The following is a 144,179-nucleotide window of genomic DNA, read 5'->3' as shown; positions in this document are numbered from 1 at the left end:
TGCAGCGTGAACGCATTTGTCTATCAATATTATAAATACATTCTTGAATGACAACATGACCTATAGGTCAGAAAAGTTAATATATATAGCTGACGAGCTTTCTGCTGGAACTATCTGTCCCAGAGAAATTTTCAATGAAGATTCCACTGCCCCAGGGTCTGGTTTCCCCCGCGACATACATAGGACATCCCCAAACACCTGGTGATATAGCGTTGATGCAAATAATCGATATCAGATTCACATTCCATTTTAATTGTCATTGTCAGTGTGCAGTACAGAGACAATGAAATGCATTAATATCTGTTGCGTCATATAGCTTGATAGTTTTGTTAAAACTTTATATGAAAACATCTAATTGATGTTGTCCTTAATATTATGTGACCTGGTGTCTGTCACTGTATTTTGCTTACCTGGCAGGTAAGTTGTTGATAGTCAAATACATCTTTGGATATACCATTGCCAAATTGTTTTGACCAACTTGTCATATGATACCGACTTTATGCTGCCCATATGGTTAATATAGGCCACCTCCATAGTGTAGTCTATTTATACCCATACATGCAAGTGCTTTAAAACTCATAAAATTCACCCGAACATTTTTTAGATAATTAATGCCCAGTATAAGTGGTAACCCCACCACTGTCTTTCTGATATTACTTCAGTGGGTAACTTCATGAGATGCTCAATGACAACCTATATGTTGTTTTTGATACTAAGATCTGAATCATGTAGACAGAAATGGTACCATTTTTTCCCAATTACTCTGTTATTTGTCGAGTAGTTGGTAGTTTGACCATTAATTTGTTGCTTGTTTGTGCCAATTCAACTATGTTGTCTCTTGGCAACATTATAGTTACGTGGACTGAATTAATATGAAACCCAAGATAGTCCAGGAAAGCGCTCTATATGCTGGTAGGAACCAGACCCACCTACCTCCATGGTTATTGGCGGTTTTGTGTTTTCTGTTTTCTGAGTGCTTTTGTTCTGAGGACGTGCTGGCGACGTTGGGGGGAGGCGCATTTTCCAGGGGGTCCGCGGCGGGCCCTGATCTAAAAGATCTTTGGGGATAGTGCGGCCCCAAGCGTTCACCAGTCCCATATTCTAGACGTCGACTGGTGGATGCCGTGGGGTGCTGCTGCTTGGGTATCGGAAGTCGTGGTTTGCTCGTCCCGGGGCCTGCCCTCATGATGCCGAAGGTTTTTGATGCCTCTTCCATCTCCTTCAGCTTTTTGTTCAGATCTCTCCCAAATAGCAGTGAGTCTGCCTCCGCAGCTGGGGCTTTGCTCAAGCCTGCAAATTTTGAGATTGAGGGCAGGTGTTATATTTCCCTTCAGAGATTGTTTAGTTCGAATTGTGTGGTACACCTTAATACCAGCACTTTCTGCTGGTATGTGTTCATCTCGTTATCTCCACAGAACGAGCATAGACTGTGATAGCTGACGTCAGGAGCCTTCGGATCCGCTGTAGCTTGAGTTTTTATGCCCGCATAAGGGCCCCCACAATCGCAGATTTTGCTGTTTGAGGCTTTTTCCCCTTAAGGGCCTCACAGTTCTCTGGTGCTGTATATTCTTGCAGCTCCTCGGCGAGCACCTTTTTTAGTAGAGGTTTGTGCTGGCTGCCATTGTTTTGGCTCCGGCGGTGCTCCAGCCCGTGGGGTTGCTACGAAGCGGTCCACCACACCCAACAGCTGTTCCTGATCCTGCACCTCATGCATACTCCCGATTTTGTCCGCCTGCCCCATTTGCAGACCAGCCCTGCCCTGGTCACCAATGCTAGCCTCCTGCTCCAACCCGTGGTATGAGGGTAGCAAAGGGCAGTGCCTGACACGACACTATGGAGGAGGTGCCTGTCCTGTCTCGCCGGGAGCGCTGCTGTTCCCGGTGGACCTTCTCCTCCAGGAGCTGCTAAATGCAGCTCAGGCGGCTGTCTCTCTCTGCTTTGGTAGAGACATGTCCCCCTCCGACGAATCGGAGACGACCGGCCGTTTGGCTTCCTGGCCGCTTTCCCAGTCCGCCGTGCAGGCTCTGGCGAGACTGGCTTGGCTCGGTCTCAGGGATAGCGAAAAACGCTCTGCGAGCGACGCTGCCGCCGGTTGCTGCCCCGCTGGTAGAGTTGGAGCGGGGCAGTTTCTCTTTGCGAGTTTTTTGCGTTGTTCCTGAAACCTGCAATAAAACACAACTGCAAACTCACCTTTCCAATGCCCAAGAGCCGCTCCTGCAGCTCAGGCAGTTGTCTCTCCCCCTCCTGGGTGGAGAGACGTCCCAGTCCGATGTCGGCTCCACCGCCCGGTTTTACACACATTTTACACACTGCTCAGGCGCTAGCGGGCTGGCTCGGTCGCGGTGTCGGGTTTGCGGACCGCCCGCTAAGCGGTCCTACCGCCTGTTGCTGCCCAATGACGTTCTTTCGTCGAGTGGGCAGGTGCAGCATTTTCCCCCCCAGCCCGCTGCTGATGCTGCCGGGCTTGGTGCAGTGTCGGGAGCGGGCCGCTGATTAGCGGTCCTTGCTCTCTCTCTCTCTCTGCACTCGGGCTGCTGCTCACCTGCACTCGGGCTGCAGCGCACTCACGCCAGCACTGCACAGTGGGTCCCCTTACCGGCTCCGCAAATGTCGGAAGCCTCCTCCCACCCGCCTGCCTGCCTCCCTGGGCAGTACTCGAGGGCGAGCGAGGACTGAGGGGAACCTCCACGCAGTGCTAGCGCCGTCTTCCTGCGCTCTCTTGATGTCGCCCCTGTGGAGAGTTACCGCACCGGCACAGCTCCCATCCATGGTCCGCCGTGAGTGCGGTCCTGGTGGCGTCTTTGCTCCCCTCCCGCGAACGGAAAAAACTCCTCCCGGAGTCCAAGGGGCCCGCTTGCATGCCCTGCGGGGAACAAGCAGACGCAAAGGGGCTGTAAAAATAAAGGTAAGTACTTACCTAAACTTAGTTTTTCTCATTTCTGCGGGAGCCCTGTCTCCTGCCTGCCGCTGTTGCCTGCTGAAACGTAATGCCGCAATGCGTCCTGGGGCGGGCTTCTTCACATAGTCACTCACGTGACTCCGAAGTAAAATCCTACTATTTCCGATGTATTAGGCTTTGGGTACCATTTTCAGTTTCTCTTGTTGGGATCCTGGCAAAATGGATCGCCCAACTGCTTTAGGACTTGCCCTGTTTTAAGTGTGGATGTACATTTTTCTTGTACCTGTAATAGGATTTCAGCCTCAGGACAACTGAAGACAAATAGACGAAAGGACTCAATGTGCTGGAATACCTCAGCAGGACAGGCAGCATCTCTGGGGAACATGGATAGGTGACATTTCAGGCCAAGAGCCTTCTCCAGACACCTCTTCTGCCTTGGCAAGGCCACCAGCATAATTAAGGACAACTCTCACCCCAGTCAGTCCCTCTTCTCCCGCTTCGCATCAGGCAAGAGATACAGAAGTGTGAAAACGCACACCTCCAGATTCAGGGCCAGTTTCTTCCCAGCTGTAATCAGGTAAGTGCACCATCCTATCAACAACAAGACGGTAGTCCTGAGCTACTATTTACCTCATTGTGGACACTCGGACTATCTTTAATTAGACCTTACTGGACTTTATCTTGCACTGAACGTTATACACTTTATCCTATTATAATTATACACTATGGGGGGCTCGATTGTAATCGTGTATATTTTTTCCGCAAACTGGTTAGCAGGCAAACAAAAAGCTTTTGTAACTTGGTGCATGTGACAATAAACAAAACTAACTTAGTATCTCAGGAGATGCTAGAGTTACTTCAGCATTTTGTGTCCTTTTTTGTATTGACTGGCATCTGCAGTTCTTTGTTTCTACATCAAGATGAATAGATGCTATCGGTGTTCAAATAAACTGGGAATTCGACGATGCTCAGAAAATCAAGATAAAAGCCTGAAATTCTATTTTCAGTGTCTAGGAATAACTGGTAATGCAGCTTTTAATACCTATTAACAGTCCATCATATTGGTGAGTCTGGGATCAACCACGAGCCAAACAAAGCATGGATGACAGCTATCCTACCCTGAAAGCTGTGTTTTAAGAACTAATCCAGAGTGTCCTTGTGGCCGTCTTCGTTATTGACTTTCCATATTTTTAAATTTAACTTTCATCGCTGCCGGAGTGGGATTCAGATCACTAATCTAGTAATTTAACTGCAGCGTTGCCATCACCATACGGCACCCTCAGGAATGTAAGGTATCGTCAGATATGATTGTAGGTCAGGTCCCTGGAGTAGTGTTGACTCAGTGAGGCAGGCGTACTGACATCTAAATTACTGCTGCTACAAAGAAGAAACTCGCATGCCTTAAAACAGGGATTGCCCTTCTGACCAAACCTGGTCCCTCTTTGCAGCTAGAATAACACAGTCTTCTCCTTCCACAGGCTTGAGAGTTGTCCTTCCTCTACATTGCTCTACATTCCCAGTACAACGTTCATGGTGGTGCTGGACAAACCTGTATCCACTTATCTCTGAAACAAGATCTTTGAGAAGTCATTGTGATTTGTAACTTAGAAACCATTTCAGAAACAATGCATGTGTTCTCCAATTAATTGAACATTTTGGTAATTGTATAAGAAGGAACTGCAGATGCTGGAAAATCGAAGGTAGACAAAAGTGCTGGAGAAACTCAGCAGGTGCAGCAGCATCTATGGAGTGAAGGAAATAGGCAACGTTTCGGGCCAAAACCCTTCTTCAGACTGATGTAGGGTGGGGAGAAGAAAGGAAAAAGGAAGAGGAGGAGCCCGAGGGCTGAGGAGGAGCTGAGAGGGGGAGGAGACAGCAAGGACTACCGGAAATTGGAGAATTCAATGTTTATGCCGTTAGGGTGCAGACTGCCCAAGCGGAATATGAGGTGCAGCTCCTCCAATTTCCGATGGTGCTCACTCTGGCCAGGGAGGAGGCCCAGGACAGAGAGGTCGGATTCGGAATGGGAAGGGGAGTTGAAGTGCTGAGTCACCGGGAGATCAGGTTGGTTAATGCAGACCGAGCGGAGGTGTTCGACGAAACGATTGCCAAGCCTACGCTTGGTCTCACCGATGTAGATCAGCTGACATCTAGAGCAGCGGATGCAATAGATGAGGTTGGATGAGATGCAGGTGAACCTCTGTTGCACCTGGAACGACTGCTTGGGTCCTTGCATGGAGTCGAGAGAGGAGGTAAAACGACAAGTGTAGCATTTCTTGTCATGGGATGATCAGCCATGATCACATCGAATGGCGGTGCTGGCTTGAAGGGCCAAATGGCCTGCTCCTGCACCTGTTGTCTATTGAAACATTAACTGTTTTTCCTTTCTGCAGATGCTGCTTAACTGGCTGTTCTTCCAATATTTTCTTTTTGGTTCAGATTCCAGCAACAGTTTTCCAATATTATAATGGCAGATTTACCCCAGAATTCCAACTCCTCCTCTGTGCCAGATTACCATAGCCCACAACGCTCTGACCTTTCAAAAATATATTCAACTCCATTTGAAATATCATTAATGAGCTGGCCTTTGCAACTCTCTGGGGGAGAGAATTCCAGAGATTAAACATGAAAGGAGATTTCTACCTACCCTGGTTTTAAATTACTGGCTTCTTATCTTGAAACAATGTTCCCTTGTCTGGGACTCTGCCACTTGTGTATCCACCCATTTCAACATCTACCACCATGTCTCCTGACGTATACTTCAATTACATAATCCTTCACTGACTCCAAAGAATACAGACTCAACCTGTTTAATCTCTCATTCAAGGAATCAGCCTGGCAAATCTCCTTTGGACTGCCACCAATGCCACTATCCCTTCATAGATAAGTAGATTAAAACTGTGTTCAGTGCTCCCAATGTGACCTCAGCAAAACGGTGCCAAATGTTATCGAACCATTGCCATTTCAAAATCCAACTCCCTTTAACAAAGGCCAATCATTTAGTCTGACTTAACTACCTGCTGTACCTTCCTGCTAACCTTTTATGATTCCTATGTAAGAACGCCCAGATCCTCTGCACTTCGCTTTTTTCCCTATAGAAACCTAATTTGCCAGGTTTTCACCTGTCTACCTCCCCTTGCAGAGTCAATGTTCTTATCATCTCATTATGGCCATCCACCTATTTTGGAATCATCCATCTTTAGTTTAGTTTAGTTTAGTTTAGAGATGCAGCGTGGAACAGCCCCTTCGGCCCACCAAGCCCCCGCCGATCTCTGCACACTAACAATATCCTACACACACGAGGGATAATTTACAATTTCACCAAGCCAATTAGCCTACAAACATGTGCGTCTTTTGAGTCTGGGAGGAAACCGGAGCATCCGGAGTAAATCCACACAGGACATGGGGAAATCCGGTAGGCGGCGCGACTCTGGTCAGCAGCGGCCTCTGCAGCCTGTCCGCGTTTTTATTATTTTTTGTCTATGTTTATATGTAGTTTTTGTTATTTATGTTGGGGTGTGTGAGTGGGGGGGTGGGGGTGGGGTGGGGGGGGGGGGGGAAACTTTTAAATTTCTCCCTGCACTGGAGACCCGACCTTTTTTCGTCGGGTCTCAGTTGTCGTTGAGGCCGCAACGAGGAGCGGCCTCCAACAGGAAGAAGCCGGGGACTCAGGTGCCGACTCACCGTCAACATCGCGGGGCTGGCGAGACCGGAGCGGGTGGAGCGGTGGAGGAGCGCTGCTGCTGCTGCTGCTGCTGCTACCGGAGAGTCGGAGGCTCCAACGGCAGGTCTGTGGACGGCGGCACCGGGAGCCCGCGGGTCCCTGGAGGGAGACCGCTTTTCAGGGCTCCTGCAACGGCGACTTCTCCCGCCCGAGTTGCGGGGTCGAAGAGCTCCTGGAGCGGGGCCTTACAGCACCGCCCCGCGCGGCTTGGAATGGCCGCGGGACACTGCGAGCGCACGCCGGGGACTCCAACATCAAGACCCGGTGTGCGACCTCGCACCACCCGGCGTGGCTTTAATGGCCGCGGGACAATTGCCATCGCCAGTCGGGGGCTTTGACTTTGACTCTGACATCGGGGGGGGGGGGGGGGTAGAGTGCAGTGGAGAGATAAGTTTTTTTTTTGGCCTTCCATCACAGCTATGTGATGGATGTTTATGTAAAATGTAAATTATGTTGTGTCTGGGGTCTATTTGTGTGTAATGTATGGCTGCAGAAACGGCATTTCATTTGGACCTCCAGGGGTCCAAATGACAATTAAATAGACTATTGACTATTGACTATTGACTATTGAGAACGTACAAACTCAATACAGACAGCACCCATAGTCAGGATCAAATCCAGGTCAGGCACTGTAAAGCAGCAACTCTGCCGCTGCGCCACTGTGCTGCCCCTATGTCCGTGGTATTGCCTCCGTTTTTCTCTCTCCCAATATTCTGGGCATTGTGACAGTCTTGCCATTCGCAAAATCTTTGCCCTCATTTGTCTTTATCATTGCTCTCAAATGCTGCCATTGGGAGGACTTAGCCCATCAACCACAATGAAACTCCTCAGCCAACCACCGGCCACACCCTTTCAGAAGCATCCCTTTATCTAGGTATGTTACAAAACCTACCTGAATCATGGCTGAGCATCTGCCCTACCCCGTGTGCGCGATTTTGTCGCTGTTTAGAGGGGGCGGGTTTAAAACGCGATTTTTACTAGGCTGTTGCAATCGAAAATGTTCAGCCTAGTAAATCATTAACGGAAAATCGCTGAAAGACCCCGTCGCAAAAGGTATTATTAGTTTTTATGGCCTTGTATAATAGTTATAGTAGTTTAAAAATCACTCTCTAAACTCGCAACCTCTCGCAGCCTCAGGGTTTTATAAAGCAAACAATTAAAGGTATGTACCTTATTTTTACATTAAAAGGGGCTTCTTAAGAACCCTGTATATAAAGTTTTCTATAGCAAGTAGTTCATTTTGGGCTCTTTATATCCCGCAGTATTTTTCTGGGCACTTGAGGGCACAAATCCAGCGCAATGTGAACGTTCTAAACCAGCGCGTTCACAGGAACCCACTAGAAAGCCGATTTAAATTGACTTTAATTTACAGCAATTGAACACTAAATTCCTTCCATTTGGCCTATAAATTTGATGTAAATTAGATTTAAAAATCATGTTTTATTGTGAATTATTTGTGAATATTATTTGGACACTTGGGCTATTTAAAAATGTTAATCATTTATTAAGAAATGGATAGATGGTTAGATCTAGTAATTGAAGTTTGAAATTAGCTACAATTGGGTAACTGACTAATTATATGTTTTAATTTCAGGTCATCCAAGTAAGATTATTTTATATTTGTTTCAGAATGCTTCAATCTATTATAACTGAAAATTTCATTCAGTTCTCTTAATTTTTAAGAAGGTTATGGGCTTTTGACTGTCCACGATCACAGCTTTTTTGTTATGTCCATAGAAAATCAATAGGGAACAAGATGCTAATTTCCGAGTATGAAAATGGCCATAACTTTTTTATTACTTGAGATATGAAAGTGAATTAGGTGTCAAATTAAACTTATTGTTATGCTTTATCTGATGGGATAAATTGCAGACTTGATTTTTTAAATCTCAAAATTTTGTAACATTGCTACTTTACCCATCCATCCCTTCCCCATCTTCTCCGCACCTTCTGCCCAACTTGCTTAATGTCTTTCCCTAATACCGATGAAGAATCTTTGCCCTGAAATGTTAGGTCTCTATCATTCCACAAAAGTGACCTGACCTGCTGAGGATTTTCACATATTTTGCTTTTATTTTATTTTCAGTGATTCAGCTGGTAGAGTTGCTGCCTCACAGTGCCTGAGACCTGGGTTTGCTCCCGACCTCAGATGCAATTTGTGTGGAGTTTGCGCCTTTGCCCTAGGAATGAGTGGGTTTCCTGCAGGTTTGCTCTGGTTTGCTCCCAAAGATGTATGTTTGTACGTTAATTGGCCTCTTTGTAATTGCCCCTTGTAGATTGTCCCTAGTGGGCAGGATAGTATGAGGTGATCGCTGGTCAGTGCATACTTTGTGGGCCGAAGGGCCTGTTTTAGCCCTGGATTTCTAAACTAAAATCTTTAAACTAACTAAGCATGGATAGGTGACATTACGGGTTGGGATCCTTCTTCAGACATATATATCGATAGATTTACATACATGAATATGGAATCGCTAGTCTCTTTGGACTTTCACAATGTTAATGTATCAAATCACCATTTAAAAAACGAATATTCTTACTCCTGTGAAATGGGAATTAACAAATATTGCTCACCCTAAATGTTATTATGAGGAGGAGCTGAATAGACTTTTTAAATCTAGCGCTGTTTGAACAATAAAGATTTGAATCTCTCACATAAATATCTACTTACTTTAATTTGTTTCAAAGAAAACACAACCGAAAGATGATCTGGTCCATCAGCTATGACCTGACCCTTCTGAGTACAGGATGTTACCATTGGAGCAATGGGCAGCAGAATTGCAGGTAGTTTCTCACGTTATTGTGCAGGCATCAGGAACCTGACACGGTGTCGCTGCAGCAGACTGAAACGTCTGGACATTTTCCTGACTCAATGGAAAATAATCCACAAAAGGTTTTCACATTAAGGTGGTGGATGTATGGAAGTATGGAATAAGCTGCAAGAGAAGATAGTTGAGGCAGAGACTATCCCAACATTTAAAAGCAGTCTGAAGTAGGGTTTTGGCCCGAAACGTTGCCTATTTCCTTCGCTCCATAGATGCTGCTGCACCCGCTGAGCTTCTCCAGCTTTTTTGTGTACCTTCGATTTTCCAGCATCTGCAGTTCCTTCTTAAACATTTAAAAGCAGTTAGACAGGTACATTGATTAGACAGATTTGGAGGGATATGGGCCAAATGCTGGCGGGTGGGACTAGTGTAGCTGGGACCTGGAGACCACTGTGGGTAAGTTGCGCCAAAGGGCCTGTTTCCACACTGTATCACTATATGACTATGACATTAGCAGCAGCAGATTTTATTGGAGTGAAGTGGGGTGAGCTGATCGCTGGCCATGAGTACTGAATGGTATGGTATGGTACCTTATTTGTCACACATACCGAGGTACAGTGAAATTCATTTTTGTATACAGCTAGTACAAGTATCACTATACATAAGCACTTAGATACATATTAGATTAGCATCTCAGCCACAGTATAGTTGTACAGTAGCAGTATACAGAGTCGCCAGTTTAGTGCAATTTTGAAGTCCCAGTTGTTGTAATTGCTGGGTTCTTGACCTGTCCATGAAGGTCTGTTGTCCTGGCATTGTTGCAGCGTCGGCCTGGCTAAGTGTAGCCGTTGGCGTCCTCCGCCTCTGCTCCACCGCTGTTGGCTACGTCCGGTCCATGTGCTCGGCTTTTGGTGCGGTGTCCGGTCCAGCTGAGCCCCAGGCTGCTGCAAGGCCTCCAGCGGCCCACTCCACCATCGATGCAAATGAAAGGGATATAGGGGACTCTGGAGGCATGGAAGCTTAGTTGATTGTGCTACTTGCCACATCTTACAGAAACATTTAATATTCTTAAGGGATTGGACAGGCTAGATGCAGGAAACTTTTTTCCCAATGTTGGGGGAGTCCAGAACCAGGGGTCACAGTTTAAGAATAAGGGGTAGGCCATTTAGGACTGAGATGAGAAAAAAACTTTTTCACCCAGGGAGTTGTAAATCTGTGGAATTCTCTGCCACAGAAGATTGTGGAAGCCAATTCACTGTATGTTTTCAAGAGAGAGATTTTGCTCTTAGGGCTAAAGGAATCAAGGGATATGGGGAAAAAGCAGGAACAGGGTATGGATTTTGAATGATCAGCCATGATCATATTGAATGGTGGTACTGGCTCGAAGGGCCCAGTGGCCCACTCCTGCACCTATTTTCTTAAAAGGAATAATTTAAACACACTGTATTTGCATTTTCCAACATGGATAGTGGCCTCATTAATAGAGTCATATAGTCGTTGAATCATATAGCACGGAAACAGGTCCATCGGCCAAACTTGTCCATGCATCCAGGGGGCCCCATCTAAGCAAGTCCCATTTGCTCATGTTTGGTCCATCTTTATATGACGAAAACTCTCATCTTGTTTGTTTGCGTTTGTTTGCCCGGTTTGTATTTGCGCAAAATCCATAGCGCTACAATTTTTGCCCCACCTTACTCACCAATGTCTTGTGATGTAAATTAAACCAGTTTCGTTCAGATTGATGGTATATTTTACAAGTTATTGACAATTTAAACAAAAAAATAAAACAGCGCCCCCCCACTTGCCGTCTTTACTTGACTAGCATCACAAAGGACACCTCACGGGTCCTCAGCGCTGCCTTTCCACAAATTTCAGACCACCATCTTTATTTCCTTTCGCCTCACAATGGGGACGGGTAAGTTTCCTTCCATTTTATTGCTGCTCCGGTCCCGAGGTGGGGGGGGAGAGGAGCGGCACCCGTGGCTGCTACGCCGTGCCCGCAGGGAGGGAGGGTGCGGGGAGGGAGAGGAGCAGGACCCAGGCCCACGGGGAGGGAGAGGAGTGTTGCGAGACCAGGCCTCATGTGACAGAGGCCCAACGGGTCTAATATTCCTCTAAATCTTTCCTATCCATGTATCTGTTTAGTTTATTGTCACGTGTACCAAGGTAGAGTGAAAGGCTTGTGTTGCATGCCAACCAATCAGTAGAAGGACAATACATGATTACAATCGATCCATTTACAGTGTATAGATACATAATAAGGGAATAACGTTTAGATAAGGGAATAACATTCAGGATAAGGGAATAACGTTCTTGCCTTTGCGTCTTTTAAAATGCTATTAAAGTATCTGCCTTAACTGCCTCATCTGGCAACTCATTCCATATACCCACCACCTTCAGAGTGAACAAGTTGGCCCTCAGGTTCATATTAAATCTTTCCCCTCTCACTGTAAACTTATGACCTCTGGTTTTGATTCCCCTACCTTGAGTAAAAGTCTCTGTGCATTCACGCTATCTATTCCCTTTCTTGATTTTATACAACTTTATAAGGTCACCCTTCAGCCTCTTGTGCTTGCCATTGGTTAGAAGGGATAGGAGCCTGAAATGTCCAGGTTCATGAACAGCTTCTTCCCTATAACCATCAGGCTATTAAACACAGCAACCTCCAAATAGGCTCTGAACTGTATAGCCTTGTGGACATTATTTTTACACTATTATTGTCTGTTTTTCTATATTGATGTTTATTATGGGTTTTACAGAATAGTATGTTTACATATCTGATTAGGAAGGAACTGCAGATGCTGGTTTAAACCGAAGATAGACACAAAACGCTGGAGTAAATCTGCGGTAAATCAGGCAGCATCTCGGGAGTGAAGGAATCGGTGACGTTTCGGATCGACACCCATCTTCATATCTGTTGTGCTGCCGCAAGTAAAAATTTCATTATTCTGTATCGGGACCTATGACAGTAAAACACTCTTGGCTGTTGATTCTTGACTCCGATGAAGAAAGTCCTAGCCTGCCCAACCTCCCCCTATAGCGAAGGCCCTCAAGTCCTGGCAACATCCTCGTAAATTTTCTCTGCGTTGTTTCCAGCTTCATGACATGCTTCCTTTTCAAAAGGAAGTATATCCAGCTCTGTCTCGAGCATGAGGTGGTATCTGACTGCTGGATTGCTTTGGATTTCCATGTGTGGCCCAGTAAGTGTGGAGGTGCATGGTAAGCTAGGCCGAGAATGGCGGGCTGCCTCACACGATTTCTATCCGTACATCAGCTAGATTTATTTCAATATATTGTACTGATAACTCGGTGCACTTTGACTGATGCAGCTGTACTTTGATTTTTTTCCAATGGATATTTAAAAGAAAACTGAAAAATATATTTTAGAGATTTTTGGGGTTAGCACATTGGCGCAGCGGTAGAATTGCTGCCCTACATCCGATTTCGGTCCTGAGTACCGGTACTGTCTGTTCTGAGTTTGTACGTTTTCCCGTGAACTGCATGGGTTTTCTCCAGGATCTCTGGTTACCTTCCACACTCCAAAGATGTTCAGGTTTGTAGGTTAATTGGCTTCTGTGAATCGTCAATAGTGTTATTTGGCCCATTGTAATTGTAAATTGTCCCTAGACTGTGTAGGATAGTGTTAGTGTGCAGGGATCGCTGGTCGGCGCGGACTCGGTTGGCCGAAGAGCCTGTTTCCGCATTGTATCTCTCTAAACTAGACTAAGAAGCAGCAGGAAAACAGGCCCTTCAGCCCACCAAGTCCATGCAGATCATCGATCACCTGTTCACACTAGTTCTGTGCTTTCCTACTTTCCCACTTCCCACACACTAGGGACAATTTTCAGAAGCCAATTTTATTGAGGCCAAGATTTAGAGAGGCCAAGATATGTTTTGCAATGAATATTCAGTTCCCCACCTGTGCATTAACTGTCTCAGGGAAAAAAAAACTAAAAGCAAATTTTATTGAGCAGAGCACGTAACCACATATTTAAATGAGGAAATATTTCCAGTTAATCCTTTACCTTGACAAAGCTGAAAACTGGTTGAGCTCCTTTGCCCAAAGATTACATTTCCGTCACCTCCTTCCCAACATAAGTAATTAAAGAACATCAACAAAACGTTTCTGAAGGCTTTTCAAATAGAGCGCAATGCACTGGACATTCAGATAGTGAAAGGATTCAGAGTCTGACGTATCTCTGTCTCATCATGGGGTGCAGGACATCGCAATGGATTATTTTAATGGCTTCAGTTTACTGTAAGTTTACTGTTGTCTGTTGTATTTTAACTATATGAATGTTCTATTCTGAAGTTTCTCTGGGGATATTTTAATGCAAGGGAGAGTCATATTTGTTGAATACATATGCTTGAATTAATGTATTATTAATGGATCAAATGTTTGCCACATAAATCATAATAGGATTGAGCAGAATTAACATGGGTTAAGAAAAAGAAAATCATTTTGACTAATCTGCTGAAGTTTTTTGAGGATATGGGCTGTAGAATAGTTAAGGGGTGACCAGTCAATGTGATGTATTTGGATTCTTCTAAAGCATTTGCTATGGCTCCACACTGGTATTTGGTGAACAGATTAGACAACATGGAGGTAGACACAAAAACCTGGAGTAACTTAGCGGGACAGGCAGTGTGATGTCTGGGCACGAAATGTGATATATGTAATATAAATATATGTGTAATCTAAAGTAGAAGCTTGTGAAACTCGTGCCTGAGCTTCGTGATGGAGGCCAAGTAATTAGATTGTGTAATCTAAAGTGGAAACTCATGCCTGGGCCTCAAGACTGAGGCCAGGTGACCTTTAATTATAAAAAGCAGTGATTGCTGAATAAAGATGCTCTTCAACTCTAATTCGGTGGTGGACGTGTCTTCTTGTGCTAGTCACAACAGAACCTTGCCTCCGACAGAAACCTTTACAGGCAGCATCTCTGGAGAGAAGGAATGGATGACGTTTTGGGTCGAGACCCTTCTTCAGACAAACATGGGATTGGAGGAACTTACTGATATGGATATTGAAACGAGGAACTGCAGATGCAGGTTTACAAAGAAGGACACAAGGTGGGAGGCAGGCAGCATCCCTGGAGGACATGGACAGGTGACAATTTGGGTCTGGATTCAATCGGTTTGAAGAAGGGACCCGATCTGAAGCGTCGCCTATCCATGTTCTCTAGGGATGTAATGACTGACCACCTGAGTCATTCCAGCACTTTGTGTCTTTTACTGATATGGATGTTATTGGGCAGAAAGCATTGTGTGAGCATAAACAGATTCTCTTCAGATTCTTTGTCAGCGATTAGACTTAAATGGCCAAATGTCAAAAGATTAATTTTTGAATGGATACTAAATTCGGTGGGATTGTGAGTGCAGGAGTAGAGTAAAGTAACTTCAAGGCATTACGTGCAAGTTGAATGAGCTGATGTAATTTAACGTGGGGAATGTGAATTAATATTGTTAATGCACAAAACAGAAATGCAGATTTTTTTTTTATATTGTGAGAGATTGAGGCGAAAGTAATATTCAAAGGGCTCTGGGTGTCAATGTACACAAATCACAACAAGTCAACATACGATTGCAATAGGAGATTAGGAAGGTAAATGATATATTTGTCTTTATTATGAGAGGATTGGAATAGAGTAAGGAATTCTTGCTGCAAATGGATTGGGTCTTGATAAGAATATCCACGAAGTAATGTGCACAGCTTTGGTGTCATAGTGACAGAGAAGAAGAGCTTGCAAGCAGATCCTTTGTCTCAATGAGTCCATGCAGACCGTCAATCACCCATTTACACCAATCCTACATTTGTACAATCCTACCAATGGTGTACCTCTGGCGCAGCGGTAGAGTTGCTGCCTTACAGCGCCAGAGACACGGATTTGATCCTGACTACGGCTGTGGTCTGTACGGAGTTTGTATGTTCTCCATGTAACAATGTGGGGTTTTTCCCGGTTTCTTCCCACACCCCAAAGACGTACAGGTTTGTAGGTTAATTGGCTTTGGTGTAATTGTAAATTCTCCCTAGTGCGTAGGATAGTGCTAGTGTGTGGGGATCGCTGGTCGGCACGGACTCGGTTGGCCAAAGGGACTGTACCACTAAAACTGAAAAACACTGTCTTGTAAATTGTACCTTCCTCGGAGAGATACAACACAGAAACAGGTCGCGAGCATGCAGAGTATCAGGAACCCTTTTAGACTTTAGAAAGGTTCAGCGTGGAAACAGGCCCTTTGGCCCACCGTGTCCGTGCCGACCAGCGATCAGCCCATACACCTACACACTAGGGACAATTTATAATTTACAGACACCATTTAACCTACAAAGTTCTAGGTCTTTAGAGAGTAGGAGGAAAATGGAGCAGCTGGAGAAAACCCATGTGGTCACAGGGAGAACATACAAGCTTCATACATACATCATACAGGATTGAACCCGGGTCTCTGGTGTTGTAAGGCAGCAACATTACTGCTGTGCCACTGTGACGCCCCTTTTTAAAGAGGTTGGGGGGGGGGGGGGAAGTGATGAGGGGAGGGACCCATTTGCACAAATCTTACATTAATCCCATTGTTTTTATTCTCCCCACATTCTCTGTATTTAAGAAAAGTGAATGCAGCAGAGACTCACGCCACATGTTCTAGAGATGGCAGGTTTGCTGTTTGAGGAGAGAGTGAGAAGAAAGGGAGTGTATTCTCTTGAGTTTCTTGGACTTTGTGGAGCCAAAATTGCAGGCCCTCAGGGAGGTTTGAGTTAACTATGTTTCTATGTTTAACTGAGGCGAGCCGGTACCGCTTTGTAAAAGGCACATTGTCTTTCACTGACCTGATTTGAATTTTTGATCCAGTAACAGAGAATATTATTGAAGGGAAGGATTTAGGTGTTGCCAATATGGATTTTGAGAAAGCAGTTGACAAGTTTGAGGTTGCTGCAATGGAATTGTCAGCCTAAATTAAAGAAAACATTGGCCTCAGGATAGGAAGTGCTGAATATGGGTAAATGTTTTATAGGGTGTGGACAGTGAACCTCCCCACAGGTGAGAACTTGGATCAGTCTATTTTTGTCGTGATGTTATAGACTAGATAGATCAGCCGTGAGTGAACGGCCTTGATGGGCCGAATGGCATAACTCTGTAAAGTAGTAGGGAAATCATTGGGAAAAATTCTGACGGACAGGATTAACTAGGGGAAGAATAGGTCTCACCCATGCTCTCGCAAGAGAGAGCAGTCCTGAACTACTATCTACCTATCGGGGACCCTTGGACTATCTTTGATCGGACTTTACTGGCTTTACCTTGCACTAAACGTTATTCCCTTAACATGTATCTGTGCACTGTGAATGGCTTGATTGTAATCATGTATTATTGTCTTTCCACTGGCTGGTTAGCACGAGACAAAAGATTTTCACTGTACCTCGGTACACGTGAGAATAAACAAAACGGAACTGTAATCTACACATGGAATGGCAAGGATTGATCAAGGACTGATCGAAAAGTTTGGAGCACATGGGATTCATGTCAAGTTGCCAAATTGGATCCAAAGTTGCTCAGAATCGCCTCAGTAGTATAAGGCATGTTGGAGTAAAATTAAGGAGCTCAGGCAAAAAAATGGACAGGAGATATCACAGTACAGCACAGGAACAGGCTGTTTGGTTCACAATGTCTGTGCCAAACATGATGCCAATTTAACTAAGTTACTCTGCCTGCATGGGTCCATGTCTCTCCATTCCCTGCATATCCATACGCCTTTCCAAAAGCCTCTTAAATGCCTATATCATACCTGCCTCCACCACCACCCACGGCAGCACATTCCCTGTGTAAGAAAACCTGGAGAAAACTCATGCAGTAACGGGGAGAACGTAAAAACTCCGTACAGAAATTAGCACCCATCGTCAGGATAGAACCCAGGTCTCTGACGCTGTGAGGCAGCAGCTCTGCCGCTGCGCCGCTGTGCCGCCCTATTTATTATGAGGATTGGTATATAGGAATAAGGAATTCTTGTTGTAAATGTATCAATGCTTGGTGAGACCATTGTTGAACTAATATGGACTGTTTTGGTGTCACAGAGAGAAAGAGCACGCAAACAGGTCTTTGGCTCACCAGGTCTGCGCCCACCATTAACCACCCATCTACAATAATCCTACATTAACCCTGTTTTTCATTCTCTCCACTGTTGCATCAACTGCCCCCAGATTCCAGCACTTATCTACACCCCAGTGGACAATTTGCAAGAGGCCAATGAACCCATATGTCTTTGGATGTGGGAGGAAATCCATGCGGTCAATGAAAGAATATGCTAACTCCACATAGACAACACACTAGTTTGAATTGAACCTGAGACTGTGCCACTGTGACACAGTGGTTATACTAGCTGCATTATTGAGATACAGCATGGAAACAGGCCCTTCAGCCTGTTCATGCTGAGCATCAAACATCCATTTAAACAAATCTTACATTTATCCCCTTGTTTTTATTCTCCCCACAGTCTCTTTATCTAAGAAACGCCAATGCAGCAAAGTTTCAATATATGTGTTTTAGCGTTGGCAGGCCTGCTCTTTGAGAAGAGTGAGCAGAAAGGGAGTGTATATTCTCTTGAGTTTATTAGACTGTGAGGAGGCAGCTCTGAAAATTAATAGTCACTCAGGGAGGTTTGAGTTTACTAAGGTGCGTCAGAACGGATTTGTAAAAGGCAGTTCGTGTTTCACTGACCTAATTCAATTTTTTGATGAGTCTGTTGGGAAAACTAATGAAGGGAAGATGTTAGGTGATGTGCATATGTATTTCAAGAAAGCTTTGAACAAGTTTGAAGTTTTTGGAATAAAAGTGCCAGATTCATTTACAAACAAATTGGCTTTTGTACTTTGGGTAAGTGTTTTACAGCCAAACATGTGGACGGCACAATGGTGCAGCCAACTGCTGCCTCACAGCGCCAGAGACCCAGGTTCAATCCTGACTACAGGTGCTGTCTATCCGGAGATTTTATGTTCTCCATGTGACCACGTGGGCTTTCTCTCGGAGCTCCTGGAATGTATACGGGATGGTTTTGTAAACCAATATGTAGAAGAATCGACTAGAGGACAGGCCATCCCAGACTGGGTATTGGATAATGAGAAAGGATTAGTTAGCGATATTGTTGTGCAAAGCACCCTTGGGCAACAGTGACCATGATAGGGTGGAATTCTGCATTAGGATGGAGAGTGACACGGTTAATTCAGAGACTAGGGTCCTGAATTTAAAGAAAGGAGACTTTGAAGGTATGAGACGGGAATTGGCTAGGATAGACTGGAAAATTATACTTCAAGGGTTGACGGTGGAGATATAATGGCAAAGATTTAAAGACTGCATGGATGAACTCCAAAAATTGTCCATCTCTGTCTGGCGAAAAAATAAAACAGGGAAGGCGACTCAAGCGTGGCTAATGAAGGAAATCAAGGACTGTTAAATCCAAGGAAAAGGCATATAAATTGGCAGCAAACTGGAGGATTGGAAGAAATTTAGAACTCAACAGAGGAGGATGGAGGGGTTAATTAAGAGGGGTTTAAAAAAGAGCATGAAGGAAAGCTTGCGCGAATATAAAAACTGATTCTGAAAGCCTCATGTAAAAAGAAATGGGGCGTCGACAGCGGCGAGGCCTTGGCGTCGGTGAAGCCTCACGCCGATGGGGCCTTGGCGATGGTGAAGCCTCCCAGATGTGGCGATGTCTACTAGTGGTTGACGAGCGCGTGAAGGATCACCATGGGGGGGGGGAGGAGAAGAACAATGTAGTGGGGCGATCATCGTGAGGGAGGTGGGGGGAGAAGAATGGACAATTGGGACCCAGCGTGGGGGAACCGCTGGGGGGGGGGAGAACAAAAGGAGGAGCCTGCATACTTTATTACTTTGTCAGTGGCGTAGGTGGCCACTACCTGTATACATTGGGTATGCAAACAAAGAATCTCACTGTGCCGAGTCACATGTGACAATAATCACGTTAAACATATTGGCCTTTAGTTTAGGATAGGCAAAAATTACTGGCACTTCAGAGTTTACTATATCTCATGAATGATTAAAAAAATATAGATGAAACAAAGCTGAAAGATCTAAATATTATATCTAGCCCTTTTATCTCTTCTTGGCCACTCAATGGCAATTGGATATGAGTGAGTGGATGAAAACGTGGGAAAAGAAGTTTAAAGTGGGAAAGTGTAAGGTTGTGCGCTTCAGTAAGAGCAATCTAAAGGCAAACTATTATCTCAGGACTGCAGATGTGAAATACAAAAGATCTAAGTTCTTGTGCACTGCTGATCAGTGTTAATCATAAACTGTTAACAAGCAGGTGAGGCAAGAAGTTAGGAGGGAAAATAGCATATTGGCCTTTATTGCCAGAGGGTTCGAATTCAGGAAAAGGAAAGTATTGTTACGGTTGTACACGATAATGAGGGGGTCACACCTGGAGCACCGTGTGCTATTTTGCTAACCTTGTGTAAAAAAGGGTAAGTTGGCATTGGAAGCGATCCAAAGGCGATTCAGTCAGCTAACTCATGGGATTAAATGGTTCGTTCTTTCATGGCAACTAAAGACATTTGACGTATATCCTTTGCAATTAGAAAAATGAGGGAGGAAGATTGTGAGGGGTGTATGACGGAGTAGGTGTTGAGAAATTTCCGCGTGGGATAATCTCAAACTAAGGAATACAGTTGCAAGATTAGAGGGCTGTAGATTAACTGAGGTACACAGAAAGTTGCTGCAGATGGTCGGGGATCTTTGTGATTCCTTGCCTGAGAGGGTTTAGACCTTACTTTGAAGTTACAGAATGGAAACAGGCCCTTCAGCCCACCGGGTCCATGCCGACCAGTGATCACCCTGTACACTAGCACCATGCTCCACACCAGGGACAATTTTCAGAAGCTAGTTAACCAAAAACCCTGTGTGCCTTTAGAGTGTGGGAGGAAACCGGAGCACCTGGAGAAAACCCACGCAGTCACAGGGAAACTGTACAAACTACATCCAGACAGCCCCCCTAGACAGGATCAAACCCGGGTCTCTGATGCTGTGAGGCTACCGCTGCGCCACCGTGCCGCACCAATTGTGGAGCTTAGATCATTGGAGTAATTTAACATAGAAACATAGAAATTAGGTGCAGGAGTAGGCCATTCGGCCATTCGAGCCTGCACTGCAATTCAATATGATCATGGCTGATCATCCAACTCAGTATCCTGTACCTGCCTTCTCTCCATAACCCCTGATCCCTTTAGCCACAAGGGCCACATCTAACTCCCTCTTAAATATAGCCAATGAACTGGCCTCAACTACCTTCTGTGGCAGAGAATTACAGAGATTCACCACTCTCTGTGTGAAAAATGTTTTTCCTTCCTTAAGAAGGAAGTAGATAGTTTTTTGAAAGATCGGTAATTGAGGGCAACGGGGATTATACACAGAAGAAGAATTGAAGACAGTGTAAATTATCCCGGCTCGTAGTGAGGGTTCCTGAGTTGGACAGGCCTTCGTTCTTTAAGATGGCCATTATTACAGCTTCTCCAAAGTTCCTTGCCACTTGTTGTTTAATTTCATGTATCATGTATTTTGTGTTTTTATGACTGTTGGCAGATCAATTTGTCGCACGGGGTAAATAAAGTTCTATCGTATCATATGGCATGGTAAATCCTTCTCTTCCCAGCTGTAGGCTATGGGACTGTGGATATGTGCCTGAAGATCTTTTCTGCTGAGTTTTAGGATTTTAGCAGAAATACCATCTGTTCCTGAGATCTTATGCTTTATTTGTTTTGGGTGAAGCTTTCTCAACTTCTTGTCAGTCAGAAATGGCAACAAGGCTGAAATAAATAGATCACCTTAGGGTGGGATAAACAACAGGATGAATGGTTGTAAAGGTCATGGAGTCATACACCCTTAGAACACGGATACAGGCCTTTTGGCCCATCCTGTTCATGCCAACCAAATGCCCCGTCTACGCTAATCCTACTTGCCCGCGTTTGGTCCTTATACCTTTAAACTTTTTTGATCAATGAACCAGTCCAAATACCTCTTAAATGTTGCTATAGCATCTGCCTCAACTATATTTTCTGGCAAGTCGTTCCATATACACACCACCCTATGTGTGAAAAAGTTGCCCTTCAGGTTCCTACTAAAACATTCTCCTCTTACTTTAAACCCATGTCCTCTGCTACTTGATTCCACTACTCTAGATGAAAGACTGTGTGCATTCACCTTATCTATTCCCCTCAATGATTTTATACACATCTGTAAGATAACCCTTCAGCCTTCAAGATTTGATTACAGAGCTTAAAGTAAAGGAACCCCTAGGAGGCAGTGATCATTATATGATAGAATTCACCCCGTAGTTTGAGAAAGAGAAGCTGAAATCTGATGTATCTGTATTACTGTTGAGTAAAGGTAACAACAGATGTGTGAGGGAGGAGGAGGCTAAAGTTGATCGGAAATGGATCCCAGGAGGAATGATGGTGGAGCAGCAAGGGCAGGAGTTTCTGGGAGTAATTTGGAAGAGACAGTATCTTTTCATTCCAAAGAAAAAAAAATTACTAAGGGGAGAATGAGATGACTGCAGCCAACAAAGGAAGTCAAAGACAGTATACAGTATAAGCAAAAATGAAGGCATATAATATTAAGTGAATTTGAGATGTTAAAAAACTTCTGCACATGGGATGCAATGTGTTCTAAGCAAAGATTATAGGTTCTAAGGTTGTTGGATGCTGCATTTGGGAACTTGGAAAGGGACTCATTGAAGGGATGTTGATAGTTGTCAAGGACTCAGAGACCCTGTTAAAACACTTCAAAGTCAGTGGGGTCAGAAGCTAATGATGTCCAACCCTAATGACCTGTATGCAGTTGCATTGCGTAAGTTCAATGAATTCAGACGAGTGGTCAAGCCAATTAATTATCCTCAGCCAGCAGTTTGTTTTCAATTCAGTATCACTTATATGCAAGGAACTGCAGATGTTGGGTGGAAAGAAGAAAAAATAATAAACAGAGAATAAGAGGTGGTGGGGTTCTTAAATGTATGAGCAGAGAGACAGAGGGGTGTAAAATGAGGGTAGAAGCAATAGGTAGCAAGGTGAAAAGTAAAAGTGGCAGGCAGACAAATCCAGGGCAAAAATCAAAAAGGGCAACTTTTCAACATAATAGTAAGATTAAACGAGAACTTACCAGTTTGAAGTTTGATCTGTATTTTATGAGGAGTTACGATGAGGGATTACGTGAAGAAGCCCGCCCCAGGACGCATTGCGGCATACTTCAAAGCAGCGGTGTGGAATCACAGATAGACACAAGTATTTGAAGTAACATAGTAAAGAATAAAGAGACATCAATTATCAGTTTGATCCATGTAATGAGGGTGGGAGCGGAGGGCACGTAATCCCTCATCGTAACTCCTCATAAAATACAGATCAAACTTCAAACTGGTAAGTTCTCGTTTAATCTTACTATTTTACTTCGGAGTCACGTGAGTGACTACGTGAAGATTTCAAAGCTTCTGTGATTTCAAACCGTGTAACAGCTTTATATCACTCGCTGCCGAAGCCTTTGAGGGAGGAAGCGTGTTATCATAATCAACCAATGATTCTGTTTATAGAAAAAAACAATGGTATTTTTACAATAACACTGAAGAATTTTAAATGCTCCTCTTGGCTAATTTGAATATTTGCAGATTGGAATCTTTCCTGCAAATAAAAACAGGTTTTGTCAACAGTTTATAATAATTTATTTCTCTGAACGTTTTACCCCCACTATTCTGCTGTAGCCAGGATGTGGTTTACAGGCACGTCCATTCTTTTGCCGTTGACGTGGAAGCTTCTCCTGTGGGATGACAACTTTATACATGTTAGTTTTATCCCAGGAGCTTTAACCTGCTTGAGCCATTTCAAAAAAGGCTTGTTACCCGACCACAAGGTGTTTTGTGACCAACCCACAAGGTTTTTCATCTCCCTCGCATAATTAGGTTGTGTCTATGTAAGGTAATAGGGTCTTGGCACATACCGTGTTTTCTGGCGGGTAGCCCGGGTTTTATGACTGGATAAGGTGTTCCTGGTCTGGTTTGACCATTCCCTGGACAAATGATAGAGATCTGGTCTGAAGCTGTGAGCATGGTGTCCAGTTGAAAATAGTAGTAGTGACTGGACCCTCTGTGCTGCTCCATGTGCCTTCAACATATGTTTTTAGTGCATAGAAGGTTCAGGTTTAGGGCTCTGGCTGGTGGGATCCCCTGAAGTATGGTTAACCACTGTGACATCCCATATATAGGTGTACCTGGTCTAGGGGTTTAGAGTTTTAATACCCTTCAAATTTACCACCAGCCAGTGACCCCATGGCCTGTTGTCCTGTAGCTGTTTTGAAAAAGAACAGGCAGGGCAATTCTAGCTGTATTGATGGCACTGTAGCCGAATCCTTCATCATGATGAAGGTTCTCCAGGAATTCCAGTTCGTAGTACCTGTATCGGATGAGTAGGTTTTCCCTGTATCCTTGCAGTACTTCTCTTGATGCTGGACAAGTGTTGTAGTCCAGTGGATGTTCAAAAGGATGCTGACATGGTGTCGATTGTTCAGTATAACAATCCCAGTCCCAGAGGCTTGCGCAGAATCTGCAGCTCAGGAGCTTATTTCTCATGGCACAGGTTGATTTGTGCCCGACTCCGATATTAATAATTCTGGGTACTGGAAACACCACCCAAGTTCCAACAGCCATGTCATGGCGTGAAGTGAAACAAGGGCTGCGTAAGTCCGTCAGGTACTATCAAATACCTGAAGCTGAATCCTTTTTTACTGTGCGTTGTTCTCGATTGGTGAGGCAGAAGGGAAAAATACATAGAATTAATTTCACCAATGCAGCGTGAACGCATTTGTCTATCAATATTATAAATACATTCTTGAATGACAACATGACCTATAGGTCAGAAAAGTTAATATATATAGCTGACGATCTTTCTGCTGGAACTATCTGTCCCAGAGAATTTTTTTTTTTTTTTTTTTTTTTTTTTTTTTTAATGAGGATTCCACTGGCCCAGGGTCTGGTTTCCCCCCGCGACATACATAGGACATCCCCGAACACCTGGTGATATAGCGTTAATGCAAATAATCGATATCAGTTTCACATTCCATTTTAATTGTCATTGTCAGTGTACAGTACAGCGACAATGAAATGCATTAATATCTGTTGCATCATATAGCTTAATAGTTTTGTTAACTTTATATGAAAACATCTAATTGATGTAGTCCTTAATATTATGTGACCTGGTGTCTGTCACTGTATTTTTCTTACCACCCAGGTAAGTTGTTGATAGTCAAATACATCTATGGATATACCATTGCCAAATTGGTTTGACCAACTTCTCATATGATACCGACTTTATGCTGCCATATGGTTAATATAGGCCACCTCCATAGTGTAGTCTATTTATACCCATACATGCAAGTGCTTTATTAAACTCATAAATTCACCCGAACATTTTTTAGATAATTAATGCCCAGTATAAGTGGTAACCCCACCACTGTCTTTCTGATATTACTTCAGTGGGTAACTTCATGAGATGCTCAATGACAACCTATATGTTGTTTTTTGATACTAACATCTGAATGATATAGACAGAAAATGGTACCATTTTTTCCCAATTACTCTGTTATTTGTCGAGTAGTTGGTAGCTTGACCATTACTTTGTGCTTGTTTGTGCCAATTCAACTATGTTGTCTCTTGGCATCCTTATAGTTACGTGGACTGAATTAATATGAAAGCCAAGATAGTCCAAGAAAGCGCTCTATATGCTGGTAGGAACCAGACCCACCTACCTCCATGGTTATTGGCGGTTTTGTGTTTTCTGTTTTCTGAGTGCTTTTGTTCTGAGGATGTGCTGGCGATGTTGGGGGGGGCGCATTTTCCAGGGGGTCCGCTGCGGGCCCTGATCTAAAAGATCTGTGGGGATAGTGCGGCCCCAAGCTTTCACCAGTCCCATATTCTAGACATAGACTGGTAGATGCCGTGAGGTGCTGCTGTTAGGTTATTGAAAGTCGTGGTTTGCTCGTCCCTTGGCCTGCCCTCATGATGCCGAAGGTTTTTGATACCTCTTCGATCTCCTTCAGCTTTTTGTTCAGATCTCTCCCAAATAGCAGTGAGTCTGCCTCCGCTGCTGGGCTTTGCTCAAGCCTGCATCTTTGAGATTGAGGGCAGGTGTTGTATTTCCCTTCAGAGATTATTTAGTTCGAATTGTGGTACACCTTAATACCAGCACTTTCTGGTGGCATGTGTTGATCTCGTTATCTCCACAGAACAAGCATAGGCTGTGATAGCTGACATCAGGAGCCTTCGGATCCGCTGTAGCTTGAGTTTTTATGCCCGCATAAGGGCCCCCACAACTTCCAGATTTTGCTGTTTTAGGCTTATTCCCCTTAAGGGCCTCATAGTTCTCTGGTGCTGTATATTCTTGCTGGCTGCCATTGTTTTGGCTCCGGCGGTGCTCCAGCCCGTGGGGTTGCTACGAAGCGGTCCACGACACCCAACAGCTGTTCCTGATCCTGCACCTCATGCATACTTTCGATTTTGTCCGCCTGCCCCATTTGCAGACCAGCCCTGCCCTGGTCACCAATGCTAGCCTCCTGCTCCAACCCGTGGTATGAGGGTAGCAAAGGGCAGTGCCTGAACGACACTATGGAGGAGGTGCCTGTCCTGTCTCGCCGGGAGCGCTGCTGTTCCCGGTGGACCTTCTCCTCCAGGAGCTGCTAAGTGCAGCTCAGGCGGCTGTCTCTCTCTGCTTAGGTAGAGACATGTCCTGCTCCGACGAATCGGAGACGACCGGCCGTTTGGCTTCCTGTCCGCTTTCCCAGTCCGCCGTGTAGGCTATGGCGAGACTGGCTTGGCTCGGTCTCAGGGATAGCGAAAACGCTCTGCGAGCGACGCTGCCGCCGGTTGCTGCCCCGCTGGTAGAGTTGGAGCGGGGCAGTTTCTCTTTGCGAGTTTTTTGCGTTGTGTTCCTGAAATCTGTAATAAAACACAACTGCAAACTCACCTTTCCCATGCCCAAGAGCCGCTCCTGCAGCTCAGGCGGCTGTCTCTCCCCCTCCTGGGTGGAGAGACGTCCCAGTCCGATGTCGCTCCACCGCCGGGTTTTCCACACATCCAGCCCACTGCTCAGGTGCTAGCGGGCTGGCTCGGTCCCGGTGTCGGGTTTGCGGACCGCCCGCTAAGCGGTCCTACCGCCTGTTGCTGCCCTGACTCTCTCTTGAGCGGGCAGGTGCAGCATATTTCCCCCCTCAGGCCGCAGCTGATGCTGACGGGCTTGGTGCAGTGTCGGGAGCGGGCCGCTGATTAGCGGTCCTCGCTCTCTCTCTCTCTCTGCACTCGGGCTGCTGCTCACCTGCACTCGGGCTGCAGCGCACTCACGCCAGCACTGCACAGTGGGTTCCCCTAACGGCTCCGCAAATGTCGGAAGCCTCCTCCCGCCCGCCTGCCTGCCTCACCTGGACAGTGCGTGGAGAGCGAGCGAGGACTAAGGGGAACCCCCAACGCAGTGCTAGCGCCGTCTTCCTGCGCTGTCAAATGTCGCCCCTGTGGAAAGTTTACCGGCACCGGCACAGGTCCCATCCATGGTCCGCCGGCGCTCTCTCTCCCTGGTAGCGTCTTTCCTCCCCTCCCTCGAACGGGAAACTCCTACCAGTGTCCAAGGGGGCCGCTTGCACGCCCTGCGGGAAAACAAGCAGACGCAAAGGGGCTGTAAAAGTAAAGGTAAGTACTTACCTAAACTTAGATTCTCTGTCGTTTCTTCGGGAGCCCTGACTCCCGGCTGCCGCTTTGCATGCCGAAACGTAATGCCGCAATGCGTCCTGGGGCGGGCTTCTTCACGTAGTCACTCACGTGACTCCGAAGTAAAATTGTATAAGGGGTAAGAGCGTTGTAAAAACATGCCTGAAGGCTTTGTGTCTCAATGCAAGGAGCATTTGTAATAAGGTGGATGAGTTGAATGTGCAGATAACTATTAATGCTTAAGATATAGTTTGGATCACGGAGACATGGCTCCAGGGTGACCAAGGCTGGGAGCTGAACATCCAGGGAAATGCGTGCAACAAAGGTAAAACAGTTATAAGGGTGACTTCAATCTACATATAGATTGGGTGAATCAAATTGGCAGGGGTGCTGAGGAAGAGGATTTCTTGGAATGTATGTGGGATAATTTTCTAAACCAACATGTAGAGGAATCAACGAGAGAGCAGGCTATTCTAGACTGGGTATTGAGTAATGAGGAAGGGTTATTAGTTATTGAGTAATGTATTGAGTAATGAGGAAGGGTTATTAGTCAGTTATTAAAGATGGGATAGCAGTACATTTGGAAAGTGGTGAAATCATTGGACAAAGTCAGCATGGATTTACGAAAGGTAAATCATGTCTGACGAATCTTATAGAATTTTCCGAGGATGTAACTAGTAGAGTGGATAAGGGAGAACCAGTGGATGTGTTATATCTGGACTTTCGACAAGGTCCCACATAAGAGATTAGTATACAAACTTAAAGCACGCGGTATTGGGGGTTCAGTATTGATGTGGATAGAGAACTGGCTAGCAAACAGGAAGTAAAGAGTAGGAGTAAACGGGTCCTTTTCAGAATGGCAGGGAGTGACTAGTGGGGTACCGCAAGGCTCAGTGCTGGGACCCCAGCTATTTACAATATATATTAATCATTTGGACGAGGGAATTGAATGCAACATCTCCAAGTTTGCGGATGACACGAAGCTGGGGGGCAGTGTTAGCTGCGAGGAGGATGCTAGGCGGCTGCAAGGTGACTGGGATAGGCTGGGTGAGTGGGCAAATGCATGGCAGGTGCAGTATAATGTGGATAAATGTGAGGTTATCCACTTTGGTGGCAAAAAAGTAGACTATTATCTGAATGGTGGCCGATTAGGAAAAGGGGAGATACAACGAGACCTGGGTGTCATGGTCCACCAGTCATTAAAAGTAGGCATGCAGGTGCAGCAGGCAGTGAAAAAAGCGAATGGTATGTTAACATTCATAGCAAAAGGATTTGAGAATAGGAGCAGGGAGGTTCTACTGCAGTTGTAAGGGTTTTGGTGAGACCACACCTGGAGTATTGTGTACAGTTTTGGTCTCCAAATCTGAGGAAAGACATTCTTGCCTTAGAGGGAGTACAGAGAAGGTTCACCAGACTGATTCCTGAGATGTCAGGACTTTCATATGAAGAAAGACTGGATAGACTTGGCTTGTACTCGCTAGAATTTAGAAGATTGAGGGGGGATCTTATAGAAACTTACAAAATTCTTAGGGGGTTGGACAGGCTAGATGCAGGAAGATTGTTCCCGATGTTGGGGAAGTCCAGGACAAGTGGTCACAGTTTAAGGATAAAGGGGAAATCCTTTAGGACCGAGATGAGAAAAACATTTTCTCACACAGAGAGTGGTGAGTCTCTGGAACTCTCTGCCACAGAAGGTAGTTGAGGCCAGTTCATTGGCTATATTTAAGAGGGAGTTAGATGTGGCCCTTGTGCCTAAGGGATCAGGGGGTATGGAGAGAAGGCAGGTACAGGATACTGAGTTGGATGATCAACCATGATCATATTGAATGGCGGTGCAGGCTCGAAGGGCCGAATGGCCTCCTCCTGCACCTATTTTCTATGTTTCTATGTTTCTATGTTGGTTTACAAAAAAATGACACAGCATGCTGTAGTAACTGATCAGGTCAGGTCTCTTTGGGAAACATGGATAAGTAACGTTTCTGGTCAGTACCCTTCTTCATACTTCTTCAGAAATCTTCAGTTCTGCAGCTTCTTTTGTCTACATTTACTGCTCCACTATGAAATCTCTTCAAAGTAGACACAGTTCAAGTATGTCTACTTTGATGAAGTTCTCCTCCAGGCTGAAGAAATGTCCCGACCCAAAACGTCACCTATCTGTGTTCTCCGGAGATGCTACCGGATCTGCTGAATCCAGCACTTTATGTATTTTTCTTTCCTTATTCGTATTCACTGTACGTCAGTAGACACGACAATAATAAACCTAAACCTAAACTTCCTTCTCCGGCAGCTCGTTCCAAAGAGGTGTGGAGTTCCGCAAGTATTTTGCAATCCCCCAACTTTAGACTTAAAACGATACCCTACTCTTTGCATTCCAACTAGTTTGCCATGCCTTCCAGCTCTGGAAATTCCTGTGCAAGTATTTATATTTCTACATGGGACACACCTTGAAATTAACCTCTCTATTCTGGGTGCCTTGGGTACCTTTCCGTGTAATGTTTGTAGACAGTGCTATGCTCGATGAAAAGGAGGATAAAATTAACAACTGTGGGAGCTTAATTTCAAAGGAAAACTCCACAGCAAAACGTGGGCAACTTCTGGCCTTAATGTTGGCAGCAACATTAAGCTTTGGTGTTATTTTAATCAGATAATAAAGGAACTGATTACATCCTGGAGGAACTGGCTGACAATCTTGGCAGCCTCAATTGTTTACGAGAGACAACATTATGTTAGTTCATGATGTGGTGACATGTTTCACAAGGCTCTCTGCCATTACTGAAGCTTTCCTGTACAATGGTTAGGATTCTCTGCCAAATACTAAAATTGAAGAGTAAGACTGGATTGATATGTGGCAGCTAAAAGTTGATTGATACTTTATTTTTGATTGATTAAATTGATTGATACTGTGAAATTCTTTGTTTTGCATACTATGCACAAGGTATGCCAACATTTGCCACGTCTAGTAATTATTAAATTCATTAAATTGGCATCATGCCTCTGTGGACTGAAGGGTCTGTTCTCGTTCCATGTTCTAAGACTGCTACAACTCAATCCTTCATCAAATTTTTATTTTACAACAATACTTTTATTTGATAAAGTAGTGATTTTAATGTATAAAATCATGAGAGGAATAGATCGGGTAGATGCACAGAGTCTCTTGCCCAGAGTAGGTGAATCGAGGACCAGAGGACATAGGTTTAAGGTGAAGGGGAAGAAATGTAGTAGGAATCTGAGGGGTAACTTTTTCACGCAAAAGGTGGTGGGTGTATGGAACAAGCTGCCAGAGGAGGTAGTTGAGGCAGGGACTATCCCAACATTTAGGAAACAGTTTGACAGGTATATGGATAGGACAGGTTTGGAGGGATATAGACCAAACACATGCAGGTGGGACTAGTGTAGCTGGGACATGTTGGTCGGTGTGGGCACGTTGGGCCGAAGGGCCTTTTTCCACACTGTATCACTCTATGACTCCATGACTATGATTCTATGATAGAAACAAATCCTATGAAATAAACTACATGGTCACAGGGAGAATGTACAAATTCCATACAGACAGCACCCGTAGTCAGGATTTGACCTGGGTCTCTAGAGCCGTAAGGCAGCAACTCCACTTCTGCACCACTGTGCCGCCCTCTTAAGTCAGGCAGAATCTATGGAGAACATGGATGCTTTGGGTCAGGACCCTTCTTCAGACTCTTCTGAAGAAGGATTCCAACCCAAAACATCACTTATCCTAGTTCTTCAGAGATACTGCATGTCCTGCTGAATTACTCTAGCACTTTGTGTCATTGTTTGTAAACCAACATCTGCAGTTCCTTGTTTCTACATCTTCAGGGCGGTTAAGTTTCAACATTTGGTTGGCCTGCCTGTCACATATAGTTCAGACCATCTTGAAATGGTAGATTTCCTTCCTAAAGGAAACGAGTGAATGTGATTAAGTTGCATTTCTGACAACCTGGTAGTTTCACAGAGACCACTACTTTTTATATCTCTAGCTTTTTTCGCCTGCTTGATCTTGAGTTTATTATGTGCAGCCTTATAGTTTGCAGTTCTGGCCGCCCCATTAGTGGAAGTAGGTGCAAGCTTTGTAGTGGGTGCAGTGAAGCTTTACCAGCATGTTGCATGGATTAGAAGGTATTTACTATAAGGTCGGGCAAAATTGGATTATTTTCTTTGGTGCGCCGGAGGCTAGGGAGAGACCTGATAGAAGTTTATAAAATTATAAAAGGCATAGATGGAATAAAACATCTGTATGTTTTTTCCCAGAGTGACAATGTCCAATACTAGGGGGCATAGCTTTAAAATGAGAGAGGGATAATTTAAAGGCGATGAATGGTGCAAATTTTTTTACACTGAGATGGTTAGTGCCTAGAATGTGCTGCTAGGTTGGTGTGTGGAAGCAGATACGATAGTGGCATTTAAGTGCCTTTTAGATAGACACATGGGTATGCAGGGATAGAGTGACGTGGACGATGTGCAGGTTGAAATAATTAGTTTGGTACAGATACTGTGGGTCAAAGTGTTTGTTCCTGTGTTGTGCTGTTCTAATTTCCCCGACTGCCTTGTGGTAGAATTTAACCTCATAAATAAATCTACATTAATATTCTTGACCTCTGGGCACAACTCCATCAACTTCATCAAAATTCCAACATCTGCAGCTCCCTGTGTCTCCACCCACTTAATCATAATGCTATACCATTCGAGGAATCGCAGCAGGAAATATCTAGGATATCCACGTGCTGGATTTCCGTATGCAATGAGTATATTTTCATTCTGTGTGCCAGGTATTGCCTAACGTCACAGAGGTACAGCAGTGAACTGCTAGCCACAAGAATGAACCATGATCAGTACACATTAGGGAAGTTGTGGAAAGCAGCAGACAGGAGCAAATAGGGTCCAAACAGATATGGGGACTAGAAATAAAAACATAAAATGGTGGAAGTACTCAGATGCTATCTGTGGAGAGGGAGAAAGTGAGTTAACACTTTTAAGATCGGAGAATATGTGCAAATGCCATGGGTCTGAATTATTTACTTGTCTCTCTCTGTAGATGCCGTCTGATCTACTAAAATGTTCTTGTATTTTGGTGTTAATTCAGAGATCACATTTCATCACAAAGCAAAATTTACACAGAAATTATTGAACTGATAGCTTTGCAGTAGCTCTTGAAATAAAATGTTATAACTGGAAGAATAGAGGTTATGTGCAGGCAGATAAGTTTAACTTGGCATTATGTTCAGCACAACCACTGTTCGATGTTCTATGATAACTGCCTACTTTAATCTACTGAAAGGTAAGCTGACGAGCTGTCTTTACAGCCATTTAAAAACAGTAATGTTACCGCAACAATGCACAATTTAAACAAAGGTTAGATTAAGTACCAGACGAAGCCACAGACAAAATCACAACGTTCAAACTAAAAAATATTCTATCACAAAGACAAGAAGGTGGGCAACATTATGCAAAGAGATTGTGCTAAAGACATAAAAGTAATTCCAAAATTATTCAGATAAATATGATATATTTCTTCTTGCAATTTAGATGCAGACACAAGAGCAAATTATACGTCAACTTATGTCACGGCGGGTTTTTCCAGCACAGACAGTCAAGCAACAACCGAAAACGTAACCACACATATGAAAAAACAAACGATCACTGCAGAAAACACATCACAAATAAAAACTACAGCTAGAAATTCAACAACTAGACCACCGGAGAACACCTTGCCAAATGCATCGTCTGAGATCTTGTCATCAACAACACTAGCTGAGACAACCTCAAAGGCTATACCAGGTGAGTCCAGCACAACAACAAAACCAGTTAAGACAGATACACAGCCTGTGACCGCCTCAAGAGTTACTCCAGCAGAGATGACAACACCAAATGAGACCACAAAGACAACAATACTAGATAACACAATAACTACGCCAACTGGGAGAAGGTTAACAGATACATTGGCAAAGACAACCTCAGCAACTACGCCATCTGAAACCGCATTAACAAGTACATCGGCTAAGATGATCCGCACCACAAAACCTGACACTACCTTAACAGGTACACAGGTTATAACCACAACCCCGATACCAGTTGAGACCAACTCAACAATGAGACCAGTTGAGAGAATGTCAACAATTACATCATCTGAAACAACCATCACTACGCCAGCTGAGACAATCTCAACACATACACATATTGAGATAACCTCAACAATTACATCAGCTGTGAACACCTCAGGAACCTCACTACTTCCGGCCATATCAACAATTACACCAAGTTCGACTATATCAATACCTATACCAGATGAAACAACCTCAACGCCTACAGCACCTGAAACCTTACCTACTCCAGGGAAGACCAGCGCAACAAATACGCAAGATCAGATAACCTTAGCAATCGCTGAGACCACATCAATAACTGAACCGCATGTCACCACCTCAACAGGTATACCAGCTGAGACTACCTTAACAGGTACATCAGCTGTGACCATCCTGACAACTACACCAGCTCAGACCACCTCAACAACAGCACAAGCTGAGACCACCTCAATAGCTACGTCAGCTGAGACCATCTCAGCAAAATTGCCATCAGAGACCATCTCACCAGCTTCACAAGCAGAGACCACCACAAGGGCTGTACCAGCTGAGACCATCTCAATAACTTTACAAAATGAAGCCACTGCAACAGTGAGAGGAGCTGAGACAACATCAACAGTGACATCAGCTGAGACCACCTTGACAACAGAAGCTGAGACTACCTCAACCATTACACAAAAAGAGACCAGCTCAACTATTACACCAGGTGTGAGAAGATCAACAACCACACCAGGTGAGACCACCACAATAATGACACCAGCTGAAACCATCTTCGCAACAACATCCTCTGAGACCACAAAAGCAACTACACCAGCAGAGCACACCTCAATGTCTAAACCAGCTGTGACCATCTCAACAGTGACAATGGCTGTGGCCTCCTCAACGTTTGCACCAGCTGAGACCACCTCAGCAGGTACACCTCTTGAGACCACATCAACGCCGACACCAGTTGAGATGATCTCAACATTCGTAACATCTGCACCAGGTGAGACCACCTCAATTCCTCCAGCAGGTGAGACTACATCGACAACTACACCATTTGAATCCTCCTCAATAACTACGCTGGCTGTGCCCACTACAATGCATAAACCAGCAGAGGTCACCTCAGTAACTACACCAAATCAGACAATAGCTATAACTACACCAGCAAAGACCATGCCAACTTTAACAACAGGTAAGACAAAATTGGCAGGTACATCAGTTGAGATAACATCAACAACTACAACAAGCGAGACCAGCACGAAAATAACAGCCGTTGAGACCACCTCAACCATCATGTCACCACTAGTACCTATGTCCACCTCAACTGCTAAAGAAGGCGAGATCACTTCAATAGGGACACAGACTGAGACCAGCTCAGCAGGAAATTCTGCTGAGACGACCTCACCAGTGACATTAGGTAGGCCCACTACAACAACCAAACCAGCTGAGACCACTTCATCAACTGCACAAGCTGAGATGACAACAACTATGTTAGCTGAGACCATACCAACAGGAACCTCTACTAAAAGTACCACTACTTCTTCACCAGTTGTGACAACCCCTGCAACTCCAATAACTGAGATCACAGTTACACGAGTTCAGACGGCCTCAACAGCTGTACCAGTTAAGAGCACCTCAACAGTAGCAACAACTACTGAGGCCACCTCAATGACAACCGCTGGCACATCATCAACAACAACAACTGCTGAGACCACCTCTGCAATATTGGCATCTGAGAACACATTAACCACTACAACAGTTGAGACCACTGCAACAACTATACTAGACGTGACAGCCTCAACAGAGACAGCAGCTGAGACCACCTCACTGTTTTTATTGGCTGAGACCACGTCAACATCTATACCAGCTAAGACCATGTTAACAATTACACCAGGTGTGACAGTCTCAACAGTAACACCAGCTCTGACCACATTAACAATGGCAGCAGGTGAGACCAGCTCAAAAACAACAGTCGCTGAGACAACCCCAACAACAATACCAGCTGAGACAACTCCTACAGCAACACCAGCACAGACCACCTCAACAATTACACCACATGAGACCACCCCAACAGCAATGCTAGCCGTTGCCACCTCAATAACGACACCAGCTGAGACCAACCCAGCAACGACACCAATGGAAACCACCTCAAATACAATAACACCAGCTGAGACCTTCTCAACTGTAACACGAGCTGAGACAGCCCAAACAGCGATATCAGCTGAGATCACTTCCAGAGCGACACCAGGTGAGACCACATCTAAGGCTACACCAGCTGAGACAACATCTACATTGATATCTGCTGAGACCATCAAAACAGTAACATCACTTGAGTCCTCCTCAACAGTGGCACCAGGGGAGGTCATCACAACAACTACACCAGATCAGACCACTTCAGCAGTGATGCCTGCGGAGACCACATCGACAGCAGCATTAACAGAATCCACCACAACAGCAGCGCAAGCAGAGATCAGCTCAACCGTGACACCAGAGACAATCTCAACAACTACACCAGCTGAGCCCAATTCAACAGCAATACAAGATGATACCAAATCCAACACTACACAAGCTGAGACCGCATCAACAGCTGATACCACCTCAACATTAATATCAGCTGAGACCAGCTCAATGGAAACACCAGCCGAGAACTTCTCAACAGCAACACCAGTTGAAACAACCTCAACAGTGACAGCTTTACCATCTGAAACCATTGCAACAGTAACACCAGCTGAGACCACTACAACTGCTGCACCAGCTGAGACCACCTTAATGGCATCACCAGCTAAGACCATCTCAACAGTGACACCAGATGAGACCACCTTCAACACTATAGCAGCTGAGACCACATCAACAATGACACCAGCTAAGACCATCTCAACAGCAACTCCATTTAACAGCTGGTCAACAACAACGCTAGTTGAGGTCAGCTCAGCTACTACACCAGTTGAGACCATATCAACAGCCACACAAGCTGAGACAACCTCAAGAACCACAACGAGTGAGTCCACCTTAACAAATAATCCAGATCAGACCTCCTTAAAAGCGACATCGGCTGAGCCCACCTCAACCGTAACACAGGCAGACATCATCTCAACAGCCACACTATCAGAGACCACTTCAACAACCACACCCGCAGAGACTATCTCAACAGCGACATCGTTTGAGACCACATCAATGCTGACACCAGCTGAGAGAACATTAACAGTAACCAAAGACACAACATCAACAGTAACACCAGCTGAGACCAGCTCAACTACGACACTAGCTGAGAGCATCTCAACATCTACGCAAGCTGAGACAACCTCAAGAACTACGCCAGGTGAGACTACCTCAGCAAGTGCGCCCGCTGATATCACCACAACAGCAACACCAGTAGGGACCACCTCAACAGCTGTACTAGCTGAGGCAACTTCAGCAATAACAACAGCTGAGACCACCTCAGCAGCGATACAGGCTGAGACCACCTTAACTACCACAGCAATTGAAACCATCTCAACAACTACGCAGGTTGAAAACAAGTCAAAACCAGCTGAAACCACCTCAAAAGTGACACCGGCTGAGACCACCTCAACATTGACACTGGCTGAGAGTGGCACAACAGCAACACCAGCTGAGACCACTTCAATAGAGGCACTAGTTGACAGCACCCCAATAGCAACACCAGATGAAACCAATTTAACAATAACACCCACTGGGACCAGCTCAACTGCGACATCTGATGAGACCAACCCAACAGTGACTCAAGGGGAGACTATCTCAAAAACTACACCAAGTGAGACCACCCCAACAGCTACATCTGATAAGATCACTCCAACTGCGACACCAGCTGTGACCACCTCAGCAGCAACACAAGCAGAGACCACTGTAACGGCAACACCAGCTGATACCAGCTCAGCAGCAAAACGAGCTGAGCCCATCTCAACTATTACATCAGTGGACTACACATCCACAGCTTCACCAGTGAAAACCATTGCAACAGTGACACTGGATGAGACTACCTCAACAGCAGCAGCCACTGAGACCACCACAACTGCTGCATCAGCTGAGACCACCACAACTGCTGCATCAGCTGAGACCACCTTAATAGCATCGCCAGCTGAGAACATCACAACAGCAACACCAGCTGAGACAACCTCAAGAGCGACACCAGATGAGACCACTGTAACTGCTGCATCAGCTGACACCATCTCAACAGAAACTCCATTTAACAGCAGGCCAACATCAACGCTAGTTGAGGCCCGCTCAGACAACACACCATTGGAGACCACATCAACAAATACACGAGCTGAGAAAATTTCAAGAACTACAGCCGGTAAGACCACCTCAACAGTGTTACCAAATGCGACCGACTCAACACCAATAGAGCTCACCTCAGCATCCACACCTGCTGAGACCAACACAACAATGACATTTGTTGGCACCACTTCCACATCAACAGCTTTACCATCTGAAACCATTGCAACAGTAACATTTGCTGAGACCACTACAACTGTTGCACCTGCTGAGACCACCTTAATGGCATTACCAGTTAAGATCATCTCAACAGTGCCACCAGATGAGACCACCTTCAACACTATAGCAGCTGAGACCACATCAACAATGGCACCAACTAAGACCATCTCAACAGCAACTCCATTTAACAGCTGGTCAACAACAATGCTAGTTGAGGCCAGCTCAGCTACTACACCAGTTGGGACCACATCAACAACCACACAAGCTGAGACTACTTCAAGAACTAAACCAGGTGAGACCTCCTCACCAATCACACTAGCTGAGGCCACCTCAACTAATCCAGATCTGACCACCTTAGAAGCAACACCAGCTGAGACCAGCTCAACCCTAACCCAAGCAGACATCACCTCCACAGCGACATTATCAGAGACCACTTCAACAAATGCACCTGCAGAGACTATCTCAACAGCAACATCATTTGAGACCACATCAATGCTGACACCATCTGAGAGAAGCTCAACAGTAACCCAAGACATAACATCGACAGTAACACCAGCTGAGAGCACCTTAACGACTACACAAGCTGAGACCATCTCAACAACTATGCCTGGTGTGACCTCCTCAGCAAATACGCCAGTTGATATCACCACAACAGCAACACCAGTAGAGACCACTTTAACAACTGTACTAGCTGAGGCTACTTCAGCAGTAACAACAGCTGAGACCACCTCAGCAGCAATACAGGCTGCGACCACCTCAACAGATGAGACCTTCTCAACAGTGATCCCAGCTGAGACCACATCTACAGTGACACCAGCAGAGACTAGCTCAACAATGACACCAGCTAAGACCATCTCAACAACTACTCCATTTAACAGCAGGACAACAACAATGCTAGTTGAGGCCACCTCAACAACCGCATCTGCAGAGACTATCTCAACAGCAACATCATTTGAGACCACCTCAATGCTGACACCAGCTGAGAGAACCTCAAAAGTATCCCAAGACACATCGACAAAAACACCAGCTGAAACCACCTCAACAGCTACACTAGGTGAAACTATTACAACAGCTGCACAAACTGAGACCATCTCAAAAGTAACACCAGCTGAGACTACCTCAACTACTACACTAACAGAGACTATCTCAAAAGTAACACCAGATGAGATCACCTCAACAGTAACATCAGCTGAGACCACTTCAATAGTATCATCAGCTGAGGCCTCCTCAGCAAATGCACCAGCTGAGACCACCACAAGAGCATCGCAAGTGGAGTCCAGCACAACAGCAATGCCGGCTGTGACCACTCCTACAGTGACACGATCTGAGACCATCTCAAAAGCAACACCAACACAGGCCCCTTCAATAACTACTTCGGCAAAGACCATCTTCACATCTATAGTTGAGACCACTCCAACAGCGGCACCAGCTGAGACCACTGTGACAACCAGGCCCCCAGAGACTACCTCCATAACTACACCAGTTGAAACCAATCCAACCGCAACACCAGCTGAGGCATCTACACCCACAACACCAGTTGAGACCACCTCAATAGAGAGACCAGCGCAGATCACCGCAACAACGACAGAGGCTGAGAACACCTCAACAGTTACACCAGGTGAGTCCACTTCAACAAGTACAGCAGGTGAGACCAGGTCAACAGCGACAGTGGCTAAGGTATTCTCAACATCTATGTCAGCTGAGATCACCTCGTCAATTTCTCCAGGCGAGGGAACCTCAATATCTACACCTGGTGGGACGAGCTCAACAACTACCCCAAGTGTGACCATCTCCACAATGACTCCACCTGTAACCACCCCAAGAGAGATAACAGCAGAGACAGCTTCAACTGTGAGTCTGGCTGAGACCACCTCACCAGTGACACCTGCTGAGACCACCTCAGCAGCGATATCAGCTGAGACCATCCCAACAACTACTCCAGATGGCATGAACCCAACAGCTACACCAAGAGGGACCAGATCAACAGCGACACCAGCTGAGACCAGCTCAATTATTACACCAGCTGACTCCATAACAACAGCTTCAGCAGCTGAAACCATTGCAACAGTGACACAAGATGAGACCATCACAACTGCTGCATCAGCTGAGACAACCTTAATAGCATCGGCAGCTGAGACCATCTCAACAGTGACACCAGATGAGACCACCTTCAATGTTATAGCAGCTGAGACAACTTCAACAATGTCACCAGCTAAGACTATCTCTACAGCAACTCCATTTGACAGCAGGTCACCAACACCAACTGAGGCCAGCTCAAGCACTACACCAGTTGAGACCACGTCAACAACTGCAGAGACAACCTCAAGAATTACACAAGGTGAGACCACCTCAATAATTACATTAGCTGAGGCCACCTCAACAACTAAGCCAGATCAGACCAACTTAACAACGAAAACCTTCTTAACAGCGATACAAGATGAGACTAGTGAAACTACACCAGCTGTGACCACTCTTACAGTGAAGCCATCTGAGATCACCTCAAAAACGTCACTGACAAAAGTCAATTCAACAACTTCACCGGCTGAGACCACTCCTATAGCCGCACCAGTTAAGGCATCTTCATCCATAACACCAGGTGAGACCAACTCAAGAGAGAGAACAAGTGAGACTACATCAACAGTGAGACCATCTGAGACCATCTCAACAACAACACCAGATACACCCATCCCAACAGTGACACTGCTCAAGACCAGCACAACTACACCAGCTGTGACCACTCCTACAGCCACAACATCTGGGACCACTTCATCAACTACACGCACAGAGACAACTTCCACAGCTACACACGTTGAGACCAATCCAACAGCAGCACCAGATGAGACCAGCTCAAGAACGATTCCAGCTGAGATCGGTTCAATAGCGACATCAGCTGAGACTACATCAACAATTACACCAGCTGAGACCACCATAACAATGACCTCAGAAGAGACCACCTCTTCAGTAACACGAGTTGAGACTACCTTAACAGCGACAGAAGCTGAGACCACCTCAACAGTTACACCAGGTAAGACCACTTCAACAAGTACACCAGGTGAGAGCAGGTCAACAACGACAGCAGTTGAGGTATTCACAACAGCTAAATCATCTGAGACCACTTCATCAATTACCCCAGGTGAGACAAATGCAACATCCATACCTGGTGGGAAGAGTCGAATAACTACACTGAGTTCGACCATCTCAATGACAGTAGCTGAGACCACCCCAACAGCGATATCAGCAGAGACAGTGACATCAGCTGAGGCCACCACACCTGCTGAGACTACCTCAGAAGCAACACCAGTTGAGACCATCTCAATTGCTGCACCAGCAGAGACCATCCCAAAACTAGCAGAGGCCATCCCAAAACTAGCTGAGACCAGAACAACAACTGCACCAGCAGTGACCACTCCTACACTGACATCATCTGACACTACCTCAGAAGCAACAGCAGCACAGGCCACTTCAACAACTACATTGGCAAAGACCATCTCCACAACTATACTAGTTGAGACCACTCCAACAGCAGCACCAGCTGAGACAAGCTCAACAGAACCACCAGCTGAGATCACTTCAACAACCACTCTCACAGACACCACCTACACAACTCTACCAGTTAAGACCAGCTCAACATCGATACCAGCGGAGATCACCTCAACAGCAACAAAGACTTTCTCAACAGTTACACCAGGTGAGACCACTTCAACAAGTGCATCAGGTGAGACCAGGTCAACAGCGACAGCAGCTGAGAGCACCTTATCAACAACCTCAACATCTACACCAAGTGCGACCACCACATCAATGACAGTAGCTGAAACCACCCCAATGGAGATACCAGCAGAGACTGCTTCAAGAGTTACACCAGCAGAAACCACCCCAACAACTACTTCAGGTGAGACCAACCCAAAAGCTACACCAAGTGGGACCAGCTCAAGAGTGCCACAAACTGAGACCACCTCGACAATGACATTATCTGAGAGTTCAACAACCACGGCAGCTGAGACAACTACAACAAACACACCCACAGGGATAACAGCCCAAAGTACAACAGGACAGACATCTTCCCAAATTACTGCAGGAGAGATCATGTCCCCATCTACTGGAGGAGAGACCATGGCACAAAATAGTGCAGGAGAGACCACAACACAAACTACTTCAGGAAAGACCATGCCCAAAACTGCTGCAGAAGAGACAATGTCCCAAACTACAACAGGAGAGAGATTGTCCCAATCTACTACAGGAAAGGTCACGTCCCAAACTACTGCAGGAGATACCACGGCCCAAACAACTACAAGAAAGATCATGTCCCCAATTACAATGGGAGAGAAGATGTCCCTGTCTACTGCAGGGGAGATAATGTCCCGAATGACAACAGGAGAGAGTATGTCCCAAAGTACAACAGGAGAGACCACGGCCCAAACTACTGCAGAAGAGATAACATCAAAAACTACCATAGGAGAGATCAATTTCCCATCTACTGTGGGGGAGACTGCATCCTTAAATATTGAAGGAGAGACTATGTCTCAATCAACAACAGGAAAAATCAAATCTCAAAGCACTGACGGAGAATCCACAACTCAAACTACTGCAGGAGAGACTCTGTCCCAAAGTAGAATAGGAGAGACAACAATACAACCTACCACAGAAGAGATCATGTCCCAAACTGCAACAGGGCAGACGATGTCCGAATCTACTGCAGAAACCAAGGCAAAAACTACTGCAGGAGAGACCATATCCCTAACTACTGAAGGATCGTTCATGTCCCAATCCACAGCAGGAGAGACCACGGTCCAAGCTATCGTTGGAGAGATCATGTCTGAAATTACAACAGGAGAGACCATATCACAATCTACTGCAGGACAAAACATGGCCCAAACTGCTTCAGGAGAGACTATGTCCCAAACTATTGAAGAAGCGACCACATTTGAAACTTCTGCAGGAGAGACCATGTTGCAAACTACAACCAGAGGGAATACATCCCAAACTACAAAAGGAGAGATGATATCCCAGTCTACAACAGGAGGGAACACATCCCAAGCTACTGCAAGAGAGACAATGGCCCAAACGTCTGTAGGAACGATTGTGTCTCCGACTACAACAGGAGAGACAATGACCCAGTTTATTGCAGGGGAGATGAAGTCTCAAACGACAGTAGGACAGAGTATATCCCAAACTATTGCAGGGGAGACCACAGCCCAAAGTACTGCTGGAGAGACCACATCCGAAAATACTAGAGGAGTGACAATGTCTCAATCTACAACAGGAAAAATCATGTCTCAAACTATTGAAGGTGAAACCACGTCCCAAACTGCTGCAGGAGAGTCCATGTATGAAACCACAGCAGGAGAGACAATAGCCCAGACTACTGCAGGAGAGACAAAGTTCAAAACTACCACAGGAGAGATCATGTCCCAAACTGCATACAAACAGACCACATCCCAAATTATTGCAGGAGAGACCACATCCCAAAGTACAACAGGACAGATGTTCCAAACTACAGCAGGAGAGACCATGTCTCAAACTATTACAGGAGGGACCACATCCCAAACTACAACAGGAGAGACTACAGCCCAAACAACTGCAGGAGAGATGATGTCCCAGAGTACAACTGGAGATACAATGTCTCAATCTACTACAATAGAGACCATGTCTCAAACTATTGCAGGAGAGACTACGGCCCAAGCTACTGCAGTAGAGACAACATCTCAAACTACTGCAGGAGAGGCGATGTCCCAATATATATCCCAACCTACAACTCGAAAAATTATATCCTTAAGTACTCAAGGAGATTTCACATTCAAAACTACCACAGGAGATACCATGTCCCAAACTACAACAGGAGAGACGATATTCCAAAGTACACCAGGTGAGACCACAGCCCAAACAAATGCAGGAGTGATCACATCCCAAACTACTGCAGAACAGGACATGTCCCAATCAACTGTGGGAGAGACTATATCCCAAGTTAGGGCAGGAGGGACAACATCCCAAACTACTTCAGGAGAAACCATATCCCTAACTACTGAAGGAGAGATCATGTCCCAATCTACAACAGGACAAGTCATGTCTCTAACTAGAGAAGGTGAAACTACGTCCCAATCTACTGCAGGAGAGGCCATCACCCACGCAACTGAAGGAGAGACAACATCCCAATCTACCACAGATGAAGTCATGTCCCAAACTGCAACAGAAGAAACCACATCCCAAACTATTGCTGGAGAGATGATGCTTCAATCTACTATAGGAAAGATCAGGTCACAAACTACTACTACAGAAGAAGGCATGACCCAAACTATTGAAGGAGAGACCATATCCCAATCTATAACTGGAAAGATCATATCCCAAAGTACTGACGGGGTATTAATGTCCCAAACTACCACAGGGAAGATTACGTCCCAAACTACAACAGAGGAGACCACTTCCCAAACGACTGCAGGAGAGACCAGGCCCCAACGTACAACAGGACAGACATCGTTCCAAACTACCATAGAAGAGATCATCGCCCAAAATACTGCTGAAGAGATCACGTCCCAAACTAGAACAGATGAGACCACTTCCCTAACTACTGCAAGAGAGACCAGACCCCAAAGTACAATAGAACAGACAACATCGCAAATTACCACAGGAGTGATCATGTCTGAAACTGAGACTACCACAGGAAGGACCATATCCCAAACTACTGCAGGAGATCTCATGTCCCAATCCACTGCAGGTGACACCACGGCCCAAACTACCAAAGGAGAGATCATGTCCGAAACTACAATAAACAAGACAACATCAAAACCTCCCACAGGAGAGATCATGACACAAACTACTGCAGGAGAGACCATGTCCCATTCTCCTGCCAGAGAGACTACATCCAAAACTACAATAGGACAGACATTGTCCCAAACTACTGTAGGAGCGACAACGTCCCAAAGTACAACAGGAGAGTCCACGGCCCAAACTATTGCAGAGGAAACCACATCTGAAACTTCTGCCGAAGTGACCATTTCCCAAACTACAACAGGTGAGATCATGTCCCAAATTACAACAGGAGAAACAATGTCCCAATCTACCACAAGAGGGACCGCATTCCAAACTACTGTGGGAGAGACCACGGCCCAAACTAGTGAAGGAAAGATCATGTCCCCAACTCCAACAGGAGAGACAATGTCCCAGTCTACTGCAGGCGAGTTGATGCCCCAAACTACAGCAGGGGAGAGCATGTCACAAAGTACAACAGGAGGGATTATATCGCAAACTATTACAGCAAGGATCACATCTGAAACCGCTACAGGAGAGACAACATCACAAACTCCAACAGGTGAGACCACGACCCCAACTACTGAAGGAGAGACCATGTCCCTATCTACATCAGGAAAAATGTCTCAAACTACTGAAGGTGAAATCACGTCCCAAACTGCTGCAGGAGAAACCACATCCCAATCTTCTGCAGGTGAGACCATGGACCAAACTACTGCAGCAGAGAGGACATCAAAAACGACCTCAGGAGTGATCTCGTCCCAACATACAACAGGACAGACATCATCCCAAATTACTGCAGGAGAGATCATGTCCCAATCTACAACAGGAGAGATAATGTCACAGTCTACTGCAGGACAGACCATGTCCCCAGCGACTGCAGTAGAGACCACACCCCAAACAATTGTTGGGGAGACTATGGCCCAAACTACTGCAGGAGAGACTGCATCGCAAACTACGGCAGGAGTCACCACGACACAAAGTACCGCAGGAAACGCAACATCCCAAACTATTGCAGGAGAGATGATGTCCCAAGCTACATCAAGAGAGACAACATCCCAAATTACAACAGGAGAGACCACACCCCAAACTACTGCAGAGATGACAATGTCCCAAACTACAGCTGGAGAGACTACATCTCGAAGTACAACAAGGGAGACGACAGCCCAAACAACTGTAGAAGAGATCATGTCCAAGGCTACATCAGAAGTGAACATATCCCAAACTATTGCAGAAGAGATCAAGTCCCAAACTACAACAGGAGGAACCACAGCCCAAACTCCTGCAGGAAAGACAATGTCAAAAACTACCACAGGAAAGATCACCTCACAAACTATTGTTGGAGAAACCATGTCCCAAACTACTCCAGGAAAAACCACATCCCTAACTACTGAAGGAGAGCCCATGTCCCAATCCACATCAGGAAAAATCATATCCCAAACTACCACAGGAGAGATCATTACACAAACTATTGCAGGCATGATGATGCCTCAAACTACAAGTGAGACCATGTCTCAGTCTACTGCAGGTGAGATAATGTCCCAAATTACAGTGCGAGAGATGACGTCCCAGAGTACAACAGAAGAGACAATGTCTCAATCTACTACAGGAGAGATCATGTCTCAAACTACATCAGAAGAGACCACATCCCAAACTACTGTAGAACAGACCATGTCCCAAACATCAACAGGTGTGACCATGTCCCAATCTACTACAGGAGAAACAACACCCCAACTTACTGCAGGGGTTATGATGTCCCAAACTACAGAAGAAGATACAATATCTCAAAGTACAATGGGAGAGACTATGTCCCAAACTATTGCAGGAGAGACCGTGTCCCAAACGACTACAGGAGAGACTATGTCAAAATCTAACGCAGAAGAAATCATGTCGCAAACTACAATAGGAAAAACCAGATCCCTATCTACTGAAGGAGAGACCATGTCCCAATCAACAAAAGAGAAAATCATATCCGAAAGTAGTGAAGAATCCACAGGATTATCCAAAACTACCACAGGAGAGACAGCATCCCAAACTACTGCAGGAGTGACCACGACCCAAACTACTGCAATAGAGCCAACATCCCAAACTACTGCTGGAGTGATCACATCCCATCATACAACAGGACAGTCATTATCCCAAATTACAGGAGAGATCATGTCCCAAACTACAACAGGAGAGACGATGTCACAGCCCACATCCACAGAAAAGACCACATCCCAAACAACCACAGTAGAGACCACGTCTCAAAGTACAACAGGAAAGACAATGGCCCAAACTATTGCAGGAGAGACTACGGCCCAAAGAACTGCAGGAGAAACAACACTTCAAATAACAGCAGGAGAGATCACATCCAAAACCACTACAAGAGAGACAATGTCCCAAACTCGAACAGGGGAGACCACAGCCCAAAGTACAACAGGAGAGATCACGGCCCAAAATACTGCAGGAGAGACAGTGTCAAAAACTAACACAGGAGAATCCATGTCTCAAACTACTGCAGGAGAAACAACATCCATAACTACTGAAGGAGAGATCATGTCCCAATCTACAATAGGAATAATCATATTGCAAAGTACTGACGGAGAATCCACATCCACCACTTCCATAGGAAAGAACACATCCCAAATTACTACAGGAGAAACCATGTCCCATAGTAGAACAGGAGAGACGGTGTCCCAGACTACTGCAGGAGTGACCACATTCCAAACTTCAGCAGAACAGACCACGTCTCAAACTACAAATGGAGAGACCATGTCCCAATCTAAAAGAGTAGAGGCCACATCCCAAAGTACTGCAGGAGAGATGACGCCCCAAACTACAGCAGGAGAGTCTATGTCCCAAAGTACAACAGGAGAGACTACAGCCCAAACCTCTGAAGGGGGGACCACATCCCAACTTACAACAGGACTGTCACCCCTCCAAACTACAGCAGGAGTGCTAATGTTACAAACTACAGAAGGAGAGACAATGCCCCAAGCTATCACAGAAGAGACCATGTCTCAAACTGTAACAGGACAGACAATGTCCCAAATCACTGCTGGAGAGACACAAGCTGAAACTACTGCAGGAGAAACAACGGCCCAAACTACTGTAGGAGAGACCACATCCCAACGTACAACAGGACAGACATCATTCCAAACTACTACAGGAGAGATCACATCCAAAACTAATACAGGCGAGACGATGTCCCAAACTACTACAGAATTGACCTCATCTCAAACTTTTGCGGAACAGACCATGTCCCAATCTACTACAGTAGAGACCACATCCCAAACTACTGCAGGAGAGATGACATCCCAGACTACAGCAGGAAAGTCAATGTCCCAAAGTACAACAGGAGAGACCACGGCCCACATCTCAGAAGGGGAGACCACATCCCAGCTTACAACAGGACAGTCATCGTCGCAAACTAATGCAGGAGAGATAGTGTCACAAACTATTGAAGGAAAAACAACATTCCAAATTATTACAGAAGAGACCATGTCTCAAACTGTAACAGGACGGATGATGTCCCAAATCACTGCAGGAGAGACAACAGCTGAAACTACTGCAGGAGAGACAACGTCCCAAATTACTGCAGGAGAGACCACGTTAAAAACTACAATAGGAGAGCCCATGTCCCAGACTACAACAGGAGAGATGATGTCACAATCTAAACTAGCAGAAACCACATCCCAAAGTACAACAGGAGGGGCAATAGCCCAAACGACTGCAGGAGAGACGATGTCCCAATCAACTACAGGAGAGACCACATCCCAAATTACTGCAGGAGAGACCACGACTCAAACTACATTAGGAGGGACTTTGTCCCAAACACCAACAGTCGAGAACACAGCCCAAACTACTGCAGGCGAGACCACGTTAAAAACTACCATAGGAGAGATCACGTCCCAAACTGCAGCAGAACAGACTATGTCCCAAACTACTGGAGGAGAGATGATGTCCCAAAGTACAGCAAAGTACACTACCACCGAAGAGACAATGTCTCAATCTACTACTGATGAGACCACGTCCCAAATTATTGCAGGAGAGACCACAGCCAATGCTACTACTATTGAGACAACATCCCAAACTACTGCAGGAGAGACCACATCTCAAACTACTGCAGAACACACCATGTCCCAAACTATGACAGGAGAGACCATGTCCCAAACTGCAACAGGTGAGATCAAGGCCCAAACTACAGTAGTACAGACCTCGTCCCAAACTATTGGAGGAGAGACTATGGCCAAAGCTACTGCAATAGAGACAACATTCCAAAATGCTGCAGGTGTATCCATGACCCAAAGTACTGCTGTAAAGCCAACATTCCAAACTATTGCAGGAAAGATGACATCCGTAAGTACTACAGAAGACATGATGTCCCAAACTACTGCAGGAGAGATCATATCCCAAGCTGTTGTAGGAGAAGCCACATCCCCAACTTCTGAAGGAGTGACCATGTCCCAATCTACATCAGGACAAATTGTAACCCAAAGCACTGAAGGTGAAACCACATCCAAAACTACTGCAGGAGGAACAACAGCCAAAACTACTACAGGAGAGATTACAGACCAAGCTCCAACAGGAGAGAAAATGTCCGAAACTACCAGAGGAGGGACCACATCCCAAACTATTGCAGGAGAGACAATGTCTCAATCTATTACAGGAGAGACTACATCCAGAGCTATTGCAGGAGAGACTATGGCCCAAGCTACTGGAGGAGAGACAACATCTCAAACTACTGTAGGAGAGATCACACCTGAAACTACTACATGGAAGACAATGTCCCAAACTGCAACAGGTGAGACCACGGCAGTAGAGACCGCCACCCCTACTACTTCAGGAGAGACGATGTCCCAAACTATAACAAGAGTGACCACATTCCAATCGACCACAACAGAGACCACATCCCAAATTACAGCAGGAGAGATTACGTCCCAACGTACAATAGGACAGACATTGTCCCAAACTACCGCAGGAGTTGTCATGTCCCAAACTACTGAAGGAGAGACAAAGTCCCAAACTATGTCTCAAATGGCAACAGGAATGAATATGTCCCAAATTACTGCAGGATTTGCCTCATCCCAAACTCCTGCAGAACAGACCATATCTCAAACTACAACCGGAGAGACCATGTCCCAATCTACTACAGTAGAGACTACATCTCAAACTATTGCAGGACAGATGCCATTCCAAACTACAGCAGGAGAGTCTATGTCCCAAAGTACAACAGGAGAGACTACAGCCCCAACCTCTGAAGGGATAACCACATCGCAACTTGCAACAGGACAGTCATCGTCGCAAACTACTGCAGGAGAGACAACGTTAAAAACTACCATAGGAGAGAACAGGTCCAAAACTACTGCAGAACAGACTATGTCCCAAACTACTGGAGGAGAGATGATGTCCCAAAGTACAACAAAGTACACTAACACAGAAGAGACGATGTCTCAATCTACTACCGATGAGACCACGTCCCAAACTATTGCAGAAGAAACCACGGCCCATGCTACTGCAGTTGAGACAACATCCCAAACTACTACAGAACAGACCATGTCCCAAACTACAACAGGAGAGACCATGTCCCAAACTGCAACAGGTGAGATCACAGCCCAAGCTACCGCAGTAGAGACCTGGTCCCAAACTACAAGAGGAGAGATGATGTCCCAAAGTACAACAGGGGAGACCACATCCCAAACTACTCCTGGAGAAACCATGTCGAGTACAACAGGAGAGACAATGTCTCAGTCTACTACAGGAGAGATCACGTCCAGAAATATTGCAGGAGAGAGCACGGTCCAAGCTACTGCAATTGAGACCTCATCCCAAACTACTGGAAGAGAGGAGATGTTCCAAAATACAACAGGGGAGACCATGTCTCAAACTACTGCAGGAGAGCCCACGTTCACAACTATTTCAGGAAAGATCATGGCCCAAGCTACTGGAGGAGGGACAACATCCCAAATTATTGAGGGTGTAACCGTGGCCAAAAGTACTGCAGCAGAGGCAAAATCACAAACTATTGCTGGAGAGATGACATCCAAAATTACTGCAGGAGAGAAAATGGCTCAAACTACTGAAGGAGAGATGACATTAAAAACTACTATAGGAGAGGCCACGTCCCAAACTATTGCAGAGCAGACCATCTCCCAAACTACTGGAGGAGAGGTGATGTCCAAAACCACAATTCGGGAGACGATGAGCAAAATTACTGCAGGAAAGACAATGGTCAAAGCTACTATAGGAGCAACCATGGCCCAAACTACTACAGGAGAAACCATGGCCCAAACTACTGCAGGAGAGACCTCAGACGAGACAACGTTAAAAACTACCACAGGAGAGATCATGTCACAATCTACTGTTGGGGAGACCACATCCCAAACTATTCCAGGAGAGACTATGGCCCAAAGTACTGCAGTAGAGATAACATCCAAAACAACTACAGGAGAGATCACATCTGAAACTACTACAGGAGAGATAATGTCCCAATCTCCTGCCGTAGTGACCACATCCCAAACTACTACAGAACAGTTCATGTCCAAAACTATATCAGGAGAGTCCATGTCTCAATCTACTACAGTAGAGCCCACATCCGAAACTGTTGTAAGAGAGATCACATCAGCAACTATTACAGGAGAGACAATGCCTCAAACTGCAACAGGTGAGACCACGGCCCAAACTATTGCAGTAGAGACCTCGTTCCAGACTACTGCAGGACAGATGATGTCCCCAAGTACTACTGGGGAGACAATGTTGCAGAGTACAACAAGAGAGCCAATGTCTCAATCTATTACAGGAGAGACCACATCCAGTATAACAGGAGAGACTATGTCCCACGCTACTGGTGGAGAGACAACATCCCAAACTACTACTGGCATGACCAGGACCCGAAGTCCTGCTGGAGAGATAACATCCCAAACTACTGCAGGAGAAATAACATCCCTAACTACTGCAGGAGAGACCACTACTGCAGGACAGACATTGTCCAAAACTACTGCAGGAGAGATCACGTCCCAAACCTCTAAAGGACAGACAACATCCCAAAATATCACCGAAGAGACCAATTCGCAAACTACAACAGGACAGAAGATGTCCCAAAATACTGCAGGGGCTACCAAGACCAAAACTACTGCAGGAGAGACCATGTCCCTATCTAATACAGGAGAGTCTATGTCCCAATCTACTACATTAGAGACCACATCCCAAACTACTGCAGCAGATATCACTTCTGAAACTACTACAGGAGAGACATTGTCCCAAACAGCAAGAGGTGAGACCACAGTCCAAATTACTGCAGTAGAGACCATGTCCCTGAGAACAATGGGAGAGACGATGTCTCAATCTACTACAGGAGAGAACACATCCAGAACTATTGCTGGAGAGACTATGGCCCAATCTACTGGAGCAGAGACAACATCTGCAGGAGAGATGACATCTGAAACTACTACAGAAGAAACCTTATCCCAAACTGCTGCTGGAGAATCCATATCCCTAACTACTGATGGAGAGACCACATCCAAACTTACAACAGGCCAGACATCATTCCAAACTACTTCAGGAGATATTACATCCAAAACTAATGCAGGAAAGATAATGTCCCAAACAATAGCAGGAGTGACCCAAACTACTGCAGAGCAGACCATGTCCCAAATTGCAACAAGAGAGTCCATGTCCCAATCGATAACAGAAGAGACCACATCCCAAACTACTGCAGCAGGGATCACATCTGAAACTACTATAGGAGAGACAATGTCCCAAACTGCAACGGATGAAATCACGGCCCAAACTACTGTAGTAGATACCTTGTTTCAAACTACTGCAGGGGAGATGATGTCTCAAAGTACAACAGGGGAGACTCTGTCCCAAAGTACAACAAGAGAGACTAAACTCAAAACTACTGCAGGAGAGACCATGTCCCAGAGAACAGTGGGAGAGACAGTGTCTCAATCTATTACAGGAGAGACCACATCCACAACTATTGCAGGAGAGAGCACGGCCCAATCTACTGGAGGAGAGGCAACATCCCAAATGACTGCTGGAGAGATGACATCTAAAACTACTACAGGAGAGATAATGTCCCAACCTCCTGCAGGAGAAATCACATCCATACCTACTGAAGGAGAGACCACATCCCAATATACAACAGGACAGACATCATCCCAAACTGCTGCAGGAGAGATCATATCCCAAACTACTGAAGGAGCAATAACATCCCAAACTATCACAGAAGAGAGCTTGTCTCAAACCACAACAGGACTAATGGTATCCCAAACTACTGCAGGAGAGACAACCACTGAAACTACTGCTGGAGAGACCACAACCCAAACACCTGTAGGAGAGACAATGTTAAAAACTACCACAGGAGAGATCATGTCCCAAACTACTGCAGAAAAGACCACATCACTAACTATCGAAATAGAGACCATGCCCCAATCTACAACAGGAAAAATCATTTCCCAAAGTATTGAAGAAGAAACCACATCCAAAATTACCATAGGAGAGACCGCGTCCCAAACTACTGCAGGAGAGACCATGTTCCAGAATACAACAGGAGAAATGATGTCTAAATCTATTACAGGAGAGGCAGCGACTCAAACAATTGCACCAGTGACTACGGCCCAAACTACTGCAGGAGAGCTGACATCTGAAATTACTACAGCAAACACAATGTTCCAAACTACTTCAGGAGTGACATCCCAAACAACTGCAGAACAGACCATGTTCCAATCTACTACAGAAGAGACAACATTCCAAACTACTGCAGGAGTGACCATGCCCCAAACAACTGCAGGAGAGACCATGACCCAGAGTACAGTGGGGAAGACAATGACTCAATCTACTACAGGAGAGAACATGTCCAGAACTATTGCAGGAGAGACTACGGCCCAAGCTACTAGAGGAGACACAACACCCCAAACTGCTGCTGGAGAGATGACATCCGAAACTACTACAGGAGGGACAATGTCCCAAACTACTGCAGGAAAGAAAATGTCCCAAACTACTGCAGGAGAGGAAATGTCCCAAACTACTGCAGGAGAAACCACATCACTAACTACTGATGGAGTGACCACATACCACAGTACAACAGGATATTCATCATCCCAAATTACTGCAGGGGAGACAACAGCCCAAGCTACTGCAGGAATGACAACATCTCTAATTACTGATGGTGAGACCATGTCCCAATCTGTAACTGAAAAAATAATTTCCCAAAGAACTGAAGAGGAATCCACATCCAAAACTACCAGAGGAGAGGCTACATCCCAAACTACTGCAGGAGAGATCATATCCCCGAGTACAACAGGAGGGATGACATCTGAAATTACTACAACAGAGATGATGACCCAAACCAGTTCAGGAGTGACAACGTCCCAAACTCCCGCTGAACAGACCATGTCCCAATCTACTGCAGAAGAGAGCAAATTCCAATCTACTACAGGAGAGACAATTTCCCAAACTGCCAAAGGTGCGACCACCTCTCAAACTATTGCAGTAGAGATGATGTCCCAAAGTACAACAGTGGAAACTCAGTCCCAAAGTACATCAAGAGAGACTACAGTGCAAACTACTGAAGGAGAGACCATGTCCCAGAGAACAGCGGGAAAGACAACGTCTCAAACAACTACAGGAGAGACTACATCCAGAAGTAATGCAGGAGGGAGCACAACCCATTCTACTGGAGGAGAGACAACATCCCAAACTAGTGCTGGAGAGATGACATCCGGAACTACTACAAGAGAGACAATGTCTCAAACTCCTGCAGGAGAAACCACATCTATAACTACTGACGGGGAGACCACATCTCAACCTACAACAGGACAGACATCGTCCCAAACTACCGCAGGAGAGATCATATCCCAAACTACTGAAGGCACAACGACATCCCAAACTATCACAGAAGAGAGCTTGTCTCAAACTACTACAGGACATATGATATCCCAAAATACTGCAGGAGAGACTATGTCCCAGAGTACAACAGGGGAGATGATGTCTCAATCTACTACAGCAGAGACCACAACCCAAACAATTGCACCAGTGACTACGGCCCAAGCTACTGCAGGAATGCTGACATCTGAAATTACTACAGCAGAGACAATGTCCCAAACTAGTTCAGTAGTGACAACATCACAACATACTGCAGAACAGACCATGTTCCAATCTTCTACTGAAGAGACCACATTCCAAACTACAACAGGAGAGACCATGTCCCAAATTACTGCAGTAGAGACAACGGCCGAAACTACTGCAGCAGAGAACACCGCTCAAACATCTGCAGGAGAGACAACGATAAAAACTACAACAGGAGAGATCATGTCTCATACTACTGCAGAAGAGACTTCATCACGAACTATTGAAGTGGAGACCATGTCCCAATCTACAACAGGAAAAATAATTTCCCAAAGTACTGAAGAAAAAACAACGTCCAAAATTAACATAGGAAAGACCGCATCCCAAACTATTGCAGGAGAGACCATGTCCCAGATTACAACAGGGGAGATGATGTTTCAATCTACTACAGGAGAGACCACAATCCAAACAATTGCACCAGTGACTACGACCAAAGCTGCTGCAGGAGAGATGACATCTGAAATTACAATAGCAGAGACAATGTCCCAAACTAGTTCAGTAGTGACAACATCCCAACCTACTGCAGAACAGACCATGTTCCAATCTTCTGCTGAAGAGACCACATTCCAAACTACAACAGGAGAGACCATGTCCCAATCTATAGCAGTTGAGACCGCATCCCAAAATACTGCACCAGAGATCGCACCTGAAACTACTACAGGAGAGACAATGTCCCAAACTGCCACAGGTGAGACCACAACACAAACTATTGCAGAAGAGATGATGTCCCAAAGCACAACAGTGGAGACTCGGTTCCAAAATACATCAAGCGAGACTACAGTCGAAACTACAGCAGGAGAGACCATGTCCAGAGCAAATGCAGGAGAGAGCACGGTCCAATCAACTGGAAGTGAGGCAACATCTCAAACTACTGCTGTTGACATGACATCCGAATCTACTACAAGAGAGACAATTTCCCAAACTCCTGCAGGAGAAACCACATCTATAACTACTGAAGGAGAGACCACATCTCAACCTAGAACAGGACAGACATTGTCCCAAACTACTGCAGGAGAGATCATATCCCAAACTACTGAAGGCGCGACAACATCTCAAACTATCACAGAAGAGAGCTTCTCTCAAATTACAAAAGGACATGTGATATCCCAAAATACTGCAGGAGAGACAACAGAGAGTACTCCAGGAAAGAACATTTCCCAGAGTACTGAAGAAGAAACCACGTCCAAAACTACCATTGGAGAGACCGTGTTCCGAACTACTGCAGGAGAGACTATGTCCCAGAGTACAACAGGGAAGATGATGTTTCAATCTACTACAGGAGAGACCACAACCCAAACAATTGTACCAGTGACTATGGCCCAAGCTACTGCAGGAGAGCTGACATCTGAAATTACTACAGCAGAGACAATGTCCCAAACTAGTTCAGTAGTGACAACATCCCAACCTACTGCAGAACAGACCATGTTCCAATCTTCTACTGAAGAGACCACATTCCAAACTACAACAGGAGAGGCCATGTTGCAATCTACAGCAGTAGAGACCGCATCGCAAACTAATGCACCAGAGATTGCATCTGAATCTACTACAGGAGAGACAATGTCCCTAACTGCCATAGGTGAGACCACCTCCCAAACTATTGCAGTAGAGATGATCTCCCAAAGTACAACAGTGGAGACTCAGTCCCAAAGTACATCAAGCGAGACTACAGTGCATACTACTGCAGGAGAGACAACATCCAGTATTAATGCAGGAGAGAGCACGGCCCCTTCTACTGGAGGAGAGACAACATCACAAACTAGTGCTGGAGAGATGGCTTCTGAAATTACTATAGGAGAGACAATGTCCCAAACTCCAGCAGGAGAAATCACATCCATAACCACAGAAGGAGAGACCACATCCCAACGTCCAACACGGCAGATATCGTTTCAAACTACGGCAGGAGAGATCATATCCCAAACTTCTGAAGGTGCGACAACATCCCAAACTATCACAGAAGAGAGCTTGTCTCAAACTACAATAGGACAGACGATATCCCTAATTACTGCAGGAGAGACAACGGCCGAAACTACTGCAGCAGAGAACACTGCCCAAACTTCTGCAGGAGAGACAACGATAAAAACTACTACAGGAGAGATCGTGTCTCCAACTACTGCAGAAGAGACTACATCACGAACTATTGAAGTAGAGACCATGTTCCAATCTACAACAGGAAAAATAATTTCCCAAAGTACTGAAGAAGAAAGCACATCTAAAATTACCATAGGAGAGACTGCGTCCCAAACTACTGCAGGAGAGACCATGTCCGTAATTACAACAGGGGAGATGATGTTTCAATCTACTACAGGAGAGACCACAACCCAAACAATTGCACCCGTGACTACGGCCCAAGCTACTGCAGGAGTGCTGACATCTGAAATTACTACAGCAGAGACAATGTCCCAATCTACTTCAGTAGTGACAACATCCCAACCTACTGCAGAACAGAACATGTTCCAATCTTCTACTGAAGAGACCACATTCCAAACTACAACAGGAGAGACCATGTCCCAATCTACATCAGTAGAGACCGCATCACAAAATACTGCACCAGACATCACATCTGAAACTAGCACAGGAGAGACAACGTCCAGAATTAATTCTGGAGAGAGCATGGCCCATTCTACTGGGGGAGAGACAACATCCCAAACTAGTGCTAGAGAGATGGCTTCTGAAGTTACTATACGAGAGACAATGTTCCAAACTCTAGCAGGAGAAATCACATCCATAACCACAGAAGGAGAAACCACATCTCAACGTACAACAGGGCAGATATCGTCCCAAACTATGGCAAGAGAGATCATATCCCAAACTACTGAAGGAGCGAAAACATCCCAAACTATCACAGAAGAGAACTTGTCTCCAGCTTCAACAGCACAAATGGTATCCCAAAATACTGCAGGAGAGAAAACGGCTGCAACTACTGCAGGAGAGACAACGTTAAAAACTACCACAGGAGATATCACATCTCTAACTACTGCAAAAGAGACTACATCATTAACTATAGAAGAAGAGAACAAGTCCCAATCTACAGCAGAAAAAATAATTTCCCAAAGTACTGAAGATACGACGTCTAAAACTACCATAGGAGAGATCGTGCCCCAAACTACTGCAGGAGAGTCCATGTCCCAGAGTACAATAGGGGAAATGATGTCTCAATCTACTACAGGGAAGACGGTGACCCAAACAATTGCACCAGTGACTATGGCCCAAGCTCCTACAAGAGAGCTGACATCTGAAATTATTACAGCAGAGACAATGTCCCAAACTAGTTCAGTAGTAACAATATCCCAAACTCCTGTAGAACAGACCATGTTCCAATCTTCTACTGAAGGGACCACATTCCAAACTACAACAGGTGGTACCATGTCTCAATCAACAGCAGTAGTGACCGCATCACAAAATACTGCACCAGAGATCACATCTGTAACTACTACAGGAGAGACAATGTCCCAAACTGCCGCAGCTGAGATCACATCCCAAACTATTGCAGTAGAGATGATGTCCCAAATTACAACAGTGGAGTCCCAGTCACAAAGTACATCAAGAGAGACTACAGTGCATACTACTGCAGGAGAGACTACATTCAGAATTAAAGCTGGAGAGATCACGGTCCATTCTATTGGAGGAGAGACAACATCCCAAACTGGTGCTGGAGATATGGCATCTGAAACTACTACAGGAGAGACAATGTCCCAAACGCCTGAGGGAGAAATCACATCCATGACCACAGAAGGAGAGACCATATCCCAACGTACAACAGGACAGACATCGTCCCAAACTACGGCAGGAGAGATCATATCCCAAACTACTGAAGGAGTGAAAACATCACAAACTATCACAGAAGAGAGCTTGCCTCAAACTAAAACAGGACAGACGTTATCCCAAAATACTGCAGGAGAGACAACGGCCAAAACTTCTGCCGCGGGGAACGCCGCACAAACTTCTGCAGGAGAGACAACGATAAAAACTACTACAGGAGAGATCATGTCTCCAACTACTGCAGAAGAGACTACATCACGAACTATTGAAGTAGAGACCATGTCCCAATCTACAACAGGAAAAATAATTTCCCAAAGTAATGCAGAAGATACCACGTCCAAAACTACCAAAGGAGAGACCGCGTCCCAAACTAATGCAAGAGATACCATATCCCCAAGTACAATAGGGGAGATGATGTTTCAATCTACTACAGGAGAGACCACAACCCAAACAATTGCACCAGTGACTATGCTCCAAGCTACTGCAGGAGATCTGACATCTGAAATTACTACAGCACAGACAATGTCTCAAACTAGTTCAGTAGTGACAACATCCCAACCTACTGCAGAACATACCATGTTCCAATCTTCTACTGAAGAGACCACATTCCAAACTACAACAGGACAGATCATGTCCCAATCTACTGCAGTAGAGACCGCATCCCAAAATACTGCCCCAGAAATCACATCTGAAACTATTACGGGAGAGACAATGTCCCAAACTGACACAGGTGAGACCATGACACAAACTATTGCAGCAGAGATGATGTCACAAAGTAGAACAGTGGAGACACAGTTTCAAAGTACATCAAGAGAGACCACATTCCAAACTACAATTGGAGAGACCATGTCCCAATCAACAGCAGTAGAGACCGTATCCCAAAATAATGCACCAGAGATCACTTCTGAAACTACTGCAGGAGAGACCATGTCCCAAAGTGCCACAGGTGTGACCATCTCTCAAACTATTGCAGTAGAGATGATGTCCCAAAGTACAACAGTGGAGACTCAGTCCCAAAAGACATCAAATGAGACTACACTGCAAAATACTGCAGGAGAGACCATGTCCCAGAGAACAGCAGGAGAGACAACGGCTCAATCTACTACAGGAGAGTCCACGTCCAGAGCAAATGCAGGAGAGAGCACGGTCCAATCAACTGGAGGTGAGAGAACATCTCAAACTACTGCTGGTGTCAAGACATCCAAAACTACTACAAGAGAGACAATGTCCCAAACTCCTGCAGGAGAAACCACATCTATACCTACTGAAGGAGAGACCACATCTCAACCTACAACAGGACAGACATTGTCCCAAACTACTGCAGGAGAGACCATGTCCCAGAGTACAACAGGAGAGATGATGTCTCAATCTATCACAGGAGAGACCATGACCCAAACAATTGCACCAGTGACATCAGCCCAAGCAACTACAGAGGAGCTGACATCTGAAACAATTTCAGTAGTGACAATATCCCAAACTCCTGTAGAACAGACCATGTTCCAATCTTCAACTGAAGAGATCACATTCAAAACTACAACAGGAGAGACTATGTCCCAATCTACAGCAGTAGAGACCACATCCCAAAATACTGCACCTGCGATCACATCTGAATCTACTACAGGAGAGACAATGTCCCTAACTGCCATAGGTGAGACCACCTCCCAAACTATTGCAGTAGAGATGACCTCCCAAAGTACAACGGTGGAGACTCAGTCCCAAAGTATATCAAGAGAGACTACAGTGCATACTACTGCTGGAGAGACAACGTCCAGTATTAATGCAGGAGAGAGCACGGCCCATTCTACTGGAGGAGAGACAACATCACAAACTAGAGCTGGAGAGATGGCTTCTGAAATTACAATAGGAGAGACAATGTCCCAAACTCCAGCAGGAGAAATCACATCCATAACCACAGAAGGAGAGACCACATCCCAACGTACAACACGGCAGATATTGTTTCAAACTTCGGCAGGAGAGATCATATCCCAAACTTCTGAAGGTGCGACAACATCCCAAATTATCACAGAAGAGAGCTTGTCTCAAACTACAATAGGACAGACGATATCCCAAATTACTGCAGGAGAGACAACGGCCGAAACTACTGCAGCAGAGAACACAGCACAAACTTCTGCAGGAGAGACAACGATAAAAACTACTACAGGAGAGATCGTGTCTTCAACTACTGCAGAAGAGACTACATCACGAACTATTGAAGTAGAGACCATGTCCCAATCTACAACAGGAAAAATAATTTCCCAAAGTACTGAAGAAGAAAGCACATCTAAAATTACCATAGGAGAGACCGCGTCCCAAACTACTACAGGAGAGACCATGTCCGTAATTACAACAGGGGAGATGATATTTCAATCTACTACAGGAGAGACCACAACCCAAACAATTGCACCCGTGACTACGGCCCAAGCTACTGCAGGAGTGCTGACATCTGAAATTACTACAGCAGAGACAATGTCCCAAACAAGTTCAGTAGTGACAACATCCCAACCTACTGCAGAACAGACCATGTTCCAATCTTCTACTGAAGAGACCACATTCCAAACCACAACAGGAGAGGCCATGTCGCAATCTACAGCAGTAGTGACCGCATCCCAAAATACTGCACCAGAGATTGCATCTGAAACTACTACAGGAGAGACAATGTCCCAAACTGCCACAGGTGTGACCATCTCTCAAACTATTGCAGTAGAGATGATGTCCCAAAGTACAACAGTGGAGACTCAGTCCCAAAAGACATCAAGAGAGACTACAGTGCAAACAACTGCAGGAGAGACCATGTCCCAGAGAACAGCAGGAGAGACAACGGCTCAATCTACTACAGGAGAGTCCACGTCCAGAGCAAATGCAGGAGAGAGCACGGTCCAATCAACTGGAGGTGAGAGAACATCTCAAACTACTGCTGGTGACAAGACATCCAAAACTACTACAAGAGAGACAATGTCCCAAACTCCTGCAGGAGAAACCACATCTATACCTACTGAAGGAGAGACCACATCTCAACCTACAACAGGACAGACATTGTCCCAAACTACTGCAGGAGAGACCATGTCCCAGAGTACAACAGGAGAGATGATGTCTCAATCTATCACAGGAGAGACCATGACCCAAACAATTGCACCAGTGACATCAGCCCAAGCTACTACAGAGGAGCTGACATCTGAAACTATTTCAGTAGTGACAATATCCCAAACTCCTGTAGAACAGACCATGTTCCAATCTTCAACTGAAGAGATCACATTCAAAACTACAACAGGAGAGACTATGTCCCAATCTACAGCAATAGAGATTACATCCCAAAATACTGCATCTGAGATCACATCTGGCTCTACTACAGGAGAGACAATGTCCCTAACTGCCATAGGTGAGACCACCTCCCAAACTATTGCAGTAGAGATGATCTCCCAAAGTACAACAGTGGAGACTCAGTATCAAAGTACATCAAGAGAGACTACAGTGCATACTACTGCTGGAGAGACAACGTCCAGTATTAATGCAGGAGAGAGCACGGCCCATTCTACTGGAGGAGTGACAACATCACAAACTATTGTTGGAGAGATGGCTTCTGAAATTACTATAGGAGAGACAATGTCCCAAATTCCAGCAGGAGAAATCACATCCATAACCACAGAAGGAGAGACCACACCCCAACGTACAACATGGCAGATATTGTTTCAAACTACAGCAGGAGAGATCATATCCCAAACTTCTGAAGGTGCGACAACATCCCAAACTATCACAGAAGAGAGCTTGTCTCAAACTACAAAAGGACAGACTATATCCCAAATTACTGCAGGAGAGACAACGGCCGAAACTACTGCAGCCGAGAACACCGCACAAACTTCTGCAGGAGCGACAACGATAAAAACTACTACAGGAGAGATCGTGTCTCCAACTACTGCAGAAGAGACTACATCACGAACTATTGAAGTAGAGACCATGTCCCAATCTACAACAGGAAAAATAATTTCCCAAAGTACTGAAGAAGAAAGCACATCTAAAATTACCATAGGAGAGACCGCGTCCCAAACTACTGCAGGAGAGACCATGTCCATAATTACAACAGGGGAGATGATGTTTCAATCTACTACAGGAGAGACCACAACCCAAACAATTGCATCCGTGACTACGGCCCAAGCTACTGCAGGAGTGCTGACATCAGAAATTACTACAGCAGAGACAATGTCCCAAACTAGTTCAGTAGTGACAACATCCCAACCTACTGCAGAACAGACCATGTTCCAATCTTCTACTGAAGAGACCACATTCCAAACTACAACAGGAGAGGCCATGTCGCAATCTACAGCAGTAGTGACCGCATCCCAAAATACTGCACCAGAGATTGCATCTGAAACTACTACAGGAGAGACAATGTCCCAAACTGCTACAGGTGTGACCATCTCTCAATCTATTGCAGTAGAGATGATGTCCCAAAGTACAGCAGTGGAGACTCAGTCCCAAAAGACATCAAATGAGACTACAGCGCAAACTACTGCAGGAGAGACCATGTCCCAGAGAACAGCAGGAGAGACAACGGCTCAATCTACTACAGGAGAGTCCACGTCCAGAGCAAATGCAGGAGAGAGCACGGTCCAATCAACTGGAGGTGAGAGAACATCTCAAACTACTGCTGGTGACAAGACATACAAAACTACTACAAGAGAGACAATGTCCCAAACTCCTGCAGTAGAAACCACATCTATACCTACTGAAGGAGAGACCACATCTCAACCTACAACAGGACAGACATTGTCCCAATCTACTACAGGAGAGACAATGTCACTAACTGCCATAGGTGAGACCACCTCCCAAACTATTGCAGTAGAGATGATCTCCCAAAGTACAACAGTGGAGACTCAGTCCCAAAGTACATCAAGAGAGACTACAGTGCATACTACTGCAGGAGAGACAACGTCCAGTATTAATGCAGGAGAGAGCACGGCCCATTCTACTGGAGGAGAGACAACATCACAAACTAGTGCTGGAGAGATGGCTTCTGAAATTACTATAGGAGAGACAATATCTCAAACTCCAGCAGGAGAAATCACATCCATAACCACAGAAGGAGAGACCACATCCCAACGTACAACACGGCAGACATCGTTTCAAACTACGGCAGGAGAGATCATATCCCAAACTTCTGAAGCGACAACATCCCAAACTATCACAGAAGAGAGCTTGTCTCAAACTACAATAGGACAGACGATATCCCAAATTACTGCAGGAGAGACAACGGCCGAAACTACTGCAGCAGAGAACACCGCCCAAACTTCTGCAGGGGAGACAACGATAAAAACTACTACAGGAGAGATCGTGTCTCCAACTACTGCAGAAGAGACTACATCACGAACTATTGAAGTAGAGACCATGTCCCAACCTACAACAGGAAAAATAATTTCCCAAAGTACTGAAGAAGAAAGCACATCTAAAACTACCATAGGAGAGACCGCGTCCCAAACTACTACAGGAGAGACCATGTCCGTAATTACAACAGGGGAGATGATGTTTCAATCTACTACAGGAGAGACCACAACCCAAACAATTGCACCCGCGACTACGGCCCAAGCTACTGCAGGAGTGCTGACATCTGAAATTACTACAGCAGAGACAATGTCCCAAACTAGTTCAGTAGTGACAACATCCCAACCTACTGCAGAACAGACCATGTTCCAATCTTCTACTGAAGAGACCACATTCCAAACTACAACAGGAGAGGCCATGTCGCAATCTACAGCAGTAGAGACCGCATCCCAAAATACTGCACCAGAGATTGCATCTGAAACTACTACAGGAGAGACTATGTCCCAAACTGCCACAGGTGTGACCATCTCTCAAACTATTGCAGTAGAGATGATGTCCCAAAGTACAACAGTGGAGACTCAGTCCCAAAAGACATCAAGAGAGACTACAGTGCAAATAACTGCAGGAGAGACCATGTCCCAGAAAACAGCAGGAGAGACTACGGCTCAATCTACTACAGTAGAGTCCACGTCCAGAGCAAATGCAGGAGAGAGCACGGTCCAATCAACTGGAGGTGATAGAACATCTCAAACTACTGCTGGTGACAAGACATACAAAACTATTACAAGAGAGACAATGTCCCAAACTCCTGCAGGAGAAACCACATCTATATCTACTGAAGGAGAGACCACATCTCAACCTACATCTACTGTCCCAAAAGGAGGAGAGACCACCACATCTCAATCTATCACAGGAGAGTCCATGACAGACCATTGTCAGCCCAAGCTACTACAGAGGAGCTGACAGGAAACTATTTCAGTATGACAATACTCCCAAATCCTGTGAGACCATGTTCCAATCTTCAACTGAAGAGATCACATGCAGTAGAGATGACTATGTCCCAATCTACAGCAGTAGAGACCACATCCCACTGCATCTGCGATCACATCTGAGTCTACTACAAAGTACTAACTCATAGAGAGACTATTGCAGTGCATATCTCCCAAAGTACAACAGTGGAGACTCAGTCCCAAAGTCATCAAGAGAGGCTATAGTGCATACTACTGCAGGAGAGAGCACGTCCAGTATTAATGCAGGAGAGAGCACGGCCCATTCTACTGGAGAGACAACATCACAAACTAGTGCTGGAGAGATGGCTTCTGAAATTACTATAGGAGAGACAATGTCCCAAACTCCAGCAGGAGAAATCACATCCATAACCACAGAAGGAGAGACCACATCCCAACGTACAACACGGCAGATATCGTTTCAAACTATGGCAGGAGAGATCATATCCGAAACTTCTGAAGGTGCGACAACATCCCAAACTATCACAGAAGAGAGCTTGTCTCAAACTACAATAGGACAGACTATATCCCAAATTACTGCAGGAGAGACAACGGCCGAAACGACTCAAGCAGAGAACACCGCCCAAACTTCTGCAGGAGAGACAACGATAAAAACTACTACAGGAGAGATCGTGTCTCCAACTACTGCAGAAGAGACTACATCACGAACTATTGAAGTAGAGACCATGTCCCAATCTACAACAGGAAAAATAATTTCCCAAAGTACTGAAGAAGAAAGCACGTCTAAAATTACCATAGGAGAGACCGCGCCCCAAACTACTACAGGAGAGACCATGTCCGTAATTACAACAGGGGAGATGATGTTTCAATCTACTACAGGAGAGACCACAACCCAAACAATTGCACCCGTGACTACGGCCCAAGCTACTGCAGGAGTGCTGACATCTGAAATTACTACAGCAGAGACAATGTCCCAAACTAGTTCAGTAGTGACAACATCCCAACCTACTGCAGAACAGACCATGTTCCAATCTTCTACTGAAGAGACCACATTCCAAACTACAACAGGAGAGGCCATGTCGCAATCTACAGCAGTAGAGACCGCATCCCAAAATACTGCACCAGAGATTGCATCTGAAACTACTACAGGAGAGAAAATGTCCCAAACTGCCACAGGTGTGACCATCTCTCAAACTATTGCAGTAGAGATGATGTCCCAAAGTACAACAGTGGAGACTCAGTCCCAAAAGACATCAAGAGAGACTACAGTGCAAACAACTGCAGGAGAGACCATGTCCCAGAGAACAGCAGGAGAGACAACGGCTCAATCTACTACAGGAGAGTCCACGTCCAGAGCAAATGCAGGAGAGAGCACGGTCCAATCAACTGGAGGTGAGAGAACATCTCAAACTACTGCTGGTGACAAGACATCCAAAACTACTACAAGAGAGACAATGTCCCAAACTCCTGCAGGAGAAACCACATCTATACCTACTGAAGGAGAGACCACATCTCAACCTACAACAGGACAGACATTGTCCCAAACTACTGCAGGAGAGACCATGTCCCTGAGTACAACAGGAGAGATGATGTCTCAATCTATCACAGGAGAGACCATGACCCAAACAATTGCACCAGTGACATCAGCCCAAGCTACTACAGAGGAGCTGACATCTGAAATGATTTCAGTAGTGACAATATCCCAAACTCCTGTAGAACAGACCATGTTCCAATCTTCAACTGAAGAGATCACATTCAAAACTACAACAGGAGAGACTATGTCCCAATCTACAGCAGTAGAGACCACATCCCAAAATACTGCATCTGCGATCACATCTGAATCTACTACAGGAGAGACAATGTCCCTAACTGCTATAGGTGAGACCACCTCCCAAACTATTGCAGTAGAGATGATCTCCCAAAGTACAACAGTGGAGACTCAGTCCCAAAGCTCATCAAGAGAGGCTATAGTGCATACTACTGCAGGAGAGACAACGTCCAGTATTAATGCAGGAGAGAGCACGGCCCATTCTACTGGAGAGACAACATCACAAACTAGTGCTGGAGAGATGGCTTCTGAAATTACTATAGGAGAGACAATGTCCCAAACTCCAGCAGGAGAAATCACATCCATAACCACAGAAGGAGAGACCACATCCCAACGTACAACACGGCAGATATCGTTTCAAACTATGGCAGGAGAGATCATATCCGAAACTTCTGAAGGTGCGACAACATCCCAAACTATCACAGAAGAGAGCTTGTCTCAAACTACAATAGGACAGACTATATCCCAAATTACTGCAGGAGAGACAACGGCCGAAACGACTCAAGCAGAGAACACCGCCCAAACTTCTGCAGGAGAGACAACGATAAAAACTACTACAGGAGAGATCGTGTCTCCAACTACTGCAGAAGAGACTACATCACGAACTATTGAAGTAGAGACCATGTCCCAACCTACAACAGGAAAAATAATTTCCCAAAGTACTGAAGAAGAAAGCACATCTAAAACTACCATAGGAGAGACCGCGTCCCAAACTACTACAGGAGAGACCATGTCCGTAATTACAACAAGGGAGATGATGTTTCAATCTACTACAGGAGAGACCACAACACAAACAATTGCACCCGTGACTACGGCCCAAGCTACTGCAGGAGTGCTGACATCTGAAATTACTACAGCAGAGACAATGTCCCAAACTAGTTCAGTAGTGACAACATCCCAAACTACTGCAGAACAGACCATGTTCCAATCTTCTACTGAAGAGACCACATTCCAAACTACAACAGGAGAGGCCATGTCGCAATCTACAGCAGTAGAGACCGCATCCCAAAATACTGCACCAGATATTGCATCTGAAACTACTACAGGAGAGAAAATGTCCCAAACTGCCACAGGTGTGACCATCTCTCAAACTATTGCAGTAGAGATGATATCCCAAAGTACAACAGTGGAGACTCAGTCCCAAAAGACATCAAGAGAGACTACAGTGCAAACAACTGCAGGAGAGACCATGTCCCAGAGAACAGCAGGAGAGACAACGGCTCAATCTACTACAGGAGAGTCCACGTCCAGAGCAAATGCAGGAGAGGGCACGGTCCAATCAACTGGAGGTGAGAGAACATCTCAAACTACTGCTGGTGACAAGACATCCAAAACTACTACAAGAGAGACAATGTCCCAAACTCCTGCAGGAGAAACCACATCTATACCTACTGAAGGAGAGACCACATCTCAACCTACAACAGGACAGACATTGTCCCAAACTACTGCAGGAGAGACCATGTCCCTGAGTACAACAGGAGAGATGATGTCTCAATCTATCACAGGAGAGACCATGACCCAAACAATTGCACCAGTGACATCAGCCCAAGCTACTACAGAGGAGCTGACATCTGAAACTATTTCAGTAGTGACAATATCCCAAACTCCTGTAGAACAGACCATGTTCCAATCTTCAACTGAAGAGATCACATTCAAAACTACAACAGGAGAGACTATGTCCCAATCTACAGCAGTAGAGACCACATCCCAAAATACTGCATCTGCGATCACATCTGAATCTACTACAGGAGAGACAATGTCCCTAACTGCTATAGGTGAGACCACCTCCCAAACTATTGCAGTAGAGATGATCTCCCAAAGTACAACAGTGGAGACTCAGTCCCAAAGCTCATCAAGAGAGGCTATAGTGCATACTACTGCAGGAGAGACAACGTCCAGTATTAATGCAGGAGAGAGCACGGCCCATTCTACTGGAGAGACAACATCACAAACTAGTGCTGGAGAGATGGCTTCTGAAATTACTATAGGAGAGACAATGTCCCAAACTCCAGCAGGAGAAATCACATCCATAACCACAGAAGGAGAGACCACATCCCAACGTACAACACGGCAGGTATCGTTTCAAACTACGGCAGGAGAGATCATATCCCAAACTTCTGAAGGTGCGACAACATCCCAAACTATCACAGAAGAGAGCTTGTCTCAAACTACAATAGGACAGACGATATCCCAAATTACTGCAGGAGAGACAACGGCCGAAACTACTGCAGCAGTGAACACCGCCCAAACTTCTGCAGGAGAGACAACGATAAAAACTACTACAGGAGAGATCGTGTCTCCAACTACTGCAGAAGAGACTACATCACGAACTTTTGAAGTAGAGACCATGTCCCAACCTACAACAGGAAAAATAATTTCCCAAAGTACTGAAGAAGAAAGCACATCTAAAACTACCATAGGAGAGACCGCGTCCCAAACTACTACAGGAGAGACCATGTCCGTAATTACAACAAGGGAGATGATGTTTCAATCTACTACAGGAGAGACCACAACCCAAACAATTGCACCCGTGACTACGGCCCAAGCTACTGCAGGAGTGCTGACATCTGAAATTACTACAGCAGAGACAATGTCCCAAACTAGTTCAGTAGTGACAACATCCCAAACTACTGCAGAACAGACCATGTTCCAATCTTCTACTGAAGAGACCACATTCCAAACTACAACAGGAGAGGCCATGTCGCAATCTACAGCAGTAGAGACCGCATCCCAAAATACTGCACCAGATATTGCATCTGAAACTACTACAGGAGAGACAATGTCCCAAACTGCCACAGGTGTGACCATCTCTCAAACTATTGCAGTAGAGATGATATCCCAAAGTACAACAGTGGAGACTCAGTCCCAAAAGACATCAAGAGAGACTACAGTGCAAACAACTGCAGGAGAGACCATGTCCCAGAGAACAGCAGGAGAGACAACGGCTCAATCTACTACAGGAGAGTCCACGTCCAGAGCAAATGCAGGAGAGGGCACGGTCCAATCAACTGGAGGTGAGAGAACATCTCAAACTACTGCTGGTGACAAGACATCCAAAACTACTACAAGAGAGACAATGTCCCAAACTCCTGCAGGAGAAACCACATCTATACCTACTGAAGGAGAGACCACATCTCAACCTACAACAGGACAGACAATGTCCCAAACTACTGCAGGAGAGACCATGTCCCAGAGTACAACAGGAGAGATGATGTCTCAATCTATCACAGGAGAGACCACGACCCAAACAATTGCACCAGTGACATCAGCCCAAGCTACTACAGAGGAGCTGACATCTGAAACTATTTCAGTAGTGACAATATCCCAAACTCCTGTAGAACAGACCATGTTCCAATCTTCAACTGAAGAGATCACATTCATAACTACAACAGGAGAGACTATGTCCCAATCTACAGCAGTAGAGACCACATCCCAAAATACTGCATCTGAGATCACATCTGAATCTACTACAGGAGAGACAATGTCCCTAACTGCCATAGGTGAGACCACCTCCCAAACTATTGCAGTAGAGATGATCTCCCAAAGTACAACGGTGGAGACTCAGTCCCAAAGTACATCAAGAGAGACTACAGTGCATACTACTGCTGGAGAGACAACGTCCAGTATTAATGCAGGAGAGAGCACGGCCCATTCTACTGGAGGAGAGACAACATCACAAACTAGTGCTGGAGAGATGGCTTCTGAAATTACTATAGGAGAGACAATGTCCCAAACTCCAGCAGGAGAAATCACATCCATAACCACAGAAGGAGAGACCACATCCCAACGTACAACACGGCAGACATCGTTTCAAACTACGGCAGGAGAGATCATATCCCAAACTTCTGAAGGTGCGACAACATCCCAAACTATCACAGAAGAGAGCTTGTCTCAAACTACAATAGGACAGACGATATCCCAAATTACTGCAGGAGAGACAACGGCCAAAACTACTGCAGCAGAGAACACCGCCCAAACTTCTGCAGGAGAGACAACGATAAAAACTACTACAGGAGAGATCGTGTCTCCAACTACTGCAGAAGAGACTACATCACGAACTATTGAAGTAGAGACCATGTCCCAACCTACAACAGGAAAAATAATTTCCCAAAGTACTGAAGAAGAAAGCACATCTAAAACTACCATAGGAGAGACCGCGTCCCAAACTACTGCAGGAGAGACCATGTCCGTAATTACAACAAGGGAGATGATGTTTCAATCTACTACAGGAGAGACCACAATCCAAACAATTGCACCCGTGACTACGGCCCAAGCTACTGCAGGAGTGCTGACATCTGAAATTACTACAGCAGAGACAATGTCCCAAACTAGTTCAGTAGTGACAACATCCCAAACTACTGCAGAACAGACCATGTTCCAATCTTCTACTGAAGAGACCACATTCCAAACTACAACAGGAGAGGCCATGTCGCAATCTACAGCAGTAGAGACCGCATCCCAAAATACTGCACCAGATATTGCATCTGAAACTACTACAGGAGAGACAATGTCCCAAACTGCCACAGGTGTGACCATCTCTCAAACTATTGCAGTAGAGATGATATCCCAAAGTACAACAGTGGAGACTCAGTCCCAAAAGACATCAAGAGAGACTACAGTGCAAACAACTGCAGGAGAGACCATGTCCCAGAGAACAGCAGGAGAGACAACGGCTCAATCTACTACAGGAGAGCCCACGTCCAGAGCAAATGCAGGAGAGGGCACGGTCCAATCAACTGGAGGTGAGAGAACATCTCAAACTACTGCTGGTGACAAGACATCCAAAACTACTACAAGAGAGACAATGTCCCAAACTCCTGCAGGAGAAACCACATCTATACCTACTGAAGGAGAGACCACATCTCAACCTACAACAGGACAGACAATGTCCCAAACTACTGCAGGAGAGACCATGTCCCAGAGTACAACAGGAGAGATAATGTCTCAATCTATCACAGGAGAGACCACGACCCAAACAATTGCACCAGTGACATCAGCCCAAGCTACTACAGAGGAGCTGACATCTGAAACTATTTCAGTAGTGACAATATCCCAAACTCCTGTAGAACAGACCATGTTCCAATCTTCAACTGAAGAGATCACATTCATAACTACAACAGGAGAGACTATGTCCCAATCTACAGCAGTAGAGACCACATCCCAAAATACTGCATCTGAGATCACATCTGAATCTACTACAGGAGAGACAATGTCCCTAACTGCCATAGGTGAGACCACCTCCCAAACTATTGCAGTAGAGATGATCTCCCAAAGTACAACGGTGGAGACTCAGTCCCAAAGTACATCAAGAGAGACTACAGTGCATACTACTGCTGGAGAGACAACGTCCAGTATTAATGCAGGAGAGAGCACGGCCCATTCTACTGGAGGAGAGACAACATCACAAACTAGTGCTGGAGAGATGGCTTCTGAAATTACTATAGGAGAGACAATGTCCCAAACTCCAGCAGGAGAAATCACATCCATAACCACAGAAGGAGAGACCACATCCCAACGTACAACACGGCAGACATCGTTTCAAACTACGGCAGGAGAGATCATATCCCAAACTTCTGAAGGTGCGACAACATCCCAAACTATCACAGAAGAGAGCTTGTCTCAAACTACAATAGGACAGACGATATCCCAAATTACTGCAGGAGAGACAACGGCCAAAACTACTGCAGCAGAGAACACCGCCCAAACTTCTGCAGGAGAGACAACGATAAAAACTACTACAGGAGAGATCGTGTCTCCAACTACTGCAGAAGAGACTACATCACGAACTATTGAAGTAGAGACCATGTCCCAACCTACAACAGGAAAAATAATTTCCCAAAGTACTGAAGAAGAAAGCACATCTAAAACTACCATAGGAGAGACCGCGTCCCAAACTACTGCAGGAGAGACCATGTCCGTAATTACAACAAGGGAGATGATGTTTCAATCTACTACAGGAGAGACCACAATCCCAAACAATTGCACCCGTGACTACGGCCCAAGCTACTGCAGGAGTGCTGACATCTGAAATTACTACAGCAGAGACAATGTCCCAAACTAGTTCAGTAGTGACAACATCCCAACCTACTGCAGAACAGACCATGTTCCAATCTTCTACTGAAGAGACCACATTCCAAACTACAACAGGAGAGGCCATGTCGCAATCTACAGCAGTAGAGACCGCATCCCAAAATACTGCACCAGAGATTGCATCTGAAACTACTACAGGAGAGACAATGTCCCAAACTGCCACAGGTGTGACCATCTCTCAAACTATTGCAGTAGAGATGATGTCCCAAAGTACAACAGTGGAGACTCAGTCCCAAAAGACATCAAGAGAGACTACAGTGCAAACAACTGCAGGAGAGACCATGTCCCAGAGAACAGCAGGAGAGACAACGGCTCAATCTACTACAGGAGAGTCCACGTCCAGAGCAAATGCAGGAGAGGGCACGGTCCAATCAACTGGAGGTGAGAGAACATCTCAAACTACTGCTGGTGACAAGACATCCAAAACTACTACAAGAGAGACAATGTCCCAAACTCCTGCAGGAGAAACCACATCTATACCTACTGAAGGAGAGACCACATCTCAACCTACAACAGGACAGACATTGTCCCAAACTACTGCAGGAGAGACCATGTCCCTGAGTACAACAGGAGAGATGATGTCTCAATCTATCACAGGAGAGACCATGACCCAAACAATTGCACCAGTGACATCAGCCCAAGCTACTACAGAGGAGCTGACATCTGAAACTATTTCAGTAGTGACAATGTCCCAAACTCCTGTAGAACAGACCATGTTCCAATCTTCAACTGAAGAGATCACATTCAAAACTACAACAGGAGAGACTATGTCCCAATCTACAGCAGTAGAGACCACATCCCAAAATACTGCATCTGAGATCACATCTGAATCTACTACAGAAGAGACAATGTCCCTAACTGCCATAGGTGAGACCACCTCCCAAACTATTGCAGTAGAGATGATCTCCCAAAGTACAACGGTGGAGACTCAGTCCCAAAGTACATCAAGAGAGACTACAGTGCATACTACTGCTGGAGAGACAACGTCCAGTATTAATGCAGGAGAGAGCACGGCTCATTCTACTGGAGGAGAGACAACATCACAAACTAGTGCTGGAGAGATGGCTTCTGAAATTACTATAGGAGAGACAATGTCCCAAACTCCAGCAGGAGAAATCACATCCATAACCACAGAAGGAGAGACCACATCCCAACGTACAACACGGCAGACATCGTTGCAAACTACGGCAGGAGAGATCATATCCCAAACTTCTGAAGGTGCGACAACATCCCAAACTATCACAGAAGAGAGCTTGTCTCAAACTACAATAGGACAGACGATATCCCAAATTACTGCAGGAGAGACAACGGCCAAAACTACTGCAGCAGAGAACACCGCCCAAACTTCTGCAGGAGAGACAACGATAAAAACTACTACAGGAGAGATCGTGTCTCCAACTACTGCAGAAGAGACTACATCACGAACTATTGAAGTAGAGACCATGTCCCAACCTACAACAGGAAAAATAATTTCCCAAAGTACTGAAGAAGAAAGCACATCTAAAACTACCATAGGAGAGACCGCGTCCCAAACTACTGCAGGAGAGACCATGTCCGTAATTACAACAAGGGAGATGATGTTTCAATCTACTACAGGAGAGACCACAACCCAAACAATTGCACCCGTGACTACGGCCCAAGCTACTGCAGGAGTGCTGACATCTGAAATTACTACAGCAGAGACAATGTCCCAAACTAGTTCAGTAGTGACAACATCCCAACCTACTGCAGAACAGACCATGTTCCAATCTTCTACTGAAGAGACCACATTCCAAACTACAACAGGAGAGGCCATGTCGCAATCTACAGCAGTAGAGACCGCATCCCAAAATACTGCACCAGAGATTGCATCTGAAACTACTACAGGAGAGACAATGTCCCAAACTGCCACAGGTGTGACCATCTCTCAAATTATTGCAGTAGAGATGATGTCCCAAAGTACAACAGTGGAGACTCAATCCCAACAGACATCAAGAGAGACTACAGTGCAAACAACTGCAGGAGAGACCATGTCCCAGAGAACAGCAGGAGAGACAACGGCTCAATCTACTACAGGAGAGTCCACGTCCAGAGCAAATGCAGGAGAGGGCACGGTCCAATCAACTGGAGGTGAGAGAACATCTCAAACTACTGCTGGTGACAAGACATCCAAAACTACTACAAGAGAGACAATGTCCCAAACTCCTGCAGGAGAAACCACATCTATACCTACTGAAGGAGAGACCACATCTCAACCTACAACAGGACAGACAATGTCCCAAACTACTGCAGGAGAGACCATGTCCCAGAGTACAACAGGAGAGATGATGTCTCAATCTATCACAGGAGAGACCACAACCCAAACAATTGCACCAGTGACATCAGCCCAAGCTACTACAGAGGAGCTGACATCTGAAACTATTTCAGTAGTGACAATATCCCAAACTCCTGTAGAACAGACCATGTTCCAATCTTCAACTGAAGAGATCACATTCATAACTACAACAGGAGAGACTATGTCCCAATCTACAGCAGTAGAGACCACATCCCAAAATACTGCATCTGAGATCACATCTGAATCTACTACAGGAGAGACAATGTCCCTAACTGCCATAGGTGAGACCACCTCCCAAACTATTGCAGTAGAGATGATCTCCCAAAGTACAACGGTGGAGACTCAGTCCCAAAGTACATCAAGAGAGACTACAGTGCATACTACTGCTGGAGAGACAACGTCCAGTATTAATGCAGGAGAGAGCATGGCCCATTCTACTGGAGGAGAGACAACATCACAAACTAGTGCTGGAGAGATGGCTTCTGAAATTACTATAGGAGAGACAATGTCCCAAACTCCAGCAGGAGAAATCACATCCATAACCACAGAAGGAGAGACCACATCCCAACGTACAACACGGCAGGTATCGTTTCAAACCACGGCAGGAGAGATCATATCCCAAACTTCTGAAGGTGCGACAACATCCCAAACTATCACAGAAGAGAGCTTGTCTCAAACTACAATAGGACAGACGATATCCCAAATTACTGCAGGAGAGACAACGACCGAAACGACTGCAGCAGAGAACACCGCCCAAACTTCTGCAGGAGAGACAACGATAAAAACTACTACAGGAGAGATCGTGTCTCCAACTACTGCAGAAGAGACTACATCACGAACTATTGAAGTAGAGACCATGTCCCAATCTACAATAGGAAAAATAATTTCCCAAAGTACTGAAGGAGAAAGCACATCTAAAATTACCATAGGAGAGACCGCGTCCCAAACTACTGCAGGAGAGACCATGTCCATAATTACAACAGGGGAGATGATGTTTCAATCTACTACAGGAGAGACCACAACCCAAACAATTGCACCCGTGACTACAGCCCAAGCTACTGCAGGAGTGCTGACATCTGAAATTACTACAGCAGAGACAATGTCCCAAACTAGTTCAGTAGTGACAACATCCCAACCTACTGCAGAACAGACCATGTTCCAATCTTCTACTGAAGAGACCACATTCCAAACTACAACAGGAGAGGCCATGTCGCAATCTACAGCAGTAGCGACCACATCCCAAAATACTGCACCAGAGATTGCATCTGAAACTACTACAGGAGAGACAATGTCCCAAACTGCCACAGGTGTGACCATCTCTCAAACTATTGCAGTAGAGATGATGTCCCAAAGTACAACAGTGGAGACTCAGTCCCAAAAGACATCAAATGAGACTACAGTGCAAACTACTGCAGGAGAGACCATGTCCCAGATAACAGCAGGAGAGACAACGGCTCAATCTACTACAGGAGAGTCCACGTCCAGAGCAAATGCAGGAGAGAGCACGGTCCAATCAACTGGAGGTGAGAGAACATCTCAAACTACTGCTGGTGACAAGACATCCAAAACTACTACAAGGGAGACAATGTCCCAAACTCCTGCAGGAGAAACCACATCTACACCTACTGAAGGAGAGACCACATCTCAACCTACAACAGGACAGACATTGTCCCAAACTACTGCAGGAGAGACCATGTCCCAGAGTACAACAGGAGAGATGATGTCTCAATCTATCACAGGACAGACCATGACCCAAACAATTGCACCAGTGACATCAGCCCAAGCTACTACAGAGGAGCTGAGATCTGAAACGATTTCAGTAGTGACAATATCCCAAACTCCTGTAGAACAGACCATGTTCCAATCTTCAACTGAAGAGATCACATTCAAAACTACAACAGGAGAGACTATGTCCCAAACTACAGCAGTAGAGACCACATCCCAAAATACTGCATCTGCGATCACATCTGAATCTACTACAGGAGAGACAATGTCCCAAACAGCCACAGGTGTGACCATCTCTCAAACTATTGCAGTAGAGATGATATCCCAAAGTACAACAGTGGAGACTCAGTCCCAAAAGACATTAAGAGAGACTACAGTGCAAACTAATGCAGGAGAGACCATGTCCCAGAGAACAGCAGGAGCGACAACGGCTCAATCTACTACAGGAGAGTCCACGTCCAGAGCAAATGCAGGAGAGAGCACGGTCCAATCAACTGGAGGTGAGAGAACATCTCAAACTACTGCTGGTGACAAGACATCCAAAACTACTACAAGAGAGACAATGTCCCAAACTCCTGCAGGAGAAACCACATCTATACCTACTGAAGGAGAGACCACATCTCAACCTACAACAGGACAGACAATGTCCCAAACTACTGCAGGAGAGACCACATCCCAAAATACTGCATCTGAGATCACATCTGAATCTACTACAGGAGAGACAATGTCCCTAACTGCCATAGGTGAGACCACCTCCCGAACTATTGCAGTAGAGATGATCTCCCAAAGTACAACAGTGGAGACGCAGTCCCAAAGTACATCAAGAGAGACTACAGTGCATACTACTGCTGGCGAGACAACGTCCAATATTAATGCAGGACAGAGCACGGCCCATTTTACTGGAGGAGAGACAACATCACTAACTAGTGCTGGAGAGATGGCTTCTGAAATTACTATAGGAGAGACAATGTCCCAAACTCCAGCAGGAGAAATCACATCCATAACCACAGAAGGAGAGACCACATCCCAACGTACCACACGGCAGATATCGTTTCAAACTACGGCAGGAGAGATCATATCCCAAACTTCTGAAGGTGCGACAACATCCCAAACTATCACAGAAGAGAGCTTGTCTCAAACTACAATAGGACAGACGATATCCCAAATTACTGCAGGAGAGACAACGGCCGAAACTACTGCAGCAGAGAACACCGCCCAAACTTCTGCAGGAGAGACAACGATAAAAACTACTACAGGAGAGATTGTGTCTCCAACTATTGCAGAAGAGACTACATCACGAACTATTGAAGTAGAGACCATGTCCCAATCTACAACAGGAAAAATAATTTCCCAAAGTACTGAAGAAGAAAGCACGTCTAAAATTACCATAGGAGAGACCGCGTCCCAAACTACTGCAGGAGAGACCATGTCCGTAATAACAACAGGGGAGATGATGTTTCAATCTACTACAGGAGAGACCACAACCCAAACAATTGCACCCGTGACTACGGCCCAAGCTACTGCAGGAGTGCTGACATCTGAAATTACTACAGCAGAGACAATGTCCCAAACTAGTTCAGTAGTGACAACATCCCAACCTACTGCAGAACAGACCATGTTCCAATCTTCTACTGAAGAGACCACATTCCAAACTACAACAGGAGAGGCCATGTCGCAATCTACAGCAGTAGCGACCACATCCCAAAATACTGCACCAGAGATTGCATCTGAAACTACTACAGGAGAGACAATGTCCCAAACTGCCACAGGTGTGACCATCTCTCAAACTATTGCAGTAGAGATGTCCCAAAGTACAACAGTGGAGACTCAGTCCCAAAAGACATCAAATGAGACTACAGTGCAAACTACTGCAGGAGAGACCATGTCCCAGAGTACAACAGGAGAGATGATGTCTCAATCTATCACAGGAGAGACCATGACCCAAACAATTGCACCAGTGACATCAGCCCAAGCTACTACAGAGGAGCTGAGATCTGAAACGATTTCAGTAGTGACAATATCCCAAACTCCTGTAGAACAGACCATGTTCCAATCTTCAACTGAAGAGATCACATTCAAAACTACAACAGGAGAGACTATGTCCCAATCTACAGCAGTAGAGACCACATCCCAAAATACTGCATCTGCGATCACATCTGAATCTACTACAGGAGAGACAATGTCCCAAACAGCCACTGGTGTGACCATCTCTCAAACTATTGCAGTAGAGATGATATCCCAAAGTACAACAGTGGAGACTCAGTCCCAAAAGACATTAAGAGAGACTACAGTGCAAACTAATGCAGGAGAGACCATGTCCCAGAGAACAGCAGGAGCGACAACGGCTCAATCTACTACAGGAGAGTCCACGTCCAGAGCAAATGCAGGAGAGAGCACGGTCCAATCAACTGGAGGTGAGAGAACATCTCAAACTACTGCTGGTGACAAGACATCCAAAACTACTACAAGAGAGACAATGTCCCAAACTCCTGCAGGAGAAACCACATCTATACCTACTGAAGGAGAGACCACATCTCAATCTACAACAGGGCAGACAATGTCCCAAACTACTGCAGGAGAGACCACGTCCCAGAGTACAACAGGAGAGATGATGTCTCAATCTATCACAGGAGAGACCATGACCCAAACAATTGCACCGGTGACATCAGCCCAAGCTACTACAGAGGAGCTGACATCTGAAACTATTTCAGTAGTGACAATATCCCAAACTCCTGTAGAACAGACCATGTTCCAATCTTCAACTGAAGAGATCACATTCAAAACTACAACAGGAGAGACTATGTCCCAATCTACAGCAGTAGAGACCACATCCCAAAATACTGCACCTGAGATCACATCTGAATCTACTACAGGAGAGACAATGTCCCTAACTGCCATAGGTGAGACCACCTCCCAAACTATTGCAGTAGAGATGATCTCCCAAAGTACAACAGTGGAGACTCAGTCCCAAAGTACATCAAGAGAGGCTATAGTGCATACTACTGCAGGAGAGACAACGTCCAGTATTAATGCAGGAGAGAGCACGGCCAATTCTACTGGAGGAGAGACAACATCACAAACTAGTGCTGGAGAGATGGCTTCTGAAATTACTATAGGAGAGACAATGTCCCAAACTCCAGCAGGAGAATTCACATCCATAACCACAGAAGGAGAGACCACATCCCAACGTACAACACGACAGATATCGTTTCAAACTACGACAGGAGAGATCATATCCCAAACTTCTGAAGGTGCGACAACATCCCAAACTATCATAGAAGAGAGCTTGTCTCAAACTACAATAGGACAGACGATATCGCAAATTACTGCAGGAGAGACAACGGCCGAAACGACTGCAGCAGAGAACACCGCCCAAACTTCTGCAGGAGAGACAACGATAAAAACAACTACAGGAGAGATCGTGTCTCCAACTACTGCAGAAGAGACTACATCACGAACTATTGAAGTAGAGACCATGTCCCAATCTACAACAGGAAAAATAATTTCCCAAAGTACTGAAGAAGAAAGCACATCTAAAATTACCATAGGAGAGACCGCGTCCCAAACTACTACAGGAGAGACCATGTCCAGAATTACAACAGGGGAGATGATGTTTCAATCTACTACAGGAGAGACCACAACCCAAACAATTGCACCTGTGACTACGGCCCAAGCTACTGCAGGAGTGCTGACATCTGAAATTACTACAGCAGAGACAATGTCCCAAACTAGTTCAGTAGTGACAACATCCCAACCTACTGCAGAACAGACCATGTTCCAATCTTCTACTGAAGAGACCACATTCCAAACTACAACTGGAGAGGCCATGTCGCAATCTACAGCAGTAGAGACCGCATCCCAAAATACTGCACCAGAGATTGCATCTGAAACTACTACAGGAGAGACAATGTCCCAAACAGCCACAGGTGTGACCATCTCTCAAACTATTGCAGTAGAGATGATGTCCCAAAGTACAACAGTGGAGACTCAGTCCCAGAAGACATCAAGAGAGACTACAGTGCAAACAACTGCAGGAGAGACCATGTCCCAGAGAACAGCAGGAGAGACAACGGCTCAATCTACTACAGGAGAGTCCACATCCAGAGCAAATGCAGGAGGGAGCACGGTCCAATCAAATGGAGGTGAGAGAACATCTCAAACTACTGCTGGTGACAAGACATCCAAAACGACTACAAGAGAGACAATGTCCCAAACTCCTGCAGGAGAAACCACATCTATACCTACTGAAGGAGAGACCACATCTCAACCTACAACAGGACAGACAATGTCCCAAACTACTGCAGGAGAGACCACGTCCCAGAGTACAACAGGAGAGATGATGTCTCAATCTATCACAGGAGAGACCATGACCCAAACAATTGCACCAGTGACATCAGCCCAAGCAACTACAGAGGAGCTGACATCTGAAACTATTTCAGTAGTGACAATATCCCAAACTCCTGTAGAACAGACCATGTTCCAATCTTCAACTGAAGAGATCACATTCAAAACTACAACAGGAGAGACTATGTCCCAATCTACAGCAGTAGAGACCACATCCCAAAATACTGCACCTGAGATCACATCTGAATCTACTACAGGAGAGACAATGTCCCTAACTGCCATAGGTGAGACCATCTCCCAAACTATTGCAGTAGAGATGATCTCCAAAAGTACAACAGTGGAGACTCAGTCCCAAAGTACATCAAGAGAGACTACAGTGCATACTACTGCAGGAGAGACAACGTCCAGTATTAATGCAGGAGAGAGCACGGCCCATTCTACTGGAGGAGAGACAACATCACAAACTAGTGCTGGAGAGATGGCTACTGAAATTGCTATTGGAGAGACAATGTCCCAAACTCCAGCAGGAGAAATCACATCCATAACCACAGAAGGAGAGACCACATCCCAACGTACAACACGGCAGATATTGTTTCAAACTACGGCAGGAGAGATCATATCCCAAACTTCTGAAGGTGCGACAACATCCCAAACTATCACAGAAGAGAGCTTGTCTCAAACTACAATAGGACAGACGATATCCCAAATTACTGCAGGAGAGACAACAGCCGAAACGACTGCAGCAGAGAACACCGCCCAGACTTCTGCAGGAGAGACAACGATAAAAACTACTAGAGGAGAGATCGTGTCTCCAACTACTGCAGAAGAGACTACATCACGAACTATTGAAGTAGAGACCATGTCCCAATCTACAACAGGAAATATAATTTCCCAAAGTACTGAAGAAGAAAGCACATCTAAAATTACCATAGGAGAGACCGCGTCCCAAACTACTACAGGAGAGACCATGCCCGTAATTACAACAGGGGAGATGATGTCTCAATCTACTACAGGAGAGACCACAACCCAAATTACTGAAAGAGAGATCACATCTGAAACTGCTACAGGAGAGACAAAGTCCCAAACTACAACAGTTGAGACAACGCCCCAAACTACTGCAGTAGAGATCTTATTCCAAACTACTGCAGGGGTGATGATTTCCCAAAGTACAACAGGAAAGACTACAGTCCACACTATTGCAGGAGAGACCGGGTCCCAGAGTCCAACAGGAAATAGAATGTCTCAATCTATTACTGGAGAGACCACATCCAGAACTATTGCAGGAGAGACTACGGCCCATTCTACTGGAGGTGAGACAACATCCCAAACTACTGCTGAAGTGACCAAGGCCCAAAGTACTACAGTAGAGACAACATCTCTAAGTCCAGAAGGAAAGATCACATCGCAACATACAACGGGACAAACATCCTCCCAAACTACTTCACGAAAGATTGTGTCCCAAACTACTGAAGGAGAAACAACATCTCAAACGATCACAGATGAGACTATGTCTCAAACAACAGGGCGCATGATGTCCCAAACTGCACCAGATACCACAGCCCAAACTACTGCCGGAGAGACCACAGCACAAACTCAGAAAGGAGAGACAACATTAAAAACTACCACAGGAGAGACCACGACCCAAACTACTGTAGGAGAGACCACATTCCTAACTACTGAAGGAGTGATCATGTCACAATCTATAACTGGAAAAATAATTTCCCAAAGTACTGACGAAGAATCCACGTCCACAACTACTGTAGGAGATACCACGTCCCAAATTATTGCAGGAGGGACCATGTCCCAGAGTACAACAGGAGAGACGATGTCTCAATCTACTACAGTAGAGACAACATCGCAAACTACTGCAGGAGAGACCACAGCTCAAATTACTGCAGGAGAGATGATGTCCCAAACTACAGTAGGAGAGTCTATGTCCCCAAGTACAACAGGAGAGACCACACCCAATACTTCTGAAAGAGAAACCATATCCCAAAGTATGACAGGAAGGACAATGTCCCAAACTGCAACAGGTGAGACGATGGCCCAAACTACAACAGGAGAGACAATGTTCCAAATTACTACAGGAGAGATCATGTCAAAAACTACCACCGGAGAGATCAGGTCCCAAAGTACTGCAGGCGAGACCACATATCTAATTACTGAAGGAGAGACCATATCCCACCCTACAACAGGACAGACATCATCCCAAACTACTGCAGGAGAGATAATGTCCCAAACTACTAAAGGAGAGACCAGAGCCCCAACTAGTAAAGGAGACACCATGTCCCAAAGTACAACAGGAAAAGTCATAACCCAAAGTACTGGAGGAGAATCCTCCTCCCAAACTATTGCAGTAGACAGCAGGTCCCAAACTACCATGGAAGGGATCATATCCCTAACTACTGCAGGAGAGACCACATTTCAAACTACTGCAGGATCGACCATGGCTCAAACTACTGCCAGAGCGATGATGCCCCAATCTACAGCAGAAAACCCAATGTCCCAAAGAACAACTGGAGGGGCCGCAAACCAAACTACTGCAGGAGAGACAATGTCAAAAACGACCACAGGAGAAATCATGTCCCTCTCTACTACAGGAGAGATCACATCCTTAACTACTGCAGGAGAGATTATGTCCCTATCTACAACAGGAAGAATTATTTCCCAAAGTTCTGAAGAAGAATCCACATTCCAAACTATTGCAGGAAAGATCAAGCCCCAAAGTACAACAAGAGAGACCACATCCCAATCTACTGCAGGAGAGATGATGTCACAAGCTGGAACAGGAGAGAACACAACCCAAACTTTCACCAAACAGGTCATATCCCAAACAACTCTGACTGAGGCACCCCAAACTTCTCCAACTGTGATCACATCCCCAAAACCAATCAATATACCATCTACTTTTACCACAAGCAACTCTTCATTCACAACAAGGACGACTCCCACACCAACTTTAACATTAACTTCATCAAGCATACCAAACTCATTCACAATTGCTACCACAGCAAGCACCATAGCAAGCACATTTACCTCACCACATACAATGGCAATGACAATCAAAAGACCAACCTCATCGAGGATTACCAACAAAACCACTCCAGTTACAGCTACTACAGCAAACTCACCACTCACAAGGACCACAATAACTGCAACCACCAGTGCTGCCACACCAAATACCAGAACATCCTCAGTTACGACAACCATCAGATCTGCAAATACCTCCACAACCATCAGACCTACCACTTCCGCTACAGCTATCACAACTACCACTGCCACAACCATTGCTTCATCCAATTCCTCCACACCCAACACACCAAGAACTTCTACAACAATCACACCAACCACATCCATCACAACCACCACACCAACCATCACCACCAAAACCGTCACTTCAACCACAGCCAACAAACCAATCATTACCGCCATACTAGGCAAGGTCACCAACCAAACCACTACCACCAAACCAGTGAAAATTACCACAACTCCTACAGCTATTAGACCAAGCACCACTGAATCTACGCCTGATCCATCCTGTGGTAAGCAATTTCATTTTTTCATTTAAAAAAACTGAGCAAACATCCTTTACTTGCAAAGAATGCAATTAAAAAAAAACACACACACACTCACACACACACACACACACACACACACACACACACAGTTCTTTGTAAATATGTACACAGTATATATGTGTATATAGATGCTGTGTAGGAAGGAACTGTTTCTTTAGGCGTCGACCTGAAAAGTCACCTATTCCATTTCTCCAGAGATGCTGTCTGACCATCTGAGTTACTCCAGCATTTTGTGTCTATCTTGTATATAGATACTGCCTGACTTGTTTTTCAAGCATTTTCTGTATTTATTTTTATCAATATATGTTGACAAAATATAAAATATATTGATAATATGTTGATTAAAAAAATAAATATATATATATTTATATATTTATCAATATATATTATCAATATTATTTTATCAATATATATATAATATTGATAATATATTTTGATAAATATATATATATATAACTATATATACTATTAATATATTTTAAATTTTGTCAATGTCCATTATATATATCTATATATATTGATAAAAATAAATGCATATAGAAAAATAAATGCAGAAATTGCTGGCAAAACAGGTCAGGAAGTATCTACGGATAGAGAAACAGTTATTGTTTCTGGTCTCCTCGCTTTCACCGGGTTCTCTTTTTCTTAGATCTGATGAAGCAATCCAACAATCCTTGATAATTTTGAATCACAAAATACATCACCCATGTTTAAATTGATGTTTCTCAGTTTTAAATGACCTCCTCTTTATTCTTAGACTGTGGCCCCTGGTTCTGGACTCCCCCAACATTGGGAACATTTTTCCTGCATCTAGCTTGTCCAGTCCTTTTATAATTTTATACGTTTCTATAAGATACCCTCTCATCCTTCTCATTTCCAGTGAATACAAGCCCAGTCTTTCCAATCTTTCCTCATATGACAGTCCCGCCATCCCTGGGAATAACCTCGTGAACCTAAGCTGCACCACCTCAATAGCAAGAATGTTCTTCCTCAAATTAGGAGACCAAAACTGCACACAATACGTGAGATGTGGTCTCACCAGGGCCTTGTACATCTGCAGAATGATCTCTTTACTCTTATACTCAAATCCTCACTCCTATACTCCTTACAGCTGCTACACAGTCAAGTGTACATTAAAGTGAACCATTTTTATTTCCCAAGGATGTGTTGTTAATGGACGTCTTAATTAAGAAATTAAGTCAGTTACTATTAATGACATTTCTTTCATTTTCAGTACCCGTGAAGTTAATTCGTGTGAATTTGATCAGAGTAAAAAGTCGTGAAATTTCGATTTCCTGGGAAACGTCTTTAAATGTCAAAGTTATTTATAACGCCACTCTCTTCATAGCTGATGCTCAAATCTCCAGTTTTGTGACATATAAGAAAAAGGCAATATTTAGAGATCTACAATTGGCTGTGCAATACCGAGTTGTTGTTACGGTGAGAACTTGCGATCAGCCACACACCATCCAGAGAACAATCATAACAAGTAAGTCTTGAGAGATAGTGCCGGAGTAACAAAACATGGCAAATATGTCCAATGGACAAGGAAACAAATGTATTTGACCTGAAACGTAACTCTGTTTTTCTTTCAACAGAAGCTGTTTGCAATGATGAGGTTTTTTTAAATTTAGATGCACAAGGTCATATTTTTTCACACGTAGGGCGGTGGTTATATGAAACGAGCTGCCGGAGGAGATAGTTGAGGCTGGGACTAGCGCAACATTTAAGAAACAATTAGATAGGACAGTTTTAGAGGGATATGGGCCAAACGCAAGCAAGTGGGACTAGTGTAGATGGGACATGTTAGTCGGTGTGGGCAAGTTGGGCCGAAGGGCCTGTTTCAACACTGTATGACTCTATGACTTTAAGTGACCCAAATGATGGTCATGCAGGATAGAAATGGTGACCAAGTAGCAGATAATTCAATGTCATGTTAATTCTGGACATCATTAGTAGTGTAGAGCAGAGCTACGGAGGGAGAATACAGAGAATACAAAGCAGAATTAAAAATATGTTATTTTTGATTATTTTTGATTAGATGCTTGTTCGTGCAATTATAAATTAATGACTCCACAGAGAATTCTGTTCTCTTTGCAATTCTTTTGGGTGGAGGGGAGAATAGAGTCCCCATCCACTTCACCTTGCAAGCCACATTGCCTGCTGCTCACCATTCACCAGGAGTATTTATGTGCTACACTGGGAGATGCACTTATCCCATCCCAAAGTAATAGAGAGAATTTATATAATTTTAAAATTGGAACTTCTTCTAGTGTTCGTTGAGTTTTGTACTCTAGAACACCAGTCAGCATTTCATTGTTCATTTCATTTTTTCTTCTATATAAACCAGCTATTACTCCAGTAGGCCCCCCTTGGTTATGACTGACCATGGGTGATGCATCCTGCTCGGATGCAAGCCTGGGCGATGTCATATGGAGGACAAGCTGTTGCCCATGCAGCACGTTCCCCCTCTCCATGTCGCTGATCGATCCAAAGGAACAGGGCCGTTACAGTTTGGCACCGGCGCCGTTGCAGGAGCTGCCAGAGCGAGGTTGTAGACAGCCCCTTAGGGGCTCTGACTCCAGATTTTCTTGAGGTTTACTCCTGGAGCCTTTTCCATGACTGGATATGGCCACAAGGCAGTGGACGTTTTAAATCAGTTTTCCCTCTCCTAGATGAACTGCCTTCCCAGGCTGACGAGCCCCTTCTGCCCGAGACTCGTGGGGGCGGGAGCATCTACCTTCCCGTGCAGGTCTATAGCACCTGCCCACTGCCCAACTATTACCCTATAGAGAGTATATAGAGAGATATACAAAGCCCTTACCCCTCTGCCTTCTTCCCCTACATTCTTCAGCCTTCTTCCCCCTCCCCTGTGCCCGGCCTGGACTTGCACTTATTTCTCCCCTTCCGCATACATTCCTTCCTCTAGCTTCACAATTCACAACTCTTCAATCCTTTCATCTCACTCCTTTTGCCTTTTCATCAATGCCGTTCATCCAACCTTCTGCCTATCATTACCCCTCGTGTGTATCAACCTTTTACCTGCCAGTGATAGACACAAAATGCTGGAGTAACTCAGCGGGACAGGCAGCAAGTCCAGAGAAAAGGAATGGGTGACGTTTCGGGCCGAGTCCCTTCTTCAGACTTAAGAAGGGTAGCGACCCGAAACGTCATGCATTTCTTCCCTCCAGAGATGCTGCCTATCCCGCTGAGTTACTCCAGCATTTCGTGTTTATCATCGGTGTAAACCAGCATTTGCAGTTGTTTCCTATACGGTTTACCTGCCAGTCCTTGTCTTGCCCCTTCTTTCTTCCATATTTCTTCCCCCCTCCCCCACCCCCAAGCTACAATTAGTCTGAAGGGGGATCTCAACCAGAAAAGTTATCTATCCATGTTCTCCAGAGATGATCTCTGGAATTCTCTGCCACAGAAGGTAGTTGAGGCTAGTGCATTGGCTATATTTAAGAGAGAATTAGATGGGGCCCTTGTGGCTAAAGGGATCAGGGGGTATGGAGAGAAGGCAGGTACAGGATACTGAGTTGGATGATCAGCCATGATCATATTGAATGGCGATGCAGGTTCGAAGGGCCGAATAGCCTACTCCTGCACTTATTTTCTATGTTTCTATGTTTCTATGCTGCGTTACCCACTGAGTTATGGGCCTGTCCCACTTAAGCAACTTTTTTGGCAACTGCCGGCACCCGTCATAGGTCTTTGCAGGTCGCTGAAAATTTTCAACATGTTGAAAATCCAGTGGCGACCAGAACAAGGTATGACTCTTTGGGCGACTACTCATGACCATACAGGCTTCATCCCGCGACATGTCGCCAGTGTGTCGCCTGTATGGTCGTGAGTAGTCTCCTCAGTCGCCCAAAGAGTCGTAGCGTCTTTCTGGTCGCCGCTGGATTTTCAACATGTTGAAAACTTTCGGAGACCTGCAACAATCTATGACGGGTGCCGGCAGTTGCCGAAAAAGTCGCTTAAGTGGGACAGGCCATTATTCCAGCACTTTGTGCCTTGTTTTTGTAAAACCTTGTATCTAGTGAATACACTAACTCCGCCACATCTTTGTTTCTGACCTCAGAAATACCTAGTGTGTTACAAAGTCCTTAATGTCATATGACATCTCAAAATATTTTGTCAAATATAAAATTCTAGTATTAATTAATATTTACTGTTTTTCTCACTCTCCGAAGGTTCCAAAGCTTTGGAAGCAAAAACAAGAATTATAAACAGAGAGTTTATACAAGCATATGAAGACAGGAATAGTCCTGAATATAAAGGATTTGCTAACAAATTCATTCAAGATGTAAGTCTTTGCTCATCCTTTGTATTGTGAAAGAGTTAAGTAAAAATGTAATATCTGGGCATCAGATACAGGGAAACACCACATGTTATCTTCCCTCTCCAGCTACTCACAATTCCCACTATATCACTCTTCTACTTAAATCTTAGAACATGCCACCAAACAACCCAAGAATAGCTTTTTCTCTAAGATTGCACTCATCATTTCCTGATTAGGAGACAACATTAATTGTTGGCCTTGCTAATCATTTCCAGTGTATGTAAGTGAATTAACAAAAATATGGGTGGCATGGTGGCACAGCGGTAGAGTTGCTGCCTTACAACGCCAGGGACATCGGTTCAATCCCGACTACGAGTGCTGTCCATATGGAGTTTGTACGTTCTCCCCGTGACAGCGTGGGTTTTCTCCGAGATTTTCAGTTTCCTCCCACACTATAAAGACTTACAGGTTCGTAGGTTAATTGGCTTGGTATAAATGTAAGTTGTCCCTAGTGTGTCAAGGATAGTGTTAATGGGCGGGGATCGCTGGTCAGCACGGACTCGGTGGGCCGAAGGACATATTTATCTCTATACAAAACTAAACTAAATTGAATTAAACTAAATCTGTTAGGACATATCGGATGATAACATCCAGTACATTGAGGAAAGTTGGCATGTTTATTCCCATGCAATTGTCGATGTCAATTCACAAGGAATAGGGTTAAGGTTGGAATGACGATCAGAATAAAATACAAATTGAGATGCTAATAACAGATTGTTTTTGGTTTCTTCCAGATGCTGAGCAGACTAGGACAAAATTTCAGAGAGCTATACAAACATGGAAACATGAGAATCTTCATAAACAGCATTTTGCCAGGGAGTGTGAATGTAAACTTTACGATCGCTTATGCATCAGATGAAGATGTCACTTTTCTTGAAATTAAAAGAGCATTCATCAATTCTTTAAAGACGAGTCAAGAATTTAACATAGATTTTCAAAATACAACTATAACAGGTAAGGTCTTTGAAAGCAAACCAATGGAATGGTAAATGTTAGGAATTGTGTATGAAAACTACAATATAATTGTCCAGGCCTCTAAATATAGTCTCCTAGTCATCCCTTTCTTTCCTCTCCCTATCAATGGTCATGTTCAATTCAGAACCATCACACTATAAAGTTGTCTCTCATCTCTGACTTACTACCATTCCCTCAGTCTTGATCATTGCTTTGAAGGCTTTTGATGCCTTTCCCCACAGTGGAATATTTTGATTCTGTTGTGGGGAGCGTTCATGTTGAATTCTACAATGTGTTGAGTCATTTTCTCTTATTTTTAATTTTTCTATGGATGTACGGAAACTTAATTACTTCTTTTATGTAAAGCACTTTGATTTCAACGCAAGTTGATTTAAACGTGCTATATAAATAAAATGTACTTACTTACTCACTTACTTACTAATAAAACCTAATTTCCCTGTGGCATATTTAAGCATGGTCTACAATGAAAGCACCGAGTGAGTGTTGGTTAATAAAGGGCACACCCTTGTAGTCGGCTCTTGGTTACATCAATCACTACTATAGTTAGAGCTTACCAACACTCCCAGTTTGATTCAAGGTCCACTCCCAAGTTTACTACTTGTGGCATGCATCCAAGTTTTTCCTCCCTTGTTTGTGCTCATTTTGTGTTTGTGAAGTGCCTGGAACATTTTTGATGGATGATTTATGACTGGATCTTAAAGTCACATCACGTTTTCTTTTTCAAGCATATTTGAAAAATCGGGGTGATAAAATAATATACTCCGTGCAGAAAAATGCCAAATCCGAATAGAAAATGAGGTGAATTGCGAGTTCATAGTTAGCTACCAGAATGAACGGGTGTAACAGAAAGGCAAGAACGGAGGAAGGAGAAAGATGAAGGGCGGCACAGTAGAGCGGTGGAGTTGCTGCTTATGGTGCCAGAGACCTGGGTTCGATCCTGACTATGGATGCTCTCTGTACGGAGTTTGTACGTTCTCCATGTGACCGTGTAGGTTTTGTCTGGTTGCTCCGGTTTCCTCTTGCACTCCGAAGACGTACAAGTTTGTAGTTCAAATGGCTTCGGTTAAATTGTCCCTTGTGTGTAGGATAGTATTAGTGTGTGGGGTGATCGCTGGTCAGCGCGGACTAGGTGAGCCGAAGGGCCTGTTTCCGCGCTGTATCTCTAAAGTCTAAAGTCTAATGAAAAGCCTTGATATTAAAGTTAGGATAAATCAGGAAAATTAGTGTCGTAATCTGTCGTATCCAACCAGAGTACAAGGCTGAAATCTACTGTCACAGGGAGAATGTGCAGACTCCACATGGAGAGTTCTGAAGGTCTGTACTGAAATTCGGTCACTGGAGCTGTGCGACTGTGCGACCCAAGCTGCCTCATTCAGAAGCTCCTGTAGCAGAATCTACAGATTCTCCGCAGAACTGATTAATTACCTTAGCACATACAGATCATCAATGAAAGCAAGTCATCCTTGACTCTAATAAGCCACAAGTATAACTTGCCCAGACTTTGACTAAACTAATTTAACATTTTAAAAGTTGAATTCATTTTCTAACAGTTCTCTAGCTTTATCTGTATACAGTTGAATTCATTTTCTAACAGTTCTCTAGCTTTAGGGTTTTTTAGGCTTTATGTTTAGAGATTCAGTGTGGAAACAGGCTTTTCGGCCCACCGGGTCCCCACCGAGTCCCCACCGACCAGTGATCACCCTGTACACTCGCACTATCCTACACACTAGGGACAATTCACAATTTACAGAAGCTAATTCAGGAGTAATTCAGGAGTAATTCATGAATGAATTAACCTACAATCCTGTATCTCTTTGGAGTGTGGAAGGAAACCAGTGCACCCGGAGAAAATCCACGTGGTCACAGGGAGGACATACAAACTCCGTACAGACAGCACCCATAATTAGGATTGAACCCGGGTCTAGCGCCTCAACTGCTGCGCCATTGTGCTGCCCTCTTCTTTAAAATTGATCTCATCTGCTTCTGCATAGCATACTTCTCTATTCCTTGTACTTTAAACTTTGTTCTTTTATTACAGAGGGAGACAGTTGTCAACCCGGGCTAAATGACTGTTCAGGTAATGGAACTTGTATCAGGCTGAGCGCGTCCTATACCTGCCAATGCAATGTTGGGTTCAAAGATACAAGCTCTAATGTCCCAGGAAGAGTGTGTGAAGGTAGGACTTTACCTGAGTTTAAAACACTGCGTGAAGCTGAATTTTTGCCTCCAGTAATTGTTTTAATCTAAATTCTTGTTCCAGATGTTGATGAGTGTCAGACGGGAAACAACACGTGCTCTGAATTTGCCGCCTGCACCAATAACCCTGGCAATTTCTCATGCAGCTGTTTACAGGGAATTATAGATACCAATCCCGCAAACCCAGGAGCTGAACAGTTGAACCAGCGGCTGTGTGGACAGTAGGGATGCTCAGCGTAGAATAGGCTGAGACTTTTGGCAGAGCTTCAATGAGACATTCAGTTGAGGTTACAAGAACTTCTTGAAATCTTGAGCAGCTTATTTTTTTGTAGTCAGGAATATTTATTTGTCTTGTGCACCTAGAATGGAACAGTGAAATTCTTACTTACTGCAACTTTAAAGGCACACTAAACACATCAGCTGTAAAAGATATATACTATAAATTATGTTCATAAGACATAGGAGCAGAATTATTAGGCCATTCAGCCCATCGAGTCTACTTTGCCATTCAATCATCTACCATTCCCACTCAACCCCATTCTCCTGCCTTCTCCCCATAACCCTCTGACACCCTTACTAATCAAGAATTGCCTTAAATATACCTAATGAATTTGGCTCCACAGCCATCTGTGGCAATGAATTCCACAGATTTACCAGTTATCAGTTATACTAATTAATAACTAAGCAAATCATCTGGATGCTGTTGCAGGAAGTACTACGGATCTTTATAAGATTGCACTGCATACTTTGGATTGCAATATCATAGTTTGGTTTACTTAGTATAAACCAGACCACGATATTGCAAGCCAAAATATATAAGGGAATCTGGAGGGACAGAGTATGAATGAACGAATGGATGAATAAATGAATGAATGAATGAATGGATGAATGGATGAATGGATGAGAGTGAAGGAGGGATCCAACATGATCATGTGGATACTTAGATGTGTCCAAATGTTCGATGTAGATGTGTACGTCTCACCTCTAAATTCTGTCATTTCTTAGACAAAAAAAGGCTCATAATAGTTTTTTTAACCATTGATCAATGAAAAGAATCCTTGCTCAGTATTAAATAAGGAATTGTTATATTTATCCACAGATCCAAATGCATGTTTTGTTAGTCAGAGAGATACCTGCGCTTTATCTGACTGCTTGATGACTACCGTCAGCGACTGCAAAGGTAAGTACTTTGACGTTTCCCAGATCTTCTGTGATGCTGTATCTCCTTCCACAAATTTACTGTATCTCCTTCCTTTGAACATTGAACGTGATCACTGTATGACCACAGCATTAAAACTGAGGTGAAGCAAAACAAATCTCATTCTAGAGTAGCGTCGGGGTTCATACTGAGGTAGTTTGGTTGTCTCACACCTAAAAGATATGCTTATTGGTGATTATTGGTGCTTGATTGGCCCCATTCCATGCCTTTATCTTACAAAGCCATCGCCGCTGTGGAAGACCTGACGTTTATCCCTTGGCATAAACTCTTCCCTTGGAATGACAGAAGTGCCAACACTTGCCCTGTCTTACAATGGGTCAATCAAAGCCTGGGATCCTCATGAGAGGGAATTAAGGGCAGCACGGTGGCATAGCAGTAGAGCTGCTGCCTTACAGCACTAGAGACCTGGGTTTGATCCTGACGTAAATTGTCCCGAGTGTAGGATGAAAGTTAGCGTGCAGGGAACGCTGATTGGTGCAGACTCGGTGGACCGAGGGACCTGTTTCCGTGCTGCATCTCTAAACTATCCCTAAACTACCCCCTCCCCAGGTACCTTCCCCTGCAAACGCAGAAGATGCAACACCTGTCGCTATACCTCATCCCTAGACTCTGTCCAGGGACCTGGACAGACCTTTCAGGTGAGGCAGAGGTTCACTTGCACCTCCTCCAACCTCACATACTGTATCCGTTGTTCAAGATGAGGACTCTTATACATCAGCGAGACCAAATGCAGACTGGGCGATCGTTTCGCAGAACACCTTCGCCCAGCCTGCTTGAACCAACTTGATCTCCCGGTTGCTGGACACTTTAATTCTCCTTCCCATTCCTGCACAGGCCTTTCTGTCCTCTGTCTCCGCCATTGTCAGAGTGAGGCTAAATGCAAATTGGAGGAAGGGCATCTCATAATTCGCTTGGGCAGCTTGCAGCCCAGTGGTTTGAGTATTGATTTCTCTCATTTCAGGTAGCCCCGGCATTCCCTCTCTCTCTTCCTCTTCCCCACCCAGGTCGCAATAGCTACTCGTTTTCACCCTACAAACAGCTTAAAATGGCCACTTTCCTTTATCATCGTTACTTTTTTTGCATATCTTTCATTCATTGTTCTTTACGTGGATAAATGTGAGGTTATCCACTTTGGTGGCAAAAACAGGAAAGTAGACTATTATCTGAATGATGGGCAATTAGGAAAAGGGGAGATGCAACGAGACCTGGGTGTCATGGTACACCAGTCATTGAAAGTAGGAATGCAGGTGCAGCAGGCAGTGAAGAAAGCAAATGGTTTGTTAGCATTCATAGCAAAAGGATTTGAGTACAGGAGCAGGAAGGTTCTACTGCAGTTGTACAGGATCTTGGTGAGACCACACCTGGAGTATTGCGTACAGTTTTGGTCTCCTAATCTGAGGAAAGACATTCTTGCCATAGAGGGAGTACAGAGAAGGTTCACCAGACTGATTCCTGGGATGCCAGGACTTTCATATGAAGAAAGACTGGATAGGCTCGGCTTGTACTCGCTAGGAATTTAGAAGATTGAGGGGGGATCTTATACAAACTTACAAAATTCTTAAGGGGTTGGACAGGCTAGATGCAGGAAGATTGTTCCCGATGTTGGGGAAGTCCAGAACAAGAGGTCACAGTTTAAGGATAAGGGGGAAATCTTTTAGGATGAGATGAGAAAAACATTTTTCACACGGAGAGTGGTGAATCTCTGGAATTCTCTGCCACAGAAGGTAGTTGAGGCCAGTTCATTGGCTATATTTAAGAGTGAGTTAGATGTGACCCTTGTGGCTAAAGGGATCAGGGGGTATGGAGAGAAGGCAGGTACAGGATACTAAGTTGGATGATCAGCCATGATCATATTTAATGGTGGTGCAGGCTCGAAGGGCCGAATGGCCTACTCCTGCACCTATTTTCTATATTTATTTCTGCATATCACCGTCTATATCTCCCGTTTCCCTTATCCCTAACCAGTCTGAAGAAGGGTCTCGACCCAAAACGTCACCCATTCCTTCTCTTTCAGAGATGCTGCCTGTCCCGCTGAGTTACTCCAGCTTTTTGTGTCTATCTACCATCTCTAAACTAAATGTGAATCACACCAGTGGTTTCTAACTATATTGCCCAGTTTCTCTGTAATTTCCAGTGCAATTAGCTAATGACATTGTGTTAGTATTCAGTCCTTCCAACAGATAAAATTGCATTCAGAATGAGAAGCAACACTGATAGAGGTTTTAAAATGAAGAGTTCACTAGAGTTGACGTGGAAATCTTTTCCCCACTGAGAAAACTCCTGGAAGTGATGGCATTACAGGAAGTTTTATCTGAGGCCGATTTACTAAGAGCTGTAAGCAAAGCTTCCAGTAAAGGCAGGTTCTACACAGATTTGTTTCTTAAGAACTTATTTTTGTCTGAGCGCACATTGGGACTAGGGTTAGTATTCACGGACTCCTTCCATGGCCTGTTTGGTGATTGTTATTCCAAGTTATTAAGAGGGAGGCCATTCGGCCCATTAAGTTCGGTTTACAGGGGAGCAATCCCATCATTCCAATTCCCCTTATTTTCTAGTAGCTCTGAAACCCGTTCTCCCTCACACCTTCCCACTAACTCCCCTTTTACTCAATTGCCTTTAACCTATTGTAAGAGGTATATTATAGTCGCCAGTTAGCCCACCAGTACCTCCTTGGGATGTGGGAGGAAATCAAAGATCCGGGGCTAAACCCATGTGATTACAGGGAGAATATGTAAACTACACACACATAGCATCTGAGGTCAGGAGTGAACCCAGGAATCAGGAAAGGAATGTGGGACAGCTGCACTATACTGCTGTCATGCTCATTCATTGAATTAATAGCAGTTGTATTTCTTTCATTTCTTTCTGTCCCAAATCCTAACCCAATTGAATCCAACATCTGAATAGAGTTACCCGAACCTCACCTTTCACCATGCCATGCTCAGCATCCAATGCATCATTCATCATCATTACCACCACTGTCAATGTGCTCCCACCATTAGTCACATCTTCCTGTCCACACCCATTTCTGCTTTCTGTGGAGACCATTCTCTCCACAACTTCTTGGTTCCCTGGCTTAAATATATGAGGTTCTGAGAGGGTTTGAAAGGATGGTCAAATAGAGATGCCTGGAAATAGGAATGCAGTTTCAGAATAATGGGTCACCTATTGAAGTTCAAGTTCAAGTTTACATTTATTGTCACTGTACCAATTGGTACAGCGAGATTTGGGTTGCCATGCCGACATACAAATAAAAATGAAACAACATACGATAGAATTTTGCATGAACACCCCCACACAGCGGAATCAACGTTTCCCACAGTGAGGGACGGCAATAAAATTTCAGTCATCTTCCTCTATGTTCACCCGTGGTCGGGGCCTATTCAGGCCTCCGCAGTCGCTGCAACGGCGGCCCGATGTTCGGGCCCTCTCACCGGATGACGGAACTCCGGCATCGGAAGAACACTCTCAGCGGCTTGGAGTTCCGAATCGGCCGCTTCCTACCCGGAGACCGCGGCTTCCGAAGTCCACAGGCCGAGCTGGGCGGAGCTCCGCACGGCAATCCTCGGCGAAAGATCCCAGGGCCCCGCGTTGTTAAAGTCAGCGCCGCCCATGGCTGGAAGCTCCGCAGACCACAGCTCCACAGCTTTCAAGTCAGCAGTCCCAGCACTCCACAGCTCCAACACGTCGACCCCCGGTAATGCATCGCCCACTCCGCGATGGTACTTCCGTGCTGTGCCGCTGCTGAAGCTGAAGCTCTGGCCTGTCACCGGCAGGAAAGGCCGTGCCAATCCAGATGGTAGGCCGCTAGAAGGGGGCAAAGACTCATCCTCGACCAGGTAGTGACTGAGATAAACAGTTTCCCCCTTACCCCCCCTCCCCCCCCACCCACATAAAAAGACTAAAAGACCTCCAAAACAAAACTTTTGACAGACTAAAAAATAAAAAAAAGAATGAAAGGACAAACAGCTGCAGGCAAGGCAGCCATACTCAATGGCGTCCCCTTCTGACTATTCCTAATTGAGCTGAAGATTAATCCCTTCTCTCAGTGTGTGAATCTTTGGAGTTCTTTATCCCAGAGAGCTGTGGAGGTGGAGTGATTGAATGTAATCAAAGCAGAGAGTGATGGATATTTCAAATACAAAGGGAAGAATCGGTGTCGGGGCAGAGTAGGAAATGTGAAGATAGGACCAGCCACCATCTTATTGAATGGAGAAAAGACTCAAGGGGCTAATTAACCCACTACAGCCCCTCATGTTTATAATGCATTTTTAGTGGCAATTAAATAATATGTATGCTTTGCGTTTAGGTTGTGCCAGCCACGCGAGCCAAGCTTAATGACGTTAGCTTTAATATCAGCATCATTGGCTTTCAAAGAGGAAGTGTGCAGGTGAACTTTCTGGCTGTCTTGAACAGGAACTCAACGGTCAATGTCTCCACATTGCAAAGGGCTGTTGGTGACGCAATCAAACAATTTGATGGTAACAGTTCAGTCATCATGACAGGCAAGTGTTGACGTGGTTGTTATGATTCAATTAATTCAGTTAATCGTTTGGTGTCCAGTATCGCTATGGAATTGCTCATATCGCCTCAAAACGTGGCACAGTGGCACAGTTAGCAGAGCTGCTGCCTCCCAGGTCCAGTGACCCAGGATCAGTCCTGATCTTGGGTGCTGTCTCTGTAGTGTGTGCATATTTTTTTCTGTGCCAGTGTGGGTTTCCGCTGGGTAGTCTGCTTCTCTCCCACCTTGTATTGGTGTGCACCTGGGTGTGTATATTGGCCATTTTAAATTATCCCTCCTGTCTGCACACGTGGTCAAATCTGACTGAAGTTGATGGTAATCTGCGAAGAATAACATTGAATAATCACGCCCATTCCTCTCAAAGCCCTTCCCTGTGCCCTGACTGGACTTGCACCCATTTCTTCTCCCCTTCCCCCTCCCCTAACAGCAATATTCCTATCTCTGGTCTCTCAATTCAAACCTTGTTTGTCCCTATCCCACACATTTTGTCTTTTCATCTCCGGCCTTTGTCCAACCATTTGCCTTTCAACTCCCATCCACACCCTCACCCGTATCCACCCATCACTCACCAGACTTTGTGCTGCCCTTACTCTCTTACAGTTCCCACCCAAAAACCCACCTATTTGTGTTCTTCAGAGAAGCTGCATGTCCCACTGAGTCACTCCAGCACTTTGTCTCATTTTTCGTAAGCCAGCATCTGCAGTTCCTTGTGTCTTTGTGTCTAAAATTGAATTTATGTCAAATTGGCACAGATTAGTGTAAATGGGTTCTTGATGGTTGGCACAGACTCTATGGATCAAAGTGCATGTTTCTGTGCTGTATCACTCATTATTCTATGACTGACTCTCCTCTCTGTTTACTGAAGTTGTGAAGCTGGAGGATTGACGAGGTGCAGATTGTATAGCTTGGGGATGGGATGTAGGAGGAGGGTGAGGGGAGGGTAGAGATAGATAAAAGGTCAGCCAGGGCTCAGGGGAGGGGAGGAACAGGCGGGGGAGAGGGCTTCCGGGGGAGAAAGGGGGGTGGGGGTGATTTTATTCTTAATGACAGTGATCTTTTTCTATATCAGGTACAACACTTACTACCACTGAGGCTCCTATCCAACCCCAGACTGTTCCAACAGTGCAAGTCAAGCCGGTCTCTCAAACCCCTGGATGGAAAATAGCTGTGATCGTTTTGGGAGTTATTCTGGGTGTAGCTGTTTTAATAAGCCTGGCAATTGTAACAGTAAGGATCTACCTCACGAAAATAACCAAGAATTATAACATGGATCCATCTGATATTATACGTCAAATCAACTATTCCAGTATTTAGCTAAGTCCTGTAAGACTGTGCAGTGTTGTTTAATTGAACAAATCAAAGAGCATTTAGCAGGACCTATCCAATTGTATTTGGCATCTGTGAAAGATGGATTACCTTGCACTTTCTATTTTGGATAATCATGGATATTAACGCCACAAGTCCAGGTGGGTCTTATGTTGTTCTCAGCTGCATGGATGGGGAACTTGTTTTCTGACTGGGATCTACAATTTTAAAGTAGCAAGAGCACTTACGTGAGATGATCTCCTGTCAGTGCTATGGGTATGTGGGTTGATGGCTCAGCTGGCCATTGAGCCATGCAAAATTGGGGGTTCCTAGGTTCTGTTCTGGTTGGCATCGAGTTCACAACTCACATTTGGCAGCTGGTAGTAACCTTCAAGTTGCTGCAGTAGAAGACCGGCCTTGATTAATTCTCCTTGTGATGGAATAGCCTCCTCACGCATAGAGACTGGATGGGTTCTTGATTAATACGGGTGTCCGGCATTAATGAGGAGAAGGCAGGAGATAGGGTTTGGAGGGAGAGATAGATCAGCCATGATTGAATGGCAAAGTAGATGGGCCGAATGGCCTAATTCTGTTCCTATCACTTATGACCTTCTCGACCAGAATAAGATGTCATGGAGAAAATCCAGAGAAAATGTGGAAATATAGAAAGATGAAAGAAAGCCACGTATTAAAAAATCTTTGGTCTTGCATCCGTTGGTAGTTCTGCCTGTAAAGGCTAAGTTACTGCAGAATTAATTAATATGCAATTTTATTTATTATACTTGACTGCTGGTGTTTTGAAATCAATTGTACTTACTATATTTTGCTAAGCGTTTTCTAATTTATTGCAAACTTCTGAAACAAATAATGTTATTTCGAGTTAAATCTGCAATCTGCGATAGGTTTTATTTTTTGTAAAAATTAGAAAGGAAGAGTCTGGAACAACCTTTATCTCCAGCAGTTTGAGAGCAGCAGGTGGATGGGTGGAATGGATGGATAGTTGTTTTAGATTTAAATGGTTAATGTTAATTTTTTTACATTTTCCAGGTTCCCGCATTTATGAAACCACGGCTTGGTTCCAATGGCAAACTAGCTTGCATTAGTCATTGATTTATTCAGCGTGATCTGCTGGGGTGGGCATTAATGCAATCAATGATTTGGGAGTTGTGAATGAATTGATTCATAGTTTGATTTGAACATGTTCACATTCACTGTGTAACATGGTCTTCTCAGGGGCTTAAGAAAATCAGTCTAGTTTAATTTTGAGATGCAGTGCGGAAATAGGCCCTTCAGACCGCCGAGTCTGCACCTGCCAGCGATCCCCACACATTGTCACTATCCTACACACACTAGGGACAATTTTTACATCTCTCCCAAGCCAAGAAACCTACAAACCCGTACATCTCTGGAGTGTGGGAAGAAACAGCGTTCTCGGAGAAAACCCACGCCGGTCACGGGGAGAATGTACAAACTCCGTACAGCCAAGCGCCCCTAGCCGGGATTGAACCTGGGTCTCTGGCGCTGTAAGGCAGCAACTCTACTGCTGCATCACCGTGCTGTCCTAATCGCCTCAATTAATAGACATATTTGAGGACTGACTGGTATAAATTGGATCTTATCCTGTATCTGTACATTGAATGCTTGATTGTAATCATGTATAATCTTTTTAGATTGGCTGGATAGTACACAACAAAAAAAGCCTATCACTGTACCTTGGTACACATGACAATAAATGAAACTATGCACAAACAATTTAGGGAGCTTCCTGAGAATAAACTAAGTAGTGTCTGATGTTCAAACTATTTCTTTTCTCTGGCATTATTGATCCTCGAGATATGCTCATTACTAAACAAACGTAGCTTTACTTCAAGGTACAAATTGGCATTTGCTGAGACTCTGATCAGCTGTTCTTGCTGTTCTTGCTGAAACACACAAAGGCAAATACTGATTAGTGATTACCCTTTTGCTAATTAAGGGTCAGTTTGCAAAGATCAAATTAAAATGATTCAATTACTTCAGTTGGATTTTCTCCAATGTGCTAACTGTTGTAGATGGAAGTGGAACACATGTAAGGGAAATTTCAATGCCTGAATATTCTTTTAATTTCCCTACAACGGAGCCATATATATTCAGATAGTTCTTGAGATAACAAGGTCAGCAGAATGCAAATTCATGGAAACAGGCCCTTCGGCCTACTGAGTCTGCACTGACCAATGATCAGCTGGACACTAGTTCTATCCCACACAGGAGAGATCATTTACACAAACCAATGAACCTACAAACCTGCACATCTTTGGAGTGTGGGAGGAAGTCAGGGTACCCGGAGAAAACCCACGTGGTCACAGCGGAGAATGTACAAACCCCGTACAGACAGCACCCACAGTCAGGATCGAGCCAGTGTCTCCGGCTTGTGCAAAAAAAAAAGGTAAGTGTTACTGATGACTGGTTAGATTACCATAAAAAAGAATGTTCTATTCTGAGGACATTTTAAAAGCATTGCACCGACATGACACATGCCTGCCTCTGAGTCAGAGGAATGTGGGTTGAAATCAGTACAACTTTATGGTAGACTGACAAACTGATAACATCAATCATTGTGACTGCCACTTTCTGGGTTGATGCCCATTTGTTCCAATCTCATATCCTTGCTGTTTGAACTAAGAGGTTAACACATAACAGTGGAATTTCATAGAAGTTTATGTCAACAGGGTAGTTATCATGCTGCCTGATTTCATCAGAAGAGATTAATTAAATCCCCAACCACCAATTTACCAATGAATAATTATTTGAGCAGGCATAACCATATAACCATATAACAATTACAGCACGGAAACAGACCATCTCTGCCCTACAAGTCCGTGCTGAACAATTTTTTTTCCCCTTAGTCCCACCTGCCTGCACTCATACCATAACCCTCCATTCCCTTCTCATCCATATGCCTATCCAATTTATTTGTAAATGATACCAATGAACCTGCCTCCACCACTTCCACTGGAAGCTCATTCCACACCGCTACCACTCTCTGAGTAAAGAAGTTCCCCCTCATATTACCCCTAAACCTCTGTCCCTTAATTCTGAAGTCATGTCCTCTTGTTTGAATCCTCCCTATTCTCAAAGGGAAAAGCTTGTCCACATCAACTCTGTCTATCCCTCTCATCATTTTAAAGACCTCTATCAAGTCCCCCCTCAACCTTCTGCGCTCCAGAGAATAAAGACCTAACTTATTCAACCTATCTCTGTAATTTAGTTGTTGAAACCCAGGCAACATTCTAGTAAATCTCCTCTGTACTCTCTCTATTTTGTTGACATCCTTCCTATAATTGGGCGACCAAAATTGTACACCATACTCCAGATTTGGTCTCACCAATGCCTTGTACATGCTTTTTGTTTCTCTTGACACAAGATTTCAGCACACTTGACCCAAGCAATTTCATAGGAATCCAATTGTCTACCCAACAAAAAATAGTGCCGACTTGTCAATGAACTCCATTTAGCAGCTGGACACTTCTTTATGCAGATGTCAGGCAGCGTCTCCGGAGAAAAGGAACAGATGGCACTTCAGTTCGAAACCCTTCTTCAGACTCTAAGACTGGGTCTGAAGAAAGAATCCAACCCGGTACATCACCTAGTCCTTTTCTCCAGAGATGCTGCCTGGCCCAACTGAGTTACACCAGCATTTTGTGTCTCTTTGTTGTAAACCAGCATCTGCAGTTCCTTCTTACACAATCACCATGAACATCTGCCCATTAAAGAAACATCCAGCTGCGAAATGGACTTCATTGTTAAGCAGTTACTATTTTTGTTGGGTAGACAATTGGATTCCAACTGGAATTGTTTGGGTCAGGTCTGCTGATATCATGTGTCAAGGGAAGAAACAGGTTGGCAGTGATAATTAGCAGAAACATCCAGACAAACATGATTGCCTTCTCTCTATAACCCTTGACACCTGTTCTAATCAAGAAATTGCCTATCTTTGCCTTAAAAATATCCACTGACTTGGCCTCCACAGCCCTCAGTGGCAATGAGTTCCACAGATTAACTACCCTCTGACTAGAGATGTTGCTCCTCACCCCCTTTCTAAAAGAACACCCTTTAATTCTGAGGCTATGACCTCTGGTCTTAGACTCTCCCACCAGTGGAAACATCCTTCCCACATCCCCTATATCCCCGAAGAGAGAGAGCAAGGGCTACCTGAAGTTAGAGAAGTCAATGTTCATACCATCAGTATGAAGAAGGGCCTCAACCCGGAACATCGCCAATTCCTTCTCTCCATGAATGCTACCTCACCCACTGAGTTTCTCCAGCATTTTGTGTCTACCTTCGATTTTAACAGCATCTGCAGTTCTTTCTTAAACATTGTCTGAATGGTGTCCGCTTAGAAAAGGTGAGGTGAAACGGGACCTGGGTGTGCTTGTACATCAGTCACTGAAAGTAAGCATGCAGGTACAGCAGGCAGTGAGGAATGCTAATGCCATGTTGGCCTTCATTGCAAGAGGATTTGAGTTTAGGAGCAAGGAAGTCCTACTGCAGTTGTACAGTGCCCTGGTGAGACCGCACCTGGAGCATTGTGTGCAATTTTGGTCTCCTAATTTGAGGAGGGACATTATTGCTATTGAGGGAGGTTCACCAGGTTAGTTCCCGGGATGACGGGACTGACATATGATGAAAGAATGGGTCGGCTGGGCTTGTATTCACTGGAGTTTAGAAATAAGAGAGGTGATGTTATGGAACCAAATAAAATCCTTCAAGGATTGGACAGACGAGATGAAGGAAAAATGTTCCCAATGTTGGGAGGGTCCAGAACCAGGGGTCACAGTTTAAGAATAAGGGGTCGGCCATTTAAAACTGTGATGAGAACAAACCTTTTCACGCAGAGAATTGTGAATCTGTGGAATTCTCAGCCAAATCCATGCCACCCATCAATCCCCCCCCCCCCCTTCACACTAGTTCTGTGTTGCCCCACTACTGTGTCGCATCTACTCCCTACACTCAAAGGGGCAACTTACAGAAGCCTATTAACCTACAGGTCTTTGAGATGTGGAAATCGTAGCACCTGGAGGAAAACAACATAGACACAGGGTGAACGTGCAAACACCACACAGGCAGCTCCTGAGGTCAGGATCGAACCTGGGTCTCTGGTGCTGCTGTGAGGTAGCAGCTCTGCCAGATGGGCCACCGTGCTGTCCTTTCAACTCACATTGTTAATGGAGGCCCATTGTCTCTGGGATGGTGCATTCTGTGCCATTTTTTCCTTCACCACCTGCCATTCCCATTCATGTCCCTTTGTGACCCAGTCTTCCATTGACATTGTCTCCTGGGGAAGGGGAGTGGGAATGACACCTGGTGCTCAGGTACTTGAGGTGGTCGGGCTTTCCACACTTCTCTTGCTTTTATTCTCTGCTGGAATCTCGGCGGGGGCAGGGCGGGTGGGGGTAGATAGCGACAGTGTTTGCATTCCTCAGGAACTTGTCGCCAGCTTACCCTCTAAGTGCCAAACACTAAGCACTGGAAGAACTCCATGGGTCAGGCAGCATCTGTGGAGGAAATGTACAGGAGACATTTAAGGTCAGAACCCTTTCTCGCTTGCCTGAAGAATGGTCTCCACCTGAAACGTCACCCGTCCTTTCTCTAGACAAATGCTGTCTGATCCACTGTTCCTCCAGCATTTTGTGTTTTGCTCCAGATTCCAGCATCTGCAGTTGCTTGTGACCCCCTGTGGTGCTTGTGTGCAATTACAGGCACATTTGGAACAGGCTATGAATATTGAATTCTCCAAATTTAGGCATCCTCTAACATCCCTCTCCCCTCTCCCCTCTCTCCTCCCGTGCCCAACCTGGACTTGCACCTATTTGTAATAATGTTCAGTCTCTGATTCTTGGCTGAACCTGGCAATAATCCGGGTGAAAGTAGCAGGAGAGGGGAGGAGTCACCTCCAATCTGGTCAGTGGATTGGCAAATTGGGGGCACTTCCTGCACCTCCTGTCCCCAAATGAACAAGAGAAGATTGAAGTAGCTGCTCTGATCTCAGTTTAGATAGGTTTAGATAGATAGGTTCTTTATTGTCATTATAACATGTAAACATGTACAACGAAATTAAAAATGCCAACCAGTCAGTGCACCATTCACACATTATCTAAAAGCTAACGATACGTAAAAGAGAAATATCTAAAATAAACAACTAAAATAAATAAATTGAAAAAAAACAAGCATAAACACACAGCCATACATTCTTCTGTCGATTGCACAATCCCTTTGGTATGTAGCGCACCTGCGCTCATTTGGTGGCTATATTAAATGTAGTTATTGCTGTGAGATAAAAACTGTTTTTGAGTCTGTTTGTCCTTGTCCTCATTGATCTGTACCGTCTGCCTGACGGCAAGAGTTCAAACAGGGAGTGTCCGGGGTGGGAAAAGTCCTTTATAATGTCCAGAACAAGGGGTCATAGTTTAAGGATAAGGGGGAAATCTTTTAGGACCGAGATGAGGAAAACTTTTTTCATACAGAGAGTGGTGAATCTCTGGAATTCTCTGCCGCAGAGGGTAGTTGAGGCCAATTCATTGGCTATATTTAAGAGGGAGTTAGATGTGGCCCTTGTGGCTAAAGGGATCAGGGGGTATGGAGCGAAGGCAGGAGCAGGATACTGAGTTGGATGATCAGCCATGATCGTATTGAATGGCGGTGCAGGCTCGAAGGGCCGAATGGCCTACTCCTGCACCTATTTTCTATGTTTCTATAATGTTCTGGGATTTCTTGAGACAGTGGGAACTGTGTAGGTTCTCCAAGGTGAGGAGAGGGCAGCCGACAATCTTCTGGGCGTTGTCAATAGCCCTCTGGAGCGCTTTCCTCTTAGCCGCTGTGCAGCTGGTGTACCACACGCATACACAGTATGTTAGGATGCTCTCTATGGAGCACCGATAAAAGGACAGCAGCAGTCTCTGGGTGATGTTGTTCTTCCTGAGCACCCTCAGGAAGTGCAGTCTCTGCTGGACCTTTTTCAGCAGCGCAGAGGTGTTCATGCTCCATGTCAGGTCCTCCTCAATGTGGATTCCCAGGAAGCGGAAATCCACCACCCTCTCCACACAGTCCCCTCTGATGATTAATGGTGTAATGTCCGTTTTCTTCTTCCTGTAGTCTATTATCACACAATGGTGGCTGTGTGGAATGAGCTTCCAGTGAAGGTGGTGGAGGCAGGTTCGTTTTTATCATTTAAAAATAAATTGGATAGTTATATGGATGGGAAAGGTATGGAGGGTTATGGTCTGAACGCAGGTGTATGGGACTAGGGGAGAATACGTGTTCGGCACGGACTAGAAGGGTCGAGATGGCCTGTTTCTGTGCTGTAATTGTTATATGGTTATTATGAGCTCCTTGGTCTTTGAGGTGTTGAGGAGCAAGTTATTCTCTCCACACCACACTGTCAGCTGCTCCACATCATTTGTTTAAAGTGGTAGAACCTTCCCAATGTGGTAATCAGTACCTTTAGAGATACAGCATGGGAACAGGCTCTTCAGCCCACCAAGTCCACGACAACCATTGATCACCTGTACACTAGTTCCATGTTATCCCACTTTTGCAACCTACACACTAGGGGCAATTTACAGAAGCCAATTAACTTACAAACCTGCACGTCTTTGGAATCTGAGAGGAAACTGGAGCACCCAGACAAAACCCACACGATCGCAGCGAGAACGTACAAACACCGCACTGACATCACCAATAGTCACGATCAAACCCGAGTTCCTGGCGCTGCCCCATTCTGCCGACCTGAAGTATAAACTTAAAGGAAACCTGCCAGTCTAAAGTTTAAAGATAAGGTCAATCTGTTTTTTTTTAAAATTTTGTACTTCCTTATTCACTGTTTGTTTTTGGGCTAAGAAGCAATGTTAAGCTTAGTTACATTATTGAATAAATAATAAGAGAACAAATCTAAGGGAAGCCGATGCCATGGACACACAGCTTCTATTGTTCATCTCATTACATTCTTCACCTTAATGTAATATCCATAAGCGCCGTGCCTCATGAATCGGTTCTCAAAAATCTCCAGCCCCAAGAGTTTTCTATTAATAGACACAAAAAGCTGGAGTAACTCAGCGGGACAGGCAGCATCTCTGGTTGGAAGGAATGAGTGATCTTTCGGGTCGAGATCCTTCTTCAGACCCGAAATGTCGCCCATTCCCTATATCCAAAGATGCCGCCTGTCCCGCTGAGTTACTGGAGTTTTTTGTGTTTATCTACGGTTTAAACTAGCATCCGCAGTTCCTTCCTACAACATATTTTCTATTGATGTTTGAATCCATGTAGTTTTAAACACTGGGTGTGTGCAAGGATACATAGGAAGGAGGTAGTTTCACTTTTACTGGGGAGTAGACCCTGATATAGATGCCAATGTGAGTAAGTTCAAATGGATGCAAGTTGAGGGACAATGAAGGTCTGGTAGACTAAACTGTATTTATTTCAATTCAAGAAGCCTGCCGGGTAAGGCAGATGAATTAAGGGAGTGCATTGGTACATGGGACTGGGATATTACAGCCATTACAGAAACATGACCTGCATTTCTTTTGGAGTGTGGGAGGAAACTTGAGCACCTGGAGAAAACCCACGTGGTCACAGGGAGAATGTACAAACTCCGTACAGTAACACCCGTAGTCAGGATTAAACCTGGGCCTCTGGTGCTGTAAGGCACCAGCTCTACCGCTGCGCCACCGTGCCACCCTACCGCATGTTGCAACACCAAAAAAAACAAAATTGGAGGAAAAAGAAAAGTGACTTTATTCGACAAGATCGGAGGAAAATAGGATCTAAGGGCATCTTGTATTGGGCAGAAACCTGAAGATGGTATGAAAATATTATCTTGGTCAGATATGTGACGCACTAGCAATAGTTAGCGATAAGAAATGCAGTGATATTGAATTGGAACCCAAGGCATCCATAGCACGAACAATAGAGCATGATAAAAATGATAGATAAAGGACAGGATCTGAAGACATGCTTCGCTGAGCAAAAATGTTGATGGCAGAGTCAAGAAAAAGATAAGCATGATGAATTATTCAAGAAACAATAGACAATAGACAATAGGTGCAGTAGGCCATTCGGCCTTTTGAGCCAGCACCGCCATTCAATGCGATCATGGCTGATCATCCCCAATCAGTACCCCGTTCTTGCCTTCTCCCCATTTCCCCTGACTCTGCTATTTTTAAGAGCCCTATCTAGCTCTCTCTTGAAAGCCTCCAGAGAACCTGCCTCCACCGCCCTCTGAGGCAGAGAATTACACAGACTCACCACTCTCTGTGAGAAAAAGTTTCCTCGTCTCCGTTCTAAATGGCTTACTCCTTATTCTTAAGCTGTGGCCCCTGGTTCTGGACTCCCCCAACATCGGGAACATGTTTCCTGCCTCTAGCATGTCCAAGCCCTTAACAATCTTATTTGTTTCAATTCGATCCTCTCTCACCCTTCTGAACTCCAGTGTGTACAAGCCCAACTGCTCCATTCTCTCAGCATATGACAGTTCCGCCATCCCGGGAATTAACCTTGTAAACCTACTCTGCACTCCCTCAATAGCAAGATTGTCCTTCCTCAAATTAGGGGACCAAAACGGCACACAATACTCCAGGTGTGGTCTCACTAGGGCTCTGTACAACTGCAGAAGGACCTCTTTGCTCCTTTATTTGATTCCTCTTATTATAAATGTTGCGATAGTACCTGCCTCAATGAAATCCTCTGGCAGCTCGTTCCATATGCCCAGCACTCTTGGTGTACAAAACTTATCCCTCAGGTTCCTGTTAAATTTTCCCCATATTTTTTCCCCCTCTGGAATTGATTTTCCCTCAGGCTTTGGAGGAAAAAAACAATAATCTTGTCTAAGTCAACTTCCCATCAATGGATGTTGCCATTTCCTGATCTACCATAAGATGAACCTTTTGTTTTGGTAGCCGCTCATTTTAATTTAACTGATGCTGCCCCAGGTTTTAACTGATCTGGAACAGCATGTTCCAGATCAGTTAAAATAGTGATGTACCTTCTTCACAAAACACCCCAGGAATGTATTCATCCTCAAAGCTGCAACAAGGAATGGTATAGTTTAACTTTACTACAAACAGGCACCATTTACATGCTAACAATCTCAATGTAAGGAAAACGTTTGTTGGGGTTGAGCCAGTGCGTGAATCATTAAAGGATTTAGAGGGGAACTGAATGTTATTAATCCCAGGTTGGATAAGGATGATATTACTGGGTGTGATAAAGCAACCCATCTAAAACATGATCTCAGCATCTAAAGGCAATGGAGAGATACATCATGGAATTAAGTCCATTCCACTGAAAATGTGCCAACCATAACCACCCACATATATTAATCCTGCATTAATCACTTCTCCCACATTCTCATCAACTCCTCCCAGAGACTCCATTTCACCTACACCCATGGGTACAATTTTCAGTGGACAAATCAATATCAATCCACATGTCTTTGGGATCTGTGGGATCCCCAGAGCACTCAGAGGAAACCCACCGCAGTCACAGGTAGAACATGCAAAGCCCACGCGGAGACCTACGCGGTCACAGGGAGAACACAGTGCACACAGAAACCTACGCAGTAATGAGGAGAACACAGTGTAGAAAGACAGCACTGGAGCTCATGATTGAACCCAAATCCCGGATACTGTGAGGCATTCAGATCCAGATTCAATCTTTGTGCAGTGTACAGTGTACAGTGTACAGTACAGAGACAACGAAATGCAGTTAGCATCTCACCCAGAAGAGCGAACATAGAATAATGAGCAGTAACATATATATATATGTATATGTACAAACAGTAGTAGTAGTAGTGCAATTTTTCTGGGGAAGGAGTGTCCGGGGGGGGGTGACTGGCAATCACCGAGGTGCAGAGTTAAGTTGTGTAACAGCCGCAGTGAAGAAGCTGTTCCTGAACCTGCTGGTCCGGCAACGGAGAGACCTGTAGCGCCTCCCGGATGGTAGGAGGGTAAACAGACTGTGGTTGGGGTGAGAGCAGTCCTTGACGATGCGGCGCGCCCTTCGCAGACATCGCTTGCTTTGGACAGACTCAATGGAGGGGAGTGAGGAACCGGTGATGCGTTGGGCAGTTTTCACCACCCTCAGCAGTGCTTTCCGGTCGGAGACAAAGCAGTTGCCATACCATACTGTGATACAGTTGGTAAGGATGCTCTCGATGGTGCAGCGGTAGAAGTTCACCAGATTCTGAAGAGACAGATGGACCTTCTTTAGTCTCCTCAGGAAGAAGAGACGCTGGTGAGCCTTCTTGACCAGTGTTGAGGTATTGTGGGTCCAAGAGAGGTCATCGGCCCCACTAGCTGCAACTTGTGAGGCCCACTGTCATTTTGCCCATCGCAAGTTTTGGACAGCGGCTTGGCTTTCACACAGATTGTGCTTTTACTCACCACATAGCAATGTGATGTAAAGCATGGGGAAATAACTAGTGGCTACATCTTTTAATTGAAAGGGTTTCTAGAAATAAAAAGTGATGATTTGCTCGGATATCCCCAAGATTGTTTTACTGGAGTGCCGCCTCAGGGAGCATTTCCCCAAATTCTTTCCCTCAGTATTCAGCTCAAATTATTCTTGCATCTGGAAATAGTGAGTTGAATTGAATGAAGTTAATGTAACCAGAAATGAGAGGAACTGTTATATATCTCCTCAACTGATGAGATTATCCTAAATAAACCATGAAACATGAAAAAAGGAACAAGATGCAGATAAGAAGCAACAGGGATGGGAAAAAGATTAGATTAAGAAATACTACCAAAGAAAATAAAACATTTTAGACATCCTCAGAAACAATTAACAACAAATAAAAATAAAACACAAATTGAAATTATTCTCTTTCTAGGGCAGAGATATTTTGAGAATATAAAATACACTTAAATACACCAAAAATACACTTCAGACTAGGTCTAATTCTTGGTATTGAGGTAAATAATAGTCAAATTCCTGAAATTTTAGAGATACGGCGTGGAAACAGACCCTACAGCCCACTGAGTCCGCGCCGAGCAGCGACCCCCCTACATCAACACTATACTACACACTGGGGATGATTTACAACTTTTTACCAAAGCCAATGAACCTACAAACCTGTACGTCTTTGGAGTGTGGTAGGAAACCGGAGCACCCAGAGAAAACCCATGCGGTCACAGGGAGAATGTACAAACTCCATACAGACAGCATCCATAGTCATGATCGAACCCGGGTCTCCGGCGCTGTTAGACAGCAACTCTACCGCTGCGCCACTGTGCCGCCCTAAAGTGCCCACGTTTGATGTAGACAATGTGAGCCGAAGTCCCTATTCCTGTGCTGTACTGCTCTATGTTCTAATATTTGTATAATTAATGCAACTATAGGGAGTATTTTTGCTGGAAAGACCAGCTTAGTTTAGGTTTGAGATCATATGTAACAAATGACGCAAATCATCCAACAACTGAGGCAACGTCTTACACAGGGTGCTAGACGGACAAGTGTGCCTGATCTGCATGATGAATCTAACTTTCAGAAAGCTCAGTACCCCTCTTAGATCAAGACCGCTCAGATCAAGACCGCACACAAGACCGCTCAGATCAAGACCGCACACAAAGAAAATCTCATACTGCAGTGGTTCAAACAAGTCGCCTTATTCTGGTCTTAACAGACTCTACTGGGAAGCATACTGAGTAAATCCAAAGTGTTTAATTGACTCCAAACATTTACAGCATTTTGTAGTATTTGTACTAAAATGGCACAATTTACAGTTTTCTTATAATTTGCTACTAGCCTGCTTTTTCTTTTTGCTTTTAATCTAGAAATGTTAGACCATAGCACATGGAGCAGTACAGCACAGGAACAGCCCCATCATCTCACAATGTCCATGTTGAGTATGGGCAGTTTAGGGCGGCACAGTGGTAATATATCACAGTGGTCATATATTCCTCATCAGTGTTATGAACCAGCATGTATTACCTGGAGCTTTGACTGTCGTAACAAATATTTCTATGCAAGGAGTTTATTTGTTTTTTTTGAGTACGGATGAACTGTTTCTATAGTTGATTTTTTGTTTACTTCCCGGGGTTGTGGTGAGAATACTATAAGTATCTGTAAGCAATATGTAACTTGAGGACCTGAGTTATAGGAAATGTTGGGTAGGCTAGGACATTAGAGACTGAGGAGTGCGGGGTTATCGCAGAGGTGTGTAAAATCATGAGGTGAATGTATAGGGTGAACGCCTATAATCCTTTCCCCAAGGTTATGGAATTAAGAGCTAGAGAGCATAGAGGGGAGGGATTTAAAGGGGACCTGATGGGCAACTTTTTATAAAGAGGGTCATGTGTATATGGAACGAGCTGCTAGATGAAGTGGTTGGGGCAGGTACAATTGCAACATGTAGAAGACATTTGCACAGGCACATGGATAGGAAAAGGTTAGAAGGATATGGGCCTGACATGGTTAATGGACCAGCTAAAATGGGCACCATGTTCAGCATGGATGAGTTGGGTTGAAGGTCTTGTTTCCATGCTGTATGACATTTACATGGCAACAGATAAAACTAACCAGGCATTCTGCACCTACTACCTATTAACTCCTTTGAACAAGGCAAAATATCCTGTTGGATGACAGAATCAAATAAAAAATGACAAAGTACATAATCTTCTGCAAACGAAAAGCCCTAAAAGCTAAGGGAAAGATAACAATGGTCCGAGCAATACAGGCTCTGATGAACACAAAGTGCTGGCGTAACTCTGCAGGTCAGGCAGCATCTCTGGAGAACATGAACAGGTGATGTTTCGGGTTGAGACCCTTTTTCAGATATGGACAGGTGGGTCTTGACCCAAAACATCTGTCTATGTTCTCCAGAGATGCTGCCTGACCTGCTGAGTTATTCCAGCACTTTGTGAATTAACTAGCAACTACGAGAGTCAAAGAGTCACACAGCATGGAAACAGGCTGTTTGGCCCAACTTGCCCATGTCAACCAAAATGCCCCATCTACATTAGTCCCATTGGCCCATAGCCATCTAATTGTGTGCAGTTTTGTTCTCCTAATTTGAGGAAGGACATCCTTGCTGTTGAGGAAGTGCAGCGTATGTTCACGAGGTTAATTCCCAGGATGGTGGGACTGTCATATGATAAAAGGATGGAGCGACTGGGCTTGTATTCACTGGAATTTAGAAGGATGCGAGGGAGTCTTCTAGAAACATTTAAAATTATTAAGGAATTGACCATAGAACATGGAAACATGTTTCCGATGTTGGGGGGGGGGTCCAGAAATAGGGGTCACAGTTTAAGAATATGGGGGTAGGCCATTTAGAACTGAGATGAGGAAAAACTTTCTCACACTGAGAGTTGTGAATTTGTGGAATTCTCTGCCGCAGAAGGCAGTGGAGGCCGATTCACTGGGCGCTTTCGAGTTAAATAGAGCACATAGGGCTATTGGAATCAAGGGGACATGGGGAGAAGGCAGGAGTGGGGTACTGATTGTGGATGATCAGTTATGATCACATTGACTGGTAGAGAGTGTACAGAGGAGATTTACTAGAATGTTGCCTGGGTTTCAACAACTAAGTTACAGAGAAAGGTTGAATAAGTTAGGTCTTTATTCTCTGGAGTGCAGAAGGTTAAGGGGGGACGATAGAGGTCTTTAAAATGATGAGAGGGATAGACAGAGTTGATGTGGATCAGCTTTTCCCTTTGAGAATAGGGAAGATTCAAACAAGAGGACGTGACTTCAGAATTAAGGGACAGAAGTTTAGGGGTAACATGAGGGGGAACTTCTTTACTCAGAGAGTGGTAGCGGTGTGGAATGAGCTTACAGTGGAAGTGGTGGAGGCAGGTTCGTTGGTATCATTTAAAAATAAATTGGATAGGCATATGGATGAGAAGGGAATGGAGGGCTATGGTATGAGTGCAGGCAGTTGGCCTGTTTCAGATTCAGATTCAATTTTAATTGTCATTGTCAGTGTACAGTACAGAGACAACGAAATGCATTGTACTGTCTACGTGTTTTCTCATTAGGGAGGGAACATTCCTTGTGCTGTTTCCGTGCTGTAATTGTTATATGGTTATATGGTTATATGGTTAACTACTAAAGATATGAAAGTGAAGTAGGTGTTAAATTAAACTTATTTTTATGCTTTATCTGATGGGATAAATTGCAGACTTGTATTTTTTAATCTCAAAATTTTGTAACATTGCTACTCTCATCCTAAATTCCAGAGTATACAAGCCCAGCCGCACCTTTCTATCAACATAGGACAGTCCTACCGCCCCGGGAATTAACGTGGTGAATCTACGCTGCACTCCCTTAATAGCAAGAATGTCCTTCCTCAAATTGGGAGACCAAAACGGCACACAATACTCCAGGTGTGGTCTCATTAGGGGCCTGTACAACTGCAGAAGGACCTCTTTGCTCCTATACTCAACTCCTCTTGTTATGATGGCCAACATGCCATTTGCTTCCTTAACTGCCTGCTGTACCTGCATGCTTACTTTAATTGACTGATGAACAAGAATCCCCAGATCCCGTTCCACAGATTCTCAACTCCCTGGGTGCAAATGTTTTTCCTCTTCTCAGTCCTAAATGGCCTACCCCTTATTCTTAAACTGTTTTGGACACCCCCAACATCGGGAATTTTTTTCCTGCATCTAGCCTGTCCAATCCCTTAAGAATTTTATATATTTCGATAATATATCCTCTCATCCTTCTAAATTTGCAGTGAATATAAGCCCAGTCCATCCAGCACATATGGGTTTTGCCACTTTAAGAATTATATCTTGTGAACAATTTCTGTCTATATTGTTGCAACATCGGTTAGTGTGAAACTGCCTGATAATGTGTTAGCTTCCATGGAAGAAGGTTTTACTTTTATTTGATGAAGTACTCTTAAAAATTGTTGAATACTTCCTTGTATTGTAGAAAGAGACTCTGATGTTTGCTGCCAAATAGTAGAAGTGATAAAACTGAAAAGCAAATGACAAGCCTGTTCCCTCCCTAATGAGAAAACACGTAGACAGAAACCAAAAAGCAATGATTCAGCTGGCAGAGGATAAAAGGAATAAATATAGACACCATTTAATGCATGTTGAATTTTCCGGAGAATAACCTGTATAGCAACTAACAAAGTACAATGGATCAATTTGACTTTATTTACTTTACAGTGAAATTCATTTTTGTACACGGTTCAGTGCAATTATCATTAAAAATGAGCACTTGGTGGGAGTGGCGGCGCCTAACGGCAGCGGCTCGACTACAGTCGTCTGTCTGTTTTTATTTTTGTCTTGTTAAATGTATGTCTTGAGTTAGTTTTTATTATTTTTTTATAGTTGTGTATATGTGGGGGGTGGTGGGGGGGCTGTGGGGGAAACCATTTAAATCTCTTCCCTGTGCGGGTACCCGACTATTCTCTGTCGGGTCTCGGATGTCGTTGGGCCTAACATCGTGGAGCCGGCAGTGACCTCCAGCCGGGACTAACCTGAGGGCTCCAGTTGCAGAGCCTGCGGAACGGAGATCGCGGAGCTGGCCAACTTCGGAGCGGGAAGAGCTGTGGTGGCGTGCGGCTGCGACCCAACTTTGGAGTTCAGAGGCACCGGCCACAGACCCGGTGGACGGGAACATCGGGAGCTCGCAGGTCCCTGGTGGGAGACCGCTTTTCCGAGCTCCGCAACGGCGACTTCTCCCGCTGGAATCGCGGGTTTAAAGGACATGGAGCCGGGGCCTAACATCGCCCAGCGTGGCTTAAACGGCCTCAGGACTTACCTTCGCCCGCCGGGGGCTTTAACATCGGAGCCCCAGTTCGCCTCGACACTGCAGTTGGACTGCTGGACCACGGGAGAAGGAACAAAGGGAAGAGAAGAGATAAAGACTTTGCCTTCCATCACAGTGAGGAGATGTTGGAGACTCACTGTGATGGATGTTTATGTAAACTGTGTTGTGTGGGTCTTGGATTGTTTTGTAATGTAAAAAACTGTAGAAATGATATTTCGTTCAAACCTAGGTTTGAATGACAATAAATCTTATCAAATATCAAAATAGATACATCTTAGATAAGCATCTCAGATACAGTACAAGTGTATAGTAGTAGTACACTGGGACAATGTACAGAGTCACCAGAGTTGGCGGCATTTCCATGTCCCTGTTGTTTTAGGTGTAGAGTTCTTAACATGACCATATTTTTAAGGCAGAGAGATAGATTCTTGATTATTACGGGTGTCAAGGGTTATGGGGAGAAAGCAGGAGAATGGGGATAGGAGGGAGAGATAAAACAGCCATGATTGAATGGCGGAGTAGACGATGGGTTGAATGGTCTAATACTGCTCCAATCACTTATGACTCGTTGTCCTGGTGGTGTTGCAGGGTCGGCCTGGCCAAGTGTGGCTGTTGGTGTCCTCCACTGCTGCACCATCGCTCTGTGCTACTGCAGGCTGTGTCTGACCCACGTTGGAGCAGTATCTGGTCCAGCCAAGCCCCAGGCTGCTGCAGGGTCTCCACTCCACTGTCCAGCCATTGCATTGCCTCCCGCAGCTGGTCTGCTCGCCAGTCCACTATCCAGCTCCGTCTCCCTCTTCACCGGTCCAGGGGGGGGCGAGCAGGGGCTGGGCTCGGCGACTTCCCTCTCCAGGCAGGTTCCTGGTACCGTGGAGGGTGATCCAGGCCTGATATCGGGTATGGCCGCAACACGTCGGGGGAACCTGATGTAAGAGCTCAGACTGCATATTGATTATATATAAACCAGAGCTCTTCAGACGCCAGTCTGAAGAAGGGTTTCGGCCTGAAACATTGCCTATTTCCTTCGCTCCATAGATGCTGCTGCGCCCGCTGAGTTTCTCCAGCATTTTTGTCTACCTTCAATTTTCCAGCATCTGCAGGTCCTTCTTAAACCCTTCAAAGTAAAACTACTATTGGTTACTGTAGGAGGAAAACATGGAAAGGCCACACAGAGGTGTTCAAAGTAATGGGCGATTTATTAAACTGGTGCTTGGTGCACCAGGAGGCCAGCCAAAGTTGACCTGTCAAGTGTGACTTTGGTACATTTTTTATACTCTCAGATGGCGAGGTTACTCAGAAACTCGATTAACAGTAACAGGATTTTTGTAGAGACTTGATTAACAATGCAACAAAGTTCATAATTGCAGAATGGAACTCAGAAAGACTTAGTTAGGTCACAAACAGAATGAGATGATTGTCCACAAGTCTAAATTCGTTCACAGGAGATCCAAATTTCTGTTGTAATGATGGATGCACGCACAATCAATGAAATTCCTGTTAGGCTTCGTCTGTGGTTTCCTAATGAACACACAAAAGAAAATCAATTTTCGCTGCCTTAGACGTTGGTGCCCAGGGCAAGCAGAACATCTCAGAACAGACACAACAAATAAATAAACCATAAATAATCAATTATTCGAGGTGTGTACGCAGTACACCTTCAGTGCAAGGTCCATAGTAATTTGGCGCTGAGGTAGGGTTGTGCATGGTGGTTCAATAGCCTGATAGTTGATCTTATGGTCTTATGTGAAGAAGCTCCTCTGGTTATCAGGCTCCTGTATCTTCTTTCCGATACCAGCTGCGAGTTGAGAGCCAGTGCGGTGTAGGTCTTTGATGATATTAGCTGCCTTCTTGAGACGGTATTTCGTGTAGTCCCTGTGATGTTAGGGAGGTTGATACCCCTGATGGTCTAGGCAGTGTCCACCTCTTTCTGCAGCTTCCTTCATTTTTGAGCATTCAAATTTCTGCAACTGGGTGTGTTGCAGCTAGTCAATACTGTACACGTGCAAAGTAGTTTGATAGAGTATTTCCAGACTTGCCGAATCACCGCACAGCATGTAGAGGAGTTCATTTGTGATTGCATTAATGTGCAGGGCCCAGGATAGATCATCCCTGCTATTCTCTTAGGTTAATGTAGGTTAATTGGCTTGGTATAAATGTATAATGTAAATTTGTCCACAGTATGTGTGTAGGGTAGTGTTCATGTGAGGGCAGCGCTGGTCAGTGCAGACTCGGTGGGCCGAAGGGCCTGTTTATGCACTGTATCTCTAAACTAAACTAAACTAAGGATCCCAGGTCACCTGAAGTCACATAATGGAGGAAAAAGCACCATCTCTGATCAAGCTTGCCATTAATGCTTTTTTGATGGAAACATTGGAGATATTGGAGGGTGTACCATTAACATTGGACCACAAGGACACCAAAAGCTTGACATAGGCTCCAAGAGAACCCTGCCAAGTCTGGATGGACTGCCGGTCTATACATACATATGGAAAACATTGTTGAAAAGTAAATTAAACAGAGGCTGAGTAATTAGTTTGAATTTGTTTTATTTCATTAAATGAAAGATTCAAATATGCGGTGGTGTGATATTGGTTGGGATCGTTTTAAAGACTGTTCTCTTTAAATCATTCTTTACATTGCTGCTACAATGCTTACTTTGTAATTTGCAAAATAAACTGTGCCTTGTTTAGGAAAACCTGTTTATCTGTCATTGTGAGCTTTCAAATTACGGACTGTGTGACTGGTATATATTATGAACATATAAATAAAAATGGCAGCATAATTCAGCAAGGGAATATAATTGCGAGCTATCAAATTACAATGTTTTTCTGGAACATTTTATGAACAAATAAATAAAAATGCCAGCATATTTCATCAAGGGAATATGACTGTGCTCAGGAAATCCAGGAACAATTGAAAGGCAGTGCTTCTAAATATTACCTGCACTTTTATCAAATGACAGCATCCTGGTAGGACTGCAATTAGTGAAGCAGCTGATACCAAGTTTCTGTTTACAAGCTGCTGTAGTGGCAGTTGTTTGATAATCAGGGAGTTTTGTTCATAAGTTCACAAGTCCATAAGTAATAGTAGAATTATGCCACTCAGCCCATCAAGTCTACTCCACAATTTAATCTTGGCCGTTCTATATTCCCCTCCTAACCCCATTCTCCTGCCTTATCCCCATAAATCTTGACACCCATACTAATCAAGAATATATCTCTATCTGCCTTTAAAATATCCATTGGCCTCCACAGCCGTCTGTGGCAATAAATTCCACAGATTCATCACCCTCTAACTAACAAAATTCCTCCTCATCTCCTTCCTCAATAATAATAATAATAATATATTTTATTGTCATTGCACGTCAGTGCAACGAGATTTAGTATGCAGCTCCAACTGATGAAAAAGAAAAGTAAAATAAATAAATAAGCTGTGTGTCGTGACCATCCGAGGGAGAGTCCAGGGGGGGTGGTGGGGGGCACTCAGCAAGGCCGGTTCAGAGCCGCTATAGCTCTTGGAATAAACCAATAAAGCTCTGAGTCTGGAGGTTCGGGCGTAGAAGGCCTTGTAACGTCTGCCGGAGGGAAGTAGTTTGAACAGACCGTTACAGGGGTATGATGAGTCTTTATGGATGCTGACGGCCTTCCTGAGGCACCGTGTGTGGCAGATGCCCTCCAAGGCTGGTGGCTCTGTCCCAATGATCCTCTGCGCTCTGTGGATGATGCACTGAAGAGCTCTCCTCTCCGCCTCCGTGCAGCTGAGATACCACACAGAGATGCCATACGTTAATATGCTCTCTGTGGTGCAGCGGTAAAACGTTGTCAGCAACTGTTGGGGCAGACCAGTCTTTTTTAATGTCCTCAGGAAGAACAGTCGTTGCTGTACCTTCTTGACCAGCGCAAGGAACCTCCTTTTATTTTGAGGCTACAACCTCTGGTCCTAGACTCTCCCACTAGTGGAAACATCCTCTCCAAATCTGCTCTATCCAGGCCTTTCACTATTCGGTAAGTTTCCATGATGTCCCCATTCATTCTTTTGAACTCCAGCGAGTAGAGGCCCAGTGCTGACACACACTCATCATATGTTAACCTACTCATTCTTGGGATCTTTCTTATAAACCTCCTGTGGACCCTCTCCAGCGCCAACACATTCATCCTTGCGACACAAAATTGCTCACAATACTCCAAACGCGGTATCAGATTCAGATTCAGATTCAACTTTAATTGTCATTGTCAGTGTACAGTACAGAGACAACGAAATGCAGTTAGCATCTCCCTGGAAGAGCGACATAGAATATGCCAATAAATACATCTATTTACATGTATTCAGTCATAGTGTTTTCCTGGTGGGAGGAGTGACCGGGGGGGGGGGGTGATTGGCAATCACCGAGGTACATTGTTGAATAGTTTGACAGCCGCTGGGAAGAAGCTGTTCCTGGACCTGCTGGTCCGGCATCGGAGAGACCTGTAGCGCCTCCCGGATGGTAGGAGGGTAAACAGTCTATGGTTGGGGTGAGAGCAGTCCTTTGCGATGCTGAGCGCCCTTCGCAGACAACGCTTGCTTTGGACAGACTCAATGGAGGAGAGTGAGGTACCAGTGATGCGTTGGGCAATTTTCACCACCCTCTGCAGTGCTTTCCAGTCGGAGACAGAGCAGTTGCCATACCAAACTGTGATACAGTTGGTAAGGATGTTCTCGGTGGTGCAGCGGTAGAAGTTCACCAGAATCTGGAGAGATGGATGGACCTTCTTCAGTCTCCTCAGGAAGAAGAGACGCTGGTGAGCCTTCTTGACCAGAGTAGAGGTATTGTGGGTCCAAGAAAGGTAATCGGAGGTGTTGACCCCCAGGAACCTGAAGCTGGAAACACGTTCCACCTCCGTCCCGTTAATGTGGATGGGGGTGTGCGTGCCGCCCCTAGACTTCTTGAAGTCTACAATGAGCTCCTTGGTCTTCTTGGAGTTAAGGGCCAGGTTGTTGTCAGCGCACCATGCTGCTAGGAGCTGGACCTCGTCCCTATAGGCCGACTCATCGGTCTGACCAGCTCCTTATAAAGCCTCAGCATTACATCCCTGTTTTTGTATTCTAGTCCTCTCAAAATAAATGGCAGCATTGCATTGACTTTCCTTACAACCGATTCGACTTGCAAATTAACTCTTTCCATCTGCCCCCTCTCCCAACCTGTCCAAGTCCTTCTGCAGACTGCCTGCTTTCTCTACACTACCTGCCCCTCCACCTATCTTCGTATCATCTGCAAACTTGGCCACAAAGCCTTCAATCCCCACATCCAAATCATTGATATACAATGTGAAGAGTAGTGGCCCCAGCACTGACCCCTGTGTAATTTCACTAGTCACTGGCAGCCAACCAGAAAAAGACCCCTTTATTGCCACTCTTTGCCTTCTGCCATCCAGCCAACCTGCAATCCATGCTAGGAACTGCCCTTTGATATCGTCTTTAGCACTCACATGCGCCACCTTATCAAAGTCTTTCTGAAAATCTAGGTAGACAACATCCACTGACTCTCCTTTGTCTGTCCTGCTATTTACTTCCTCAAAGTTTTGGTTCTGTATCAGTCCTTCCAGTGTCTGTAGAAAAAGACGCATGAATATTTGTTTCCTATTCATAAAATCAACCATAATATGAACAGCATTATCATGGCAAGGCTTGTCAATAGAAGTGTTGGGGATCTGTACTCCTTCCACAGTGATGTCCAACAAGTTCTTTATTTGTAATGTGTGCTTATGCACTAGGGGTTCTCAGGAAGCTGGTGGATGTCCTTAAATTCTCTTATGCACCCATGAAAAGAGACAGAATAGAGACTGGAAGCTGGTGGCCAACATGCAAATAATTCACCTTACCACCTTCAGGAAACATGTTCCCGATGTTGGGGGAGTCCAGAACCAGGGGCCACAGTTGACGAATAAGGGGTAAGCCATTTAGAATGGAGATGAGGAAACAGTTTTTCCACACAGAGTTGTGAGTTTGTGGAATTCTCTGCCTCAGAGGGCGGTGGAGGCCAGTTCTCTGGATACTTTCAAGAGAGAGCTAGATAGGGCTCTTAAAGATAGCGGAGTCAGGGGATATGGGGAGAAGGCAGGAACGGGGTACTGATTGTGGATGATCAGCCATGATCACATTGAATGGCAGTGCTGGCTCGAAGGGCTGAATGGGCTACTCCTGCACCTATTGTCCATTGTCTAATGTAGATGGGCACAAAATGCTGGAGTAATTCAGCGGGACAGGCAGCGTCTTTGGACAAAAGGAATGGGTGATATTTCTGGACGAGACCCTCCGTCATGCATTTCGTTGTCTCTGTACTGTACACTGACAATGACAATTAAATTGAATCTGAATCTGATCTGAAGTCAGGAGTGGGAAACTGGAAATGTGGAACGGTTAAAAGAGAATGTAAGGTGAGAAATGGATAGATCAAAGGGGACGATGATCAAGGAAATGTAGAATGGTTCATTGTTGGCTGAGGGGAAGGTGACAACGAGGCACACGAACAGTAACATTTATCAGGAGGACAGTGAAACTAGTCAGTGAACCAGGGTGGGGAGAGTCAGAGAGAGAGGGAACGCAAGTTAGAGAAATCAATATTCATACCGCTGGGTTGTAAGCTACTCAAGCAAAATATGAGGTGCTGTTCCTCCAATTTGCACATGGCCTCACTCTGACAGTGGAGGAGGCCCAGGACTGAAAGGTCAGTATGGGAATGGGTGGTGGTTTTAAAGTGTTTAGCAAACGGGAGATCGAGTAGGCCCAGGCGGACTGAGCGAAGGTTTTTAGCAAAATGATCGCTGAGTGTGCACTTGGTCTCGCCGATATATAGGAATCCTTGGATGGATAGTGTAGCCTGCCCATTGGATCTTAATGGATGCCATGAGAGCCTCCATATTGGAGATGTTTGATTGGGAGAGGTAGTGCCAACCGCAAAAGTGCCAACCATGTAGCTAAATAAACAGACAAGTGACTCACAACAAAGGGAAGGGAAATAGCTGGGGCTGGACTAGCACAGATTACTGATTTCTTGGCAGCCCATTGGTTTTACAATAACTCTGCTAATGTGGGTTACTCCGTATACATAGGCATGCAAAATATTCACAAATTCATATAATCATTGGGTGTTTACCAAAACAAAGACATTGTGCTCTTCTCAAGAAGTTCTATAAGCTCAAAGGACCATGAAATTGGAAGATTTCAGACTGCTAGACCATCCCCTTTCCATGGCACTAGTAATAAAACAGGTTCTACTTCTTATCAGCATTATTACCATAAGCAGGACATGGTGCCACATCCATAATCCTCAAAACAGCTGCAATGACGCATTAAACAAACTCTGTAAAAGATCCATGACCCTTTTCAATAGGACTTTGTGCATAAAACATTAACTGTGGGAAGTCAGTGATTGAAGTGCTTCAGTCGCATTATGGAGCCAAGACAGGATATCCATTGTTTTTTGATAGTTGCTTCTTTAGGTAAGTCTTTAAACTTTCCGCTTGTTATATTACCTGGAGCTTCCAACTAGAATTATTATTTTAGTATTAATTCTTCTCATGTTTTGTGAATCTGATGCCAAACAAATGAATGAATTAAATTTAAAGGCGTGAGATCAAAACTGTTGGTTGGATGTCACCGTGAAGTTGCTACTGTGACATTTGGAACTCATTTGTTAAAAAGTTTGGAATGATGTAAGAAAATGGTCAGACAAAAATACTAAAGCTACAAAAGGAGATGGGGAAACAGAAGGGAAAGTAGAAGAATCTTCATAAGAATAATGATAGTCAATAAACTGTGAGGCAACACATAGAAAAGATTAAAACCAACAGCAAATAAGCAAGAGATGGACGCAGTTTCATGGTAGAGGGTGAGGGAGAAGCCAGGGTTACTGTTCATTTCAGATTTTGCAGAGGAAGACATTGCATTTCAGAAACAACTTGGTAAATGTGAAACATTCAGTGAAGTCTGTTAGTAAAGAGACACGGTCGCAAGGAAGAAACTGAGACATAAATTAAGCTAATATTTGCAGCTAATAGCTTGCATCGGAAAATTTTGAGTGAGGGTAAAATCCGTAAAATGAGTGAGGGTAGAAAATAAAATCCGTACCTCTGATTATTATCTTGCATTCTTGGAGATAGAAGCACAACAAAATTGAGGTGCAAAAGGTGCATTTATCGATTTAATTTTCTTGGTCTTAATTGTTTCATGCTTTAAAGAGCACAAATCCTCCAAATCCTTGCAAGGGTTTCAAAAATACATGTCATTTTGATCATTTTTTTCTTCAGTAAATATTAAGAAATACAAACTAAGGTATGGTTTGTATTACTTTTTTGGCAGCATTGTAGAAAATACCATATGTGATAATGATTCGTAGAATTAAGAAGTGCGTAATGCATGCTTAGGAAGAAATTGAAGGGCAGAAACGTAATGGGACAATTTTTGGACAATTCTTAACCTGAACAACGCATGAACAATGCTCATAAGACAGAATTGTGTCAGTACTTCTTTATTGTAAATTTCAGTGATCTGAATCACAAAAAAAACCAACTGGTTCTTTCTTGTAAATGGTGATTTGGTGTTGGTGTTAATCGTTAAGTCAAGTTTATATCATATGCACAAGAAGTGTGAGGGACAGGTGCAAAGAAAAGGTAGACAAAAAATGCTGGAGTAACTCAGCGGGACAGGTAGCATCTCTCGAGAGAAGGAATGGGTGACGTTTCGGGTTGAGACCCTTCTTCAGAATGATCAATCTGAAGAAGGATCTTGACCTGACATGTCACCCACTCCTTCTCTCCACCTGCTGCCTGTAGATGCTGCCTGTCCTATTGAATTACTCCAGCATTTTGTGCCTACCTTCAATTTAAACGAGCATTTGCAGTTCTTTCCTGTACAGGTACAAAGAAAATCTTGCTTGCAGCAACATCACAGCCAGGCACAAGGATTCAAATGATACACAGGACATATATTACACATAAATGATACAAACTAAATACAAAATGTGGTTTCTGAAGGGCCTGTCCCGTCCCACTTACGAGATTTTTTCGGTGACTTGCCAGCAACCGTCATAGTCATAGCAGATCGGCGAAAATTTTCAACATGTTGAAAATCCAGTGGTGACCAGAAAAAGGTACGCCTCTTTGGGCCACTACTCACGACCTTACACGACTCTTTGGGTCACTCACTACTCATGACATGTCGCGGGGTGACACCTGTATTGTCGTGAGGAGTAGCCCAAAGAGTCGTACCTTGTTCTAGTCACTGCTGGGTACCAGCAAGTCACTGAAAAAATTGCATAAGTGGAACAGGCCCTTTAGGATGTGTGTCTGTTTTTGACACTGCAAAATGTCTCTTACACCCTATCTGTCTTCCTCGCCTCTTTAATATAGAGTTTTGATTATTTTTTTCTGAGCACTGGTTCACATTCTGCCAAGTTTTCACAATCCATGAACTGATAAAGGTGTCATGGATTCATTGTCACACACAATCAGGATCATTACCAATTTGAGCAGTATTGTAAATGGGGCGAATTTAAAGATTTGACAACCAAGGTGGGTTGATGTTGACAGGTGTAGCTCGGTGTAGATAGAAAAATACAATGCTAGAGTGAGAAGAGGAAAATGAACCATTCTTATAAGTGTACAAATTTACATTGAGAAGTAAATGGAGTTTGAAGATAATTAGAACATTAAGACTCAGTGTAGAAACTGCAGATGCTGGTTTCCAGTGGGTCAGGCAGCATCCCAGGAAAACATGGATAGGTGACGTTCTGGGTTGGTACCCTTTTTCAGACTGGAAATTTCAGACTGTAATATTCATTCCATCCTTGGTTCCCATGATCACTAAAACAATAATTGCAGAAACCAATGATATAATGACTATAGGGAATATAAACTTATACTGTTCCAGAAATAACATTTATTAGTATTATTATTAGTGTTATTATTATTGTTATCATTATTATTATTAATGTTGGTGTTGTTATTAATATAATAAGTAATACTAATACTAATAGATAGAGTATTCGTGACTTTAATGGTACCATAAACCATCAAAGTCCCCCGGACCTCAATCTTCATTCTAGGATTTTTTTAAAAGATGGCTATAGAAATGCTAGATTTTGTTTTTGTTTATTTTATTAGAAGTTAATACAGTACAAAACAGTACAGTGGAACCTAATTTTAGGTGCCAACTATGTCATACCGTAATCCATTCTATGTACAACCTCTAGTTTTATGTTATGAGAAGGAAGTAAGCAAGACAAGAAAAAGAAAACAATAGAAAGAAGAAAAAGTGGAAAAATAGATGGTAGAGAGTAGAAAAACGTGAAGTGTGTATATAAAAAAAAAAAAAAATAAAAAGTGGAAAGTAGAAATAGAAGAGAAGGCCCCTTAAAAGAGAATTTTTCAAATCTGTATTCGGAGATGTAGATCTATCCACGTCATGAACTGAAATCAGCAATCAGCAAAAAAACAAAAACAAAAAAAACGAAATGCTAGATGTTGGATTTACATCTTTGAGAATTCACCTAGTATTTAGAATGCACCCTTTGGACTGAGAGGTAGCAAATGTAACTGTTCAAGAAAGAAATCAAGGGAGAGCAGAGGCGTGATAGATATGGTTGGAAACTCGCTTAGAGAGGATGAGGTTGAAGAGCACTGAGAAGATGGGAAGAGCCTGAATTTTGCAATCAGTGGTGAAGTGTACTTTCCTCTGATCTTGTTGAAAGCTGTTGGGTAATTCTGCAGCATGTTGTTCCACTTTTCTGGCTCAATTATCTAAAGCCTCGGGTGAAGGTGATCTCCGACATTCAGAAGCCAGGAAGTCATTAAATTCACAGGTTATGATTCACAGAGGAGATCAAACCAGGAAATAAAAAAACAATATTTAGAATGACTATTTTTAAGAAAAAGTGTATAGAAAAGAAAAGAAAGAACAGAACATGCGCATTTGCTCAAGGTAGAATCTAAAAAAGTTATTTTAGAAAAAATGTTTATCTTAACATTAATTATATTTTGATATTATTGTTGCAATGCCATTCCACATATAAAATGATGTGCCTTGGGACAGTTTATTAAACACGAATTGGCATAGCAGACCAATAAAGTCTTATAGACTCCAGGCAGTAAATTTTATTTTGAAGGTCTGAGAGGGTGCAATATAAAGCAATTCTGTATGTGTGAAATGAATTGGAGCATCGGTCAAGAACTTACTGACCTGTGGGACAGTCTTGAAGAGTTGATTGGCCTATTCCTGCTCTGGTTGCTTCTGTTCTTGCATTTGTGAAGGTGGCACTGTTCTCTGGAGATGCTGCCTGCCCCTCTGAGTTATTCCAGCACTTTGTGTCTTTCTTAAAGCAAAATTCAGCGAGGCAAGCCCAAAGTTACAATAGTTTATGACTATTTGTAGTTCAATGGTCTTCCCAGGTGAATAATGAAATGCCACTCTGAAGGTATGTGTTTATATGATTCAGCAACCACAAAAGATGTGAAATTGAATATTTTGTTTAATTTTAGCTTAGAATACGGGAATTCTGTGCTGTAAATTAGGAAGCAAGATGATATCGCAAATCCATGAAATGAAATGAGTCCAACAACACAAAAGGGAAGGGAAGAAAGAGAAATAAATAGTTTCCATGGAAAAATTCCATGGAAAAATTCACCAGCGCACATACATAGAAATGAGAACAGCACAGTGCAGCAAAGAAAAGGCTTTGGACCCATAATGTCTGTGCCAAATGTGATGTCATGTTAAACTAATCTCCTCTGTCCACACATGATCCATATACTTCAATTGCCTGCATATCGTGTGTTTAGTTTAGTTTAGAAATACAGCGAGGAAACAGGCCCTTCAGGTCCGAACAGACCAGTGATCCCTGCACACTAATGCTATCCTACACACACACATGGAATACTATATACTTATACCTAAGCCAATTAACCTACAAACCTGTATGTCTTTGGAGTGTGGGAGCAAACCGAAGATCTTGGAGGAAACCCATGCGGTCACGGGGAGAACGTATAAACTCCATACAGACGGCAACCATAGTCGGGATCTAACCTAGGTCACTGGTGCTGTAAGCACTGTAAGGCAGCAACTCTACCGCTGCGCCAACGTGCCTATTTAAAAGCCTCTTAAATGGCCTTATTGTATCACCTCCCAACACTCCCTCTGACAGCACATTCCACGTACTTACCACTCTCTGTGCCAAGAAACTGATTCCATCTCTTGCTTATTTGCTGAAGGATTTAATCTTACCTATATGTGTTAGCCTCACAGTTCATTGACTATCATTATTCTTATCAAGATTCTTCTACTCGCCCTTGTGTTTCCTCATCTCCTTTTGTAGCTTTAATAATTTTGTCTGACCATTTTCTTACATCATTCCAAACTTTTTAAAGACCACTCTCTTTAAACAAACCCCCTCTGATCTTAAAACTATCACATCTGGTCATTGACATTTCCACCCTGGGCAAAAGGTTGTGACTGTTTACCCTATCTATGACTCATAATTTTATATACTTCTATCAGATCTCCCTCAACCTTTGACACCCTCCAACAATGAAGGAGATTACAAGAAGTATTGGACACTGTCCTCCCCATCATCAAAGGCATCTACAGAAGGTGCTACCTCAAAAAGGCAGCCAGCATAAGGACGCATGCTACCCTGGCCATGCTCTCATTTCACTTCTGCCATCACAAGGTATGAGTGTCTGAAAATCATCACCTCCAAGTTCAGGGGCAACTTCTTCCTAACACCCACCAGGCTATTAAACACTGCAAACACAAACTAAACTTAGAAATACAAACTGTCTTGGTTGCACCAGGGATTTCAGGTTTTGGATTTGATTTTCACTAATATTGAATTTTAAAAAAAAATATTGAACTTTTTTGTTTGGTTTTATAATTTATCGATTGAGTGCGTTTGTAGACCTGTTATGCTAGTGGAAGTAAAAATGTTATTGTTCTGTTTTGGTATTTCAATCAATTAAACACTCTTGACTCTTGACGCTCCAGAGAACACATTCCAAGTTTGTCCAACCTCTTCTTATAGTCAATACCCTCTAATCCAAGCATTATTCTAGTACACCTCTTCTGTACCCTGTCCACATCCTCCGGTAATTAGGTGAACAGAACTGCACACAATATTCTCAATATTGCCTAACCAAAGTCATGTAAATGTGCAACATGACCTCCTGACTCTTATATTCAATACCCCCCAATGAAGGCTAGCACACCTTTTTACACTTTAGCACTCTTTAACAATCTTAGCATTATTTAGCACTCTTTCTTCGTGGGCGAAGGTGTGTCATACTCTAATTGAGAATCAATACCTCCCGGAATCATTGATACAATGAGATTAAATTTCAGCATTACAACTGAATTTACAGTGACAATGCCATACATGGCAAAACAAATGACCAATAAAACAACTGACACATCCAGTGCAACAATCGAATCAAACACAGGAAAAAAAGAGTAACCAATCAGTGCACAAAGTGAATCAAACATGGCTGTAACAGCAAGGACAGCTGCTGAAATAAGCCCTGGAACAGCTACATCAGCATCCAATGCAATAAATGGATCAAGCACAGCAACAAAATAGTTAACTACCATTGCAATGACTGAATCAAATACAAAAACGGCTGAGTCAACAACAGGTCCGAACACTGGAATATCTGCATCAACTGCCAGTGCAAAAACGGAATCAAACACAGCAACAACTGAACTAACATCCAGTGCAGCAACATAACCCAGTTCAGAATTAACTCAATCAACATCCAGTGCAACAACGGAATCAGACACAGGATGGACGGACACAGCATCCAGTCCTACAACTGAAACAAACACAGAAACAGCTATAATAGCAACCAGTGCAGCAAATGAGTCAATGACAGGAACAGCTGAATTGACAACTAGTGCAACAGTAGAATCAAACACAACAACAACTGAACCAACATCCAGTGCAAGAGTAGAATCAATTTCCAGTGCAACAACAGAATCTTTCAGGATCATCTCAATCAACAACCAGTACAATGACTGAATCAAACACAGCAACAACTGAACCAACATCCAGTGCAATAACAAGACCCAACATGGAAACAGCTCAATCAACATTGAGAGCAACAACTGCAGACACACAAACAACCGAACCTGCAACCAATGAAACAACAGAATCAAACACAGGTCTGTCTGAGTCAACATCCATTGCAGCAACAGAAGCCAACTCAAAAATAGTTACAACAACATCCAGCGCAACAACTAAATCAGACACCGGAACGAATGACTCGGCATCCAGTCCAACAAGTGAATCAAGCACTGCAACAACACAACTAACAGCAAGTGCAGCTTCTGAAACAAACACTGGAGCAGCTACATCACCATCCAGTGCAACACCTGATTCAATATCCAATGTAACACCAGAATCAACATCCAGTGCAACTACAGCATTAAACACAATAACAACAGAATCGACCAATAGTGCAACAAAAGAACCCAGCACAGTAACAACAAAATCAAAATCCTGTGCAACAGAATCAAACATAGCGACAACTGAACCAAGATCCCGTGCAACAACAGGACTCAGCTCAGAAACAGTTCCATCAATGCCCAGTGCAACTACTGAATCAAACGCAGGAACAACTGAATCAACGCCCAGTGTAGCAATAGAATCCAGCACAGGGACAGCTCAATCAACATTGAGTAAAACAACTGAAACAATCGCAGGAACATCAAAAACAACATAAAGTACAACAAGTGAATCAAACGGTGCGACAACACAACTAACAATGAGGGAAACTTCTGAAACAAACACTGGAACAGTTACATCCACATCCAGTGTAACAACTGAACCAAACACAGCAACAACAGAATCAATTTCCAGTACAACTTCTGCACTAAATACAGCACCAGGTGAATCGACAAACAGTGTAGCAACAGAGCCCAACACAGCAACAATAGAACCGACAACCGGTACAATGGCTGAATCAAACACAGGAATAGATGAGGGTTTCGGCCCGAAACGTTGCCTATTTCCTTCGCTCCATAGATGCTGCTGCACCCGCTGAGTTTCTCCAGCTTTTTTGTGTACCTTCGATTCTCCAGCATCTGCAGTTCCTTCTTTAACACAGGAATAGATGCATCTATTACCAGTGCAACAGCAGAAACCAATATGGGAATAAACAAATTGATATCCAGTGCAACTGCTGACTCAAATACAAGAACAACAGTATCAATATCCAGTGCAACAATGGAATTAACATTCAGTGTGATTACTGCAATAAACACAGCAACAACTGAATCAGCATCCAGTGCAGCAATAGAATCCAGCACAGGAACAGCTCAATCAACAATGGGTAAAACAAGTGAAACAATCGCAGGAACATCGGAATCAATATCCAGTGCAACAAGTGAATCAAATTCTGCGACAACACAACTAACAACGAGGGCAACTTCTGAAACAAACACTGGAACAGTTATAACAACATCCAGTGCGACAACTCAATCAAACACAGCAACAACAGAATCAATTTCCAGTGCAACTACTGCATTAAACACGGCAACAGGTGAATCACCATCTATGAATTTTTTTGTTTGTTTTTATTATGTTATCACTTGAGTACTATGTTTGCAGACCAACTACGCTGCTACAAGGATGATTTCCATTGTTCTGTTTCAGCACATGTGACAATTAAACACTCTTGACTCTTGGCACTCCAGAGACAACGATCCAAGTTTGCCCAGTCTCTCCTTCTGGCTAACTTCCTCTAATCCAGGCATTATTCTGGTTCACATCTTCTGTACCTTGTCCAAAGTCTCCACATCCTTCCAGTAATGAGGTGACCAGAACTGCACACAATATTCTAAATGAAGCCTAAACAAAGTCCTATAAATCTGCAACATCACTTGCTGACTCTTATACTCAATACCATCCCCAATGAAGACAAACATACCATATACCTTCTTTAGGTAGTCAAAAGTGCTGGAGAAACTCAGTGGGTGCAGCAGCATCTATGGAGCGATGGAAATAGGCAACATTTCCAGACAAAACCCAGAAGGCCGAGGGAAAGCTGAGAAGGGGAGGAGACAAGAAGGGCTACCGGAAATTGGAGAATTCAATGTTCATGCCGCTGGGGTGTAAACTGCACTAGCGAAATATGAGGTGCTGCTCCTTCAATTTCTGGTGGTGCTCACTCTGGCCATGGAGGAGGCCCAGGACAGAAGGCCGGATACGGAATGGGAGGGGGAGTTGAAGTGCTGAGCCACTGGGAGATCAGGTTGATTATTGCAGACCAAGCGGAGGTGTTCGGCGAAACGTTCGCCAAGCCTACGCTTGGTCTCAACGATGTAGATCAGCTGAAATCTAGAGCAATGGATGCAATAGATGTGGTTGGAGCAGGTGCAGGTGAACCTCTGTCGCACCTGGAACAACTGCTTGGATCCTTGAATGGAGTCGAGGGAGGAGGTAAAGCGACAAGTGTAACATTTCTTGTGGTTGCAAGGGAAAGTGCCCCGGGAGGGGGTGGTACGGGTGGGAAGGGCAGAATTGACCAGGGAGTTACAGAGGAAGCGGACTTTGCGGAAAGCGGGGGGGGGGGGGGGGGGGGGGGGGGAGGGGGGAAGATGGGGCGAGTGGTGGGGTCACGTTGGAGGTGGCGAAAATGGCAGAGGATTATTTGTTGTATGTGACGGCTGGTAGGGTGGAAGGTGAGGACTAGGGGGGCTCTGCCCTTGTTCCGAATGGGGGGATGGGGAGAGCGAGCAGTGTTACGGGGTATTGAAGAGACCCTGGTGAGAGCCTCATCTATAGTAAGGGGGAACTGTACAAAAGGGACGGATTGCATCTTAACAGGTGGGGGACCAGCATTCTGGCAGGCAGGTTTGCCACTGCTACACGGGTGGTTTTAAACTGAATAAGGGGGTTGGGGTGTCAAATGGGATAGTTGAGGATGGAGTTAAAGGGAAAGGGTTTCTTAAATTTGTGAGCGGAGAGACAGAGGGGTGTAAAATGAGGGTAGAAGCAATAAGTAGCAAGGTAAAAAGTAAAAGTGGCAGGCAGCCAAATCCAGGGCAAAAATCAAAAATGGCCACTTTTCAACATAATTGTATAAGGGGTAAGAGTGTAGTAAAAACAAGCCTGAAGGCTTTGTGTCTCAATGCAAGGAGCATTTGTAATAAGATGGATGAGTTGAATGTGCAGATAGCTATTAATGACTATGATATAGTTGGGATCACAGAGACATGGCTCCAGGGTGACCAAGGCTGGGAGCTGAACATCCAGGGATAATCAATATTCAGGAGGGATAGACAGAAATGAAAAGGTGGTGGGGTAGCATTGCTGGTTAGAGAGCAGATTAACGCAATAGAAAGGAAAGACATTAGCTTGGAGGATGTGGAATCGATATGGATAGAGCTGCAAAACACTAAGGGGCAGAAAACGCCAGTGGGAGTTGTATACAGGCCACCTAACAGTAGTAGTGGAGTTGGGGATGGCATCAAACAGGAAATTAGAAATGCGCGCAACAAAGGTAAAACAGTTATAATGTGTGACTTCAATCTACATATAGATTGGGTGAATCAAATTGGCAAGGGTGCTGAGGAAGAGGATTTCTTGGAATGTATGCGGGATAGTTTTCTAAACCAACGTAGTGGAACCAACGAGAGAGCAGGCTTTTCTAGACTGGGTATTGAGTAATGAGGAAGGGTTAGTTAGCAGTCTTGTTGTTCGTGGCCCCTTGGGCAAGAATGACCATAATATGGTTGAGTTCTTCATTAGGGTGGAGAGTGACATTGTTAATTCAAAAACAAGGGTCCTGAGCTTAAAGAAAGGTAACTTTGAGGGTATGAGACGTGAATTGGCCAAGATTGACTGGCAATTGATTCTTAATGGGTTGACGGTGGATATGCAATGGAAGGCATTTAAAGACTGCATGGGTGAACTACAACAATTGTTCATCCCAGTTTGGCAAAAAAAAAAATCTGGGAAGGTAGTGCATCCATGGATAACAAGGGAAATCAGGGATAGTATCAAAAAAAAGATGAAGCATACAAATTAGCCAGAAAAAGGACTGGGAGAAATTCAGGGACCAGCAGAGGAGGACATAGAGCTTAATTAGGAAAGGGAAAATAGGTTATGAAAAAAAAACTGGCAGGGAACATAAAAACTGACCGCAAAAGTTTTTATAGATACGTGAAGAGAAAAAGAATAGTTAAAAGAAATGTAGGTCCCTTGCAGTCAGAAACAGGTGAATTGATCATGGGGAACAAGGACATGGCAGACCAATTGAATAACTACTTTGGTTCTGTCTTCACTAAGGAAGACATAAATAATCTGCCGGAAATAGCAGGGGACAGGGGGTCAAATGAGATGGAGGAACTGAGTGAAACCCAGGTTAGCCGGGAAGTGGTGTTGGGTAAATTGAATGGATTAAAGGCCGATAAATCCCCAGGGCCAGATAGGCTGCATCCCAGAGAACTTAAGGAAGTAGCCCCAGAAATAGTGGATGCATTAGTGATAGTCTTTCAAAACTCTTTAGATTCTGGAGTAGTTCTTGAGGATTGGAGGGTAGCTAATGTAACCCCACTTTTTAAAAAAGGAGGGAGAGAGAAAACGAGAAATTACAGACCAGTTAGTCTAACGCCGGTAGTGGGGAAACTGCTAGAATCAGTTATTAAAGATGGGATAGCAGCACATTTGGAAAGTGGTAAAATCATTGGACAAAGTCAGCATGGATTTATGAAAGGTAAATCATGTCTGACGAATCTTATAGAATTTTTCGAGGATGTAATTAGTAGAGTGGATAAGGGAGAACCAGTGGATGTGTTATATCTGGACTTTCAGAAAGCTTTCGACAAGTTCCCACATAAGAGATTAGTATACAAACTTAAAGCACATGGTATTGGGGGTTCAGTATTGATGTGGATAGAGAACTGGCTGGCAGACAGGATGCAAAGAGTAGGAATAAACGGGTCCTTTTCACAATGGCAGGCAGTGACTAGTGGGGTACCGCAAGGCTCAGTGCTGGTACCCCAGCTATTTACGATATATATGAATGATTTGGACGAGGGAATTGAATGCAACATCTCCAAGTTTGCGGATGACACGAAGCTGGGGGGCAGTGTTAGCTGTGAGGAGGATGCTAGGAGGCTGCAAGGTGACTTGGATAGGCTGGGTGAGTGGGCAAATGCATGGCAGATGCAGTTTAATGTGGATAAATGTGAGGTTATCCACTTTGGTGGCAAAAACAGGAAAGTAGACTATTATCTGAATGGTGGCCAATTAGGAAAAGGGGAGATGCAATGAGACCTGGGTGTCATGGTACACCAGTCATTAAAAGTAGGCAGGTACACAAAATTGCTGGAGAAAATCAGCGGGTGCAGCAGCATCTATGGAGCGAAGGAAATAGGCAACGTTTCGGGCCGAAATGCCTTCTTCCCTGCTGTACCCGCTGAGTTTCTCCAGCAATTTTGTGTACCTTCGATCTTCCAGCATCTGCAGTTCCTTCTTGAACATTAAAAGTAGGCATGCAGGTGCAGCAGGCAGTGAAGAAGGCGAATGGTATGTTAGCATTCATAGCAAAAGGATTTGAGTATAGAAACAGGGAGGTTCTACTGCAGTTGTACAGGGTCTTGGTGAGACCACACCTGGAGTATTGTGTACATTTTTGGTCTCCTAATCTGAGGAAAGACATTCTTGTCATAGAGGGAGTACAGAGAAGATTCGCCAGACTGATTCCTGGGATGTCAGGACTTTCATATAAAGAAAGACTGGATAGACTCGGTTTGTACTCGCTAGAATTTAGAAGATTGAGGGGGGATCTTATAGAAACTTACAAAATTCTTAAGGGGTTGGACAGGGTAGATGCAGGAAGATTGTTCCCGATGTTGGGGTCGTCCAGAACAAGGGGTCACAGTTTAAGGATAAGGGGGAAATCTTTTAGGACCGAGATGAGGAAAACATTTTTCACACAGAGAGTGGTGAATCTCTGGAATTCTCTGCCACAGAAGGTAGTTGAGGCCAGTTAATTGGCTATATTTAAGAGGGAGTTAGATGTTGCCCTTGTGGCTAAAGGGATCAGGGGGTATGGAGAGGTACAGGATACTGAGTTGGATGATCAGCCATGATCATATTGAATTGCGGTGCAGGCTCGAAGGGCCGAATAGCCTACTCCTGCACCTATTTTCTATGTTTCCATAGTAGGGGAGGGGAACCCCCATTCCCTGAAGAATGAGGGCATTTCCGATGCTTTGTTATCTCCTTTTCTACAGAGGTGAAGTTAAAGTATTTCTACACTGAGACATTTTAATCTTCCATCACAATCAGCGTCATAGTCAGGATAGAAACAAAAATAGTTTAAAAGTTAAATCGAAAATTGAGGCTAAAGGCAGGAGAATTTCAGTGAAAAGAACATTTAAGGTCCATTAAATAATTTAAAAAAAAGCAACAAATGAATTTAAACTACATAAGTAAGATTTCATAATAGAAACATTGAAGACATTTAATACTCTGCTCGGTTTTGATTGGAAATGTTATAGTTTGTATTGTGAGTACGGTTTGACCATGTGACTATGGTATTGGATGTGTGACTGACTGCCAGTACTGAAAAAAATTGATATATTTGCTACATTAGAGAAATTAGTTGGTTGTTGTTCTGAATGTTCCATGTCCAATATGTCAGCTTCACATGCAGATAATTAAAATGTAATCTTAGCATTTGCCTTGTGACAGACACGGTGATCCCAGGTCATATGTTGGGCAAATATTTTTAGTGCAACCAAACACAAAGTGCTGGAGGAACTCAGCGGATCAGGCAGCATCAGTGGAAGGAATGGAAAGGTGACCTTTTTGGCTCAGGACCCTTCTGTGGACAGATTACAATGGTGGGATAGAAAGCTGGGAAAGAGATGGGGGCCAGACAAAGTCTGGCAAGTGATAGATGGATACAGGTGAGAAGGGTTTTGACTGGCAGATGGGTGGAGAAAGGCTAGAGATGAAAACGAGACAAAAGCATGTCAGATAAGAGAAAAGAGGCATGAAATGTAACGGAAGAGAGAGGGGTGTAGGTGGAAGGGTGCCCGGGGGTGGGAAAGTAGAGGTAAAACCTTTAACGGTTGTCATAGGCCATTACAGTGCTTCAGTGGCAAACCATAATCCTTATTTACCACAGATGGTGCTGGAAAACCGATTCGAAACTGGTCTTTCATAACAGTTATGATACCCTAGAGGTGATATGGGAAAGAGCAACAAGGAGAGACTAATATTGCAACAATAATAAGAGGGAGGCAAATGTGTCATAGTCAAATTGAGAATCAATACCTGTCTCAGAATCATTGATGCAATGATTAAACTTTCTCCTTTTGCAACTGAATTTACAGTGACAACACCATACCTTATGACTCCGGTGTCCAGTACAACAACTGACATAAGCTCAGGTACAGCAGCATCCATTGCAACAATGGGATCAAGAAAAGCAACAGATTCGACAACCAGTGCAATGACTGATTCCAAAACAACTGAATTGGCAAAGAGTGAGACAACAGAATCAAATACAGGAATAGCAGGGTCACCATCCAGTGCAATGATAGAACCATCATCCAGTGGGACGAATGATTCAAACACTGCAACAACAGAATCAATTTCCAGTGCAACCACTGCATTAAAGGCGGGCACAGCTGAACCAACATCCAGTGCAAGAGCAAAAACTAATACGGGAACTGACAAATCAGTATTCAGTTCAACAACTGGATCAATTTCCAGTACAACTATTGCATTCAACACAGGAACACCTGAATCAACAAACAGTGCGACAACAGGATACAACACAGGAAACATCACAGGAACAATAGAAGCATCAACCAGTATAATGACTGAATCAAACACAGCAACAAATGAACCAATATCCAGTGCAATAACAGGACCCAGCACGGAAACGGCTCAACCAACATTGAGAGCAACAACTGATTTAGACACACAAACAACTGAATCTGCAACCAATGAAACAACAGAATCAAAGACAGGACCGACTGAGTCAACATCCAGTGCAACAACAACAACAACAACAACAGAATCCAACACAGATTCACCAAATTCCAGTGCAACGAGTGAATCAAACACAGCAACAATAGAATTAATGTCCAGTGCAACAGCTAAGTCAAACACAGGGACATTGGAACAAACATCAAGCATGACAACTGAATCAACGTCCAGTGTTACAACAGAATTAACATTCAGTGCAACAGCTGAAACCAATACGGGAACAACAGAATCAATAACCAGTGCAACAACTCAATCAATCACAGCAACAACTGAATCAGCATCCAGTGCAACAATAGAATCCAGCACAGGAACAGTTCAATCAACATTAAGTAAAACAAGTGAATTATCCACAGAAATACCGGTACCAATATCCAGTGCAACAAGTGAATCAAACACTGTAACCACACAACTAACAACAAGGGCAACTTCTGAAACAAACACTGGAACAGATACATCCAATGCAGCAACTCAATCAAACACAACAATAACAGAATCAACAGCAAGTGCGATTACTGCAGTAAACACAGCAACAGCTGAATCGAAAAACAGTGTGACAACTGAATCAACCACAGCAACTACAGAATCAATTTCCAGTGCAACTGAATCAAACACAAGAACGGGTGAACCAACAACCACTGTAATGACAGAAGCCAATACGGGAACAACTGATCCAATATCCAGCACACCAACTGAATCAAACACTCGAACAGCTGAAACAGCATCCAGCGCAACAATAGAATCCAGCACAGGAACAGCTCAATCAACATTGAGTAAGACAGGTGAAACAGTCGCAGGATCAACGGAACAATCAGCAAGTGTGACAATGGAATCAATACCCAGTGCAGCAACAAAAACACCCTCCAGTGCAATTACTGTGTTAAACACAGGAACAGGTGAAGCAACATCCATTGCAACAGCGGAAACCAATATGAGGACAATTGTATCAATATCCAGCACAACAACAAGTGAATCAAACACAGCAACAATAGAATTAATGTCCAGTGCAACAGCTAACTCAAACACAGGGACATCTGAATCACCATCCAGTATCACAATTGATTCAAACACAGAAGCAGCTTTGACAGCATCCAGTGCAACAAATGGATCAAACACTGTAACAACAGAATCCACATCCAGTGCAATGACAGAATCAACCACTGGAACAGCAGAATCAATATCTGGTGCAACACCACAATCAGCATCCAGTGCAACCATTTCATTAAGCACAGGAACAACAAAATTGACACCCAGCGCAACAGTGGAACCTATATACAGTGTGACAACGGAATCCGTATCCAGTGCAACCGCTGAACCAATATCCAGTGTGCAAACTGAATCAACATCCAGTGTGCAAACTGAATCAGCACCCAGCGCAACAGCTGAATCAACATCCAGTGCAATAACTGTACAAATATCCAGTGCAACAACTGAATCAGTTACAGGGATGGTTGATTCAGTATCCACTCCAAAAACTGAAACAAGCACAGAAACAGCAACAACAGCAAACAGTGCAGCAACTGAATCAATAACAGGAACAGTTGAATCAACATCCAGTGCAACTACTGCATTAAACCCAGCAACGGGTGAATCAACCAACAGTGCTACAACAGAACCCAACTCAGGAACAACAGAACTGATGAGCAGTACAATGACTGAATCAAACACAGGAACACGTGAATCCACACCCAGTTCAACAACAGAATTAACATCCCGCACAACAACTGAAACCCTATCCAGAGCAACAACTGAAGCAATATCCAGTGTGACAACGGAATCAACCACAGCAACAACAGAATCGACAGCCGGTACAACGACTGAATCAAACACTGGAACAGGTGAACCAACATCCAGTGCAGCAGCAGAAACCAATACGGGAACCGAATTGGCATCCAGTGAAACCCAAGAATCAATTTCAAGTGCAACAACCGAATCAAACACAAGAACAGATGAACCAACAATTACTGCAACAACAGATAACAATACAGGAACAATTTCCATCACAACAACTGAATCAAACACTGGAACAGCTGAAACAGCATCCAGTGCAACAATAGAATCCAGTACAGGAACAGCTCAATCAACATTGAGTAAAACAACGGAAACAATCACAGCAACATCGGAACTAACATCAAGCATGACAATGAAATCAATGTCCAGTGCAACAACTGAATCAATCTCCACTGCAACTAATGCTTTAAACACAGGGACAACAGAATCAACATCCCACGCAACAACGGAATCAACGTCCAGTGTTACAACAGAATTAACATTCAGTGCAACAGCTGAAACCAATACTGGAACAACTGAATCAGCATCCAGTGCAACAATAGAATCCAGCACAGGAACAGTTCAATCAACATTAAGTAAAACAAGTGAATTATCCACAGAAACACCGGTACCAATATCCAGTGCAACAAGTGAATCAAACACTGTGACAACACAACTAACAACAAGGGCAACTTCCGAAACAAACACTGGAACAGATACATCCAATGCAGCAACTCAATCAAACACAACAATAACAGAATCAACAGCAAGTGCGATTACTGCAGTAAACACAGCAACAGCTGAATCGAAAAACAGTGTGACAACTGAATCAACCACAGCAACTACAGAATCAATTTCCAGTGCAACTGAATCAAACACAAGAACGGGTGAACCAACAACCACTGTAATGACAGAAGCCAATACGGGAACAACTGATCCAATATCCAGCACAACAACTAAATCAAACACTGGAACAGCTGAAACAGCATCCAGCGCAACAATAGAATCCAGCACAGGAACAGCTCAATCAACATTGAGTAAAACAGGTGAAACAGTCGCGGGATCAACGGAACAATCAGCAAGTGTGACAATGGAATCAATACCCAGTGCAGCAACAAAAACACCCTCCAGTGCAATTACTGTGTTAAACACAGGAACAGGTGAATCAACATCCATTGCAACAGCGGAAACCAATATGAGGACAATTGTATCAATATCCAGCACAACAACAAGTGAATCAAACACAGCAACAATAGAATTAATGTCCAGTGCAACAGCTAACTCAAACACAGGGACATCTGAATCACCATCCAGTATCACAATTGATTCAAACACAGAAGCAGCTTTGACAGCATCCAGTGCAACAAATGGATCAAACACTGCAACAACAGAATCCACATCCAGTGCAATGACGGAATCAAACACTGGAACAGCAGAATCAATATCTGGTGCAACACCACAATCAGCATCCAGTGCAACCATTTCATTAAGCACAGGAACAACAAAATTGACACCCAGCGCAACAGTGGAACCAATATACAGTGTGACCACTGAATCAACATCCAGTACAACCGCTGAACCAATATACAGTGTGACAACGGAATCCGTATCCAGTGCAACCGCTGAACCAATATCCAGTGTGACCACTGAATCAACATCCAGTGTGCAAACTGAATCAGCACCCAGCGCAACAGCTGAATCAACATCCAGTGCAATAACTGTACAAATATCCAGTGCAACAACTGAATCAGTTACAGGGATGGTTGATTCAGTATCCACTTCAAAAACTGAAACAAGCACAGAAACAGCAACAACAGCAAACAGTGCAGCAACTGAATCAATAACAGGAACAGTTGAATCAACATCCAGTGCAACTACTGCATTAAACCCAGCAACGGGTGAATCAACCAACAGTGCAACAACAGAACCCAACTCAGGAACAACAGAACTGATGAGCAGTACAATGACTGAATCAAACACAGGAACACGTGAATCAACACCCAGTTCAACAACAGAATTAACTCCACGCACAACAACTGAAACCCTATCCAGAGCAACAACTGAAGCAATATCCAGTGTGACAACGGAATCAACCACAGCAACAACAGAATCGACAGCCGGTACAACTACTGAATCAAACACTGGAACAGGTGAACCAACATCCAGTGCAGCAGCAGAAACCAATACGGGAACCGAATTGGCATCCAGTGAAACCCAAGAATCAATTTCAAGTGCAACAACCGAATCAAACACAAGAACAGATGAACCAACAATTACTGCAACAACAGATAACAATACAGGAACAATTTCCAGCACAACAACTGAATCAAACACTGGAACAGCTGAAACAGCATCCAGTGCAACAATAGAATCCAGTACAGGAACAGCTCAATCAACATTGAGTAAAACAACTGAAACAATCACAGGAACATCGGAACAAACATCAAGCATGACAACTGAATCAACGTCCAGTGTTACAACAGAATTAACATTCAGTGCAACAGATGAAACCAATATGGGAACATCAGAATCAATATCCAGTGCAACAACTCAATCAATCACAGCAACAACTGAATCAGCATCCAGTGCAACAATAGAATCCAGCACAGGAACAGTTCAATCAACATTGAGTAAAACAAGTGAATTATCCACAGAAACACCGGTACCAATATCCAGTGTAACAAATGAAACAAACACTGTAACCACAGGTGAACAAACAAGCACTGCAACAACAGATACCAATACAGGTACAATTTCCAGCACAACAACTGAATCAAACACTGGAACAGCATCAAGTGCAACAATAGAGTCCAATACAGGAACAGCTCAATCAACATTGAGTAAAACAAGTGAATTAACTGCAGGAACATCTTTACCAACATCAGGTGCAACAAGTGAATCAAACATTGTGATAACAGAACTAACAAAGGAAACTTCTGAAACAAACACTGGAACAGCTACATCGACATCCAGTGTGACAACTGAGTCAAGCACAGCAACAGCAGAATCCACATCCAGTGCAATTACTGAATCTAACACAGGATCAACTGAATTGGCTTCCAGTGAAACAACAGAATCAAACACAGAAACAGCTACATCAAAACCAAGTGCAGCAACTGAATCAATAACAGGAACAACTGAATCAAACACTGCATCAGCTGAATCAGTATCCAGTGGAACAACTGAATTAAATACAAGAACAGCTATATCAATATCCAGTGCCACAACTGAATCCAACACAACTACAACTCGGTCCATATCCAGTGCCACAATTGAATTCAACACAGGGACAGTTCAACCAACAGTAACTCCAGTAAATGAATCAAACACAGGAACAGATCAATCATCAGCCAGTGCAACAACTGAATCAAGCACAGCAACAATAGAACCAACAACCAGTCCAAGTACTGAATCAAATACTGAATCAAATACACAAACAGATGAATCGATGCCCAGTGCTACGACAGGCTCCAACACAGGAACTACAGAAACCAATGCGACAGCCCAGTCAGGCACAGGAACAACTGTAGCAAACTCCAGTGCAACAACTGAATCACGCATTGGAACCACGGAATCAACATCCAGTGCAACAACTGAATCAATTGCAGGAACAACCACTAGTCCTGCAACAACTATCCTCATCAGCACCACCAATCCTACAGCAAATACCAGCGTCGTTGGTCCTACAGCTGCCAGCACCAACAGTCCTACTACAACCACCAGTACCACCACTCCTACAACTGCCAGCAGTATCAGTCCTACAACAACCAACATGACCAACAGACCTGGAACAACAGCCACCACCGTGGCTGCTCCCACCACCACATGCGGTAAGTTACTCGAGCCTTATTGCCACAATCTCCCCTCCCCCATACATACCAATTCTCCATTATTTACTAATACGTAAAACCTAATTTTACATTGAAAACTGTATCTATGCCACGATTTGAGATGACTGACGTAATACTATACAACTATTTAGACGAGCAACTTTTTTTTCTGGTAGAAGTGTTGGGAAAATACATGAGATTAAATTCTGAACAATTTTGCCCTTCTGTGGATGTGAAACCTTAATTCACTTACTGGTAAATAATTGCCACCATTTTTTATTTAATGCAAGACAGCAAATTTTATCTTTGATTTTGATGTTTAGATGATTGATAGTGGGGTTTTTTTTAAAGTACAGAAAGCATTTTTCTTGGTGGCAAAACTGTGCAATAAAATTTACGATAAATGTGAGACCAAAATGTAATGGAATCCCCTAAAATTGATATATATTGATAATTGACTTTAATGTAACAGGAAAATTCAGTGCAGTGTGTACAAAACTCATTCATTGCTAGTGCCGTCTCTCCAGTACCAGCAAGGTGATTTGTAGAGAAATGTTAATGTATTTATAAGAGAGCTGTTCAGGAATACAATAACTGAGATGCTAATGCTTAATTGAAACAATGCTCTCTTTTCTGCAGAGCCACTGAAGATCATTCGTATTGTTCCCATTGTGGTGGAAAGTCAATCAATTCAGGTTCGCTTAGAGGTTGGCTTAAACAGTGCATTTAAGGCCACATATACTTTCAGTATAAAGAAGGACAATAAAATAGTGGAAACTTTTTCAACTGGGCAAAGTACAATAAGGTTT

General features: G+C 44.3%; 4 protein-coding genes across 4 annotated transcripts in view; all 4 read left to right on the top strand.

The window, feature by feature from the left end:
- Nucleotides 1–33,240: 33,240 nt before the first annotated feature.
- Nucleotides 33,241–51,330, top strand: LOC129702492 (mucin-19-like; the record flags this gene model as incomplete). Its single annotated transcript, XM_055644219.1, has 1 exon — nucleotides 33,241–51,330. A coding segment is annotated over exon 1 (18,090 nt), but the record flags the coding sequence as incomplete, so codon positions are not given.
- Nucleotides 51,331–51,341: 11 nt separating this feature from the next.
- Nucleotides 51,342–64,533, top strand: LOC129702491 (serine-rich adhesin for platelets-like). The gene has a single exon (XM_055644217.1). The coding sequence runs from the start codon at nucleotides 51,460–51,462 to the stop codon at nucleotides 64,531–64,533; it is 13,074 nt and encodes a 4,357-aa protein (XP_055500192.1). The 5' UTR covers nucleotides 51,342–51,459.
- Nucleotides 64,534–78,164: 13,631 nt separating this feature from the next.
- On the top strand, nucleotides 78,165–91,802 carry LOC129702490 (mucin-2-like). The gene is made up of 4 exons (XM_055644216.1): nucleotides 78,165–84,381; nucleotides 85,652–85,906; nucleotides 88,614–88,726; nucleotides 91,776–91,802. Exons 1-4 carry the CDS (start codon nucleotides 78,165–78,167, stop codon nucleotides 91,800–91,802), a joined length of 6,612 nt encoding a protein of 2,203 aa, XP_055500191.1.
- Nucleotides 91,803–136,725: 44,923 nt separating this feature from the next.
- Nucleotides 136,726–144,179, top strand: part of LOC129702489 (pneumococcal serine-rich repeat protein-like) — a 56,219-nt gene continuing 48,765 nt past the window's right edge. The window contains exons 1-3 of the mRNA XM_055644215.1: nucleotides 136,726–143,443; nucleotides 143,843–143,907; nucleotides 144,010–144,179. The exon at nucleotides 144,010–144,179 is cut by the window's right edge and continues 91 nt beyond it. Of these exons, the coding sequence (XP_055500190.1) occupies nucleotides 137,076–143,443; nucleotides 143,843–143,907; nucleotides 144,010–144,179 (6,603 nt within the window). The 5' untranslated portion in view covers nucleotides 136,726–137,075. The remainder of the gene's footprint in view (nucleotides 143,444–143,842; nucleotides 143,908–144,009) is intronic.

Source organism: Leucoraja erinacea, chromosome 13, assembly GCF_028641065.1.
Source record: "Leucoraja erinacea ecotype New England chromosome 13, Leri_hhj_1, whole genome shotgun sequence".
Lineage (NCBI taxonomy): Eukaryota > Metazoa > Chordata > Chondrichthyes > Rajiformes > Rajidae > Leucoraja > Leucoraja erinaceus.
Note: the sequence above shows the minus strand (reverse complement) of the source record. Positions and strands in the feature narration are given on the sequence as shown.

Bases quoted from the DNA above. Each gene is read 5' to 3' on its own strand.
- LOC129702491 (XM_055644217.1), top strand. From the start codon at position 51,460: ATGTCCCAAAATACTGCAGGGGCTACCAAGACCAAAACTACTGCAGGA.
- LOC129702490 (XM_055644216.1), top strand. From the start codon at position 78,165: ATGTCGCAATCTACAGCAGTAGCGACCACATCCCAAAATACTGCACCA. The intron at 84,382-85,651 runs GTAAGCAATTTC...TTTCATTTTCAG, and splicing joins TACGCCTGATCCATCCTGTG to TACCCGTGAAGTTAATTCGT. The intron at 88,727-91,775 runs GTAAGTCTTTGC...CTTTTATTACAG, and splicing joins CTAACAAATTCATTCAAGAT to AGGGAGACAGTTGTCAACCC.